The sequence below is a fragment of the Lactuca serriola genome, chromosome 5 (assembly GCF_051521515.1).
Source record: "Lactuca serriola cultivar US96UC23 chromosome 5, Lser_US96UC23_V15, whole genome shotgun sequence".
NCBI lineage: Eukaryota > Viridiplantae > Streptophyta > Magnoliopsida > Asterales > Asteraceae > Lactuca > Lactuca serriola.
The window spans coordinates 37,134,953-37,279,131 of NC_136412.1; the positions used below are offsets into that span (position 1 = coordinate 37,134,953).

At 38.8% G+C, this 144,179-nt stretch overlaps 5 protein-coding genes and 1 non-coding gene across 7 annotated transcripts; 2 read left to right on the plus strand and 4 right to left on the minus strand.

Annotated features, from left to right (window-relative positions):
* Positions 1–21,331: 21,331 nt before the first annotated feature.
* On the minus strand, positions 21,332–21,438 carry LOC145056153 (small nucleolar RNA R71). The gene has a single exon (XR_013685687.1). It is a non-coding gene; the product is annotated as a small nucleolar RNA R71 (small nucleolar RNA).
* A 36,404-nt stretch (positions 21,439–57,842) lies between these two features.
* Positions 57,843–59,288, minus strand: LOC145052321 (wall-associated receptor kinase galacturonan-binding protein). Its single transcript, XM_079000124.1, has 3 exons — positions 58,376–59,288; positions 58,194–58,244; positions 57,843–58,090 (listed from the first exon to the last, which is right to left on the minus strand). Exons 1-3 carry the CDS (start codon positions 59,187–59,189, stop codon positions 58,041–58,043), a joined length of 915 nt encoding a protein of 304 aa, XP_078856250.1. The 5' UTR covers positions 59,190–59,288; the 3' UTR covers positions 57,843–58,040.
* A 9,180-nt stretch (positions 59,289–68,468) lies between these two features.
* LOC145049430 (uncharacterized) lies at positions 68,469–68,984 on the minus strand. The gene has a single exon (XM_078997841.1). The coding sequence runs from the start codon at positions 68,982–68,984 to the stop codon at positions 68,469–68,471; it is 516 nt and encodes a 171-aa protein (XP_078853967.1).
* Positions 68,985–70,192: 1,208 nt separating this feature from the next.
* On the plus strand, positions 70,193–72,299 carry LOC145052322 (Mitochondrial import inner membrane translocase subunit Tim17/Tim22/Tim23 family protein). 2 transcript variants are annotated; one of them, XM_079000125.1, is made up of 6 exons: positions 70,193–70,530; positions 70,972–71,086; positions 71,176–71,280; positions 71,376–71,631; positions 71,734–71,811; positions 71,911–72,299. In XM_079000125.1, the coding sequence occupies exons 2-6, from the start codon at positions 71,048–71,050 to the stop codon at positions 72,039–72,041; spliced, it is 609 nt and encodes a 202-aa protein (XP_078856251.1). In that variant the 5' UTR covers positions 70,193–70,530; positions 70,972–71,047; the 3' UTR covers positions 72,042–72,299. The 2 variants fall into 2 exon arrangements, with proteins under 2 accessions (XP_078856251.1, XP_078856253.1); XM_079000127.1 differs by having other exon boundaries at positions 71,003–71,086.
* A 2,597-nt stretch (positions 72,300–74,896) lies between these two features.
* Positions 74,897–79,372, plus strand: LOC145052323 (Phox (PX) domain-containing protein). The gene is made up of 6 exons (XM_079000128.1): positions 74,897–75,029; positions 75,379–77,011; positions 77,164–78,111; positions 78,304–78,529; positions 78,600–78,742; positions 78,911–79,372. Exons 2-6 carry the CDS (start codon positions 75,539–75,541, stop codon positions 79,196–79,198), a joined length of 3,078 nt encoding a protein of 1,025 aa, XP_078856254.1. The 5' UTR covers positions 74,897–75,029; positions 75,379–75,538; the 3' UTR covers positions 79,199–79,372.
* Positions 79,373–80,107: 735 nt separating this feature from the next.
* LOC145052324 (uncharacterized) lies at positions 80,108–82,043 on the minus strand. Its single transcript, XM_079000129.1, has 6 exons — positions 81,589–82,043; positions 81,288–81,401; positions 81,023–81,103; positions 80,740–80,912; positions 80,558–80,654; positions 80,108–80,424 (listed from the first exon to the last, which is right to left on the minus strand). Exons 1-6 carry the CDS (start codon positions 81,886–81,888, stop codon positions 80,314–80,316), a joined length of 876 nt encoding a protein of 291 aa, XP_078856255.1. The 5' UTR covers positions 81,889–82,043; the 3' UTR covers positions 80,108–80,313.
* Positions 82,044–144,179: the final 62,136 nt, after the last annotated feature.

Below are 144,179 nucleotides of genomic sequence, written 5' to 3' on the forward strand. Positions count from 1 at the left end.
GAAGTTGACTTTGACTTTGACTTGGACTTGGTCAGGGGTAAAATGGTCATTTTACCCTAAGAATAGATATCAAACTCTGACTATGTAATGACCATAAAATCCCAACCAATTTGAACTTTTCAAAACCAACCCAGTTTCATTAAGTTATTACAAAAAGGGTTTTCAATACAATTATTATCAGAGTCTTCCCAGAACCACATCATAAAACATAATCATGAGGAGCGGTACGATCACGCCTTTGCCTTGCCACGGTCTCCTGAAGAACCTGAAAAACATTAAACCACAACTGTAAGCCTGAAACCTTAGTGAGATATCCCCAAAATACCAACCACATATACCATACACGCATAACATTCCATAACATAACATAACATAACACAGAACAGCCATGCACTTCGGGTCTACTGTGTGACTGGTCCGCCGCACCAGCCTTCAGTCCACCTGGTCCACCCTCCGAGTCTAACCACATACATCGAGTCTACAGTGTGAATTGTTCACCCGCACCAGGCCTTCAATCCACCCGGTCCACTCTCTGAGTCTACAGTATGACTAGTCCGCCCGCACTGGGCCTTCAGTCAGCCTGGTCCACTCTCCGAGCCTCGGCACGTCTGGTCCGCCCTCTTGGGGCCTACAGCCTATCCGGACCGCTCGATGGGCCTTCGGGATAACCGGCCCGCCCTGGGTATGTTGGCCTACAGCACAAAGCAGGTCCCGCCTCAACCCAACCCCAGTCCAACAACCATGTGCACATAAACATTCAATCATATAACATATCACATCCAATCAAACCGATCTAACATATCACATAGCATAACATCATCCTAACCAGGATACCGACCTAACCGGTCACTAGCATAGCATCATCCTATATACCAGGATACCGACCTTAACCAGGTCTCTAACATAGCATCATCCTATATACCAGGATACAGACCTTAACCAGGTCTCTAACATATACCATCCTAACTACCAGGATGCAACACAACAAACAAAAACATAACAAAGATACCTGGATCACAATCCGATAAAAGGGCCGGCCTTGGTGCCGTAGACCCTGTCGATATAGTGAGGATAACTCACCTCGCAACTGCCGACTGAACAGATAAACCCAAGCTGCTCCGACCACTGATACGATCTCCACCACTGGCCAACCACCAAAACACAGAACTCAAAACAAATGCCAACAATTACCAAAATGCCCCTGAAAATCAACTGGTCAACCCTTGGTCAAAGTCAAAGTCAAAGTCAACCCCTGACTGACTCTACTCGTCAAGTCAACCCGATGACTCGCTGAGTCCTCAAGCACAGAACTTCCCCAATCCGCGACTCAACTCGCCGAGTCACCTCGAGACTTACCGAGTTCAACAACTCTGAGTCCTTTCACACTCGACTCACCGAGTCATTCCTTGACTCACCGATTCACAGCTCAACCAGAAGAAAGGTTAGGACCTTATGACCAGACTCGCCAAGTCCAGGAACAGACTCGCCGAGTGCAAGGCTATCTGCAACCAACTCGCCGAGTTGTTCTTCCAACTCGCCGAGTTCTTGCCCATATTCATCTAACTCGCCGAGTTGTTCTTCCAACTCATCGAGTTCCAGCCTATCTTCAAGCAACTCGCCGAGTACACCCTTGTGACTCGTCGAGTACCCCTAGATCTGAAACCATACAGAGGCTTCCCAAGCCATGCAAAAGCTCTAAACCATAGATCTACTCTTTAACAAGCCATCCATCACGTAAAGTGGCAAACTTTACGTGGATCCAAAGAGATCTAGGCATTTCACACTCTAGGGCTAGTGTTTGGGACAGAAGAACTTCACCAACAACTCTTGAGCATAGACTTTATGGCTTTCTGGATCATTAACAACCTAGATCTGAGGTAGCAACCTCAGATCTTACACCAAACTCGAGATGGACCTCATTTATGCCCCAACCCCCCCCCCCCCACACACACACACACAAATGATAGATCTAGATGTACAAAGGCTCAAACAGAAGATTATTACCTCAAATGAAGGCCCCCACTAATGAATGAACCAATTCTCTGCAAAGCCCCTTGCTCCACTCTTCTTGCTCTTCAATTTCCTTCCAATATTACCTCCTCCAAGGCTCTAATCTCTCACCAAAGAAGGCTCACACGAAGTTAGGGTTTCTGGAACTCAAAGGGGAGGTAAAGAGGTTGGGGAAGAAGTGTTATGTTCTTTATATAGGGCTCAACCTCCAAAATTAGGGTTTTCTCCACTCAGCACCAACTCGCCGAGCTCACCCATGCTACTCGCCGAGTTGGTCACTTAACACGCGACCAGAGTCGCGACCCTACTCGCCGAGTCCACTTGTGGACTCGCCAAGTTGCCCTTTCCGACTTACACTTTTAGCCCTTCAACTCTACTTCTGATATTCTGGGATGTTACAGACTAAGTGTTTTATGGGGATTATAGTCGGAGGATTTCTTGAGCAGTAGCAGACAGAGATTTCCCACGCAGATTATTAGCAGCTACTCGTTCAACGTGAGTTACCTTCCAGTAGCGGTGGGTCAACGGCCGCAATGCCGGCCCACCAGTAGGAGTTGTATGTTAGATGATCGTCTTTATGATATCATCTAGGTTTGCTACTACCTGATATGTTATCTGCTGGCATGATATGTTATATATGACAGTAGTAGAGATCGGTTGTTAGGACCGAAGGGTAGGTCAGGCACCCCAGATATGTTTAACAATATGTAATGATATGTTTATATGCTGACACGATATGTTATATGTGATAGAGGTAGTAGGAAGGGAATAGTCCCCAAGTTCGGTTGTCAGGACCGACGAGCAATTCGGACACCCCAGATATGTCTGATAGTATGTTTATGTTATGATATATGTGATAGTAGTGATAGGGTGGAATAGTCCCCGAGGATCGGTTGTTAGGACCGACGGGTAGGTCAGCACCCCAGAATGGCTTGACACGGGAAGGTCAGCACCCCAGAATGGCTTGACATGGGTAGGTCGGCACCCCAAAATGGTCGTACCGGGTAGGTCAGGCACCCCAGAATTGTCTGGCAGTATGTATGCTATGTGATTGTATGGTATGTGGTACAATGGAGGAACTCACTAAGATTCGTGCTTACAATTTATAGCTTTGGTTTCAAGTACCTCTTCAGCGAAAGGGAAGGAGTTGGCACGGTAGCAGCACATCATACACACACGCATTGATTTTCCACACTTGAGATATTTTGGGATTGTACCTTGACATGTTTCTATTTTATGATTTGGGTGTTCAGACATGATATGCTGATTTACGAAATGATATATTTTTACATGGTTTTATTATCAATGTTTTTATACTCAGTTAATTAAAATGAAATTTTTGGACTCGAAATTTGAGATGTTACAAGTTGGTATCAGAGCCCTGGTTTGAGGGATTCGGACACACCCTCGGGGGTGTCTGGACTCAAATCGAGGGATTAAAAGCTTTTACAAGAAAATGGTTTTCTAAAAGATAAGTTAAAGGAGTTTTGAGAAAGAACGAAGTGTGTGATGTACGCGACCGGCCGAGCTCAAGTAAGTATTCCCCAAAGTACCCATACAAGTTTATGTTATGTTTATCAGCTTCAGTAGAACAGTATGCTAGAATAGGACTAAGGATCTAGGAATGATGCCTTATGTGCCTGCTTTATGTGTTTTAGCTTATGAGAATTGCATGCTAGTATTGAGTAGATAACAGTAGGATAGCTTGTTTAGATTATGCCTGATAGGATGAGCTTAGCATTGTATGCTATTACGGTTTCCTGTTATGAGGATAGGATTCCTTGAGATCCTTCCCTTTTGTCTGAATGTTGCTTGCTTTGTGCTTTGTGGGACTCTTAGTGATGAGAGTTAGCTATTAGATGAATACGTTAAAGTCACATGTGATCAGGGTTGGATAATCTTAGAGGATTGGATTTGACCCTATTTCGCAACTCTTGTTTGAGTCCTAACCGTTGTAGCGATGAGTCCCTTAATCGAAGGATTATACAGGCCTTGTTGCATGTGATTGTATTTCGGTAATGGCTAATTGGCATTACAAAGAGGCCTTCAGCAGCTGAGGACTGGTTAGGGTAGAGTCAGAGGTACCTAGGGCGAGCCTAGGATGGGAATAGCAGAAATCAGTATTAGTAAAAGGGACTTGGTGGAGTAGAGGCGGTTCTTGAGGAAAGTACGGATAGATGTGGAAGGTAGTATGGGCCCGTACTACTGAAAGTAGAGGATTCGAACTTGAATCAAGGAAGGCTGAGGTAAGACCAGGGAACTTGTGATGGATGTGATCCCTCTAGATGTATCAGTATTACTGACGGTTGTCATTATGTATTGTCGAATGTGGTACTACGTCCGAGGCCAGCAGTTGGCAGCTCAGGAGAGGGATTGGGTTTGGGCTCAGCTTCTGAACCAACGGATGAGACGCTACACGAGTTCATTGCGTCCGAGATCACTAGAGGCATCCTTGATGCGACCCCGGTCATCTATAGGTCGGTCAACGAAGGGATTGTCGAGCTAATGGAGGACCGCCTCATGGCATTCAGGAGCAACATGGTGACCAGCCAGTCGGGATCACACACACTGTCCTTTAAGGACTTCAGGGGCAGTGGTGCGCCGGTGTGACATCCCCATTTTCACGGCCAGAAAAGACCGATTTTGTTTATGCTTTATAAAAATCAGAGTACCTTTTTTAATAAAAATGTTGTGGAATTTGTTCCCAGTAAAATATGATAAATACGTTATCAAAACATTTCCGAAGAAAAGTATTTGTATTCATTTTAAAAAAATTGGGATGTCATCGTCAATACAGAAACATAAGCATAAACAAAACTTACATTCATTATCACTAGTGATTTATATCTCCTTTAATCTCTCAGTGAAATGTGACTTCATATCAACACCTGTGATATAAATAAATTGAGTGGGTCAGGTTGGGAAACCTGGTGAGTATCCTCAAGCAAAAACAGCAAGAAATCTCGGTTTTCCCTCATTCTGACCAACTGACACGTCGAGTCAGGCATGGACTCGTCAAGTCAGCATGGACTCGGCGAGTTCATCTAGATACTCGGCGAGTTCAGCAAGCAGAACCACAAAAAATGAATTTTTTTCAACATAGAATGCATCAATACAATAGAAACCAATCTAGGCTCTGATACCACTAATGGGTTTTGGTCATAAGAATATCCTATGTGCTCATACAAACCCTAATGCTTGGATCTAGGTTTCTCTATTGTACATGCAAGTTATCCAAGACTATAAACCCTAATTCTAGCATTCAAGTAATCATATTAACATGAGAATGAGTTTAAGATATTACCTTGATTGTTATATAGCAATAACAATCCCAAATCCTCCTTGTATTGACTTTAGAAAGCTTAGAGTCACAAATGTCACTCCTCTAATGGTTCACAAACACCAAGAGCAAGAGGATGAAGAGGAGAGAGGATTGAGGCTGCCCTAAAACGTGTGAAACCCTAGAAGGATGCTTAGCCACGTTTTTGGGTCATAAGGGATCTATATATATATATATATATATATATATATATATATATATATATATATATATATATATATATATATATATATATATATATATATATATATATATATAGGAGGCTATTAGGGTTATCTAACAAGGAAACCCTAAATTGGATGCTTAAGCCCTAAGCAACCCATGGATCCCTTTCCTTAAGGCCTTGGACGATTTCCCCATGGGTTTCCCATAGAATTCGTTCACTCCTTAATATAAGGCAATCCATGGCCCAAATTGCAATTATCTTATAATTACAATTCCAGTCCCTTAAGTTTAATTAATCTCTTTTAGTCTCAAAACTAATTACCAATTAATTATTGACTAATATTAATTAAACAATATGATTTCTCCTTTAATATATTATTCTCATAATATATTAATAAATCATATTTAATCCTTTCTCTCCATAATTCATCCTATCAAGTTGCTTTGGTGAAGGCAACCCAAAAGGACGATGCACCATTGGGTCAAGTACATACCAAAATAGTTATGGACTTAGACACTAATCCAACAGTCTCCCACTTGGATAAGTCTAATAACTATTATGCGTATGACTTCAGATCTTGATCTGCAATCGTAGCTTTCCAAAGCCGTTGTCAACTCTGATCCTATCAGATACGCATGTCCTTTAGAAAAGGGATCATATATTCCTCCATTCTAGATATCGTATAAGACATGATTTCAAATCATTCTCTTTGTACTACTTCTCGACTTCTGATTTATGACGACTGACTAATTAAACAAATCAAATTAGCCCTAGCCCGGCCGAGCATTTACGTTTGTCATCACTAAATCATCGAGGGGCCCAAAGATATCTCTTTTATCCTACTTTGGATAAAAGGAACGGATAAACTTTGATACAATGCTTGCTTGCACTCACTCACCGAATCACACACAACAATATGTTTTATAACACCAAGTTACTAGTGCGTTTACATATTATCAATGTGTAACCGATTTGCAAGATACAATTCACACATCCCGGTTTCAAGAATATAAGATGTTATCGTCTCACCAATCACTCGTGATGCAATTCATGGAGTGATCCAAGTGAGCGTGGGTTTAATCCAATGCTCAAATCATATTCATAAGCACTCATGAACATTGCAGCAAACATTTACTTATGTCTAATACCCTTTTAGACAATCCACACGCCAATTCACGACAATCTTCATTCATATCTACTTCCAACATATGAACGACTGTGGCCCGTTCGAATAATTAGACTGTTCTTAACCAATTAAATTATTCAGGAAGTCAAAACATGCAAAGTGAAACACAAGAATAATACTAATCCCATATGGCCTCAACCCTTTGAGCATAAATAAAACACCTTTTATTTATCACCATATCGATTACTCATTATTTGTCGTTTCGGTTAATCAACTTCTTACTTGAATTACAACACTTGTCCCATGCTCCTAGCATGCACACAATGTTTCCCTATGGTTCTTACTTTGTGAAATAGATCACATTGAACACATTTCCAATCATACTCATTTCATAAATCCAAATCCTTTTTCATAAGTGAAAGAATATCAAATTCTTGCCACTTATAGAATATGCTAGATTCTAACATTTTATGCAATGATCCTTTCGTAATATCACTGCACCAAAGTCACAAAGACTATTGCCAATTATATTACAAAGTCCTCTATCGGATATTGTTACAATACAATTCCTTAGATATGATGTCTCTCACTCAAAGTACTATCCTTTGAACATCCTTTTGCATAAAAGTTTCTAATCTAGTCATAGGTTTTCAATATTTAATTCCCAATATAGACACGTTTCCATATTTTCCATATGACAACTCATTCTTAATAGAATCTTATCTATTCATAATAATGTCGATATGGTCCATCCAATATGGAAACATTTCCATATTTTCCAATACTATACTTCCAACTACTCATAAGCGACCAATCATCGGCGAACTTTGGATTGTCCTTTGATAGTTGTTTATTTTAGCCAAAACATATTCTTGTCCCTTTTCCCTCTAAATGCGCTAGACATTTGGAAAATTTTAGAATGGTCAAATATTATAGCATTTGCAATTGATCCTATACCCGAAGCGTATGGGACACGATGCATAATGTCTTACATAAATATTTGATACTTTATCAATCTTTTGCCAAAATGTTTTATTTGCTATGTTCTCAAAATTCGAATTATGAAGAGGAATGTCGTAATCATAATCAAAATTGTAAGAACACACTATGTTCCTTTGACTAAATTTATTAACATTTCTCAACCTAAGCCTTTAGATTTGAAATGAACATTTCTCAACCTAAGCCTTTAGATTTGAAATGAAGCATAATATTCTCTCCCTTAATTATAGCAAAACAACTTTACAACCCTTACGACTTTGCAAGGTATAACTCTTGTTTTCTATAATTAATATTGCCAACTTGCAATACGTTCCTTAATAATCATATAATAATAACATTTATGCTCCCACTATCATGATGATTATTATAAAACATAACACTTATGCTCCCACTAGCTTCGACATGTATTCATAAACACTTTAACTTTCAGAAAAACAATACCTATTGAATTTCTTAAGTCCATGTTTCTAATACTTAATGCTTTGATAATCTTTTATCAAGGCCTCTTAAACTTATACACCTTTTCCTTAGATAGCTTATATGTGTGTCTAAACAATTAAGACTAATTGCCAAATCTCACAATTCAAATCATGGAAAGGGATACCGTAACCATAATCGAATTCGAGAATGCAATTGTACATCCACTATCTTCTAAAAATCTTTCTTAGTGAAAGCATTTCCTCACAATCATTTTCATGAAAGAGGAAATCTTATGACACTTAGATTTAAACGGTGTATGTGTTCCTATCCATGTGAATTTGTCAAAACCAAATTTCACGACAAATTCAAACTCATATGGACCGAACTTTCTTAGTCTTGATTTCTTGCCTTATGGTAGCATAGCTGCCCACCATGTCTTCCAAGTAGTTAAGCAGTTCACCTTTTCCCATCAATGTACTTTTCATTGATCAAGGTCCTTGCCTTTTATGCATTCAAATGAGAACTCATAGGGCTCACATGCATAATTAACTCAATTGGAACAGCACGGAAACAAAATAATGTCAACACGATAGGTTGTAAACCTCAACTCGTGTGCTAGTGATGATCGATAAGGTCTATTTTGATTTGTTCTTGAAACTTTTCAAGACCATTAAGACTCCCACTGACTCCTTGACATATAAGATTCTCTTGTCAATAAACATTTCTTGACAAACAAATATTCAAGAGTTAGTGTAGCTTTTATCAAAACACTTCATAAATTGATCCTAGTTGGTCTTTGTCTTATCCAAGACATCACAGCTTACTAATTTCAAATGTGCGAGAACAAGAAAACCTTTTTCCATATTCTACATTTGATGAATGTTATAAACCTTCTTAATACTTGTCACTCATTGTCACAATCTTAACTTTAAGACCTGTTATTGGAACGAAGTATGATTGACTTCTTGATTTAACCATTTCTTCAATCCTTGATTCCTCTTCTTAAACATACAATTGTACTAAGACTCACTTAGAGGATCAATTGAGATATGGTTCTTAATCATAAAGACCTATCATAAAGCATAAAAGCTACTCTCCCTTCTTCTTAGAATGGAGAAACTTTTATCTTTCTGCCTACATGATTCTTCTTATTCGTTTTGCTATTGATTTAAACCCTTTTAATCAATTCTGAATTATACTTAATCTTATAAGTATAATCATATTTACTAAACTTTTAGTAAATCATGAAGAATATCTTGTTACTATTATGGTGGACTTTGACCAACACACGACTTTGTGTACTCGATCTCCTAGTCCTTCACTTGACACTTTGTCAACGAATTAGTCTAATTTCTAATTACGAAATTTCTCATTCATCATGCAACCAAGTTGCATGATTCCAAATTTCTGTCCAATTGAAACTTGGGTGATGAGAAATTCTCCCTATTTGGTAAATTCTCGACCTTTCCATAAACACCATAAATAAGAATCATATCCATTTGTTGTAGAAATATTCAAACATCAATTTTCATAATGATTTCATTGCAAGGAAGTAAAAAAATAAATAAATAAGTCAAACCAAAATTTATTTTATTTATAAAAGCAGCCGAAAACATTTGTCCTTACAATTCAAAATCCATTGAAAACTATGTAGTCAAATATTCCTAACAATATCCTATCATAACTATCTAAGCTCAAAATCTAATCTTCAAGTCCATGCGATCGAGATCCATTCCTTGTGATTAGATTCATCTTGCTCTTTTACCAAGCTTCCTTCCTTTTCACCGATCCTACAAAACATTCAAATGCAATCTTATCACATCATGTATTAAGAATCAATGAATAGGAACTTAACGGAGTTAGATAGTGGATTTTACATGAAGCGCAACCATACTCTTTGACTCTCCCATCTTCTGGACTCTTCAGGCTCTTTGGGCAGACTTGTATCCAACGCCCTTTCTTTTGGCAGCAAACGCAGGTCGGTTCTCCTAGAACGTCCTCGGAAGCATGGTCGGTTGACTTTCCCAACAAATACGCTCCATTGCTTCGCCAAATCATTTCTGATTCAGCAGCAACGAGCATGTAAGTTAGGTCAATGAGGTTGTCGTCATGATCCATCATATAATACTTTCTTTTGAACTCATTATATGATTCAGGAAGTGACTGCAAAACCCAATTCACAGCCAACTCATCCGAGAATGACACACCCAACATTATCAACCTATCAATGTGTGATTTCATTCCTAGAACATGGGCACACACGGGTTTACCATCTTCATGTTTCATTTCCAATAGGGCTTTAGTGATATTGAACCTTTCAATTCTTCGATCTTGTGGGTTAGGGAGAACAATTGGAGGAGGTGGAGGAAGTGAAGCATGATTTCTTGTTCCTCGATCGAATCGTGGAATACCATCTTCATGTGGAATGCTTCTTCCACGGGATTTGGGAAGACCATAGTTGTTAGTGACTGGGATGCCAAGGATCACAAAGCGGGTGTGAATAACCATGCAAACTACATGGTGCCCCCACATGTTACAGTCAGCTATTCGATGTGCCGGTAAACCACACACGCTCCACCGAACTATGACAAACATTGAGTCACCCTTTGCTACCTTTGCTTAGAACCAGTTAGTGTGCCAGTAAACCACACACGCTCCACTAACGTCTTCGCAAGGGCACAAAGTGTAATTTCATGGAATTGCATCAATTCACTTTGCCTAAGTAACTAAGATTGGGAATTTAAAAAACATTTAGTTACTTTTGTAATTCATTATACTTATAATGGAAGGTTTCGTCCTATCCTACCCGTTCGGCTAACGACCCTTTACTAGTCAAGAGTGCGGTGGGTAAGAGTGGATACCCATTCAATCGCCATTTTATAGGCAATTTCCTTAAACACCCCTCATAGACCAGCTTCGTGAATGAGGCCTACTAACGGTAAGACAGACTTTACTCATACATATACATATATATATATATATATATATATATATATATATATATATAATGTTAGACTTTTAATGTTATATATATAGTATAGGGTATATTTTACACTTTTAAAATACTAGATGGTCAAATTTAATAATTATACCTTTAATTCAATTAAATTGTAAACCAAAACTTTTATGGATTTATTATAATTATACACCTTAATTAATTAATAAAACCATAAGGGTGTGATTTGAACTTTTTCAAAGCAATACTAGGGTTTTAGAATTTAACATTCCTAATTAAACTTTTAATCAACTTTTAAATTCCAAAACTTGAGGGAAAGTTTTGAAACATTTCAAAACATTAGGGTTTAGAATTTAAATATACATCAAAATTAAACAATTAATCAAAATTTAAATTCCAAAACTTGAGGGCAAGTTTTGAAACCTTTTTCAAAACATTAGGGTTTCAACTATTTAAATTCCAAAATAACAAAACTTTTGAGGTCAAATTTAAATTATAAAACCTAAAGGGGAAAATATGAAACATTTCATAACACAAGGATCAAATAACAAAATAATCTAAATCAACATTTAATCACATAATTATCCATATTTGATTTATTTAATGATTTCTTGCAAAACAATTTACCAATTAATCAAAATAATTAATCAATTATCACATAAGGAAACAAATATTTTATTAATTGATAAATATCTTCAATTAGATCAAGAATATACTCATATATATCAAAAAATCGGATTTATATTGATCTAAGATGATAAGGTAAGTATCCTCAAGCAAAAACAGCAAGAAATCTCGGTTTTCCCTCATTCTGACCAACTGACTCGTCGAGTCAGGCATGGACTCGTCAAGTCAGCATGGACTCGGCGAGTTCATCTAGAGACTCGGCGATTTCAGCAAGCAGAACCACAAAAAACGAATTTTTTCAACATACAATGCATCAATACAATAGAAACCAATCTAGGCTTTGATACCACTGATGGGTTTTGGTCATAAGAACATCCTATGTGTTCATACAAACCCTAATGCTTGGATCTTGGTTTCTCTATTGTACATGCAAGTTATCCAAGACTATAAACCCTAATTCTAGCATTCAAGTAATCATATTAACATGAGAATGAGTTTAAGATATTACCTTGATTGTTATATAGCAATAACAATCCCAAATCCTCCTTGTATTGACTTTAGAAAGCTTAGAGTCACAAATGTCACTCCTCTAATGGTTCACAAACACCAAGAGCAAGAGCATGAAGAGGAGAGAGAATGGAGGCTGCCTTAAAACGTGTGAAACCCTAGAAGGATGCTTAGCCACGTTTTTGGGTCATAAGGGATCTATATATATAGGAGGCTATTAGGGTTATTTAACAAGGAAACCCTAAATTGGATGCTTAAGCCCTAAGCAACCCATGGATCCCTTTCCTTAAGGCCTTGGACGACTTCCCCATGGGTTTCCCATAGAATTCGTCCACTCCTTAATATAAGGCAATCCATGGCCCAAATTGCAATTATCTTATAATTACAATTCCAGTCCCTTAAGTTTAATTAATCTCTTTTAGTCACAAAACTAATTACCAAGTAATTATTGACTAATATTAATTAAACAATATGATTTCTCCTTTAATATATTATTCTCATAATATATTAATAAATCATATTTAATCCTTTCTCTCCATAATTCATCCTATCAAGTTGCTTTGGTGAAGGCAACCCAAAAGGACGATGCACCATTGGGTCAAGTACATACCAAAATAGTTATGGACTTAGACACTAATCCAACATATTTTACCTCTTAACATATCGTCTAACTCATATTTCATCTACCCATATTTTACCCAACATATTATGTAGATATAAATACATATACAATTTAAATCATATATAACTTGTATAAAATCGTTTATCCATCGTAGATAGCAAGTATACAGATAATATGAACACATAGCATGTAGTTTATATAAAATAATTCATATTTATGTGTAAGATGAAAGGGACCATTCACTCACCTGGTAAGGTGGTGAGTCGGCACTCGGACAACACTTCGTTACTCTTAAAACAATTATCCCTTGACGAAACCTAGTATCATTACCACTAGAGTTTAGTCTAACTTTTGACGTGACTAATTAATAGTCTAGCTATTATTACTATTCTATAAGCATTAAGCAATACTTATATAACCCATAATAATAGCCCAAATACTCTTTATAAGGTCCTAATAACATTACTATATTGAAACATAAGTTATACTAAAGATAGGGTTGGCATAGCTCAATTACAGCGGGTTTTATCGAAAATCGGGCTTCGCTGGAGCAGTGTTCCTGAGCCGAAATGCTCTTTTCTCGGGGCTGCCTACGAGTGCTAGGGGGTTTACCTTGGCTTAGGGGTTTTGGAGGGTAGAGAGAGAGTTTAGAAAGAGAAAGAAGAGGTTGGAATGGTGTGAAGAATGAGGGAACCCGACACCTCTATTTATAGGTTGGAAAACAGCTATACTTGTCGAGTAGGTCCTCCTACTCGTCGATTCCATGCCACATGTCACCTTCTGGTGGCTTGCCTTGGGGAGAAAGTCTTGGCCCATATTTAGACACGTCACCACTTTTGCAGCAGCACCCTGCCGACTTCTAAACCCCGTAACTTTCGCATACGAGCTCTGTTTTCAACATTCTTTATATCCACACGTAGGTAAAAACAAGATCTACAACTTTCATTTAGACTCGATTGGCTAATTCTTGACCGATATTAAATTTAATAGTAGGAGGAGATTATGTTGTTAAATGTCCGCGTAAAATTCATAACTTCTACATACGGACTCCGTTTTCGTCTGTATTTTTATCGTTGATTTCCTATTAATGAGATCTTCAACTCTCATTTAGGTCACGTAAGCCAAAAACCGCTCGAACTAAAACTCGAGTTTCGGGTCGTGCACTGCTAGGCCAAATCTTAGAAAATTCATAATTTCCTCATACGAAGTCAGATTTGGGCGTTCTTTTTTTGTATGTTCTCGGTTTAACGTATACTACAACTTTTGTTTAGATCACTAAGGCTAAAAAGTAATTTATCAAAAATTCACTATTTACGTCTCCTGTTGTCGTGTCGGTTTTGCCGTAAAACTTCGACGGGCCATAACTTCTTCGTTATAACTCGGATTTCGGCATTCTTTATATGTACGGAACCCTTGAGACATATTCTAAAACTTGGTTAAGAGTATTTATTCTAAATAATATTTTGTCAAAATTTCGCTTTCGACCCTTATTATCTCTAAATTCACTAGCCCGGATCTACGAGCATTACAGCCGCATTTCCATAGGGCAAAGGACCCCATTGCAGCCAGGCGATGGATTGCAGACATTGAGTCTACACAGTTGACCAGCTTCTACCCCGAGGGGTCGAAGGTGAGATATGCAGCAGGGTGCTTGAGAGACAAGGCCAGAGATTAGTGGGAGTCGGTTGGTAACTCCCTAGGAGCCTCGGCAGTTGAGGCTATGACATGGCCGGATTTTGTGACTCGGTTCAGGGCTGAGTTCGCACCTACGGTGGAGCTTTAGCAGTTGGCCAGGGAGTTCCTGGATATGAGACATACGACTGAGACAGTGGTGGAGATCACCGCCAAGTTCCGGGAGAGAGCGTTACTGGTGCCCCGGTATGCAGGAGATGAGGACATGAGGAGGACCCGCTACCATGACATGCTGCGATCCGACATCCGGGAGCATGTTAGTTTTTCAGCTTGCCCTACTCTGGATTCCATGATTTCCAGGGCAAGGGAGAGGGAGATTGATCTGGAGCATATCCGGAAGAGGAAGGTAGAGGAGTGGCAGACGACTGGGGCTTCGGGGAAGAAGCCCAAGGGATCAGATGGTAGGCCGAAAGGCCAGTCGGACAAGGCCGCTGCAGGAAATGCGGCAGGCCGCACAAGGGAGCATGTAGGCTGGGATCGTCGGTCTGCTACAAGTGCGGCAAGATGGGGCACTTCAGCAGGGACTGTACCGCTGCTGCACCCACTACCGCCCCTGCACAATCATGGGTTTGGAAAGAGACGTGAATATTTTCGTTTTATCGAGTCTTCGTGCTCCCAAGTGAACTCAGGTCCCCGCTTGGCATTCCAGCGAACCTTCACTATCGGGTCCCCATTTATGTGTGTTTGCAGCCTAGGGCTGTTCCAGGGCCGTAAACACATGTTCTTGGTCCTATTTCATGATTCAAACACGAATTTGAAAGCTAAAGATGTTATACTATGAGCTAGGAAGGATTACATGTGACAATAGTCAAATTCGGGTCAAGTCTAAGCCGGACAAAGTCAACGAGTCAAACCGGTCAACTCAATTTAACCTTGTATAATAGGGTTTGTATTATGTAAATTTCTGTATAACTCACTATCTTAATGAGAAAACATCACTTGGAAAGTTCGTATGTTTAAATTTCTTTAACCTTAGTGCTAAACAATGAACAAGAACAATAAAACAATGTTGCATACTCATAGGGAGCGTGTAAGATCCTAAAACATGGCATAACGGGGTTTACGGACCTTGCATTACGAAGCCGGACACTCACATTCGTCACACACGAAACCGCTCTCAATCGTTTTCACTCTATCTCTTCTTATCGAGAATCTCTCCCAAATATCTCTCTGTATGTGAAATCTCTCCAAGAATGTCAAATCTCTCCCAAATCTCTCTAAGTATGTGAAATCTCTCCCAAATATCTCTTTGTATGAGAAATATCTCCAAGAATATCAAATCTCTCTAAGAAAGTGAAATCTCTCCCAAATATCTCTTTGTATGTGAAATCTCTCCCAAATATCTCTTTGTATGTGAAATCTCTCCCAAATATCTCTTTGTATGAGAAATCTCTCCAAGAATATCAAATCTCTCCCAAATCTCTCTAAGAAAGTGAAATCTCTCCCAAATATCTCTTTGTATGTGAAATCTCTCCCAAATATCTCTTTGTATGAGAAATCTCTCCAAGAATATCAAATCTCTCTAAGAAAGTGAAATATCTCCCAAATATCTCTTTGTATGTGGAATCTCTCTCAAATCTCTCCCAACTTTCTATAATCACTCGGGGCATCCCGACCCTCGAATTTGGCGAAAACAACCCAAAAACGGAAGTCTAAGCGAAAAACGGACTTAAGGAGCCGAAACCCCTCTTAGGAACCGAAAGTCCCCTTAGGAACCGAACCTGAAGGCTGCTGAACCGAACCTCACTCAAAGAACCGAACCTGAAGGCTGCTGAACCGAACCTCACTCAAAGAACCGAACCTGAAGGCTGCCGAATCGAACCTCACTCAAAGAACTGAACCTGAAGGCTGCCGAACCGAACCTGAAGGTTGCCGAACCGAACCTCACTCAAAGAACCGAACCTGAAGGCTGCCGAACCGAACCTCGCATGCCTCACCCGAACCCGAACGTTCGGTCCATTTCGGGTCAAGGTTCCCTCGGTCTAGTTCGTTTCTGTCTTGCTTCGGACCGAGCCTTCGGACTGACCCCTCGCCCTTCGCTTCTGGTTCGCACCTTTCGCTTCCGACTCGGCACCAGCAAGGACCGAACCTCGGCCTAGGACCGAGAGGTCTCGCTGGGAATGCTTTTTCTCCCGGTTTTCGACTAAATTCGCATTTTAGACCCGTTTTTAATTGTTTTAACACGGAATTTTCATCCAAAACTTTATTTTAACATATAAGGACCCTTAACTATTAATTAATCACATTTTTAAGGATAAAACCTTATCCAAAAGAGAGTGGGTGAAGTACAAAGGTAGAGTGTTGACTTTACTTATTTCTATGACACAAGCAACCACTCCCATACCCACTCCATGTCACTATTCACCACCAGCCCATCCCTAGTCACTTCATAGGTCCTTTCTCATTATTTTCAACTATTCCCACGTTCTTAGGGCTGGAACATCCATCCTCTCTCCTCACACTTCATTCATTCTCTCATTTTTACCAAGAACCACACTCCAAACTCTCTCATCTTTTTCTCTCTAATTCGAGAATTTCAAGGCATATTCCAAGACTTTTCTCCTACAATTAGTAAGTATCATCATCTTTCTTATGATTATTACACATCCTCCCACTCAAAATCATAGATTGCTTACACAAACATCATCACATTCTTGTTAGATCTTCGAATCTTCAAGTGATTCTTCAAGTGTTCTTGGGTTGAACACTTCTCTTCTTCAACACTTACCTACTGAAATCACTCAAGGTGAGTTCATACCCCTACATTTTCATGTTTTCTCAAGTTTTTAGGGGGGAATACAAGTTAAAACACCAAGAACATAACTAAACTTTCTAACAGCCTTCATCAGAAAAGTTCAACTCCATTCACGGACTGTTTTGGACAACTTAAACATTTTAGTTTTCAAAACTGTTTTAGGTGCATGTAGTTCCACTTCTTAGCTTTAAAATGATTACTTGCACATCTCCATACGATTTTTCTACAATTTATGGTGATTTTTACAAAACTGTCTATCATTTCAAACATCAATCCGGACCATTCTGCGATTATGGACTTTTTCACACAAGTAAGAGGTCATTAAAAATTATAATAAAAATTTATGAACAAACTAGACTCATTTTCCAAACTCTCAGAAGTTACAGAACTTGATTTGGACATTTTATGATTTTTCTACAAATTTTCTAATAACAGTTACAGAAATGTTAGAATCAGAAAAGCACTAGCAATTTCATTTCACCTTGTAATATGTTGAGCAAGGTGTATATTATTATGTGTTTATGTGTTATTGCAATATATGACATTCTTGTTTTAGTATCTAGATATACACCAGTTAACAAATGGATTTTTACTAAATAAAGCATAGATTAAACAAAGTGTTATTATTGAAGTATACCCATTACACACAAACATTTTATTAAACTATGTTAAGTATAGTTTACGTACTTTGCTATTACTACCCTCGTTTTGATAAACTATAATAGGTATAGTTTATGATACATTTCCAAATGCATACATTTCAGAAGAGTACATTTATACAAAAGGGAAACTTTCATTATGTTAAGTGTAAATTCGTTGATAACTTTGTGAGACATTCGCTTCGCATAAATCATAAGTCTTGTATTGTAACCAGAGTCTCCTGGAGGGAGAGCGTGATAGTTGTATATAGATCTATATTGGGCTTGACAAACCCACACCAGAGCTGCTTGCAACAGCTAGACCGGCAGGTATGTGGTGACAAGTGTCATTTCAGTTCTACGACGCCCGAAGAACGTCGTTTTCAGGCCACCTAGGTCATAGTATGGTTATAATAACTCACGGAAAGTATTAACAAACTTAAGAATTTACGAGAATTTCACTAATATCATACGCGTTTATATTGAAATAAACTCACGTTATTTTCTGTAAATAAGGAAGATTACTCATACGTTTCAGTCTTTGGATACAAGACTACAGTATTCATTTTAAGGAAAATATCGGATTTTTCTGGAACAACTATACAATTACGAGACAAGCTTTTTCATAATTATATACAAAAACTTATGAACTCACCAACCATTGTGTTGACACTTTTTCAAACTACTTGTATTCTCAGGAAATCGCTAAACAGGTAACAAAGTACTTTTGAGGATGGGACGTTGAGGCGTCAAACTTATCATATTTTGTCAACATATTGTAATTGATTTTGAAACATGTAATTCATACAATGATGTAACTCTTTCAATTATATATATGTTGGTTGTGTTTACTTTCATCACTATTGCCATTGTTGTTATGATACTACACATGAAGTCCTCCACCCCCGGACGTTTCCGCCATCCTTGGTTTGGGGGTGTGACATTACTGATATGGACATATTTAGTCATATAATTCATGCATTATCTTAATACTTTATGTTGTTTTTGTCTCATTTAATGAACAAAAGGTGCTTAATTAGTTTATAATTTCATTTTTCAGCAACAATTACATGCTCGGATGGAAAAGGAAGCGGAACTAGCGATTGGAGGCTTGGATCTTGGATTTTAAAGAAAGAAGGATGTTGCTGGACAGCTTGACCCCTCGTCAGTGTTTTGGCCATATCTCATGAACCGTAACTCTGATTGACGAGATTCAAAATGTTCTGAAAAGTAGACACAATTTCGGACGACTTTCGTGTTTTGAGAAATGCTGATTCGAAACGTACTTGGCGAGTAGGGTCTATTACTCGCCGAGTTGGTCAGAAGTTTCGCGATTCTGGACGCGCTGACTTGCCGTGCACGGGTTTTAAGTGACGGACTCGCCGAGTAGGTCACTGGACTCGCCGAGTAGCCTCTGTTTTGTGAAAATCTATATAAAGGGACTTTCAGATCGATATCATAACATGGAGAGAAACCCTAGGAGGCTGAGAAACGATTAGAAGTGTTGCTAGGTTGTGAGGGACTGAAGAATCAACCCTACATTCAATTGTGAAGAGAATCAAGACAATTTTGGTTTATTCTTAGTAACTTTTTGATTTGAATCATGTTTACATACTTTGATTTCGTTTTTGAGTTTATGTTTACTGCAATCATGAGCTAAAAACTTATTCTTCTGTTAGGGTAGACAATTTTGTGAACATGGATTGATTATTTGAGTAGGATTAATTTTAATTGCTAATTATGTTTAGTTAAGCTTGTTAAAGAACCTTATGTGTTAACAATAACTATTCTTCTGTTAATAAATCAGTAATTAAGTTGTATGAACATCTCTTAGTTGCTAATTTCATATGATTTATGTGACCACATAGTTGTATGTCTAGGAATAACGAATGTGAAACTAGAATTAACTAGAAGATAGGTAAGTTAATGTGTGGGCTTGTTTGATGAACATCAGCAAGAGGTTAATTGAAGGGCCAATTTAGTTAACCACTACAAGTCTTACTTAACCCGAATCAATAATCTAGGAAACCCGTTAATTTAGACAACTGGCCATTGCTTGAGTTAATTTGTTTTCTAAGAATTAGGAATAGCGAACGTGAAACTAATTATCTTAATCGGTAGCCAATGAAGAATTAATCTGATACATTAAAATCATCCATGGGAACAAATGAGTCGTACCTAAACAGAAGTCCTCTTTACTATTGAATTTAGTTGGTAATTAATTGTTTTAGTTGCTAGTTAGTTAATTTGTGTGTTGGTTATTCTAATTAAGTTTCTAGTCTTGTAAAACTAGAGAAAACCTCGTTTCTATTACTTGTTTTATTTAGATAATATTAGCATTTATTTTAATTGTTTACCGTTCCCTGTGTTCGATACCCTACTTACCTGAACTAAACTGCTAATCGATAGGTACACTGCCTTTCGTGTGTTTGTCTTTGTGTTTAAGTTAGTAGGATTAAAACTAGTTGGTTTTACACACATCAAGTTTTTGGCGCCGTTGCCAGGGAACGGTTCTAAAATTAATAGTAAAATCTAGTTTAATCGATCATTTGTGTGGGATTTATCTTACACAAAGTTATTTACAAAGCAAATCAGTAAGTAGATTTAGTTTTAGTAAAATTCCGTTTTTTTAAAAAATTAAAAAAAAAAAAAAAATTCTTTTCTGTTTTGGCCTTGAACTCGCCGAGTGCATTCGAGCAGACTCGGCGAGTCCATCGCTGTTTTAGTCCCTAGTTATTATTTCGTTTTTATTCCTTTTACGCGTTTCGTTTCTTTTGTTTCGTTTTTTTTTCAGCTGTTTCATGACCCGAGGATCGGACACACCTCTAGTACCACCTTTGGAAGACTCGGAATCCACATTAAAGAGAAGCAAAGGAAAAGCTGTAGGAGAAACCGCAACTTCAAAGAACTCACCACTCAAGAACTTGAAATCCGTTTTCAGCAAGAAGAAAGCCAGCAAATCAGGAGCATCCAGTGCCTCATTAACAATTGAAGAACCAATTCACGAAGATATCGAGTACGAGACCGAGGAAGAAAAAGAGCATATTTCCGAGCACGAAACAGATTCCGAAGAAGAGTTAGCTATCACTATGGCTAACATCGATGAAGTCCCCATGGGGGAGTGGAAGAAAAGGATGCGTGATGACATCGGGCCGGGACTTGTGCAACCCATAATTCCCGCAACCGCTACATTTGAGCTAAAGGGTCATATTCTCACTCAACTCAAGGAGATCCCTTTTTACGGGAGAGATCATGAAGACGCTTACAAGCATTTGGACGAAGTAAATGATGTGGCCGATTACTTCAACGTGCCTAATGTTCCACGCGAGACCCAGCTTCTTCGAATGCTTCCTGTCACGTTTAAAGGCGCTGCAAAAGATTGGTTAAAATCACTTCCTCCCGGATCGGTCACCACATGGGCCAAGATGAAAGAAGAGTTCATTGACCATTTCTGCCCACCCTCCAAGATAGCCAAGCTAAAGAAAGCCATTGCCAACTTTGAGCAACAACCCGGTGAATCTCTTTATGAAGCTTGGGAGAGATACAAGAGCCTACTTAGAAATTGCCCACACCATGATCTTAATAGCCAACAAGAGGTCTCCATCTTTTATGATGGAGTTAATGTCACCACAAGGCAACTACTCGATTCACAAGGCCCGCTCACCCGAAAGTCACCTCCGGAAATAAAAGAATTAATTGAAGAATTCTCTAAGCATTCTAGAGAATACCACAATCCGAGGAATGAAGTGAGTCGTGGAGCAGTAAACTCGGTGAATGATGGCATGGCGGCAGTAATCGCTAAACTCGATAGCCTAGACCGAAGAATGACGAAAATGGATCAAACGATCCATGCTATTAGGGTAGGATGCGAAAATTGTGGCGGCCCCCATCTTACTAAAGATTGTGATCGAGACGGGAATGGAAATAAAAAGGCTCAAGTATTTTATTCCAGTGGCGATAGATACGATGAAGACTGGAGGAAACCAAAGAAGGAATGGCTCCCATACGAAGAATATAAAAAGGCTAAGGAGGAGAAATACAAACAGAGGGAGAGGGGATTATATCAAAAGGAAGAGCCGGTGACAGAAAAGAAAGCAAATTTAGAAGATATACTCACAAGGTTCATAACCGCATCCGAGAAAAGACATAATGATCATGATGTAGCAATGCAAGAAACCAGAAACATGTTGAGGAATCAGCAAGCTTCCATTCTCAACATTGAGAAACAGCTGGGACAGCTTGCACATCAAGTGAATGAAAGAAGACCGGGTCAACTTCCGAGCAAAACCGAGCCCAATCCAAGAATGGAGAACGTGAGCGTGATAACCTCCAGCAGTGAAGAAAAACTTACAGAAGCACTAAGGATCTCCAAGAAGAAGGAAGAGAAGGCAGAAGAATCAAGGCCAGCCAAACCCGATCCGACTCGCCGAGTCACTCCTATGGACTCGACGAGTCCATGCGAAAGTGAGAAACCCATCAGTTCTTCGAAACCTTATAAGCCTCCACTGCCATACCCAACCAGAGCCATGCCTGCAGAAAAAGTTGAAGCATACAGAACCTTCATGGAGCATGTTAAAGCTTTACAAGTCAATATGCCATTTGTGGAAATAATGCTCCAAACTCCTAAATACTTTAACTTGCTTAAAGGCCTTTTTGCTGCAAGGAAAGATCTGGCTGAAGTCGCGGAGATATTGATGAGTGAGCTGCCTGAGAAGAAGGGTGATTCGGGTAACATAGTAATTCCGTGCCAATTTGGTAATGAAGTTTCTACACGAGCATTGACTGATTCAGGTGCAAGCGTTAATTTGATGCCCTATTCATTCTTTAAGAAGCTGAATTTACCAGCACCAAGGCCGGTAAATATGAGAATCCATTTGGCAAACAAAACAATAATCCATCCACAAGGCATTTGTGAAGATCTCCTTATCAAAGTGGACAAGTTTATTTTTCCAGTAGACTTCGTGGTGGTGGAAATGGAAGAAGACCCCGAAATACCAATTATTTTGGGAAGATCATTCTTAAACACCGCGTGTGCCTTAATTGACATATGTGAGTCTACATTGACATTAAGAGTGGGTGATGAGTCGGTGATGTTTAAAGTTGTTCCAGAAGTCAAGCAAGAAGAAGAAAAGAGAGAAGAAATCTCATTTATCCAATTGGATGATGAGGTATTACAAAAAGAGCTTGAAATTTTACTAAAAGAAGACCCAAGTAAGTTCACGCTACACTCTGAAGGAGTTGAAGATGCTAACAAAGACTTGGAGGAGCTAGAAAAGCTACTGGAAGGAGCCAACTCAGAAAACACTCCAGGATTGATGGAACCCGATCCGACTCGCCGAGTCACCATAATGGACTCGACGAGTCCAGTTGATCTGGATAAAAACTTGACCAAAGCTGATTTGTTTGTTGATAGTTCTTCACACACCCTGGATTCAGTTACTGTTTTTGATTCTTTGGAAGAACAATCAGCAGAAGAAGTAAAAGGAATGGAGGTCCAACACGCCGATGTGGCATGCCTTGAAACGATGCCATTTGGAGAAGAGTTGAGCAAAAAAAAAGGATGAAGACATAAAGAGAAGCAGAGTGGAAGCTGATCACCAATTCACCACTAAACCTAGAGCACGGACCATTATGAAATACGAAGTTATTAAATTTAAAGAAAAGGAGGTTCAAGAGTTGGTGAAAAAGAAGGGGGTGAAGAAGAAAAAGAGGAAAAGCCAAGCCCAAGCAGCTGAAGATGAAGCAAAGAAAAGGAGAAGAGACGAATTGAAGAGGGCTTACAAGAAAAAGATTTATGCCTACAAGACCAAGTATAAACCACAAAAAGTGAGGCGTACATTCCCGATGCTTGAAGATGACAAAACGTAAATGGGAAGGAGTCTAGCTAATGACTCCTTAAAAAAGAAGCGCTTGGCGGGAGGCAACCCGTCGTTAGAGTTTGCTTTCTTTTACTCTTTAGTTTTTTTTTAGTTTTTGTTTCGTTTCACAATTTTAATCTTCCAAATCATCAGACATGTCTGCTTGAGAGTGTGCCTAGCCTAAGTGTGGGGTGAAATGATTAATAATAAACAGAAAAATTTTGAAAAATATGCAAATTTTTAAATGACTCGACGAGTCAACATGGATTCCAGAAAATCTTTGACTACGCGACTAGACTCGCCGAGTCTGACCCTGACTCGACGAGTCGGTTTTATTTACAGAAAAAAAAAATATAATAACTTCGAAATTACTTTTACATCTGGTAAATAGGGCTTTAACCCTAAAAATTCAGTTTCCACACCACACTCGCCGGGCCGTTTTTGCAACCTCTCTCTCTCTCAAGCATTCATCAAGTTCTTCAAGTTCTTCCAAAATTCTCAAGCACAATCCAAAAAGGTATCAAATTTCTTCCTTTTTATGATTAAGAGCATGATTATAAGGCTATCCAAGGTAGAAATTGCATGAAAAACCCGTTAAGTAATGAAATTCTAGGGTTTCGATTTTTCATGAATATTGTTGTTTTAAACGTTTATTTTGGCCTTATTACTTAGTAGGAAGTCCCTAAACAAAAACCCTTGACAGAAATTACAGGTTTTATGGACCAGTTTACTGCGACCCGTCGACCGACTCGTGCAGGTTGCGCGACTCGCCGAGTCGGGCCTGGACTCGACGAGTCCAGTCGAGTTACAGACAAGAGATATTTTTTAACTATATTCTGTGTTTTCTGGGTTTTGTGTGTTTATTTTGCAGAAATCATGTTCAGAAGAGGACAATCTTCAAGTGGTAGCCAAGGGGAGTTTCCATGGCTAAACTTCCCGCAAATTGAATCCGCTTCAACGATGAGGAAGTGGAAGAAGAAGCTCTCCGACATTAAGAAGAAGGAGGTGTATGTGCCGAACAGAATTGATTGGGAATGGCTGCAAAGTGTTAGCTATGAAGAAGAACTAGCTCCTTACCTTTTGAAGGAGTTCCAACATGAAGGCGAAACTATGGTGTGTGACGGGTGGAGCCGGGTCTTCCGCATACAAGAACCGGTGTATTTAGAGCTTTGCTTGGAGTTTTTCTCCACGGTGTCTTTCACTGGGGGAGTGGATGTCTTTCACCCGGCGAGCTTTACTTTTTGTCTTGGGGGCGAGTATCGTCAATGCTCGGTAGTGGGCCTTGCCTGCCGACTAGGGATCTATGATCAACCCTTGGTGTCAACAAACATCTTTCGGGCCTTCTTGGCAAACACTCATATGGCATTTCCCGATGGAGTTACAAGCACGGGTTGGTGGAATACCATAGGAAACAAAGTTTACATCCCAAAGTCTGCACAAGAAGGAAGCATCTGATCCCCGACTCACCGCCTCATTCACCGCCTTATTTCATCCACCATCAACCAACGAAAGGATGATGACAAGGTTTCCAACCTTGATGTCTTTTTCCTATGGAGCATCATTACACCCGGCGTCTTTTGCAACATCCCTTGGTGTATCGCTTCATATCTTTCGGAGGGTGCGGTCAAAGATCGCAAGACTTCAAGAATAAATGGTGGGATGTTTGTCACTCGATTAGCTAATTCATTCGGGTTGATGAACCGTGGTGCCTAGAACTTCATGACATTGATCCCGACGCCCCCGTTTAATCCCATTCTTTTCCGAAGAGCACGGATAATTGAAGACTATGGTGGTGGCCATTATGCCATCCCAAATGATGACCCCGTTGTTGGTCCCGAAGCACCGGGAAGGAGGGTGAGATCAAGAAGAGAACGGGATGTGGAGGACGAACCGCCAGTGATTCCGGTCGAAAATGAAGACGTACCAATGGATTGGTACAATGTAGAGATGAGGCGGATGCAGGATCAATTGGCGAGGGGACTAAACTTTAGCAACCAATCCCACATTCGACTTTTTGACCACTTCAATATCCCACATATTGATGGTGGGAATTACCCATTCATTCCATCTTGGGATGAGAGGATTGCTGCGAGACGAAGTGGAGCCGGGGGAAGTGGAGCCGCCAATGATGATGAGGAGGATGAAGATTGATTTTGATGTTTTTGTGTTTTTAATCAAACAATTTTTAATTTTTTGTTTTGTTTTATTTTTATTTGGTGTATATGCTTTGAGATTTTATTATGTTTAATGCTTGTTTGCTTTAGTTACTTTTCAGGATTGAATTATGATTGCTTGCTTAGGATGGTTTAGAGATGTAAAGCATGGATGTTTTCTAGAGTGAGAGCGAGTCAAGGAAACAGGCTTTTAACGTCAAAAGTGTCGAGTCTGGTCCTAGGAGTATGAGCAATTGAGTCCAAATGTGAGGAAGGGTTGAAGAAGTTTTTAGAATCTAAAACAATTGCAAAATACCAAGTTTTTTCGTTCAGTGGCCTACTCGACGAGTGCACTAAGCTGACTCGCTGAGTCGCCTTGTATTTCTATATATTCTGAGAAGGCGCGCTGGTACTCGACGAGTCCACCATAAGACTCGACGATTCAATCACTTTTTATACCGACGGACTGCTGATTTGATATGGCTACTTGTCCCACTTGCTCACTGATTCTTCCATTTCCATTCTTGAAGATCTTACACTAATTTCCGCGTATTTGGAGCGACCCACACGAGTTTTGACACCCAAGGCATGGATGAGATGTTACCATGTCTAAGTTGATTGAAGTTGGAGCTTAAATGAGTGTGATTAGCCTATCGACTGCTATCCCAGGGGAGTTTGTTCCAATTCCCTCTTTAGTTTCTTTTTATGTTTATATGCATAGTATGCAATGGGGACATTGCATAAATTAAGTGTGGGGTAAGGGGTTGGTTACATTAGTTAAAATTTTAGTTAAAATTCGAAAATCTTGAAATTTTAGTTAATTTTGAAAATTTTGCATTAAAATTGCTACGGCTAATTTAGAAAATTTTGGTAAAGCAATTAGGGATCATGCTAGTATTATATTTGATGATTGCATGAAGACCCAAATGTTTAGTTGAGCCTATATACGTTCTAGTGCATTTGTGGCTTCCTTATTCTAGTGAAATCATGGGACAGAAACATAACCTCGCTTAGTTTGAAGGATGCAATATGTTTAGCATCGTGTACCAGAAATGTATCCAGGAAAATTATTATCGTTAGCCAATAAAGGTTGAGGTTGAGCGCCCCTGCTTAAGCATGTAGGTTTATTGAGTGAAAAAAGAGAGGTACATGTAAAAAAAAGAGAGAGAGAATTACAAGAAAAGTTTGAAGAATTTTTGGAGCATCAAAGTTAAGTATAAAATTAGATGATCGAACATTTTGAAGAAATTCAAAACTTGAAGATACCAAAAATCAAACAACAAGGTGGTGAATTCAAAGAAATTAAAGATCAAATGTCAAAGAAGTGAGGAATTCCAAAAGAGCTCCATAGTGGTATCATAAATTGTAATTGTCTAGATTATGTATGCTTGGGTTGCTCAACCAAAAATACCTTGAGGTTAGGAGGTTTTCTGCGAATGGATTCGGAGGGATGCATAAAATGAGCATTGTTCGGAAAAAGTGGGTGAATGTTTATGAGGATTGTGAGTATTTGGAGTATGGGGGATTATTAGGAAAATTTTAGACACAAATGCATGCGTTACGGTCTTGGCATAATGGATGGGTTCGATTGGAGTTGTCTTATGTAATATTAGTGTCCTAAAATTCAGTTTTGCTTGGGGGCAAGCAAAAGTCAAGTGTGGGGTATTTTGATATGGACATATTTAGTCATATAATTCATGCATTATCTTAATACTTTATGTTGTTTTTGTCTCATTTAATGAACAAAAGGTGCTTAATTAGTTTATAATTTCATTTTTCAGCAACAATTACATGCTCGGATGGAAAAGGAAGCGGAACTAGCGATTGGAGGCTTGGATCTTGGATTTTAAAGAAAGAAGGATGTTGCTGGACAGCTTGACCCCTCGTCAGTGTTTTGGCCATATCTCATGAACCGTAACTCTGATTGACGAGATTCAAAATGTTCTGAAAAGTAGACACAATTTCGGACGACTTTCGTGTTTTGAGAAATGCTGATTCGAAACGTACTTGGCGAGTAGGGTCTATTACTCGCCGAGTTGGTCAGAAGTTTCGCGATTCTGGACGCGCTGACTTGCCGTGCACGGGTTTTAAGTGACGGACTCGCCGAGTAGCCTCTGTTTTGTGAAAATCTATATAAAGGGACTTTCAGATCGATATCATAACATGGAGAGAAACCCTAGGAGGCTGAGAAACGATTAGAAGTGCTGCTAGGTCGTGAGGGACTGAAGAATCAACCCTACATTCAATTGTGAAGAGAATCAAGACAATTTTGGTTTATTCTTAGTAACTTTTTGATTTGAATCATGTTTACATACTTTGATTTCGTTTTTGAGTTTATGTTTACTGCAATCATGAGCTAAAAACTTATTCTTCTGTTAGGGTAGACAATTTTGTGAACATGGATTGATTATTTGAGTAGGATTAATTTTAATTGCTAATTATGTTTAGTTAAGCTTGTTAAAGAACCTTATGTGTTAACAATAACTATTCTTCTGTTAATAAATCAGTAATTAAGTTGTATGAACATCTCTTAGTTGCTAATTTCATATGATTTACGTGACCACATAGTTGTATGTCTAGGAATAACGAATGTGAAACTAGAATTAACTAGAAGATAGGTAAGTTAATGTGTGGGCTTGTTTGATGAACATCAGCAAGAGGTTAATTGAAGGGCCAATTTAGTTAACCACTACAAGTCTTACTTAACCCGAATCAATAATCTAGGAAACCCGTTAATTTAGACAACTGGCCATTGCTTGAGTTAATTTGTTTTCTAAGAATTAGGAATAGCGAACGTGAAACTAATTATCTTAATCGGTAGCCAATGAAGAATTAATCCGATACATTAAAATCATCCATGGGAACAAATGAGTCGTACCTAAACAGAAGTTCTCTTTACTATTGAATTTAGTTGGTAATTAATTGTTTTAGTTGCTAGTTAGTTAATTTGTGTGTTGGTTATTCTAATTAAGTTTCTAGTCTTGTAAAACTAGAGAAAACCTCCTTTCTATTACTTGTTTTATTTAGATAATATTAGCATTTATTTTAATTGTTTACCGTTCCCTGTGTTCGATACCCTACTTACCTGAACTAAACTGCTAATCGATAGGTACACTGCCTTTCGTGTGTTTGTCTTTGTGTTTAAGTTAGTAGGATTAAAACTAGTTGGTTTTACACACATCATTACATACCAATTTGGGGCTTGAAAGAGGTGATTTTGGATCCAAGATTGAGTTTTTTTAGAGAGAGAGTAATGAGAGAGAGAGAGAGAAAAAGGCTTCAAATGAGATCCTTTCAACCTTAAATATGGTTTGAATTTGAGGCTCGGTGGAAATCTACTTGATACTGTCGTTAAACGAGGCTTTTGGTCGTACCCGATTCAGTTGTTGTAACCCGACGTAAAAATTGAATACGAACGGTTTTACTAACGGAAATGGAATATCGTGACGGAATAAATTTCGGGTTGTCATAGATTATTGATGGTTGTGACAACCTGAAACTTCTATTTGTACAAACCCTTCAGTCAATCAAATTCAGACTTGTTTCCGCTATCTTTTAGCACTGTTTAGAGCCTGTTTGAGTGTCCTAAGCATAGTACATTCAAGGTATGAGTCTCAGGATGAGTGTATATGGGTTCAACACCCTTCAATTGAGCCAAACACCCCTTGTTAAGGAGTGTACGGCCGCACACCTGGGTGTATGGCCGTACACCCCCCTTCTGTTCGTACACTCATGTGTATATATATGAGACTTAGCCTCCTTTCATTCCTTTTCACACTCTTAAGGCCGAAAATCACTTCTCTCTCAAGTATCATCTGATTTTGCCTTGAAAGCTTCAAGTTTTAAGTGTTTTCTTCCACCTATTTCATGATTCATTACTCTATCTAGTAAAGATCTACCATTTCATCCATGAAACTACTCATTTTGTTATATCTTCAAGTGTTCATCAAGAACACCTACTAAGTTTTTGGGCCCCAAACACCCCTAAAGGCTTCTATATCGTAAGTACCACTCCTCATACTTGTTACTTACTGATTTACTCCTTAGAAAACGTCCAAAAGATGATCAACGAGGAGTGTATGGCCGTACACACCCCATGTGGCCGTACACCCCTCCATTTGGTGCTTAAAGGCCTTAAAACTCATGTTCTAGGCTAGCACTTGATTAAGTACACTTAGGGAATGAAAGACAGATCCTTGGAATGCACTTTTGAGCATTTTTACATAATCAACAAGGGTGTACGGCTGTACACTCCTTATGTGGCCGTACACACCCTTTTTAGGGTCCAAAATGGCAATTAACTTTCAATAAGGTTAAGCAATGGTCAAGACACACCCCCTAGATGCTTAAGAGGATTTTAAAACACAAAATGGCATGTTTCTCCATGATTGTACGGCCGTACACTCACTTGGGCCGTACACTATGGCCGTACACACCCATGAAACACAATATTCTGGCCTTACACTCCTATGTGTGGCCATAGACCCGTTATATGCAACTCGTTGTACTTCTAGCACTTTAATCTAAGTGTTTTCTATGACCTGGGGGTCCTTAATTGTGTAATTAGTTGTTAAACACTAATTAGATACATATATGTGCCTTTATATGTTAAAGAGGATCAGTGTGTGTGTTCAAGTCTTCACTTGACACCTAGCACCTTATCCAGCACTTTCATCCAAACCGCTCACTACAGGTGAGTTCATACCCATTAATCAACCTTTTAAATGTTTTTAAATGCTTTTATGGGGGGAATACAAGTTGAATCATTATAGTTATAATATCAATCATGTGTGATTTATAACTGTCAAACAAATGGATTTATTATACTATTAACTGTTTTGTCAACAAAACTACTTCAAAATGATTATCAAACTCTTTTACATGTTAAAATCTTTATAAAACTTGTTTTTAGTTACCAAATCTTTACTTTCAATTCTTTAAACTTATATATTGTCAAAATCATGTCCAATACATATATAGTTATATAAGTAAGGTTTGAAGGACTTAGGACTGATAACTCACTTTAATTCATGTTCCTTGTTTGGTTGTGGACTTAGAGTACCCCTGTTTTTGTCCAAGTGTCGTTTGATCCTTAGTTATATATCATGTATATATGTGTAGATACAAAGCTTTTCCTTCAGTTCAAACACCTTTGGGTAGCAAAGGTGTATAAACCTACCAAGTTATTTAAACAACATTTCTAGTAAAGTATAATAGGTATAGTTTAGAGGTATACTACTTACTATTTCTAGTACAATGAAACATACAAAGAGTCAGTTCATACATGAGTCAATACATACTGTAAACAATACATACTACACACTAGACAGAAAGAACATACACTAGTACATACTATTCATACACACTATATACTATACTACAGAACATACTATGATGAGAATCAGGGAGGACATAAACTACACTAGTACATACTATTCATACAAACTATATACTATACTACAGAACATACTATGATGAGAATCAGGGAGGACATACACTACACTAGTACATACAATACATACACTCTATAAGATAAATGTGAGGCACTACTTCGGGGCATGGCATCTCTGTCATGGCTCGTCTTGTAACCAGAGTGTTCTGAACAGAGAGCGTGAATTCATGTATAGATCTATACCGGACTGACCGTCCTACACCTTGCTGCTAGCTACAGTAGGACCTGCAGGTCTTCGGGTGATGAATGTCATACCATCTCGACGTCTTCGAGCGTCGTGTTTTACTAGGTCAATCAAGTATGGTTACAATTACATCATATTATACCTTAATTAACAACTAAGGTAGTTAGTACAGCAGTAGTTACTATAACATAATACTACAATACTTCGTTATTTTCCCATTACATCTACTTTGTGATCTCCTCACATAAACAGTAATGTAAAAACTATATTTTATTAATGATAGTCACATTTGGGAGAAATATTCACTTTTATAATGAACAAACATACGGTATCTTTGATGCCTTGGTAGAAGGCTACTTTTAATAGAAAATATAGGATTTTCTAGGAGTTACAAACAATTATTACAAACATTTTACAAACTTATACATTCAAACACTTACAAACATTTTTCATACAAACAATGACACTAAAATGCTTATGAACTCACCAGCTTTAATGTTGATAAACTCTTTCAAAATAACTTGTATTCTCAGGTCATCAGTAGACAGGTACCGAGGCCAGCTTTTGAGAAGATGGAGCACATACAAGACTCATCTTTTATTTTGATTCATATTTTTGGTGTCTTATAAACTATACAGAACACTCTTGTATTAAAATACATTATTTAATACAATGGATGATGTTGTTTGCTTGTTTACTATTATTCTGTGTTGTGATACTGTACATGATGTCCTCCACCCCAGAACGTTTCCGCCGTTCCGGTTTTGGGGTGTGACAATGGCCGGCAGGGCAAGGCGGAGGCTCCAGTGGTGAGGAGTCGGGCCTTCTAGTTGACTACCGAGGAGGCACGCTACGCACCCGATGTGGTGACGGGTATGATTCTTCCCCTCTGATCTATTTATATGATGTTTATTATATTGATATATGCTCTGTATATACATGTTTAGGATCGTTCCATGTGAACGATATTCCAGTACAGGTGTTGTTTGATTCAGGTACCACTCAATCTTTTGTTTCTCTTGCGCTCAGCAGGAGGTTTTCTGAGTCTTCGGGCATGTTGGATTGCCCCTTAGAGGTAGAGATTGTCAATGATCGATCGGTGCGAGCATCAGCAGTATTCCGAGATTGTGTGCTAAGATTATTCGAGGAGCGCTACCTGGTAGACCTGGTTTCTATTCCGTTGCGAGGGAACAAGGTGATTATAGGCATGGATTGATTGAGCCCCAATGGGGCAGTGATAGATTGCACACAGCAGCTAGTGCGAGTCAGTACCCCAAGTGGGGGAGAGTTGGTGATCCATGGCGAGAGGCCACAACATGGACCCACAATGTGTTCAGCAGCAAGGGTTAGGCGCTACCTACAACAGGGCTACGTCGAGTATGTCGTGTATGTTATGGATCTTGGTTCTCCAAGATTGATCTGCGTTCAGGATATCATCAGATGAGGGTCAGAGAGGAGGATGTACTGAAGACTGCGTTCTGGACGCGCTATGGCCACTATGAGTTCGTGGTGATGCCTTTCGGGCTCACCAATGCTCCTACCGCGTTCATGGATCTCATGAACCACGTGTGCAGACCGATGTTGGATCGCTCCGTGATAGTTTTCATCGATGATATCTTGGTTTACTCCAAGACACAGGAGGAGCACACGGAGAATCTGCGAGAGGTTTTGGAGACTTTGAGGAGGGAGAACTTGTATGCTAAGTTCTCCAAGTGTGAGTTCTGGTTGCGCGAGGTGCAGTTTCTCGGGCACCTTGTCAAATAGAACAGGATATCGGTTGACCCGGCCAAAGTGGAGGCCGTGATGAGATGGGAGGTTCCGAGGTCTCCATCTGAGATTCGGAGTTTCCTAGGATTAGCCGACTATTATCGGAGATTCATCCAGGATTTCTCCAAGATAGTCATACCCCTGACCAGGCTAACGAGGAAAGCCGTGGTTTTTCGTTAGGGCCTGAGTAGCAAGTCGCATTTGAGACACTAAGATAGAGATTGTGCAAGGCGCCAATCTTAGCCCTACCAGAGGGCGTAGAGGATTTTGTTGTGTACTGCGACGCGTCTATTCAGGTTTGGGAGCGGTATTGATGCAGAGAGGGCATGTCATCGCCTACGCTTCGAGGCAGCTGAAGCCTCACGAGGCGAACTATCCGACGCATGATTTAGAGTTGGGGATGTTGTGTTCGCCCTCAATATTTGGCGTCATTACCTTTATGGGGTTCGTTGTACCATTTACACGGACCACAAGAGTTTGAGGTACCTCATGGATTAGTCGAACCTGAACATGAGGCAGCGTCGGTGGTTGGACGTGGTGAAGGATTATGATTGCAAGATCCTTTACCACCTGGGGAAGGAATGTGGTGGCAGACGCGCTTAGACACAAGGCAGCGCCGATCAGGGATATCTACATGAGGATGACCGTGGTGACTCCACTATTGGAGCAGATTCGAGAGGCCCAGCAGGAGGCCGTGAAGGAGGAACATCGGAAGAGTGAGAGGATCGTAGGCCAGGTTTCCTCCTTTGACTATGATAGCCAAGGGTTGTTGACCCTCCACCGCAAGTTGTGGGTTCCATACCATGGAGGTGTGCGTCAGGTTCTGATGGAGGAGGCGCACAAATCCCGATTCTCCATTCATCCCGGGGTGACGAAGATGTATAGGGATCTTCGTCTCGACTATTGGTGGCCCTGCATGAAGCGGGATGTAGCATGGTATGTGCAGTAGTGCTTGACCTGCAGGAAGGTCAAGGTCGAGAACCAGAGGCCACATGGCAAGATGCAGCCATTGGATGTTCCCCTGTGGAAGTGGGAAGATATTACCATGGACTTCATCACCAAACTTCCCAGGACCATGCGGGGAGTGGATTCCATTTAGGTCATCGTCGATCGATTGACCAAGAGCGCCCATTTTATTCCGATTCAGGAGAGTATTTTGGCCGAAAGGTTGGCCGATATCTATATCAGGGAGGTAGTGGCGAGACACGGGGTGCCATTTTCGGTGATTTCAGACAGGGATGTGCGGTTCACTTCCAGGTTTTGGAAGAAGTTTCATGACGAGCTGGGTACTCGTATGCATTTTAGCACCGCCTTTAACCCGCAGACAGATGGTCAGAGTGAGTGGACCATCCAAACATTGGAAGACATGTTATGGGCGTGTGTTCTAGACTTCGGAGGTAGTTGGGATACCTACCTTCCACTGGTAGAGTTCTCGTATAACAATAGTTATCATGCGAGCATTGACCACCCTCCTTTCGACATGCTGTATGGGAGGAAGTGCAGGACTCCGATATGTTGGGGCGAGGTTGGCTAGAGGGTCATGGGGAGCACCAAAGTGGTGCTCAAGATGACAGAGAGGATTCAGCAGGTCCGGAGCAGGCTTCAGACTGCTCAAAGTCGGCAGAAAAGTTATGCCGACAAGCGCCGATCCGACCTGGAGTTTCAGGTCGGGGATATGGTACTCCTGAAGGTGTCGCCATGGAAGGGCGTCATTCGATTCAGGAAGAGGGGAAAGCTGGGCCCCAGGTATATTGGACCCTTCAGCATTATAGCCTGGGTGGGCAAGGTGGCGTACAGGCTGGATCTGCCAGCCGAACTCAGTCAGATCCACAGCACTTCCACGTCTCCTAGTTGCGGAAGTGCCTAGTGGACGACTCAGCAGTGGTACCCTTAGAGGATATTCAAGTTGATGACAATCTGAATTACATCGAGCGACCTGTAGCAATCCTCGACCGGAAGTCGAAGGATCTGAGGAACAAGAGGGTCGAGCTGGTGAAGGTGCAATGGCAGCACCGGAAGGGTTCAGAATGGACTTGGGATCCAGTGGATGAGATGATGGAGCATTACCCAGAGCTTTTCCAAGAACGAGCAGTAGACTTCGAGGACGAAGTCTAAAATAAGTGGGGGAGAGTTGTAGGGGCCGATTCCTAGTACGTATTTAATTCAAAGAAATTTTTATGTTTTTCTCTGGGACTCGACGAGTCGGAGGACCCACTCGTCGAGTAGAGTCGAGATCCGCAGACATCTTATGTGACCTACTTGACGAGTCGGGAGACGGACTTAGCGAGTAGGCGTTGTACGAGTAAAACCCTAAATCTGAGGGTTTGCACCCTATTTAAACGTCTTATTGCAGCCTCCATTGGCACCCCAGAATAGTCGTACCGGGTAGGTTGGGCACCCTAGAATTGCCTGGCAGTATGTACGATATGTGATTCTATGGTATGTGGTACGATGGGGGAACTCACTAAGCTTCGTGCTTACAGTTTACAGCTTTGGTTTCAGGTACCTCTTCAACGAAGGGGAAGGAGCTGGCGCCGCAGCAGCACATCATACACACATGCATTGATTTTCCGCACTTGAGATATTCTAGGATTGTACTCTGACATGTTGCTATTTTATGATTTGGGTGTTCAGACATGATATGCTGATTTACGAAATGATATATTTTTATGTGGTTTTATTATCAATGTTTTTATACTCGGTTAATTAAAATGAAATTTTTGGACTCAAAATTTGGGATGTTACAGTAGCCGAAATATGAAGCCCTAGGGGTCCTTAAATAGCTGAAATGCTAGGGTATCAGTCAAAACCCTGATTGCATAGCTTAGGCCCTAAGCAGGTCCAAGAACCTTCTGGAATAGGGCCCTTGGACGATTTCAAGGTGGGCTTCCACCTCAAATTCGTCCAATCCCTTAATCCACTAGATCCATAGCCCAATATCAATTATCTTATAACTGAAAATTCTAGTCCCCTTTATTTAATTAATCTCTTTTGATCACAAAATCAATTTCTTAATTAATTTTTGATCAATATTAATTAACTAATATGATTTCTCTTTTAATTTAATATTCATATAATATATTAATAAACCATAATAGCCTCTCTCTCCATAAATCATCCTGTCAAGTTGCTTTGGTGAAGGCAACCCAAAAGGACCATGCTCAAATTGGGTCAAGTACATACCAAATATAGTTATGGACTTAGACACTAATCCAATAGGAAGCCCTATGCAAGCATATGAGCAAGTTATGGTCTTTTTACCCCTAAAGACTATGCATGGAAGGGAAGCTCAGAACTTTAAGGGTCCAACAGATGTAAAAACCCGAGATCTAGGTTTGTATGCATGGGTTTGAGGTTTTATCGCCTTTTAGACAAGATCCATGTCTTATGGAAATTAGGGTTTTGTCTAAAACACTTTTGAAGAGTTATGGACGGGTAAAGTTGGAAACTTTACCCTTAGAAAGGCTTTTCTAGTGGGCAAACGAATTAGAAACCTTGGATCTAGAAGATAGGAGCTTAAACCATTAAGTTGGCCAAACAGACTGAAGGACTCGTCAAGTCCATAAGGGAACTCGACGAGTCATGTCGTGTTGTCCCGATTACAGATTCAGAACTCGACGAGTCGGAGGGGGGCTCGACGAGCGGATAAGCCAAGTTGCGACCGAACAACTCGATAAAACTCAGCGACTTGGTCAACCCAGAATGTTGACTTTGACCAGAATGTTGACTTTGACTAGAGAGTTGACTTTGACCAGGGGTAAAATGGTCATTTTACCCTATGAAGAGTTATTAGTTTTTGATTAAGTGTTATTATGGAATTTATAGTCGGAGAGTCACCGAAGCAGCAGACAGGGATTCCTCACCCAGGTTTTCAGCAGTCAGTCATATAATGTGAGTTTCCTTTGAGTGGGGATGAGTCGAAGGCACCAAGGTTGGCCCATCTATATGATACGTCAGTAGTTGAGTGTGGGCGAGGACCGAATCTCATAGCAGTTTAGTGTGGGCGCGGCCCGGTTATCTTAGTATTATTTGAGCATAGTTATGTTATTGTTTGGTAGATATACTTGTTATCTGTGTGATACTTGTATGCATGTTAGTAGCAGAGTGTGGGCAGGGCCCGAATCTCCTAGACAGCAGAGTGTGGGCGCGGCCCGAATCTCCTAGACATCGGAGTGTGGGAGAGGCCCATATCTCCTAGTTGCATGATATTTGTATGGTATGTGGTAGTTTGGGGAGACTCATTAAGTTTCGTGCTTACAGTTTTTAGTTTTGGTTTCAAGTACTTCCGGTAGCAAGGGGAAGGACTCAGGATGATTTCATGGCACACACCACAGTTCAGCCTAGGGATGTTTAGACTCTGATTATGATTTAGTACTTGTCACGATGTTTTGAGACACATGATGCTTGATTTTCTTTATGATTTTGGACGTTTGTGGTTTATTATTGAATTTCAAAACGAAAATTTTGGATCTTGTTTTTGGGACGTTTCAGCTGGACAGAATAAAGTTTCCAGAGATGAATTTTAGAGGAAAATTAAGGCAGAAACCAAAGAAGAAGAAGAAGATTTACTTTATTCTTAGTTTGGTACATTACTATGTCTTTAATTATGAAGTCTACTTGTTTGATTGCTTCTATGAGTAGCTAAATCTAGTTGCTTCTGTTAGCTAGATGAAGCTAGAACTCATGGTTTGGTTATGTTAATATAGATTTTTTCTAGTTGATTAATGGCTTGTGTTTGATTGTTTATACCTAGCATGCTTAATTTGATACTAGATTGCTTTAATTCATATTCTGTGTAGTTTAGTGACCATTAATATGCATGAATTTGATTACCTAGTAATTTAGTGACCATTAGATTATTAGAGCTAAGATCTAACCAATCTTAGATAAGTAATTAAAGTATTGAATTTGGTTGTGCTGGAGAACACATATTGTGACCATAATTATGTTTGTTAACTCAATCTTATATAGCTCCAATCCTATCTAATAATTGATTTTGTGTTAAATTATGTATGACCATGCATAGCTCTACATGAATTAATTCTACATTAATAAATTTGGACTTGAATTGCTAATAAGATTTTAATTGGTAACCAACATGAATTATCCATAATTAATAGCTAACCATTGAGGGAAAGTGAATTCGAACTAACATAAGTGTTTTTAATATTTGATTCAATAGTGTTTGAGAATTTAAGTTTGTCTAAACTTGCAAAATCATATAAAAACCCTTTTACTTTTGCTTAGAATTTTAGGTTAATTTAATAGAAAGTAGGTTAAATAATTAATCTCGTTCCCTGAGATCGATACCCAACTTTTGTGCTATACTATTTGCGAAAGGGTACACTGCCCTGGGTCGAATAGCTAGTAGGATAGTAGGTAAAATTAGGTGTAGCTATCTGCACGTACCACACACATCGGTGTGAATTAATCCAAGTGGCTTGGTTGGCCTTTGAATGGCCTTGAAAGATTATCGTATTAATTTTGATTCAACACAAGTGTTGCATTTGTATTTTGAGTCAATGTGAAAGTGTGGTATGTGATTGAATTTGATTAAATGACGAAGAGTATTAAAATAACATTTCCTAATCTAGCATGCCATATATTTAAAGACTCAAGCAAGTACGTAGAAGAGTTATTCATCTCATTATCATTGTCACTTGGCTTAAGAGCCATTACACAAAGTTTGAAAATACCCCTATCAGCATACCCCTGACCCACATACACACCATTTTTGGTTAACACAAATTTATATGACTTAAACACCAAGCAAAAACCATGCTTGTTTAGCAACCAACCCGACACAAGATTCTTACGAATTTCGGGTACATACAACATATCATTCAACGTCAGCTCTCTTCCCGACGTCATCTTCAACATAATCTTTCCAACACCTTGGATATCAGAAGTGGCTGAGTTTCCCATGAACATTTTGTCACCATTATCCACAAACTTAAAGTTTCTAAACCATTCTTTATTCGAGCAAACATGATGGGTAGCTCCCATATCAATCCACCACTCCCTTGGATTACTCCATAAGATTAACTTTAGAAATAATTGCTGCAGGATCGATGTCAGACACATCTTTGGTTATATTCTCCACAACATTTTCCTCCTTAGCCTTCTTTGGAAGCTTGCAATTTGCAGCCCGATGACCGCGTTGGTCACAGTTATGGCAGTTTCCTTGAAACTTTTTCTTAAAGGTTCCACCTTTGTCTCCTAAGTTTTAACCCTTTCCTTTCTTTTGGAATTTGCCCTTTCTGAATTTGTTCTTCTCAGAAGCTTGACCATGCTCCACCACATTAGCTTTCTCAAAAATAGGGGTATAACTACTCTTTTGAGCTATATTATTGTCCTCTTCAATTCGAAGGCGAACAATAAGCTCCTCAATGGACATCTCCTTTCTCTTATGTTTCAAGTAATTCTTGAAATCAACCTAACTATGGGGGGTAGCATCTCAATCATGGAAGCAACAGAAAAATGCTCATTAAACCCCATACCCTCGGCATGCATGTCATGTAAGAGGACTTGTAGTTCTTGGACTTGGGACATAACAGTTTTTCCATCCACCATTTTGTAGTTAAGAAATCGGTCAACCACAAATTTCTTTGTCCCGACATCTTCAGTTTTATACTTTTTGTCCAATTCTCATAGTTCTTTGGATTTCTTTGTTACACAATACACATTATAAAGTGAATCAACAAGGCCATTAAGAACATAATTCCTACACAAGAAATCAAAATGTTTCCAAGTATATTAGTTAAAGCTTGCACATCTCCTTCTCCTTCGGGCATCCGAGGAGCCTCTCCAGTTAAGAATCTAGCAAGATTCAATGTGGTAAGATAGAAGAGCATCTTCTGCTGTCACCTTTTAAAGTTCAGTCCATATAACTTCTCAGGTTTCTCAGCATGATTGATCGACATGGTCATAATTGGAGCTCCTTCAGCATTAGGAGTACCATTAGGCTTTGGAGGTTGGGAACCTTCACCAGTAGTCATGTTACAAAAGGAAGCAAATGTAAAACTGTTAAAGATTAAAATTCAACAACAGCTAAACTGTTAAGTATTGTCTATTTCCAGAAAACAAATTCTAAAAGCTATGAAACAAAAGAAAGAATCTAAAAAGTGTTTTAGAAAACAATTTCTAAAAACAGTAACAGATTATGGATGCAATAAACTTAAACAGTTAGATACATGTAATCGGAAAAGCAGAAAAAACAGAAAATGTCTTAGAAAATGATTTCTAAAAACAGATTCTTTACCAAGTGAATATACATTACAGTCCCACCTAATCTTAGGTATTAAACCTCATGAAAATACGTTGTTTTAGTATATAAAGATTGCGGTTAAGGGATTCACGGTTAACAATTGGAGATGTAGATTCAAGATCGACGCAATAGTTTTGATAAGGAAGCAAGAATATTGATTATCTTAGACCTTCGTGCTAGTGGAAAAAAGTAATGTTCACTGGGGTGAAATAATAAACGATAATTGAGGAAAGAAAATAGGGATGGTAAAACAATAATGGAAGAAAGAAATGTTATCGATGATGATATATTTACCAAGTGAAAACCAAATCGGATATATTTACTAAGTTAAAACAACATATTTTATAGGTTTAGTACCTAAACTTAAGTGGGGTTGTAATGTATATTTTCATTATCCCCATATATATATATATATATATATATATATATATATATATATATATATATATATATATATATATATATATATATATATATATATATATATATAGGGTTAGGTTATTTTGTTTTCACTACTTATTGTGTGCCCGTATGATTGATTCTGGACCAATCATTTTAGTTATTTTAAGAAAATAATTAATGCATATTACATGTTGAAGATATAATAGGTATTAATTACATCTTCAGCATTTAATATGCATTAATTACTTTCTTAAAATAACTAAAATGATTGGTCCAGAATCAATCATACGGGCACACAATAGATAGTGAAAACATTTGAACCTAACTATATATATATATATATATATATATATATATATATATATATATATATATATATATATATATATATATATTGTGTGTGTTTGAAATCAAAATATTTTTTCACGAACATTTAACATTTAATAAAAGTAATAGTTTTTTTAGTGATTGATACATTTGATGAGAAATCACTATCAATTGTTGAAACATGTTTATTCCTTAAACTATGGTCTCATATCATTATAATATCTTCATGATTTATGGACCATGCCAACTTTCCAGTCGTCTTCATATCTCTTGTACTTTCATCGCTGTAGACACGCTACTTTAGTGGCAAGATGTTTAATTATTTGGATAGTTGGAATTATTTGGATAGCAGGAATACATAATACCAAAGGGAATACATAACACCCAAGGACTTGTAGCTCAGCGGTATTAGGTGGTGTCCTTCCTCTTTGCGGTCGAGGTTTCAAGTCCCGTTGTGGACATAGGTGAAATAGGTGTTGTTAGTTTAGGAGTAGATTAGATTTCCCGATTAAAAAAAATAAATAAATAAATAAAAAAGGAATACATAATAAGAGGGATAAAATTGATAATGATTTAGTGGCGACCCATAAAGAACATAAGAGGTTGCACAAAAATTTTAAGCTTGTACTACCAGAAAATTTAAAAAAAAATTAAAAAATTCCGAAGGTAGGTTGCTTCACAAAATCGTCGATAAATCGATAAATTTACAATTATCAGACTTTGTAATGGTTTGCCAACAGATTCGTGACGGATTTTCGATGAATTTTCACTACATTGACATTTGACGAGAAAAATTGAAGGGTAGCTCGTTCTATCCCATGCTATATACTGAATCCGCCTCTAATCACGTTTCAAAATTATATTTAATATTTTGATAACTTTTTAGAAAAATAGCGGAATAATTATCATACCCGCAACTAATAAAGTAAGTTGCAAAATAGAAAAATATAGTCCCCGATATTTAAGAGCCTTCATTAAAAATGTTTTACCTTTGTTTGTCTATAGTTTGTTCCGAACTTTCTCCATGTCTATATAAAACTCACTGGAAGATGGAAGGGAAAATGACTTAGGAGGGTAACTACCTTTTATCCGTGTTCACATATTAGCAACTTCTTCTTTTTTGTATATAATAAAGCAACTAACTTGTTTTAACTGTTTAAATTACACCAATATTATCGGCTAATACTTGTTTTAACCGGTAACTCAAAGGGAAAATGACATAGGAGGGTAACTACCTTTTATCCATGTTCATATATTGGTAACTTCTTTTTTGTATATAAGAAAGAAAGTTGTCAATATAGTGAACACGGATAAAGGTAATATTTTTACTTATTCACTCTATTGTCATAGTTTTTGTTTTACCCAAATTAACCACGGCTTAAAAATGAGTTCGGAAACATTTTGTTATTTCGGAACTCATAAATGCTTTGATCTCTTAGCTATTTTAAAGAAATATTAACTACTAGGTTATAACCACGGTTATAAAATTAATTAAACTTTCATAATAAAAACTTAAAATTATTAATCAATTATTTTTAAAAAAAAAATCATTAATTAAGAGATATTTTTTAGTTATATAAAATTATAACTATTGATTTAAATAAATACATGAAATTATATTACCTTATAATGTATATTAATTTTATTTTATTTTTTTATTTTAATATTATTCATTTAATGTAATTATAGTGTGAAATTTAAAATTTGAAATTTGATGTAACATCCCGTTTTGATTGTCCATGATTAGGGTTCGGGGGCCACGAGCCGGACATGAGGAGGTCTCGGGTTGTGGCGAGTTGTTGTGATCGTAAGGCATCTCATCACCTGGCCGTAGAAATGAGGATCTTGAGAATCTGAAGTTATATCAAATAAGCTATGATAGTTTGGGAGTTATGGAAAGTTGAGTCCTTATGGAGAAATGAGTGGCATCGGGTACGTTGGGCGTAAGTATGGTTACGCTTAGCGTACCTATGAGCGTGGATTGGACGCGAGGACCACCTAGTACGCTGGGTGTACTAGGCGTTGAAGGAAAACCCTAATTCAAGTGTTGTCCCTATTTAAAGAATGAGATGGTCTCATTTCTGGCCACCTTCCTTAGCCATTAAACCCTCTCAAACCCTAATAACCGTTCTTGAGCTTGTGGGTGGCCATGTTGAGCTTGTATGTGTTATTGTGGGCTCTTTGGAGTTAAGAAGGACCATGAAAGAGAATGGAGTTGAAATCCAGGCCTTGGATCTGAGCTTTCTTGGGGCTAGAGCATCATTTGAAGGTAAAAGCTCAAAGCTTTCCCATTCTTTTGATCTATACTTAGTATGGTCCATTTTAGGGTTTTATGTCCCAAGATTTGAACTTTGTGAGTTGGTGAACTCCATAGCTAAATAACCTGTCCTTTTAAGCGTATTTAGTGGTGGGGAACCATAAAAATGAGATCTTGATCATGAGACTCAACCCATGCATGAGCTATGTGCATTTTGGTTTAAGAAAGTAAGAGTTTCATGTGTTGTGACCTTATCAGCCATTTTAGGGCCTAAAGTCGTCAACTTTATGGAGTAAGAGATGTTAGGAAGTCCAGATCTAAGAGATGAGTTAAGGTCTTAACGGATTAAGACCTAGAAACTTGGACAAGCAAAACTGAGAGTACGCGCGGCGTAATTCCAGTACGCCCCGCGTACTGGGTTGAGGTCCCCGACCAGTTCTTGCGCGCCTGAGTACGCTGAGCGTACCAAGGAGGTACGCCCCGCATAACTCCTTCTATGGGCTTTTGAGTTATGTTTTGGGCCTCGAGTGTTGGGCCTGGAGTTTGGGCTTCATGCATTAGAGTCTTGGACCAGAAAACTGTATATATGTGCTTTGGGCCCTTGAGTTGGGCTTGCCTTTTTGTTTGGGTTTTGGGCCGTGTGTGGGCCCATTTATTATTGGGCCTCGGTGGGCCCAATAGGTTCAGGGCATTAATGTGCTGGTAGATGGCTGTCTTTAGACCCAAATAAGTGAGAGGTTGGACTTAGCTCCTAATTGAGATAATTGTGGGTTTGGCACAGAGTTAGAGGCCGGTGCATGGCAGTAATGTTTATAGGAGTGGTTCTTCATCCGAGGTGGGTATCCTCTCCATACTTTACCTAGAATGGTAATTAGAGTTATGAGATAGAGTATTTTGTATGCTATTTATATTATGTGATACACTACATTATTTCTATGTGATTTATGCTATGTATGTTTCAGAGTTTATAGAGTTAGGACCGGAGGGTCCACAGAGTTATGGGACTTGAGGGTCCCACTGAGACACATTGACCAGAGGGTCAAACAGAGTTATAGCCTCGAGTGGCTAATATGTGTTGTATGTGGTATCTTGGGGAACTCACTAAGCTTCGTGCTTACAACTCGGCGAGTCAAGACAGGACATGAGTATCAGTTGATAATGAACTCGACGAGTTGTTCATACAACTCGGCGAGTCGGGTGTGGGTTCAGTCGGTGTTCAATTAGAAGGAAAACTCGTCGAGTCATCGCCTAACTCGACAATTAGAGACGGGTATGAGGTCTGATGGAAGGATAGGGACTCGGCGAGTTGGCAAGCCAACTCGGCGAGTCAGGTCAACTGGAAGTTGACTTTGACTTTGACTTGGTCAAGGGGTAAAATGGTCATTTTACCCTAAGGGTAGATGTCAGTTTCTGACTAAATGTTTGTGGGAATTATAGCCGGAGGATTACCGGAGCAGCAGCGGTAGTAATCAGAGGATTATCGCACAGTTCAGCAGCTACGAGGTGAGTTACCTTCCAGTAGGGGTGGGTCTAAGGCCACAATGTCGGCCCACCATTGAGGAGTATTTAGAAGATAATTGTCTTTGTGATAATTTATCTTGGTTTGGTTTGTGTTTGGTTATGAGTTATATCCGTATGATATGTTACATGATAGGGATAGTTTCCCTGATAGTGGTCCTTAGGACCAAGGGGTAGGTCAGTACCGGGATATGTCTAAATGTGTGCTTATATCTTGCTATTGTATGCTAGTGGTAGGGGGTGGAATAGTCCCCAGTTACCGGTTGAAACATACCGATGATGATTACCGGTTGAAAGATACCGATGATGATTACCGGTTGAAAGATACCAATGGTATTGTATGGTATGTGGTATGATGGGGGAACTCACTAAGCTTTGTGCTTACGGTTTTAGTTTTTGGTTTCAGGTACCTCTTCATCCAAGGGGGAGGAGCCGGCGGCGTAGCATGGCATCACACACACTCACATATGATTTCTGCGCGGTGTTTTCTGGGATTGTACTCTGATATGACATTTGTATTGTATGGTATGTGGTATGATGGGGGAACTCACTAAGCTTTGGGATGTTACAAGTTAGTATCAGAGCCCTGGTTTGAGGGATTCGAACACGCCCTCGGGGGTGTCTGGACTCAAACTAAGGGGCTACAAGATTTTTACAATAAAATGGTTTTCTAAAAATCTAAGCGAAAGGATTTTACGAAAGATAAGGTGTGTGATGCATGCGACCGGCCGGGCTCAAGTAAGTTTTCCCTAAGATACTCATACGTGTTATGTTATGCTATATGGCTTGATTCAGAATTGCATGCTAGAATAGGACTAAGGATTTAGGAAGATGCCTTGTGTGCCTGATATATGATTCTGATAATCGCATGCTAGTTAGGGCTAAGGATCTAGGAGGATGCCTTATATGCCTATTGTATGAGTTGTATGCTAGGGCTGTTTAGTCAACAGTAGGATGGCCTGTATAGGTTATGCCTGATTTGGTTACTCGATGCATGAATGTTGCTTGCTTTGTGCTATGGGGGTTCTGGCTATTTCCAACTAACTAAGGAGCGGATATGTAACAGTACCTGCAAGTTAGTTAGGGGGAAATGGTAGGGGCACCTGTGCAGCTAATGGCGGAGAGTAGGTCGAAGAGTGCCCTAGGGAAGCCTAGGATGAGGTTAGTAGGAAGGGGTATCGGTAAAGGGACCTGGTGAAGTCGAAGCAATCCTTGAGGAAAGCACGGATGTGGAAGGTAGTATGGGCCCGTACTACTGAAAGCAGAGGACCCATACTCGAATCAAGGAGGGCCTAGATGAAATCGGGAACCTTGGAGAGTGTGTTAGATCTCTCGAGTATATGTATGATCCTGACTTTTTTGTGTGTGTTTTCAGTATGGTGACCACACGACTTGGAGCAGGAGGTTCCGGATCCGGATCAGGATCAGGCTCAGGTTCGGGATCCGAGCAGGTTGATGACGGGCTACGCGAGTTCATCGCGTCTGAGATCACGAGAGGCATCCTTGAGTCGACCCCTATCATCTTCGGGTCGATCAAGGAGGGGATTGTTGAGCTGATGGAGGATCATCTCTGATCATTCAGGAGTGATATGGCGTCTAGCCAGATGGGTGCGCATACACTGTCCTTTAAGGACTTTCGGGGAAGTGGTGCGCCAGATTTCCATGGGGTGAAAGACCCCATTGCTGCTAGGAGATGGATCCCAGACATTGAGTCTACGCAGCTGACGAGCTTCTTCCCAGAGGGGTCGAAGGTGTGATATGCAGCAAGATGCTTGCGAGACAGGGATAGGGATTGGTAGGAGTCTGTTGGTGACCCATTGGGAGCCTCGGCTGTTGAGCCTATGACTTGGTCGGACTTTGTGACCAGATTCAGGGCAGAGTTTGCGCCAGCTGTGGAGCTTCAGCGGCTGGCCAGGGAGTTTTTGGATATGAGGCAGACTACGAAGACTGTGGCGGAGATCACCGCCAAGTTTCGGGGGAGAGCATTGCTGGTGCCCCAGTATGCGGTGATGAGGATATGAGGAGGACCCGTTACCAAGACATGCTACAAGCTGATATTTGGGAGCATGTTAGTTTTTCGGCTTGCCCAACCTTGGATTCCATGATTTCTAGGGCTATGGAGAGGGAGATTGATCTGGAGCACGTCCAGAAGAGGAAAGCAGTGGAGGGGCTGACGACTGGGGCTTCGGGGAAGAAGCCCAAGGGATCTAAATGTAGGCCGAAAGGCCAAGCAGGACGGGACCGCTATGGGAAATGCGGTCGGTTACACGAGGGAGCTTGTCGCACTGGGTCGGGTCCAGGCTGCTATAAGTGTGGCAAGGTGGGGCATTTTGGCAGGGATTGTACTGCCCCCGCTCCTGCGGTACAGATGACAGACCTGATTTGCTTCCATTGCAATCAGAGGGGCCACAAAAGGGTCAATTGACCGAGATTGATAGCAGCGTCAGCAGCAGTGCCAGCGGCAGCGCCGGTCTCAGCGACGGCGTGGGTTACAGATGGTCGGAAGGTCAAGACAGAGGTTCCAGTGGTGCGGAGCCGAGCATTTCAGCTGACAGCCGAGGAGGCACGCGCTGCACCTGATGTGGTGACGGGTATGATTCTTTCCCTCTGATCTTCTTTTGTTATGATTGTGTTATTGATATGTGCTCTGTTTAGGATCGCTCCATGTGAACGGCATCCCAGTTCTGGTGTTGTTTGACTCGGGCGCTACCCGATCATTTGTGTCTCTTGCGCTTAGCAAGAGATTTTCTGAGTCTTCGGGAATGTTGGATTGCCCTCTAAAGGTAGAGATTGCAGACGACCGTTCGGTGCGGGCATCGACGGTATTTCGAGATTGTGTGCTGAGGTTATTTGAGGAACGCTACTTGGTAGACTTGGTTCCCATTCCATTGCGTGGGAACAAGGTGATTATAGGCATGGATTGGCTCAGCCCTAATGTGATCGACTGCGCGCAACAGTTGGTGCGGGTCAGGACCCCAAGTGGGGGAGAGCTGGTGATTCAGGGCGAGAGGCCACAGCGAGTACCAGCTTTATGTTCAGCAGCGAGAGCTAGGCGTTACCTTCAGCAGGGTTGCGCAGGTTATGTCGCGTATGTTATGGATACCCGGGAAACGGGTAGGGCGACGGTGGACGATGTACCTGTGGTATGGGAGTTTGCGGACGTATTCCCCGAGGAGTTGCCTGGGATACCTCTGGAACGACAGGTGGAATTCAGGATCGACCTAGTTCCTGGTGCGGCTCCGATAGCCAAGGCACCATATCGGTTGGCTCCTCCTGAGATGCAGGAGTTGTCTACATAGTTGCAGGAGCTGTTAGACAAGGGTTTCATTATACCGAGCATTTCACCCTGGGGAGCCCCGCTTCTGTTTGTAAGGAAGAAGGACGGGTCGCATCGGATGTGTATAGATTATCGAGAGCTGAACAAGGTAACGGTGAAGAACCGCTACCCACTCCTGAGGATTGATGACCTCTTTGACCAGCTACAGGGAGCATCTTGGTTCTCCAAGATTGATTTGCGTTCAGGGTATCATCAGATGAGGGTCAGAGAGGAGGATGTGCAGAAGACTTCGTTTCGGACGTGTTATGGCCATTATGAGTTTGTGGTGATGCCTTCCGGGCTCACCAATGCTCCTATCGCGTTCATTGACCTCATGAACCGCGTGTGTAGACCGATGTTGGATCGGTCTGTGATAGTATTTATTGATGACATCTGCTTGCGCGAGGTGCAGTTTCTTAGGCACCTTGTCAACTAGAACGGGATTTCGGTAGATCCGGTCAAGGTAGAGGCCGTGATGAATTGGGAGGTTCCGAGGTCTCCATTTGAGATTCAGATCTTTCTAGGTTTGGCAGGCTACTATCGAAGATTCATTCAGGACTTCTCCAAGATAGCAGTTCCGCTCACCCGAATAACTAAGAATTCGGTGGTGTATCGCTGGGGGACTGAGCAGCATGCCGCATTTGAGATGCTGAGACAGAGATTGTACGAGGCGCCAATTTTAGCCCTGCCAGAGGGCATGGAGGATTTTGTTGCGTACTGTGATGCATCCATCGCATGATTGGGCGCGGTATTGATGCAGAGAGGGCATGTCATCGCCTACGTGTCGAGGCAGATGAAGCCTCACGAGGCGAACTACCCGACGCATGATTTGGAGTTGGGGGCTGTTGTGTTCGCCCTCAAGATTTTGCGTCATTACCTCTATGGGGTTCGTTGTACGATTTACACGGACCACAAGAGTTTGAGGCATCTCATGGACCAGCCAAATCTGAATATGAGGCAGCGTCGGTGGCTTGATGTGGTGAAGGATTATGATTGTGAGATCCTATACCATCCAGGGAAGGCCAATGTCGTGGCCGATGTGCTTAGCCACAAGGCAGCGCCGATCAGGGATATTTGTCTAAGGATGACAGTGGTGACTCCGCTTCTGGAGCGGATCCGAGAGACTCAGTAGGAGGCTATGAAGGAGGAACATCGGAAGAGTGAGCAGATTGTGGGGCAGATTTCCTCTTTTGACTATGATAGCCGAGGGTTATTAACTCTTCACCGTAGGGTGTGGCCCCCTTATCCTGGAGTAGTGCGCCAGGTCCTGATGGAGGAGGCACGCAAATCCCGATTCTCCATTCATCCCAGGGCGACGAAGATGTATAGGGATCTTCGTCTAGACTATTGGTGGCCTTGCATGAAGTGGGATGTGGCATGGTACGTGGAACAGTGCTTGACCTGCAGGAAGGTCAAGGCCGAGCATCAGAGACCTCACGGCAAGATGCAGCCATTGGATATCCCGTTGTGGAAACGGGAGGATATTACGATGGATTTTATCACGAAGCTTCCCAGGACCGCGTGGGGGATGGATTCGATATGGGTCATCGTGGATCGATTGACCAAGAGCGCCCACTTTATTCCGATTCAGGAGAGCATCTCGGCTGAGAAATTGGCCGATATCTATATCACGGAGGTGGTGGCGCGGCACGGAGTGCCAGTTTCAGTGATTTCAGACAGAGACGTGTGGTTTACTTCTAGGTTCTGGAAGAGGTTTCATGACGAGCTGGGTACTCGTCTGCATTTTAGCACCGCTTTTCACCCACAGACGGATGGCCAGAGTGAGCGAACCATCCAGACTATGGAGGATATGTTGCGGGCATGCGTTTTAGATTTCGGAGGTAGTTGGGATACCTACCTCCCGTTGGCGGAGTTCTCGTATAATAACAACTATCATGTGAGTATCGACCGTCCTCCCTTCGAGATGTTATATGGGAGGAGGTGCAGGACCCCGATATGTTGGGGCGAGGTTGGCCAGAGAGTCATGGGGAGCACCGAAGTAGTGCTCAAGACGACAGAGAAGATTCAGCAGGTCCGGAGCAGGCTCCAGACTGCTCAGAGTCGGCAGAAAAGTTACGTCGATAAGCATCGATCAGACCTGGAATTCCAGATCGGGGATATGGTTCTCCTGAAGGTGTCGCCATGGAAGGGCGTCATCCGATTCAGGAAGCAGGGCAAGTTGGGCCCAAGGTATATCAGGTCGTTCAGGGTTGTAGCCCGGGTGGGCAAGGTGGTATGCCGGCTGGATCTGCCAGCCGAACTCAGTCAGATCCACAACACTTTCCACGTTTCTTAGCTGCGGAAGTGCCTAGTGGAAGATACGGCGGTGGTACCCTTGGAGGACACTCAGGTTGATGGCAGCCTGAATTACATCGAGCGGCATGTGGCAATTCGTGGCCGGAAGTCGAAGGATCTGAGGAACAAAAGAGTGAAACTCGTGAAGGTGCAATGGCAGCACCGGAAGGGGTCGGAGTGGACTTGGGAGCCGGTGAGTGAGATGATGGAGCACTACCCCGAGCTGTTTCAGGATCGAGCGGCAGACTTCGAGGACGAAGTCTAAAATAAGTGGGGGAGATTTGTAGCACCTGGTTCTTCGTATGTATTCTGTTATTAAATCTTCATTTATTTTGTATTTTTGGCCTTGGACTCGGCGAGTCGAAGGACGGACTCGCCGAGTAGAAGCGGGATGAGGCGCGGAGTTTAAGCTGCGGACTCGGCGAGTCGAGTCCTGGACTCGGCAAGTCCAAGACAATCTTCATGGTACTCAATGAGTTGTTCATACAACTCGGCGAGTCGAGGATAGTTAGTGTTCATAGGATGAAGAGTAACTCGACGAGTTGTTCATACAACTCGGCGAGTCAAGACAGGACATGAGTATCAGTTGATAATGAACTCGATGAGTTGTTCATACAACTCGGCGAGTCGGGTGTGGGTTCAGTCGGTGTTCAATTAGAAGGAAAACTCGTCGAGTCATCGCCTAACTCGACAATTAGAGACGGGTATGAGGTCTGATGGAAGGATAGGGACTCGGCGAGTTGGCAAGCCAACTCGGCGAGTCAGGTCAACTGGAAGTTGACTTTGACTTTGACTTGGTCAAGGGGTAAAATGGTCATTTTACCCTAAGGGTAGATGTCAGTTTCTGACTAAATGTTTGTGGGAATTATAGCCGGAGGATTACCGGAGCAGCAGCGGTAGTAATCAAAGGATTATCGCACAGTTCAGCAGCTACGAGGTGAGTTACCTTCCAGTAGGGGTGGGTCTAAGGCCACAATGTCGGCCCACCATTGAGGAGTATTTAGAAGATAATTGTCTTTGTGATAATTTATCTTGGTCTGGTTTGCGTTTGGTTATGAGTTATATCTGTATGATATGTTACATGATAGGGATAGTTTCCCTGATAGTGGTCCTTAGGACCAAGGGGTAGGTCAGTACCCGGATATGTCTGTATGTGTGCTTATATCTTGCTATTGTATGCTAGTGGTAGGGGGTGGAATAGTCCCCAGTTACCGGTTGAAAGATACCGATGATGATTACCGGTTGAAAGATACCGATGATGATTACCAGTTGAAAGATACCAATAGTATTGTATGGTATGTGGTATGATGGGGGAACTCACTAAGCTTTGTGCTTACGGTTTCAGTTTTTGGTTTCAGGTACCTCTTCATCCAAGGGGGAGGAGCCGGCGGCATAGCATGGCATCACACACACTCACATATGATTTCCGCGCGGTGTTTTCTGGGATTGTACTCTGATATGACATTTGTTCATGGTTGTGGATTTCAAATATGATACTTGGTTTTGAGATGACGTGTTTATACAAAATTTTCTAATGAATGTTTTATGAATTAATTAATCAAAAATGAAATTTTTGGGCTCGAATTTTGGGATGTTACACATTTTATTAAACATGGAGCGATGTTTTTGTAATTTTAATAAATGATGTTCTGTGAAATATGTATTGAGATTTATAATTATTCAAAAGAAAAATTGTCTTGAAATTTATAGTGTTACATTTGAAATGAAGAATCAATTATTAATTTATTGTAAGTAGAATGTAACACCCATAAAATTTACTCCAAATTTAACCTTTTAATACTAACAAAATAGTCAAATAGTAATTGTTTTTACAAAACATTTCCAATTCATTTATCATCAGAGTGTCCCAAAATAGATCATGAGGATGAGGAGCGGTACGGTCACGCCTTCGCCTTCCCTCGCTCTTCTGAAGTACCTAAAACAATAAAATGAAAATTGTAAGCCCGAGGGCTTAGTGAGCTACCCCCAAAATACCAATACCACACTGGCAGAAACCATAGCCATAACGATCAATCAAACAACATACATACTGGGCCATCGGTCAGACTGGTCCGCCCTACTGGGCCTACAGTCTCCCCGGACCGCTCAGAGGGTGTGTTGGCCTTCAGCACAAAGTAGGACCGCCTCAACCCAGCCAACAAGCAACTAACCATGTACGCATACTATCATATACTAACATGTACACTTAGCAAACATATCTATCTCATTGACCATCAATCATAGAGTTTCACCCATAGCTAGAGTATCGACCTAACAGGTCACTAACATACTAATCCTCACGGATCATAAAAGCATAACATACTATCTATCCTGATTCTGATCCAATAAATCAGAATCTTATGCAGCATACCATAACTACCGATCTCTAGTATAACAACCATCCTAAACAGGATAAATTCTAGCAAGGCAATAACATAACACCCATCCTAACCAGGACGAAATCTAACATGGCAAAAACAAAGCAACCATCCTAACCCAGGATGTAAATCATAAAGGGCCGATCTTGGTGCCGTAGACCCTATCGATATAGTGAGGATAACTCACCTCGCAGATGTCGATAGAATGCAAACTCCAACTATCGGATCACTTGACACCGGCTCCACCACCTATAACCATAGCACAATATACTCATAAGTTCTTGCTATTATGAGACACCCGATAATCACTTAGTAATTCCTGATCGAGGTTAGAGTCCTTAGTCAAGGTCAATAGTCCATGTTGACCTCAACTCGCCGAGTGCACTCGACCACTCGTCGAGTCCATGGAGCACATTCCAACTCACCGAGTCATCGGAGTGACTCGTCGAGTTCCTTCAAATCCTGATAAATCCTTAAGGGCCACCCGTCGAGTTTCCTCCTTGCAACTCGATGGGTACACACGCATGCCTAATCAAAGGAAAAACCATCCGACTCGCTGAGTTGTTCTTCAACTCGTCGAGTTTTATGGTGATCTTCATCGGACTCGCCGAGTTGTTCATCCAAATCGCCGAGTTCAATGACCATCTTCATGTGACTCGCCGAGTCATCCTTGCGACTCGCCGAGTCCATCCATTCCTCTCTCCATACAGACTTGTTTTGAGCCATGCAGCGGCTCCAAATCACAGATCCAAGCTTCTAGGGCATACTTACCACGTAAAGCTGCAAACTTTACGTACATGCATGGTTATAAAGGCTCCAAATGTCTATTTTAAGTTCTTAATGGAGCTTCTAGTCCAAGAGGGACTTCATCTACAACCAATACAACAACTTTATGACTCTAGCACCTAAGGAGGGTCCAGATCTGAAGTTACAACTTCAGATCTAGCCTATAGCTCAACATCCCAACTTGAAAATCCATAAAAAGCCCTAGAACTCAACAAGAGGAAAGAAAAGGAAGTAAGAATGGCACTTTGATACCTTCAAAAGATGCTAGCTGAGGCAAAACCCGTTTCCCCCTCCTTTCTTGCTTCAATTTCCTTTGCAGTCTTAACTCCCTTCCACCAAAATCCTCTCTTCCAAGCTTCAAAACCACTCCAAGGCACACACACATAATTTAGGGTTTATAAGGGCTCTCAAAGACTGTAAGGAAGCCCAAAGGAGGCTGAGGATCCTTTAAATAGGGGTGCAAACCCCGGGATTTAGGGTTTCATCTGCTAGATCCTACTCGCTGAGTCCCAATAGTGGACTCGCCGAGTAGGTCACTAAACACGCGTTCTTACCCCGCTGCTACTCGACGAGTAGGTCGACCAACTCGTCGAGTAGAGCTTTTATCCAGAAATTCTTAATATATAAATACCTGAGGATCGGGGCGTTACATAGAGTGAGAAATTTAAAATTTAAAATTTTAAATGGATAATTAATAGGTTGACATGTGATATGATAGGTGACATATAATATTAATAAGAATTTTTAATATTGTGACACTTGTCAATAAGAGAATAAACTTATTCATTTATTAGAATAATTATGACTAGTAGAACCTAACGTCCATAGTTATATATGTGTTTCATGATTGTAGGAATTGCTTTTCTTTTGTGTAACTTGGAAATAAGTTTATTTATGTTAATTATAATATTATGAGATGGAAATTAAAGGAGGAGGAAACTTGAGGGGCACAAATGATCAGTAAAAACCTAAATTGAAATGACGTAAAATGGGAATTGGTTAGGCTATGGGGAGTGGTGCGGTCTCTACCGCACCTTTTGCCACATAGGCAGGGGAACACCGCCCCCTGAGTGCGGTTTGTGTGAGGTCTAGGCCGCAATGCGGTAAATATTTGTTGCACTCTCCACACACTCTCTCCTCATTTTATTTGCTTTCTCTTTCCTCTTTCAACCAATCACCTTCTTTCTTTTCTTTTTTCTTCTCTCTCTCTTTGCCGTATTCTCACTCCCACCATGTGGTTTCATAGTATTAAAATGAGAACAATTATGAGTTGGCGTCTACGTGGCATAGGAGGGAGTGCGGTTTCTGTGGTACCACTCCCTCTAGCCTTACGGAAAGCAGCCTAGAAATCGGCAGTGATGATTTGATGGGATTAAATATGTTGATCCACGACATTCCTCGTCAAAAGATAATACCAATTCATGATAGAGAAACAATTGGAATTTTTTAAGTTTGGTTTGTAGTTGATGCAGAGATGGACAATTGGAATATAAATACGTAATCATCATAAAAATAATTAGCCGTATGACCGAATCAATACATCAGTTAATTAATTCACTAGGTATTAGTACCACATTTTTTTTAATGATATCACTTTCAATCTCAACCTGATGCACGCGAAACATAGTATACACTTTCAATCTCAACCTAATGCCTGCATAGATCTTCGAAAATGTTCCCTGTTTAGCTAGGTGCTTCTGGGGTTTGAAAAATATTGTTGGCACTATTTCTGATTTCAGTTCTCAAAATATTGCGCTTCAAGACATGTTCAAAAGAGTAATAGGGATTGGGAACTCTCTTTCCTTCTGGTTCGACAATAGGGCTGAGAATTTTGATCTTAGATCTAAATACCCTTCTCTTTTTGCTCTATAATCTTTTAAAATCTGCTCCATTACAGATAGATGTCAAAAAGTGGACGGTTCGTTGGTTGTCTCATGGAATTGCCTAGCTTCACCACAAAACTGTCGGAACTTGATAGTTGTTTGAACGATCTCTCATTGGTTTCTCTCGGTACCTCAGATGATAAATGGAGTTGGCTTGGTTGCAATTCTGGGTTTTCTCTGTGAGCTCTTTACATGGAGCTTAGGAATCAAAAGTCTATTCCCCACTTTAGTATAAACACTTTTGGAATAATCTGGTACCTATTAAAATCAATTTTTTTTGCCTGGCGAGCTATACTGAATAGGTTACCTGTGAAAATTGAGCTCATAAATAGAGGGGTTGTTTTGTAGACCTGGAAAAACATGACACGACACGAAAACCCGACACGAACCCGACACAAAATTAGCGGGTTAGGGTCAGAGATTTCGACATGTTTATGTAAACGGGTTGACACGACACGACACGATAATTAAACGGGTAGGGTTAGGGTCAAGACTTTTAACTCAAAGATGACTCGAATATGATCCGTTTAACTAGATATTATTTATTACAAATTTCACATTCTTATAAATATATTATATGTTATAGACTTGTAGTAGGTCAAACTCAAGAGTTAGAAATAATATTCAAAATTTCAAAGTTACTTAATTGTACTCATCCTCACCACCTATCCTCTTTGCTCCCTAACTTTAACTCTTTTCATTTTGCCTTCTAAACTTACTAAAACTTTTGTCATTCCATCTCCTAACTTTAGTGTTTCCTTTTTTCATTTTTGCATCCATAACTCCTACTTTCCAACCTTTAAAATGTTTCAAGCGACATGACACAACATATTTACAAGGTCTAAACCTTAACCCGAAACTTGACACGAAACCGACACGGAAATAAACAGGTTAACACGACACGACACGACACATTTGTCAGGTCTATTGTTTTGAGCTCCGGTACATGCAATCTATGTGGTGCAGGTGATGAATATGTTATACATCTTCACTGGGAATGTTGTTGGGTTCGAGATGTCTGGAGTATGTTTCAAGACCGGTGCGAGCTTGATCTCTTTGATATTAATTCTGTTGAACATCTCCTCTTTGTCTTCCACTCCTTTGCCAAATCGCCTTCTCACCTAAAGATGACTCACACGATCATTCTTTCGGCTCTTTGGTCTTTGTGGAAAGCCAGAAACAACTGCTCCTTTAACAATATTGCTCCATCTCAAGCCTGTATTTTTGAAGATATCAAGGCGAACTCTTTCATGTGGATAAAAAACAAGACAGGGTGTACCTCCTTAAATTGGTCTTCTTGGTACATTTTCCCTTTGACGTAATTATTGTACTTTTATTTTTTCTACAGTTTTACTTTTGCCCCTAGCTGCTTGCTAGCGGCTTCATACAAATTTCGCCGTTCATTTTTTTTTAAATTGTGTTACTAATTACATGATAAAGACAATCAAACTATTAAATTCCTCTTATTGCTTGTTGTATTTTAGCACATGATCTATCAAGTTTGTTTGGAAGAAACTTTGAATATATAGAAGTAAACAAGCACAAGAACACATATGGTTTGGTCCATGTAACAATATGACATTACGTACATGGACATGAAGAAGTTCTCTTATACACAAGTTTGCAATTTGAGATTAAACCTAGAAACACTAATAGTGACCATCTTATAAGGTCTACAAACCCTTATAGCCTTATCCTATTCTAACACTTATCTCGTATATTCTTGAATTTGGTTCATCTCCATGTGTGGGTCACGTTGAAACGATGCTAAAACTCCATTGTTTTCACAAGTTGAATATATTGGAATTTACCGGTTTGTTATTTTCAAACTGTCGATATATTGTAAGTAAGTTAAAAAATTATATTATGCAAATGTTGTTTAAGTTAAATTATCCAACTTAAATGACTAGATCATTGCTTCGTGATGTTTTTTTAAATGTGCAACTTAGATCTTGAAGAAGAAATTTGTTTTTTTAATGTGAACTAAACATTATCATTTCATTTGTCGACCCCATTTTGATATGTTGACACATCTAAATAATTTAATATCTTCTATATTCATAGTTATGTATAAAAAGATTCATCAAAATCCTATGTTTCCTCTAATAACGTTAAAAGTGAAAAGTCCAAAACAAATACAATGACATTCTCAAACAAAACTTCACTCAATATACTTAAATAAGAAATTCCCATTCAATTAGGCACACTTACTTTTTCTATATTTAGCCTACATATAGGCCTCCTTTAAATGAACATTGAAGAACACATTTGGCATCTTTTCAAGTTGAGTATGCATTTTCTTCCTCCTCAAACTATAGATTTGCGATGGAAAAGACATTTCACATTCGAAAAGATGTTAACCAGAAGGTAGATATGACAATCAGTAATCCTGTAAAATATAGAATTCGACAAAATCATCATGTGAAAATTGAGATAAATAAGTCTTATAACATTATTTTCATAGTATTAAAATGGAAAGGCATTATAATAACCTAATAACTTGTCTCTTGGCAACGAGGCTCCCCCGACCGATAATTTCATAACTGCACAAAACATATGAACTTTATAGTGAAATTTGGAAAAAATTTATATAACACACTAAGACCTCTATAGATGGACAAAAATATGTAATTTTACTAAAAAATTTTAATAAATCAAAGTAAAAGAGATTTACTTGTATCACAATTTGAGGTAGAATTCCAACTCCCACACATACATAATTCTCCAAAATGTTCCACATCATGTCCACAAGACCCACCAGTTGCCTCACACGCTTTACAAAATGAATCATTACTTACCTCCACATCATACTTGACTCGTATTCCATAAGTCCACTCAGAAGGACCGCTTACTCGTAGAGGTGCCAAGGTGTATGCACTGCTATACCCTTGGCACTCTAGTTTACTAAGATTCACACTTTTGATTGCATCAAAGGGTAATGCACAACAAATAGGTGGCCCTGACCCATAAGCCAAGCCCATACGGGCTAGCCCAAGATCCATCCAACCTTGACAACCATAATACTCCTCACAACCCATACCCGAGACATTTCTACATGGTACATGGTTCCCAGTTGGGAACCCTTGGAAGAGTGGTGATTGGGTCGAACAACCCAATAACATGAACACATTATCTGCGGTTGGATTTAGGTATGGGGCCCGCCAGTGCTCCACTACAAACCCATTTCCCCTACCTCCTAGCACGATGGAGTCACATGTGGACAAATGTGGGTCATGTAAAGTCATGGACTGATATGCATAGTCGATGTTTAGAACCCTATATGAGCCCGAGCTAATGTGAAACATAAGGACATCGTTGATGCAAAACAAAAGGTCTCTGAAACCTGAATGACCACATCCCGACCGGAGAGCAAACGGGTAATCTATAGTTATGTTGCCACAATAGGATCGACATACATGAGATGCACCTACACTATACACAAAGGCATGTAATAAGATAAACAAAATGATGGACCTAAGTTTAGCCATGGTGAGAGAGGTAAGTAACAAGATACATATGACTCAAAGTGAGCGTATGGATCTAGGAATTGAAGTAACATGTGAGTGGGATGCTTTGCTTGTGATGGTTGAAAGTGTTTTGCTTTAATGCTGTCAAGGTCTTCGTAATGAAGAATATAATGTTGGTGCATTGTTTACTATTCTATGAACTTTTTGTGTTATTTTAATATTTTGGCCCAGCCCAACTTTTGTATTTTTTGCTTTAGTATGCTTTTAGAGCATAAATTGGTACGAATGGTTTGTTTTGATGAATAGAAAACTTGATTATGCAATTTGTAGATGGAATAATTAGTCTGGTAGTTTAGAGTTTGTGCAATTTGTAGATAGAATAATTAGTCTGGTATTTTAGAGTAGAACGTTAAATATATTTGTTAGAAACAAACCATTACTGTGATAAAATTGATGTTTATGGTAAATTGAGAATTGCATAAACTACATTGACTTCAATTTCTTTGTTAATTTTTGAAGGATACAATTCTGAACATTTTTTTTTTATAAATGTGTCCATTTAAGATATGTTTACGTTTTACTTGCAACATATCAAATAGATAAAACAAAGAATAACTAAAAATGAAAGTGGTCAAAAGTTTAATGCATACACGCTCCTTTTTTTTTATTATTATTATTATAAAAAAAATGGATTAATATTGATTAGTGTAATTAGTTCTTTTACCAAAATTTAACACATTTGCTTTTAGAGAAAATTGAAAATTTGGACATGCGTTTGCTTGGTTTCTTTGGTTACATCCATTGACTTTAAAAATTGACATATAGTCACCTTGGCCTATTTTTATTGTGGTTTGATCCCATCAATTTTGAAAAGTCTTTTTTACCCTTTTATATATATATATATATATATATATATATATATATATATATATATATATATATATATATATATATATATATATATATATATATATATATTCACCCGTGCAATGCAACCAGACACAAATTACTCTAGAAAAATAAGTGCAATTAAGTTAGTATGATGTAGATGGAACAAGCCATAAATTTATTTATTTTAACTAATATACTTATGTAATTCGCACAAGGTTTTAAATAACGTTAGACATAACTTTAACTGCAATGTTAAGCCTCAAATTTTTTCGAGTCTTGACAAACCACATCGCTTGTAAGAAATTACTTAAGACGGCAATTTTGCATATATATATATATATATATATATATATATATATATATATATATATATATATATAACTTAAGGCGACATTTTGTTAACACGTAGCGTCAAGTACAAACCTTGGAGTCATGATGAAGCCATGACAGACTTTTTAGAATCTTGAATATACTAGATAAAAAAAATCATGTGTTTATCTATTAGGGTATGTTATAATTACTTTCGTCATAAATAATATAAGACTTAATTCCATAAACATGATTGTAATTTTAATTTTATTTAGTTTAACGTTTGTTTTTTTTTAACAAAAAATCACTTTAAACAAGTATAAGGGTTTCTTGATAACCATAATAATTTGAATTATATAAAAAAAACACTATTGTTTAGATTTTTTTCGGTTTAACAACAAAAAGAATGTTCTCCTAAGTAAACCACCCAGACATTGATTTTTGAAACTACTATAATCGGGTACAAGATGGTTTCCGACTACATTGATAATTTTGAATCTCATTTAGAAAACTATTTGATTATTAATGAAAGTTTTCGTGTGTTCAGCCAATTTAAGGAAAATTACACCATGTTTTGAATCAGTAAGCGTTAGACATATTATTAAGGTTGATGGAAATTCCATAAAAATGGCTTGGGTGTAATAAAATATGATCAAATAACAATATCTCCATGCTTAATAAAAACCTCCCTTAAGTGTCACGTGTCCATCTTATACACAAACAAAATGCCACGTGTCGGACTCCTAGCTACCTTTTGATTTTGTTTCCCGCTCAAACTATAGTCTACCTCTATCGCGTAATATAACTCCATTCATTTTGATAGCATTCGTTCCTTAAAATCAGCAATATCTTATTTAATATATCATAAAAATCGCAATAAATCAGCATACATATCATAACCAAATTTGAATCTGGTTGACTAGGGCTTCTTCTATTTTATACATAACTCGAATGCAAAAAACAATAGATCATCTCAACACCGCCTTTCTATTGACTCTCTCCACCAGTCCACGATTCACAACCGACTGCCCCACCAACATCAGTCATCCGATTCGGACCTTCGAAACCCAGACCATTGCATCAGTCAATGTATCAGGCAAGACGACACTCAACCCCTCTTCCATTTTGGATTTTTTTAATGTTTTAGAGCTCGATGATTATTTAGGGTTTTAATTTGCATCCTTTTGATAATATAATTTGATCTGCTTTTTACAGAAAGTAGCAATAGGTTTTGATTTGGGTTTTTGGCCAAGTTCTACCTATATTGGTATAAATGTTTCTGATGTAATGTATGAAGTTAACTATATCATATGATTATCATGTGTGTAATTAATTATATACATTCTTTCCCTATTGCTAATTTGATTCATCTCGTAGTTATGAACTCTAACGTTATTTTTTTAATTTGATAAATGCTTTGGCTTTCAAGAACTGGTATTTCCTTCATTTAAGAAAGCTTAAGGTTCGTGTCCTCTTTTTTCTTTTTTGATTTAATAGTATAACTCTTTTGTTATTCCAATAACTTGTATGAAAATAAAAAGATGGGCTTAGGCATTTATTGGTTGTTTTTGAAGTAATTAATCATTGGAATGTTTTTAAATTGAACAATCTGTAGAATTATGGAACAAATATGAAATGGCTAATTGACTTCTGTTCCACTAATCCAATATTCCAGTTTACCTTTTTTTAATACATATATGATTTTTTATTTTGTAAGAGATGTTTATATTCCCAAAACCAACAAAAACTTGTCTTCTTTATGACACAAAAGGTTACAGAGCACTCACTCTTTCAGGGACGTGGAATCTAAGGTTAGTAGTAAATTTGGTCTAAATAGTGCTTTATTTGACATCTTTTTTGTTACATTTCAATATGAAGCAAAAAAGAAACATTACTCTATGGTGGTGTACTTCCCATTTTATTTCACATTTGGATATTACTAACCTATAGTCCAATGAAATAGGTTTTGAAAAACAAACAACCATCTGAAAGTAAGAGCTTCATGAGGTCATTGGTTCATGGATTCTAGCAGTATTTGTCAGATTGGTAATTAAAAGATTTCATTCCGTGTTAAACATCAACTATGAATTCAAGATTCCATTCCATGTTAGTGAATTTTATTCTAAAATATTCCTTATGTCCTTATTAATTACAAATATTTACTATTGATGCAAGTGTCTATAGATAACATATTACCCATTCACCTAAACAAGCTAACCTTTTAGACCAAAATGTCTCTAACAATTCCAATACATATCTGATTTTACCTAATTGAACATTAGAATAAGTAAGGTTATATTTAAGAAATGACAAGGTACTTCCATTGATTTTTATTATAGCGTCCCATTTTTATTTTTCTTGACTATAACATTGTGTTTTAAAAAAATCGATCCAAATGTAGAAGTACAGAGTAATTTTTATTTTTTACTTAGGTAAAATTTAAAAACTACTATATCTAAGAAAAAAAATTTTGAAGGTGCAATGCCATAATAGAAATATATAGAAGTAGGATGCTATAATACACGAAACAGTGAAAATATGTTGTCATTTTTTGCGTTTATCGCTTTTACTTGACAACGAACAAACCATAATAGATCAATATTAGTGTTAGTCGTGAGGCGTTGAGTCGGCCTCTGAGAGTTTTCATAGCTGACGAGAGGGTGATATATGCCACGGAGGTTCTCCGATGGTGCGTAGTCGAGATTTTTGGTGTTGAGTTCCCGATTGATCCGGTTCCTATTGTGATGGGTGATGTCTGTGTCATTGTGGGCATGGACTGGTTGAGCAGATTCGGTGCGGTTATCAACTGCGAGCGACAGCTGGTGACCATACGAGACCCTAGTGGGGGAGTTCTTTCGGTGTACGGCGAGGGTACACGTTCAGGATCAGCGTTTTGTTCGGCCGCTAGGGCGAGGTAGTGTCTACAGCAGGGCTGTAAGGGTTTTGTGGCGTATGTGATGGATACGCGGGTGGATTCCGAGAGACCGAGGTTAGTTGAGGAGGTTCCGGTAGTGCGTGAGTTCCCGGATGTATTTCCCGAGGAGTTGCCGGGTGTGCCTCCTGTGAGGCAAGTGGAGTTCAGTATCGACTTGGTTCCGGGGGCCGCGCCTATTGCTAAGGTGCCTTATCGCCTTGCACCTCCAGAGATGCAAGAGTTATCCTCGCAGCTTTAGGAGCTGCTGGGGAAGGGGTTTATTCGGCCGAGCAGCTCGTCGTGGGGAGCGCCTATCCTGTTCGTCAAGAAGAAGGATGGTTCACACTGGATGTGCATTGATTACCAGGAGTTGAACAAGTTGACGGTCAAGAACCGTTACCCGTTGCCGAGGATCGACGATTTGTTCGATCAGTTGCAGGGAGCATCTTGGTTCTCCAAGATCGATTTGAGGTCTGGCTATCATCAGGTGAGGGTGCGAGATGAGGACGTCCATAAGACAGCGTTCAGGACACGTTATGGGCATTACGAGTTTGTGGTGATGCCTTTCGGGCTCACCAATGCCCCGACAGTGTTCATGGATCTCATGAACCGAGTGTGCAGGCCGATGCTGGATCGGTCGGTGATTGTATTTATCGACGACATTCTGGTATATTCGAGATCTAGAGAGCAGCATGAGGAGCATTTGAGAGAGGTTCTCGAAGTTCTGAGATCGGAGAGGCTTTATGCCAAATTCTCCAAGTGTGATTTTTGGTTGCGGGAGGTCCAGTTCTTAGGACATCTCGTTAACCAGAAAGAGATATTGGTCGACCTGGCCAAGGTTGAGGTGGTGATGAGTTGGGAGGTGCCGAGGTCACCCTCCGAGATCAGGAGTTTCCTAGGGTTGGCAGGGTATTATTGGAGATTTATCAAGGATTTCTCTAAGATCGCAGTGCCACTCACCAGATTGACTTGGAAGGGTGTTGCTTTTTCATGGGGCCCCGAGCAGCAAGCCTCCTTTGAGACACTTCACCAAAGGTTATGCGAAGCCCCGGTGTTAGCCCTCCCGGAACGGATGGAGGACTTTGTGGTATACTGTGACGCATCGATTTTGGGGTTGGGGCGGTGCTGATGCAGAGGGGGCATGTGATAGCATATGCATCGAGACAGCTGAAGCCTCATGAGATGAGATACCCCACCTATGATCTAGAGTTGGGGGCAGTGGTGTTCGCCCTCAAGATTTGGCGTCACTACCTGTATGGGGTTCGGTGTACGATATACACAGACCATAAGAGTTTGAAATATTTGATGGATCAGCCCAACCTAAACATGCGACAGAGAAGGTGGTTGGATGTGGTCAAGGATTATGATTGTGAGATCCTGTACCACCCAGGCAAGGCTAATGTTGTAGCCGATGCACTGAGTCACAGGGCGGAGAGCACCCCGCTGCGGGATGTATGTTTGAGATTGACCATGATAGCTCCAGTGTTGGACGCCATTCGTGGGGCACAGGCCAAGGCTGTGCAACCTGAGATGAAGAAGAAAGAGCGGGTTATTGGTTTGGTTTCAGAGTTCGTTACCGATGGTCGGGGGCTTATGACATTTCAGGGGCGTATCTGGGTGCCGTTTGTGGGAGGAACGCGTACCATTTTGATGGAAGAGGCCCATCGGTTGAAATTTTCGATCCATCCCGGGGCCACTAAGATGTATTTGGACCTGAGGAAGGAGTATTGGTGGCCCTGTATGAAAAGGGATGTTGCGTGGTTTATTGAGAGGTGCTTGACCTGCCGTAGGGTTAAGGCCGAGCACTAGAGGCCGCATGGTAAGTTGCAGCCATTGGAGGTTCCCGAATGGAAGTAGGAACAGATCACCATGGATTTCATCACCAAATTGCCAAGGACTGCCAGAGGAGTTGATGCAATTTGGGTGATTGTGGACAGGTTGACGAAGAGCGCTCATTTTCTCGCTATCAGCGAGAGTTCTTCAGCAGAGAAATTGGCAGAGGTGTATGTGAGGGAAGTAGTATCTCGGCATGGAGTGCCGGTCTCGATTGTTTCAGACCGTGATGTGCGTTTCACTTCCAAATTCTGGAAGAAGTTTCATGAGGAGTTGGGTACTAGGTTGCATTTTAGTACCGCATATCATCCCCCAGACATACGGTCAGAGTGAGCGGACGATTCAGACGCTCGAGGACATGCTCCGGGCATGTGTGTTGGATTTTGGGAGTAGATGGGATGCATATTTGCCCTTGGCAGAGTTTTCCTACAACAACAGCCATCATTTGAGCATTGGTATGCCGCCCTTTGATCTGTTGTATGGGAGGAGGTGTCGGACCCCCATTTGTTGGGGAGAGGTTGGACAGCGGGTGATGGGCAGTACAGAGATCGTGCTTCAGACGACAGAGCAGATCCAGCAGGTCAGACAGAGGTTGTTGACCACCAAGAGTCGTCAGAAGAGTTATGCAGACAGACGCCGGTCCGAGCTTGAGTTTCAGGTCGGCGACCTTGTACTCCTGAAGGTCTCTCCTTGGAAAGCAGTGATTCGATTCAGGAAGAGGGGCAATTTGGGACCCCGATATATTGGTCCTTTTCGAGTGATCGCGAGGGTAGGTCGGGTAGCCTATCGTTTGGATTTGCCAACAGAGTTGGGGCAGATTCACGACACTTTTCATGTGTCGCAACTGAGGAAGTGTATAGCCGATGAGTCGGCAGTGGTTCCATTAGAGGATATTCAGGTGGATGCGAGCCTGAATTATGCTGAGAGACCAGTGGCCATCAGAGATCGGAAAATCAAGGTTCTGAGGAACAAGAAGGTACCCCTGGTTTTGGTTCAGTGGCAGCATCGGAAGGGGTCCGAGATGACTTGGGAATCGGAGCATGAGATGCGTGAGCAGCATCCAGAGTTATTTGCAGAGCGAGACTTCGAGGGCGAAGTCTAGTTCTAGTGGGGGAGAATTGTAACAGCCCGGATTCCCAGGTATTATTCATTTATTTATTTTGGTAATTTGTGAGGAGACTCGGCGAGTTGGAGCCTAGACTCGCCGAGTATGATCGCGGATTTGGACGCGGGTTCGCGTCTGGACTCGGCGAGTCCATGCTATTTAATGAAACCCTAATTTCCCGGCCTTGAGCCCTATTTAAAGGACCTTATACCCCTTCATTGCGGCTACCTTCGACCTTGAGAGCACCAGAGCAGCTGAGAGTCCTTGTGAGTGAGATAAGAGGCCATTATTCACCATTTTTTGTGTGTTTGCAAGAAAGGAAGAGGAAGGTAAAGCTAGGAGAGTTGGGGAGCTTGGATCTACTTCCATTTCAACAGAGGAAGCTATTTGAGGTAACATTCAGAGCTTATTCTCGTGTTTTTGTTGATATGGCCAAATCTAGGGTTTCTTCATGCCTTGGTTGCCTTGTATTTGGAGTGTGAGAGGTCCCTTGGGGAAATGGTGCCTAGATCTGGACCTTATTAGGTCCAGAGAGTCCCAAATGCCCTGCTTTATGCCTTTCCTTTTGAGTTGGGGACTTAGGTTACCATTTTAGAGGTCATTTCACCATAAGGAGCCTTGTAGGTGTTGCATGGTAGCCAAGATTGTAACTTTACGTGATGAATGTGCTTGGGAGGACTAGATCTATGAGTTGTTGGAGCGGATCTGACCTCAGGAGCAAGTTTGAGTTGATGCATGGCATGGACTCGTCGAGTCTGAAGAATAGACTCGGCGAGTAGCATGAAGATTGTCCTTAACCACTCAGCGAGTGGTCTTGCCGAGTTAAGGGGTTGACTCAGTGAGTCAGGGAGAGTTAGAGAGGGTTGACAGATGGACTGATTCGAGCTGGAACTCGCCGAGTTGTTCTTGAGACTCAGCGAGTTGAGTCGTGGTGGCCCCGCGATTCATGCCAGGTGGAACTCGTCGAGTCAGGGAAGTACTTGACGTGTCAAAAGAGGATCCTAGGGAGTCAGTGAACATGTATAGACTCGCCGACTCGCTCTAGTGCACTCGCCGAGTCCGATCAAAGTTGACCGTTGACTGGAGTTGACCAGTGTTGGCTTGATAGGGGTAGTCAACCTTAGTTGAGAAAGTGTTAATTAGAGATATATTGTGTTATAGGAGGATTATAGCTCGGAGGATCGAGCGCGAGTGATTTCCGGGATTTGCGAGTTATCGAGATACGCGAGGTGAGTCTTCTCACTATACTTTACCTTGAGTAGGTAATCAGAGTTACGTGGCAGAGTATTTGTATGCTATATGTATGTTATGTGTTGTACTACATTATTTCTATGTGATTTATGTTGTGCATGTTTATAGAGATGGAACTGGAAGGTTCCCAGAGTTAGAACCAGTGGGTTCACAGAGTAGGGTCTACGGACCCACAGAGTTATAGCCTCGAGTGGCTAATATGTGTTATGTGTGGTATTTTGGGGAACTCACTAAACTTTATGCTTACAGTGTTGGTGTTATTTGTTTCAGGTACTAGTGATGACCGTGGGAAGGCGCCGGCTTGATCAGTACACACACATGGGATTTTTATGATATGTGATCTTGGGATTTTGTATGACAGGGATTGGAGTTTTGAACATTGATGTTTTTATGAAAATTAAATGAATATGTTTTTATATTATGCGAAAAAATTATTTTGAAAATTTACGGTGTTACATTTTATGGGAAAAATTGGGTACTTCCATCACCATCCATAGCACCGTTTGTCCCTTCCGTGTAGGCAAGATAATCGGCGACATCCAAATGCCCATTTCTAGTTGATCTTCGGAAAAATAATTTTGAACAAAATTTGTTTCCGCATTTTTTCCTTCTTTATATTTTAGAGAAACTTGATAAAGATCAACAAAATGCTTTGGAGTGCGACATGTACGCGACCAATGACCGGTCATTCCACATCAGTGACAAACATTTTCAACTTTCTTTTTGCCTTGACCACTTTTATCATTAGGATGTGGGTTTTTGTTATTTTCCCACTTCTGGTGGTTACTTATATTATTATTATTGTTGGGACGATTATTATGACGACCTCCACCACGTCCACGACCTCGACCACAACCACGGCCACGGTTAGACCCACAACCGTTATAATTAGATGATGTTGCATTCACTTCGGGGAATGGACTAGAACCGGTTGGACGTGATTGATGATTTTTCATTAAGAGCTCATTATTTTGTTTAGCCACAAGAAGACATGAGATTAATTCACAATATTTTTTTTAAAACATTTCTCTCGATATTGCTGCTGCAGGAGCATGTTAGTGGCATGAAAAGTAGAGAAGGTTTTCTCTAGCATGTCTTCATCAGTTATAGTCTCACCACATAGTTTTAGTTGGGAAGTAATTTTGAACATGGCTGAATTATACTCACTCACAGATTTAAAATCTTGTAGCCGAAGGTGTAACCAATCAAAACGAGCTCTAGGAAGTATCACCGTTTTTTGATGATCATACCTCTCTTTCAGATTATTCCAAAGATCAGCTGGATCTTTGACAGTGAGGTATTCAGCTTTTAATCCTTCATCGAGATAGTGGCGAAGGAAAATCATCGCCTTAGCCTTTTCTTGGCTTGATGCTTCATTTAAAGGATTTACATCATTTATGGTGTTTCCAAGACCCATAGCATCAAGGTAGATTTCAACATCAAGGATCCATGATAAATAATTTTTTCCACTAATGTCAAGAGCCATAAACTCAAGTTTGCTAATGTTTGCCATAGTGAAAGTACTGACAACGACAAGAACGGAAAGAAGTTGGAACTCTATGGTAGAGCCTCGTGCTGATAACGTGTAATAAAATATGATCAAATAACAATATAAATTATAAAGTAAAGAAAGAAATGAGAGTAGAGATAACTTTTATTCCAATACTTGTGATGAAATCATCAAGTTTCTAATACATATGACTCACTATTTATACTATCAAAATAAGATGAAAGATGAGCTATGATATGAATGCACATTATGATGGTGTATTATTACATTCATAAAACACATTGAAATGGTTGTTACTAATGCTAAATAATGATGGGGAGTTACGGGAGAAATGAAGAATTCAATGGTCATTCACAAACTAATATTTCATAACATTGGGTACTTTATTTAAATATTGCGAGAGTCTTACAATATTTATGTCTCTTTCTTTCTCGTTCTCTCTCTCCCCTATGATTTTTTTATTCGGTTGTAAAACGGTTATCAAATATTAAATCTTTGTTTAAAGGCCTATCACACAAAATGATCATAATAATCATGGATAAACATCTTAAGTTTTTATTTCATCAAATATAGTCTCGATACATATAATTTACTAGTTGTGAAACCCGTATATTATACGGGTTAATTAAAACATAATGTTAAACAGGAACGATTAAATGAAGAGTTTATTTGAATTTGAAATATGAAATAAGTGAAAATTATGAAAAAAAAAACATGCAAAAAATAAATTAATTAAAATTATGTGTTTAATTGTTAGACCCGTGTACTAAACGATTTATTATAATAAAATGTTAAATACAAATGTTTAAAGTGTAAATTTATTTGAAATTGAAATTGAAATTTCAACTTTGAAATTTGAAATTTGAAATTAATAGTTATTATAGTAGGTTTAATTTATGGAAACTAAATTAATGATATAGTGGAAAATAAATATATTTCAAAATTATGACAAAATAACATGCGACCAAATAAATGAGAGAATGACAAGTGACAATAACATTTTCATTTATTAGGGTAGATGTTTATATTTATGTTAAAAAAAATAATATAAGCTTGATTTTTTTTCAAAATACGAAAAAAAATAATAACCAGCATGTAAAAATCCAAATATGGGCCGGAATGTGTTAGTCTGTTTACTATTATTAGATCAGTGAAGATTTTACTTGGCCCAATCTAGTCGGTCCAGTAATACCAAAACGACGTAGTCTACCTTCGTGTTCAACCGCTGGCAAAAAGATTCATTTCTTCGGAATCCTCCCTTTTCGCCGTCGATCGCCGGCGACTGGTAAAGCACACAAGCGGCGTTTCTTAGCATCAAATCCCAGGTAAACTTATCGAACTAAAAGTGAGGGACCCTAAAACAATCGCCCCAAACCTATCTCCTTTGTTGTATCCTCGTCTCGGCGTCTCCCCTGTGTCGCTCTCTACCACTCCATCAGAACACAAGAACACAGCAGAACTCGTTTTTTTCTCCCACCAGCTTTCCTCCTCCGATTTCCGATCAAGACTACCGCTGCCGGCGTCTTCGCCTACATCGATTTCCGATCCGGTAAGTTTCAACATCGATATGAGAGTTCTTTGTTCCAATTTTCGATTTTCTGTGTTCATCATATACCATCTACGCTTTTTTGTTTGATCGATTATTACCTGAAATACCCTTGAAGTGTCGATTCTACACTCCATCAGAACACAGCAGAACTCTTTTGTTTGAACGTTTTTTTGTTCATCAGATACCTGTTACAGAAATCGATTAGTGTTTGTGTTTTTCAACTCCATTTTTCTGTTTGATCGACGCTTACCTGTACTAGATTTGATTATTGTTTGTTGTTTATCAACTCCATTTTCTGTTAACATGTATAAATTTGGTGAAATATGTTTAACTTATGGTGAAATCGATTTCCTGTGTTCAAAGGTTTATTTGTCTATGAATTGGTTGATTGTGAAATCTGTTAACAAGTATTTATGTAGTTTACATCTTGATTCTATGTAGGATCGTGTTGTTTTTGACTTGCAATTTCCAGGGTAAAGTTTATTTCTAGAGAGACTGGAATCAATTATACTTGACAATGGAAGTCCATGAAGAACCACAAGAAAGTGTTCATCGTGTAAGAATCACTTCCCCAATTTGCTTTCTTCCAAGATTTCAATACACTGATTCGCCTTATGGTAAACCCCTTTTTCAATTTGAACACAGAAAACTCCAAAGTTGCCTGGAACTGTAAACTGGGGTACAGCAACCATTGTTGGAGTATTTGCTGGCATGTTATATGGAGGCAGCAAGGAAGCCTCTGCTTCTGTTGTAAGTACCCAAAAAAAGATGTTTCATTAAAATATGCTCATCATTCATTCAAGAAACTAATGAATATTTATAAATATGGTGTCGATGTTCTTAAGAGCAAGGATGCAGAAGTAACATTGAAACTTGGGAGCACATCTGACAAGAGAGAACAATATAGATTAATGAGAGATGCAATGGAGAAAAGGTTTATCAGAATTACACGTGGTTCAATAGTAGGTGGTGTTCGCCTTGGAATGTTCACAGCTGCATTTTATGGGTTGCAAAATCTTCTTGCTGAAAAAAGAGGAGTTCATGATGTTTATAATGTAGTTGGAGCTGGTTCTGCTACTGCTGCTACATTTGGTCTAATCAGTAAGAAATTTCAAAAAAAAAAAAAAAATCATAAGTTTTTATATCCCATTTAAATCATATCTTAAGTCTTAACGCCCAATTTATTTATTTTATTTTTTTTAGTGCCTGGATCACTTGCATGGCGTGGAAGGAATGTCCTGTTAGGATCCGTATTGGGCGCAACATTTTGCTTCCCTTTAGGTGATTTATCTGAATATAGTTTATTAATATACTTTATACCTGTAATAAGTGAGAGAAGTGTTTTGAATTGTGAAATGTTGTGGTGATTGATAATGATAGGATGTTTGCATTTGAAACTAGTGGAGAAAGCAAATGAAGGAGAGAGTGTGGTTCTTCTTCCTGAAGGCAACAAAGCAAAGGGGGGTGTAGGTGCTGCTATTGAAAGGCTTGGAGGAAGCACAAGCGAATAATAATTTTATAGCAGTGTCACATGAATTCTGAAATATTGGTTTACCAAATCCAGTGAGTATGTATTTTGCCAGATGTATCAAAATGTGATCAAAATACAGAAAGAGTGTGGATCATATACGGCTTTGTGGGTCCAAATTTTGTAACAAGTCAGTTATGTTAGTTTAAGTGGTTAATAAGATAGTTAAAACGTAGTTTTATAATCTTATCTTTTGTTATATACTGTTTCTTTATAATAAAAAGGTGGTACTTGTTTTCTAGCATTTTTGGCAACCAACTATCCGAAACTTTGATTTTTTACTCTTTAATGTAGCATACTTCTGTTTTTCTATCCACGACTAAAAGAACATAACCAATGAACTTGTGCCTTTTTCGGTTTTTCCTAGAAACGGATGAGTTTTCACACAGATTTTTTTTTTTACAATAATATATTAAGCTAGATTATTGAGAAAAATTAAGCTTGGGAGAACCATTTGAGAGCAGTTCTTTCATATAATAATATGCCCAATAATATGTTATTGTATTGTTTTCCACTGGTTTGCTGAATTAAGCTAAAAAAATTCTTGAAAACTAGTTTAATGTCTAATTTAATTGTGGTGAAGAATTTGGATGAGAAGCCATATGTTTGCTAGGTAAATGATATAATTTTATCATGTTACATGTTGGGGTTAGCTCCCTTGACTAATAAGGTTTCTAACAAGAAGGTCCTGGGTTTCATCTCAAGGATATACTAACCCGCCACTCTAAAAAAAAAAGGTTGTATTTTCCTAAATAAGAAAAATTTATGTATAAGTTTGAAATATGTGTGCAAGTTTGTAAACTTCATTAAATATACATGTTGTAACATGAAAGTCACTCAACTATACTTAAAGTTGTCTTTACATACATTGTTGGATATTTGTGAAATATAGACGGAAAATACAAAAAATAAATAAATAAATAAATAATAAAAACAAAAAGCAATATAGAAAAACAAAAAATCTAATTAGATTATTAAAGAATTATAATAACTCTAGAGTAAAAATAAAGAAAATTTAATGATTTATATAACTTCAATTGATTATACTAAAAATATTTTAAATTTTAAAGAATTATAAGCAAAATTTATGTATAAGTTTGAAATATGTGTGCAAGTTTGTAAACTTCATTAAATATACATGTTATAACATGAAATTCACTCAATTATACTAAAAGTTATCTTACATAGATTGTTGGATATGAAAATGGTGAAATAGAGACGGAAAATACAATATAAATAAATAAATAATAAAAAAACAAAAAACAATATAGAAAAACAAAAAGTTTAATTAGATTATTAAAGAATTATAATAACTCTAGAATAAAAATAAAGAAAATTTAATGATTTATATAACTTCAAATGATTATACTAAAAATATTTTAAATTTTTAAAAATGATAATATTATAAAAAAAATATATAATTATCTTTTAGGAGAAAAAGACAAATGTAAGCAAAAATACTAAGCTTTAAAAATTAAGGATTTCCCAATTAGGTAAAAGTTTTTGTAGGTCTTTCTTAAGAAAATAGTTATCAAATATGTGAAATTGCCAAAAACAATTTCGTTTTGAAGATCGTAAGTTTAATTACTGTGAAAATGCAAATATAAAAACAATAACTTCGTAGGCTAAGATAGACTTGCACAAAAAAAACGGTTCACAAGTTCAACCACCCAAAAAACCGGTAAACTAGTTCACTATGAATTGATCTAATTCATGAACCAAACTGTCGGTTTGCACCCGTTCGAGATTGTAGTCCTTGTAAACGATTTAGAATCGGTTTAGTAACGTATCAATCAATTTGGAACTGCCGGTTTGCACCGTATAAAACGGTTTACATAGGGTTTTTTTTATGACGGAACCGGTTTAAAGTTAAACCGGTTCATTATGAATTGATCTAATTCAAGAACCAAACCGTCGGTTTGCACCTGTTCGAGATTAGAGTCCTTGTAACCGGTTTAGTAACATATGAACCGGTTTGCATTGTATAAACCGGTTTGGAACCGATTTAGATAGGTTTGATTTTTTTATGACGAAACCTGTTTGAAATCGAACCGGTATTGATTTAAATAAGCTAAACCGAACCGGTTCAGTTTGAAAAAAGAAATTTGTGCACCTCTAGGTCAAGAATTGTGAAATTGTCGTTCATGATTTTTTTTTGTCAAAAGACATTTTTTTTAAAGATTTTTGTGATAGTAATCTTTGAAGATTATGTTCACATCATATAATGTCTTATATTGTCAGAATAAAGTATTAAATTGATAAAAATAAAAATACATGGTATCAAATTAAATGAAAAAAATATAAGATCACTTAAACCAACTCCAACCAACCACTAAAACACAATTATAAAAGCGAATAAAATGGTGTTTTCATTTCAATCAATCTTTAAAAAACACTATTTTAATGTTTGAGATAACTTCACACACCAAATATGAAGGCCAAACTATGTGACCTCTAAAAATCACAACTTTAATGATTGATTGGAATGCAAACACATTTTTAGTGTTAACAAATCACATATGGTTGGAATTGTTCTTAGGATCCATTAACACAATTATCTAATTTTGCAGTCCATTAACCTATTTTTCATTGGACAACGGACACCTTCGAAAATGGCTAATATGGATAATTTTTTAATTTTTGGCTAAATTTTGAAATGTAATTTTTAATTTTTGGTTATAGTCGTCTTTTTCTGATTTCGATTAAAAAAAGAAAGTAAAAATTAATGAATTATGTATCAATTTAACTAAAACAAGCCATCCAAATTTATAAATAATTAAATACTACTAATTAATTAAAATGTCAAAGCTGTTGATCTATCGGCCTGTTTATATTAATTTGTGGTGAAAACACGTGAGAAACCAGCCAACAACAATAGCATCGTTCGTATCTCAACTCGAAGAACACCATTGTTGGGGTTGAGTTCCTCTCATTCACTCTCACCCTGCCGTTACTTGATTAACCCGACAAGGTCCGCTTTCTATCTCTTTCTCGATTCAACTATACGATCTTTGTGTTTTGATGATTTTTCACCATAAATTTATAAGTATTAATAACCCTATTCCTCGTAATTAGCACCCTGCCTTACCCGTCAATTCAATTTTCCGATTGTAATTCACTTTCATGATTTGAAGTAACGAATTGTTTCACGATCACTCAGTTATAAAAATTTTAAGTCAAATCAAATCAAATCGTTATGGTCAGTAGATTACGGGTCATTTGATCTGGATCCTCTGATTTTTTTCTAGTTTCAGCTTGTGATTTTAGTTTTTCTCGATCAATTTGATGATACTGATTTAGAACTTCTGTGGTGTACGAAGGTCAAGGCGGGAAAGTTGTAAAGTAGATGCAATCTCTTCTCTAGTGAGAAGAAAGGAGTCGTTAGTTGATTGCTTTTACCATCTGGCGATATTAACTGAAAGATGCGGTGCTGTTAGTTTATTATTCACATGTCTTTGATAAGTTTCTGCCTATAATAGGATGATGAATGGAGAGGGAGAAGGGGGTAGTGAAACTCTTCCTGAAGCCGTGTGCTTGAATTATGATAAACTTGATGGCAAGGGGTTAACCTGTAAAGTTTCAAACCAGCAACTTTTGGATAGAAATAACGATGTATCACCAGTTTCATCACGTTACTCATCATGTGGAGAATCAGAGTTTGATAGATACTGTAGTGCTAACTCTGCAATGGGTACACCTAGTTTGTGTGGCTCTGTTGGTACATTTCAGGACTTCACTGATTCTGATTTCGGATCTATCAGAAGTCCCAGAGTTGGGGATGTAGGTAGTCTGGAGAGTTTCAGTTTGGGTGGGAAGTTTGAAAGAAAATTTGAGAGTAAGAGTTCTTTAGCTTTGGGCAAATTAGGCAATTATGGTCAGAGAAGCGAGTCACATGATGTAATTACAGGTTCAAAGGAGAGAAACAATGGAAATTTGGAACAAAGGTTGATGACAATGGAAAATGAAATGCATTTATATGATGAAATGGATGATCTACCAGATGAAGGAGGTGTCCAAATGTGGAAAGACAACATTAGCTCCAAAAGAATGCCAAGTACTTCTACTGATAAATCTTTAAGTGCAGAAACAACAGAGGAACACATGGAAAATGTAGGGGTGGAAGAAGGTTCTGAGTCTTTTATGGGTGTTGATCAGGTCAACAATGTATTTGAAGGTGGAAGGCACTTGGATGAATGTTCTGAAGGGGAAATCTCGTCTCATTTAGAACACTCAGAATCTGAAGGTTCTATGTATGGATATGGTTCAGATAATGAGGAACAAGCTGGTGGGTTGCCTCCTAGAGGTTATGTCCATTATTCACCCGAGAAGAAAAGTATTAGTGATGATACATTGTTTATGACATCATCAATAGCATATGGTGCAGATGATTGGAATGATTTCACTCAAGAAACCATGGAAACCCCTCAAGATTTATTTGTCATAGATGAAATTCAAGGACACAACCAAAATGGAATTCAAAGTGAAGGACACACCTCAAAATCCACTTACACACAGAAACAAGAATATGTGAAAGACCTTCATGTGGACAATCAGATTGATGTTTCCTGTGACTCACCAACATATTCCATGACTCATTCTATGAGCCATATTGATCTCCTGAAGCATGAGGAAGATACATTAGCCATTGGTAAACAAGCAGAAGACATCAATCAGTTCAAGATGGAAGAGGTTACTCGAGTGGAGAAGGTCCCTTTGATGGATGTGTTGCATACGAAGCCTGAAGTTACAAAATCAAGTGAAACAACACATGATCTTACATTTGGTGATGTTTCCTTGAGTTTGACACAAGATGTTGAAGATCATGTAGCTGAAACACCCAAAGACCATAAGCCTTATTCACTGCCATCATTGCCAACTATTAATGTGGAGAAAAGACAAAATGTTACTCCAGCTCCTTTAGATGTTCCTGAAGATCTTGAAATGGCAAGTAAGGTTAGTTATGATCTTCATTCTATATTAACCAGTCTTCTTCTTCTTCTTTTTTTATTTGTGTGTGTGTGTTGTGATAGCATGCAAAAATAGACAAATACGTTGCTATTTATTGCATTTGGCCCTTTTTAACAACACAAAACCACAATTTGCAGGTAGAAAGCTATGAGCTGAATGAATTCTATGATGAAGTTGTCTACGAAATGGAAGAGATCCTACTCGATTCCGGCGAGTCTCCCGCAGCCAGATTCAACCGTGGTCGGAATCATCATTCCCATTCCAATGTTTCTCTCCCTTCAAGAGACGGTAGCTCAACCGCTTCAACTTCAACTCTCAACAACTCTCCCTCTTTTCTCCAAAATCCTTACAAAATCGATGGAATCCAAGTAATCGGCGCAAGCCAAAAAAAGGGTGACGTGTCACTCGGTGAAAGATTAGTCGGAGTGAAGGAATACACAGTCTACAAATTACGCGTATTTAGCGGGCCCCACCAATGGGAAGTCGAACGAAGATACCGTGATTTTTTCACTCTTTATCGCCGATTAAAAACATCATTTTCCAACAAAGGATGGGAACTCCCTTCTCCTTGGTCAACCGTTGACCGGGAATCAAGAAAATACTTTGGGAACGTCTCGCCAGGTGTCGTGTCAGAAAGAAGCGTTCTCATTCAAGAATGCTTACAATCTATTTTGAACTCCAAGTTTTCATCAAGTCTTCCTACTTCCATAATATGGTTTCTATCCCCACCAAACAACAGTCCAATTTCACCTGTTTCTCATTCACAAAATTTGGGGCAATCGATATCACTTATTGTTGAAATCAGGCCTCATAAATCGATGAGACAGATGTTGGAAGCACAACACTATACATGTGCAGGATGCCATAAACACTTTGATGATGGAAAAACTAGATTATGGGAATTTGTACAGACACTTGGGTGGGGGAAGCCTCGTGTTTGTGAATATAGTGGACAGGTGTTTTGTTCGAATTGTCATTTAAATGAAACTGCTATTTTACCTGCGAGAGTTTTGCATTGGTGGGATTTTACAGAGTATCCGGTGTCCCAGCTGGCTAAATCATATCTTGATTCTACACATGACAAGGTAATTTGGCATTTTAACTTATGCTGTTTTTTGGCTAAATCATATCCTGTATGAGTAAAGTAATGCTTTTTTTTGTGTCTTGATACATTAATTAAGCCATGTTTTTTGGCTTAACCTAACCCATTAAGTAAAAAAGGAAACATTAACAGACCCTGATTCTTGTTGATGTATGAATATCATTTATTTTTTCAGCCAATGCTTTGTGTGAGTGCTGTGAATCCGTTTTTGTTCTCGAAAGTTCCACCTCTACAACATGTTATAAATGTGAGAAAAAGAATCGGGCGAATGTTGCCATATGTTCGTTGCCCATTTCGTATGTCAATATACAAAGGAGTTGGATCCAGGAGATATATTCTTGAAAGCAGCGACTTTTTTGCTCTCAAAGATCTTGTTGATCTTTCCAAAGGGATATTTTCAGGTTGGTTAACTGCCTGCTTTTTTTTTTTTTTTTTTTTTTTTTTTTTAAATTGTTGTAATTGTGTTTTCAGCATTACCGGTGATGGTGGAAACTATATCCAAGAAAATAGTGGATCATATAACTGATGAGTGTTTGATATGTTATGATGTGGGTGTCCCTTGTGGTGCTCGACATGCATGTGATGATCCATCTTCTCTCATTTTCCCTTTTCAGGTAATCCTTTTATCAAAATCTTTTTCTATTAATCTCATAAATGCCATTTGACCATCTTTTCAACATTTATCACAAAAAAAAAAAAAAAAAAAAAAAAAAGATACGATGCATGTCAAATGCAGTACAATCTGTTATGTGATGCTTGACAAATGGGGTTTGCATTTACAGGAAGGTGAGGTTGAGAGGTGTAAATCTTGTGAATTGGTTTATCACAAGGCTTGCTTTAAGAAGATGGATACTTGTCCATGTGGTGTACATCTTGGAGCAAGGTCCATAAGGAGCACAAATGACGTTTCTGCCCCTCCAAACAACTTGGTGCAACAAGGTACGGAATCAAAGTCTTCAATTGGATTCTTGTCAGGGCTGTTATCCAAGGCCAGTTCTTCAAAATTTTGGGGACATAAAGAGAATGATACTGTAATACCTATGGGTTCTTTACCCAGCTCTTCCCGCTGATTGATTTCTTTGTGAAATTTTTGTTTACTTCTTTCTTTTCACCAAATATTTTGATTCACTGATTGAACTTTTATTATTTGGGAAACTCTTGTTATACTTATTATACCCCTTATTTTTTATTGTAAGGATTGGCTTGTATATGGTTGGAAATGAGTGAAAAGTCTTTTTTTGTCCCTTGTTAGATTCATATTTGGGTTTGGAAAAGTGTTAAAAGGTCTCATTTCTGGTAAAATGGATATGTTGGGTGCATCGTACTTTATTTGTAGGATGAATTTTATAAGTAATTACATATTGCATATGATATGATTGACTTTGCAATTAAAATAGTAATCTAAATTATATTAAAAAAAGATTTCAAGACGTCACATCCTTAATTTTGAATAATATAACCAAAATCCAAAAATCGTGTGTTACACATTTGCCGGATGGATTTTGGCATTTTGCAAAAATAAATAAATAAATTTGTAACATGAGAGGTCGATACGATGAAAGAAATTTTTATAAATTTGTGAAATATTGATGTCATGTCACGAAATGTGTTTATTTTGTGATGCATGTTAACATCATTTTGTTAACCTTTTATTTTATCATTTTTAGTGATTTTTTTTTTCATTTGCAAATAGAACATAACAAACACATCATTGTTAGGTAAACGCACAACTTAAATCATATTTGTTTACATATAATATAATTGCCATGAGTTTTTTTCCCCAAAATTTGCATAATGATTTGTTCAAATGCAATTTGTATGCAACATAACTTAAGTTTAAATCCACCTAGAGAGAATAGATACGTTTTTTCTGAAAAATATATCTTAAAAAAAGGTACAAAAATTCCTTCAAATGTGTCACGTACAAGTATCCACAAAAGCTCTCTATGCTAATGTTTCAAGTATCATCACAACAAACATCAATTTTAATGTTTTTGCCTGTGATTCGTGAGTACAAGAATACACAATTTTCGAATTTCAAACTCCCAAAATCTGAAAATCTATACAAGTAGCTCTAGAGTTGAGTTCTTTAAACAAAAATCTTATATCCAACATTTGCCAGATATTTACTACCTTCTACAAGAATATAAGAAGAGTAGAATATGATATTAAGCTATTTACTACCTCAAATACTATCAGTAGCATCACCAAACGTTGAAAGAGCAAAAGGGGCAACAGCCACATTGAATGTCTTTGACCCTACTTTATCAATATGCTTCATTTCAAAGTCCCCTTCCTGCCATGTCATCAGATTCAGATATTGTACATAAATGCAAGAAATAGCAACGTAGGAATTCCATTTCTTCTCATTAAAACATTCCACTTATTGAAAAATCTATCCAGCAAATACAAAGCAAATATATACTCACCATTCTCCCACTAGGAGTAGTTAAAGGACATGCTGATGAATATTCAAAACTATTATTAGGAAGAATAACTGGCTGTTCACCAATAACTCCAATACCCCTATAATCAAAGTAAGAATAAATCAGAAATATAATAACTTGGTTAATGAATTATATATGAATATGACAGTGTATAAGGATCATACCAAACATCCTCAGATTTCTCATTAGCATTGGTAATTATCCAGTGCCTTTTGAGAAGTTGAACAGGACGATTTGAATTATTAGTAATTCTTATTCTGTAAGCAAAAAAGTATTGGCCTCTCAAAGGTTGGCTGCGCCCTTCAATGTACACACTCCTAACTTGAACCCTAATCCCCTGAAATAATCATCATTTTTTTGTCACACTCCCATGATTCTAAAGCAATGATTCCAAAGAAAGTAAACAAGTAAAATAGAACCAAAGAAAAAGAGAGAGAGTTATTGTACCAAAGTTGTAGCATCACTTGAACATTTCAATAGATAGTGAGGAGCAATTTCTTTGATCTGATCACGATATCTTGCTGCATCCTAAAAGAGCATAATAGGAGAAATTGTAGTTAAAGCACTTTCAACAGCTTTCCTTTGTAAACTGTAATCGTATATACCCAAACTTATGTCCAAGTGGAAAAGCTTAAATTTGTATGATACTTTGTTTTTGTGAGTAAAGCAACCGGTAAATCAGAAAATAATAATAATAATAATAAAATAGTACCTCGAATTTCTCGTTTGCAATGGCTTCTCTCATCAAACCTCGTAGACGTAGAACTGGTTCCTCCTCTTCGAATGATTTCAAAGAATCACGAAGCCTAGCAGCCTCTTCGAAATTCTACAGATGTATTACATTTATATCAACATTTTCAGTTATTATTAGTGTAAACAACCCCAATTTTCAAATTGATTAAGCAAAAATACATTTTCTATCACTCCTCAACCAAATCAAGTACGGAAAGCAGTAATCGGACTGAGAATTTCATAAACGCAAAATCAATTGTAGAAATGAACAAAAACCTAACCTCAGACTTGGCGGCAAGTTCCATTTGCTGTTTCATCAAAGCATAGGTTTGACTCCGTGCGAAAAACGAACTCTTATTCTGCTGACTCTGACTCTCTGCTCCACCAGCCTCAGCTCCGGCACCAGCACCACCATCTCTCTCCGAAGCATGCGCAATAATTCTACAACTCCTCCTCCCTTGATCTCCAAAACTCAACCTAACCGGAGATTCTCCGGCACCAAAACTAACCTGACCTGGCGTCGTATGCCTCGATTTGACATCATTAAAATCCACAAACAACTTTAAGCTCATCGAATGCATATTTTCTACTGAAATTAGTGCAATCCCTTCCTAGATTCGATTATTTTTCTGGAAAATAAAAAGATTTTTTGTGAGGACGAATAGGGATCCGCAAAGATCGGAGAAACGTGAGAGAAGGAGAATATATGGCGAGGACGGGTTGGAATATTTGATATTTGTTATTGATTGACGAATGGATAATGGATTTTCGGTCCAAATCACACACAAATTCTCGTATCCTTTTGCTCAATATTTATATTTATGTACTTTTATAAATATGTTTTTTAAATTATATTGGGAATTTGACTTATTAAGGTAATTAAGTATTTTAAATGTTCACATATGAGTAATATTGTTTTTTTTGTACTCATTTACCCAACTAATTTGTTTCACCAGTTCACAAATAATCAACATTACCGGCTATTACCTGTTTTAACCGGTAACATTGATTTAGGTCGGTTGAAAACATTATGTGGAATCTTACGTGGCCATTACACCCCTTTCTCATTTAATTAGGGTTCGTCATCGTCAGCTAACACACCTCGATTACCTTCTTCGGTGAGAAATCAATCGATACATCAAATCGACGATTAGGGCTTGGAATTGAAGTTGGAATTGAAGTCGACTGCTAGCATTGCATCCTCATCTACAGGTATGTATGTATCTGTAGATTTTCATTACAATGGATTCTTTTCACCAAACTCATTGGTGTACTTAGACCCCGTAAAAACAAATGTACGTGATGTGGATTTTGGGGGATTTACGTATAAAGAGTTTCTTTTGTGGCTTACGAAATTAACCAATGGAGCCTGTGATAATGTCTACTACTGTATGAGAAAGGAAAGCTTGTGTGAGGGTATTAGAAGAATCGACAGTGATGCTGATTATTGGGAGTTTGTGGAAATTGTTTATGATGGGTTTTGGCTATAAGAACATCCTATGTGCTCATACAAACCCTAATGCTTGGATCTAGGTTTCTCTATTGTACATGCAAGTCATCCAAGACTATAAACCCTAGATCTAGTATGTGATAATCAATATAACATATGAATTAGGGTTTAGATCATACATTGATTGTTATGTAGCAATAACAATCTCAAATCCTCCTTGTATTGACTTTAGAAAGCTTCGAGTCACAAATGTCACTCCTCTAATGGTTCACAAACACCAAGAGCAAGAGGATGAATAGGAGAAGAGAAGAAACACCCAAAAGCGTGTAGAAACCCTAAGGATCCAGTTGCCCACGTTTTTGGTGCCCAAGGGGTCCTTAAATAGTGAGGCTATTAGGGTTATCTAACAAGGAAACCCTAATTTGGATGCTTAAGCCCCAAGCAACCCATGGACTCCTTCCTTAACAAGCCTTGGACGATTTCTAATGGGTTTCCCCATAGAATTCGTCCAACCTTATATTATAAGGTAATCCATGGCCCAATTGTAATTATCTTATAATTACAATTCCAGTCCCTTAAGTTTAATTAATCTTTTTTAGCCACAAACTTAATTCTTATTAATTATTGACTAATATTAATTAAACAATATGATTTCTCCTTTAATATATTATTCTCATAATATATTAATAAATCATAATTAATCCTTTATCTCCATAATTCATCCTATCAAGTTGCTTTGGTGAAGGCAACCTAAAAGGACCATGCACCATCGGGTCAAGTACATACCAAAATAGTTATGGACTTAGACACTAATCCAACAGTCTCCCACTTGGATAAGTCTAATAACTATTCTGCATACGACTTCAGATCCTGATCTGCAATCATAGCTTTCTAAAGCCGCTGTCAACTCTGATCTTATCAGATACGCGTGTCCTTTAGATAAGGGATCATATATTCCTCCATTCTAGATATCGTATAGACTGAGACATGGATCTAAATCATTCTCTCTGTCTATGTGTTGTTTCCCGAAATCAGATTTATGACGACTGACAACAGACTACAACTGAACACATCAATTTAGTCTCGGCTTGGCCAAGCACTTAGGTACCATCACTAAATCATCGAGGGGCCCACATATATCGCTTTCACCCTACTTTGGATAAAAGGAACAGATAAACTTTGATTCAATGTTTGCTTGCACTCACTCACCGAATCACACACAACAATATGTTTTATAACACCAAGTTACTGGTGCGTTTACATATTATCAATGTGCAACTGACTCGCAAGATACAACTCACACATCTCAGTTTCAAGAATATAAGATGTTATCGTCTCACCAATCACTCGTGATAAAATCCATGAAGTGATCCAAGTGAGTGTGGGTTTAATCCAATGCTCAAATCATATTCATAAGCACTCATGAACGTTGCAGCAAACATTTGCTTATGTCTAATACACTTTAGATAATCCACACACCAATTCACGACAGTCTTCATTCATACCTACTTCCAACATATGAACGACTGTGGTCCGTTTGAATAATTTGATTGTTCTTAAACCAATTAAATTATTCAGAAAGTCAACACATGCAAAGTGAAACACAAGAATAATACTAATCCCATATGGCCTCAAACCTTTGATTATAAATAAAACACATTTTACTTATCACCATATCGAATACTCATTATTTGTTGTTTCGGGTAATCAACTTCTTACTTGAATTGTTACAACACTTGTCCCATGCTCTCAGCATGCACACAATGTTTACTTACGGTTCTTACTTTGTGAAATAGATCAAATGAACACATTTCCAATCATACTCATTTCACAACTCCTAATCCTTTTCACAAGTGAAAGAATATCAGATTCTTGCCACTTATGGAATATGTTAGATTCTGACATTTTATGCAATGATCCTTTCATAATATCACTGTACTAAAGTCACAATGACTATTGCCAACGAAATTACAAAGTCCTCTATTAGAGATTGTTACAAGACAACTCCACAAATGTGATGTCTCTCACTCAAAGTACATTCCTTTGAACATCCTTTTGCATAAAAGTTTCTAATCTAGACATTGATTCTCAATATCCAACTCCCAATATAGAAACATTTCCATATTTGTCATATGACAACTCATTCTTAATAGAATCTTATCTATTCATAATAATGTCGATATGGCCCATCATACTTCCAACTACTCACAAGCGACCAATCCTCGACGAACTTTGGATTGTCCTTTGATAATTGTTTAATTATCTTAGTCAAAACCGATTCTTGTCCTTTTCCCTCTAAATGCGCTAGACATTTGGAAAATTTTAGAATGGTCAAATATTATAGCATTTGCAATCGATCCTATACCCGAAGCGTATGGGACACGATGCATAATGTCTTACATAAAGATTTGATACTTTATCAATCTTCTGCCATAATAAATTTATGTGCTACGTTCTCACAATTCGAACTATGAAGAGGAATGTCGTAATCATAATCGAAATTTAAGAACGCACTATGTATCATTGACTAATTTATTAACATTCCACAACCTAAGCCTTTAGATTTGAAATGAAGCATAATATTTTCTCCCTTAATTATAGCAAAACAACTATTCAACCCTTACAACTTCGCAAGGTATGACTCTTGTTTTCTATAATTAATATTGCTAACTTGCAATACTTGCCTTAATAATAATACAAGCATAACTTTTATGCTCCAACTATCACGATGATTATTATAAACATAACACTTATGCTCCCACTAGTTTTGACATGTATTCAGAAACAACTTAATTTTCAGAAAAACAATGCCTATTGAATTTCTTTAAGTTCATATTTCTAATACCCAATGCTTTGATAATCTTTTATCAAAGCTTCTTAAACTTATACACCTTTGCCTTAGATAGCTCATGTGTGTGTCTAAACAATTCAGACTAATTGCCAAATCTCACAATTCGAATCATGGAAAGGGATACCGTAACCATAATCGAATTCGAGAATCCAATTTTCACAATCACTATCTTCTTAAAATCTCTCTTAGTGAAAGCATTTCCTCACAGTCATTTCCATGAAGGAGGGGATCTTATGACACTTAGATTTTAACGGTGTATGTGTTCCTATCCATGCGAATTTGTCAAAACCTAAGTTTGCGACAAATCCAAATTCATATGGACCGAACCTTCTCAATCTTGATTTCTCGCCTTATGGCAACACGGCTGCCCACCATGTCTTCCAAGTAGTTAAGTAGCTCACCCTTTCTTATCAATGTACTTTTCATTGATCAAGGTCCTTGCCTTTAATGCATTCAAATGAGAACTCATAGAACTCACATGCATAATTAACTCAATTGGAATCGCACAGAAACAAGATAGTGTCAACACGATAGGTTGTAAACCTCAAGTCGTGTGCTAGTGATGTTCGATAAGGTTTATTTTGATTTGTTCTTGAAACCTTTCAAGACCATTAAGACTCCCACTGACTCCTTGACATATAAGATTCTCTTGTCAATAAACATTTCTTGACAAACAGATACTCAAGAGTTAGTGTAGCTTTTACCAAGACAAAACACTTCACAAATTGGTCCTTGTTGGTCTTTGTCTAATCCAAGACATCTCAACTTTCCACATTTGATGAATGTTATAAACCTTCTTAAGACTTGTCACTCAATGTCACAATCTTATTATTGGAACGAAGTATGATTGACTTTTTATTTTAACCATTCCTCTTCTTAGACATACAATTGTACTAAGAATCACTTAGAGGATCAATTGAGATATGGTTCTTAATCATTAAGACATATCATAAAGCATAAAAGTACTCTCCCTTCTTCTTAGAATAGAGAAACTTTTATCTTTCTGCCTACTTGATTCTTCTTATTCGTTCTGCTATTGATTTAAACTTTTTCAATCAATTCAGAATTACACTTAATCTTGTAAGTATAATCACATTTACTAAACTTTTAGTAAATCATGACGAATATCTTTGTTACTCTTGTGGTGGACTTAATCAACACACAACTTTGTGTACTCGATCTCTTAGTCCTTCACTTGACACTTTTCAACGAATTATCTAATTTCCAAATATGAAATTTCTCATTCATCATGCAATCAAGTTGCATGATTCCAAGTTTTTGTCCACTTGAAACTTGGGCGATGAGAAACTCTCCCTATTTGGTAAATTCTTGACATTTCCACAAACATAATTAAGAATCACATCCACTCGTTGTAGAAATATACGAACATCAATTTTTCATAATGATTTCATTGCAAGGAAATAAATAAATAAATAAATGAGTCAAACCAAAAATTATTTTATTCATAAAAGCAGCGGAAAACATTTGTCCTTACAATGCAAAATCAACTGAAAACTATGTAGTCAAAAGAAAAATTCCTAACAACTCTATCATAACTTTCTAAGCTCTAATCTTCAAATCCATACGATCGAGATCCATTTCTTCGTGATTAGACTTATCTTGCTCTTTCATTAAGCTTCCTTTCTTTTCACTGATCCTGCAAAACATTCAAATGTAATCTTATCACATTATGTATTATGAATCAACGAATAGGAACTTAATGGAGATAGTGGATTTTACCTGAAGCACAGCCATACTCTTTGACTATCTCATCTTCTGGACTCTTCAGGCTCTTAGGGCAGACTTGTATCCAACGCCCTTTTCTCTTGGCAGCAAACGCAGGTCGGTTCTCCTAGAACGTCCTCGGAAGCATGGTTGGTTGACTTTCCCAACAAATACGCTCCATTGCTTTGCCAAATCATTTCTGATTCAGCAGCAATGAGCATGTAAGTTAGGTCAATGAGGTTTTCGTCATGATCCATCATATAATACTTTCTTTTGAACTCATTATATGATTCAGGAAGTGACTGTAGAACCCAGTTCACAACCAACTTATCAGGGAATGACACACCCAACATTACCAGCCTATCGATGTGTGATTTCATTCCTAGAACGTGGGCACACACGGGTTTACCATCTTCATGTTTCATTTCCAATAGGGCTTTAGTGACATTGAACCTTTCAATTCTTCGATCTTGTGGGTTAGGGAGAATAATTGGAGGAGGTGGAGGAAGTGAAGCATGATATCTTGTTCCTCGATCGAATCGTGGAATATCATCTTTATGTGGAATGCTTGTTCCACGGGATTTGGGAAGACCATAGTTGTCGTACTTTGACATCTACAAAACGGGAGAAAAAATAAATTCAAGTTAGTTGATTGAATGAGTCCTTAGTAAATAACCCAAATGAGATACTAAGGCTAGGACCCAACTCAATATTCTACAACTCGGGAGAGGGATACCGTAACCCAAATTGCAGAACATTTGAAGGTAAGTGAATGACGATTCACTAATTTTCCACCATGAAAAACGAAAAACAGACTAATTTTTTAAATGTATTGAAAACTCCTAGATCCTTTGAGATTCATTGAACTTTTCAATGGCATGTTTAAATCTCGATATGCCCTTTTAGTTTGTGACTGGGATGCCAAGGATCACAAAGCGGGTGTGAATAACCATGCAAATCTACATGGTGCCCTCACATGCTACAGTCACCTATTCGATGTGCCGGTAAACCACACACGTTCCACCGAACTATGACAAACATTGAGTCACCCTTTGCTACCTTCGCTTAGAACCATTTAGTGTGCCGGTAAACCACACACGCTCCACTAACATCTTTGCAAGGGTACAAAGTGTAATTTCATGGAATTGCATCAATTCACTTTTGCCTAAAGTAACTAAGATTGGGAATTTTGTAAAACATTTAGTTACTTGTGTACTTCATTATACTTATAATGGAAGGTTCTGTCCTATCCTACCCGTTTGGCTAACGACCCTCCACTAGTCAAGAGTGCGGTGGGTAAGAGTGGATACCCATTCAATCGCCATTTTATAGACAATTTCCTTAAACACCCCTTATAGACCAGCTGCGTGAATGAGGCCTACTAACGGTAAGACTGACTTTTACTCATACATATATATAATGTTAGACTTTTAATGTTATATATAGTATAGGGTGTATTTTACACTTTTAAAATACTAGGTGGCCAAATTCAATAATTATACTTTTAATTCAATTATATTGTAAACCAAAACTTTATGGATTTATTAAACCTCTTTTAATTATACACCTTAATTAATTAATAAAACCATAAGGGTGTGATATGAACTTTTCAAAACAATACTAGGGTTTTAGAATTTAACATTCCTAAATTAAACCTTTAGTCAACTTTTAAATTCCAAAACTTGAGGGCAAGTTTTGAAACATTTCAAAACATTAGGGTTTAGAATTTAAATATACATCAAAATTAAACTTTTAATCAAAAATTTAAATTCCAAAACTTGAGGGCAAGTTTTGAAACCTTTTCAAAACATTAGGGTTTAACTATTTAAATTTCAAAAACAAAACTTTTAAGTTCAAATTTAAATTATAAAACCTAAGGGGGAAAATTGAAACTTTTCATAACACAAGGATCAAATAACAAATAATATAAATTAAACAATTAATTTTGTCATTATCTATATTTGACCTAATTTCAATTTCTTGCAAAATAAGTTACCCAATTAATACAAATAATCATACTTTATCATATAAGGAAGTTATTATCTAATAAATTGGTAATTTTCTTTTGTTTAATCAAGGATATACTCATAAATATGTATAAAATCGGATTTTAATGATCTAAAATAGATAAGGCAAGTTTCCATGAGTAAAACAACAAGAAATCCCGAAATCCCCTCTTTCTGACGCTCGAACTCACCGAGTACCCCTATGGACTCTCCGAGTAGGGGCCTACTCGCCGAGTCCACAATGGGACTCGCCGAGTTCATCAGGTAGGGAGGCCAAAAAACGATTTTGCAGCTTGAACAAACACATAATGCATCAATACAATAGAAACCAATCAAGGCTCTGATACCACTGATGGGTTTTGGCTATAAGAACATCCTATGTGCTCATACAAACCTTAATGCTTGGATCTAGGTTTCTCTATTATACATGCAAGTCATCCAAGACTATAAACCCTAGATCTAGTATGTGATAATCAATATAACATATGAATTAGGGTTTAGATCATACCTTGATTGTTATGTAGCAATAACAATCTCAAATCCTCCTTGTATTGACTTTAGAAAGCTTAGAGTCACAAATGTCACTCCTCTAATGGTTCACAAACACCAAGAGCAAGAGGATGAATAGGAGAAGAGAAGAAACACCCAAAAACGTGTAGAAACCCTAAGGATCCAGTTGCCCACGTTTTTGGTGCCCAAGGGGTCCTTAAATAGTGAGGCTATTAGGGTTATCTAACAAGGAAACCCTAATTTGGATGCTTAAGCCCCAAGCAACCCATTAACAAGCCTTGGACGATTTCTAATGGGTTTCCCCATAGAATTCATCCAACCTTATATTATAAGGTAACCCATGGCCCAATTGTAATTATCTTATAATTACAATTCCAGTCCTTTAAGTTTAATTAATCTCTTTTAGCCACAAACTTAATTCTTATTAATTCTTGACTAATATTAATTAAACAATATGATTTCTCCTTTAATATATTATTCACGTAATATATTAATAAATCATAATTAATCATTTCTCTCCATAATTCATCCTATCAAGTTGCTTTGGTGAAGGCAACCCAAAAGGACCATGCACCATCGGGTCAAGTACATACCAAAATAGTTATGGACTTAGACACTAATCCAAAAGTTTATAGTCTGGAGAGTGATAGTCTTGAGAGTGAGTTAGATGTGTACATTGACCACCGAAATGAACCAATTCTTGATTGGGCTGATAACGATTTCTTAGCAGATGGTAAAGGGTATGAGTTGGATGAAGAGGATGACAAGGATTCTAAAGTTTCAATGACAATGGAATATGAACATGAATGGGATGATGAAGATGAACATACTTTTGATAAAACTGTTGGAGACCCATTCTTGGACAAACTTTCAGGGCATATTAGTGATGATGATGAAGAGGAAGCAAATAATGGGAAGCTTAAGGATGTTGTGTTCCCTGTCCATAATGAGAATCAAGAATGGGAGCAAATGGTGCCAGTTTTGGGTATGAAGTTTTCTAATCCATTGGAATTGAAGTTCTGTATCACCAACTATCCAGTCGAAAATGGATATGATTTATGGTATGAGAAAAGTGATCATGAAAGGTTATTTGTAAAATGTTGTAAAGGTAAGACAAATAAACAGGGTAAAGGTTGTCCCTTTAGGTTGTGGGCAACCTGGATGAGCAGTGAAAAAACATTCCAGATTAAATCTCTGAATGATATGCATAATTGTGAAAGAGTGTTCAAATTTGGGTCCATTGTTACCTATAAATGGATAGCAAATCATTTCATGAATTATATACTTCAGAAACCAAAGATGAGTATAAGGAAAGTTGAAAGCTAAAGTCAGCAAGAAATTTAATTTGATTGCAAGTGTTGGTCAATGCAGAAATGCAATAAAGTATGCATTTCAGGAGATAGAGGGTACTTTGAAAGAGCATTATGCAAAAACATGGAGCTATGGAGAAGAGATAAGAAGGACTAACCCTGGATCAACAGTGAAGATGGATGTAGATGTCATGCCTAATGGAACCACATATTTCTCAAAGTTTTATGTATGTTTCAAGGGATTGAATGATGGATGGATTGAAGGTTGTAAGAGGGTAATTGGACTAGATGGTTGCTTCCTAAAAGGCATATGCAGAGGTCAGTTGCTCTCTGCTATAGGTAGAGATGCAAATAACCATATATATGTTGGATATAGTGTCTAAGTCTATAACTATATTTGGTATGTACTTGACCCGACCCGGCATGGTCCATTTGGGTTGCACTTCACCCGAACAATTTATGGATAATCTTTTGAGAATAGTACAAGTTATGATTTATTAATATATTATAAGTTCTAATATATTAATATAAGATCATATTATTTAATTAGTATTGATCTATAATTAATCTAGGATTAATTTAGAGATCAAAGATATTACTAATTAAATATGGGCTTCTATATTTATATAGTGTGGGCTAATGCTTATTTGGAATGGGCTAGGCTTGCATGGAAAGTCCATGGATACTCCATGGACCTTTAACCCATGGATCTCATGGAAATGAAGAGACATGGGTATTTGGGTTTACATGGATGTAACCCTAATCCACCACACTATATAAAGGAGGCTTTGATTCTTGAAATCACACTAGTTGAAGTGAGTAAAGCAAGAGGGCCGATTTCAAGATAGCAATGACTATTCTCTCAAAGTTCCAAGTTTGTGGTGATTTGTGATTTCCATTTGAGGCATTCACACTATTGGTGCTAGGCTCTAAAACTCCAAGCAATCAACTACTACTACAAGGTAAGTATTTCTACTAGCTTTATTTGATTCATGTTCCCCATGCCATGCTAGTTAGGATATGAACCTTGGAAAAATAATTATTTGCATGTATCTTAGACAAACATAGATCCAAGGTTTATTAGGGTTGCATGTACACTTAGGAAGTGTTAGAATGCTCAAAACCCATCAGTGGTATCAAAGCCCAGGCTTGTTTGTTTGATACTTGATGCAAATAGTGGAAAAATTCGAAAAACTTGCTGTCTGCCTGATGAACTCGCCGAGTCCATGGGGGGACTCGCCGATTTCATGTGAATCTTCAACCTACTCGCCAAGCAGGTTCATGCACTCAGCGAGTAGAAGCCTCAGAGTGCAGATTTTCGACTTTAGTTGCTGGAAATGGACTAGAAACATTACCCTAAACTGTTTTGGTACTTGAAAACTTGTTTTAGATGGTGTAATGTCTTTGCTAATCCATTTACAACAACTTGTTATCAAAATTACAAAGTTTTAAGTGTAATTTTTGATTCATGAAAGTGTTCATATTCATGTTCTTGATCTTATGATGTTTAGATGATCATAGGAATTATTTGTAATCTATGTGGTAGATTAATTCATGATCATTATGTGTTTTAATGGAGTCCATAACTTGTCCTCAAGTTATGGAAAACCAAAAGTCACTTGAATTAAAACCATTAAAAGAACATAAGAGTTAGAAAAATGAAGAGTCTTCATTTTTATTACTCTATTTAACTCATAAGTTACAAGAAATGAAAAGTTTCGAAAGTTTACAAAACTTGCCCTCAAGTTTTGGAACAAGTAAAGTCATATTAAAAACTTTAGTTCCAACCCTTAAAATTTTAAAAGTTAAATTCAACCCTTATACTTATAATATTATAAGTTAATAATAATATATGTATAAGATTAAAGTCGTATTACCCCTAGTACGCCTCATTCACGAAGCCGGACTATAAGGTGGGTATAAGGTTGTTGCCTATAAAATGGCAACTTAATGGGTGTCCACTCTCACCCACCGCTTGCTTGACTGGTGGAGGGTCGTTAGCCGAACGGATAAGACAAGGACTTATAAATTCTCATTAAAAGTATGATGAATATTATAAAGTAACTAAATGTTTTATTAAATTCCCAATCTTAGTTACTTTAGGAAAAATGCGAATAAGGTGCTAATCCATGAAATTACACTTTACACTTTGTCTAAGTCGTTAGTGGAGCGTGTGTGGTTAACCGGCACACTAACTTGGACTTAACAAGGTAGGTAAAGGGTGACTTAATATTTATCATAGTATTGATGGAGCGTGTGTGGTTAACCGACACATCGATTGAGGGGTAATTTATTAAGGGTACCAAGTAATTTGCATGGTTACTTCACACCTCGTTTTGTGATCCTCGGCATCCCAGTCACAAAACTTGGAGGGCACACTCGAGATTGAAACATGCCTTTGAAAAGTTCATTGAATCTCAAAAGAATCTAGGAGTTTCTAAAAACCAAATTAAATATTTTTAATATTTCGACTTTGGTGGAAATTGGTGAATCGTTATTCACCTACCTTTCAAATATGTTATTACTTAGATTACGACATACCTCTTCTAAGTATAATATATTGTGATTGGGTCCTAGCCTTAATACTACATTCGAGTGTTTTATTAAGGACTATCTCTATATCTAAACTAATCATTCTTTCTTCTCTTATTAGATGTCTACAAACAACGCTGCTTCTGGCTCTAATCCTAGTGGCTCCTTTTCTCTTATGAACTTGTGTGGGAAAGTCACTTTTGATGGATCCAACTTTAATGAATGGATCAGAAATCACTACTAGAAAATAGACCTTTAATGACGCGCTTTTTACGACACGCGCTGATTAATGATACGCAAAAGGACGTGCCCTTAAAATAGTGTTATCTCTCCAAAAAATTTAAGGATTTACGTCACGCATTATTGCGTGCTATGACAACCGTCAATTTCCGGTCAATTCGAAGTCAACTGAAGTCAACAAGTCAAACCGATCAACTTAACTAACCCTTGTGTACTAGGGCTTACGTTATGTAATTACTAAACAACTCGCTATTCTAATAAGGGATCGTAAATCGAAAAGTACGTACATCTAGATCTCCTTAACCTAAAACAGTGGTAAGTGACGAGCCAAACCGATAAAACAATGTTACATACTCATCGGGAGTGCGTAAGATCTTTAAACAAGGCTTAGCAGGGTTTACGGACCTTGCATTGCGAAGCCGGACACTCACATTCGTCACACACGAAACCGCTCTCAATCGTTTTCACTCTATCTCTTCTTATCGAAAATGTCTCCCAAATCTCTCTAAGTATGTGAAATCTCTCCCAAATATCTCTCTATATGTGAAATCTCTCCAAGAATGTCAAATCTCTCCCAAATCTCTCTAAGTATGTGAAATCTCTCCCAAATATCTCTCTGTATGTGAAATCTCTCCAAGAATGTCAAATCTCTCCCAAATCTCTCTAAGAAAGTGAAATCTCTCCCAAATATCTCTTTGTATGTGAAATCTCTCCAAGGATGTCAAATCTCTCCCAAATCTCTCTAAGTATGTGAAATCTCTCCCAAATATCTCTTTGTATGTGAAATCTCTCCAAGGATGTCAAATCTCTCCCAAATCTCTCTAAATATGTGAAATCTCTCCCAAATATCTCTCTGTATGTGAAATCTCTCCAAGTATGTCAAATCTCTCCCAAATCTCTCTAAGAATATGAAATCTCTCCCAAATATCTCTCTGTATATGAATCTCTCCAAGAATGTCAAATCTCTCCCAAATCTCTCTAAGAAAGTGAAATCTCTCCCAAATATCTCTTTGTATGTGAAATCTCTCCAAGAATGTCAAATCTCTCCCAAATCTCTCTGAGTATGTGGAATCTCTCTCAAATCTCTCTCGAAATCTTTCCCAACTTTCTATAATCACTCGGGGCATCCCGATCCTCGAATTTGGCGAAAACAGCCCAAAAGCGGAAGTCTACGCGAAAAACGGGCTTGAGGAACCGAAACCCCTCTTAGGACCCGAAAGTCCTCTTAGGAACCGAAACCCCTCTTAGGAACCGAAAGTCCCCTTAGGAACCGAACCCTCCTGATGAAGAAGGTTGCTGAACCGAACCCTTCTGAGCCGAAGGCTGCTCAACCGAATCCGAACGTTCGGCACCTTTCGGTTTTGACCACTTCTCTTCTAATGGCTACCGAACCTTCTCTTCTGAGGACCGAGGACCGAACCTTCGCTTCTGACCCTCGCTTCTGACCTTCGGACCGAGCCCATCGCCCTCGTTCCTTCTTCTGGCTCAGCCTCTCGCTTCCGAATCAGCACCATCCTGACCGAACCTCGGCCTAGGGACCAAACCTCGGCCTAGGACCGAGAGGCCTCGCTGGGAAGCCTTTTTCTCCCGGTTTTCGATTAAATTCGCGTTTTAAGCCGTTTTTAATTGTTTTAACACGGGATTTTCACCCAAAACTTTATTTTAACATATAAGACCCCTAAATTAATGATTTAATCACATTTTAAGGATAAAACCTTATCCAAAAGAGAGTAGGTAAAGTACAAAGGTAGAGTGTTGACTTTACCTTATTTTATGACACAAGCAACCTCATACCCACTCCATGATTAACCCACACTCCTCCCCACCATACCTTGTCACTTCCTTGTACTTTTTACCCCTCTCACAAGCCATCCCCACGTTTTTAGGGCTGGTCACTCAACCTCTCTCCTCATTTTCTTTCAATCACTCTCATTCCACCAAAGATCCAACTCCAACTTTTCTCTCTAATTCAAGATCCCAAGGCTAATCATCAAGTGTTCTTCCACTCTTGGTAAGTGTAATTCATCCTCCTTGTGATTTTTACACTTCATTCTACTCAAATCATTGATAGCTTATACAAACTCCATAACTATGATGCTAGATTCTCAAAAATCTTCAAGGCATCCCCAAGTGTTCTTGAGTTAAACACCTCCATTCTTCTACAATCATCTATTGAAAACACTTAAGGTGAGTTCATACCCCTACATTTTCATGTTTTCTCAAGTTTTTAGGGGGGGAATACAAGTTAAAACACCAAGAACATAACTAAACTTTTCTAACAGCCTTCATCAGAAAAGTTCAACTCCATTCACGGACTGTTTTGGACATCTTAAACATTTTAGTTTTCAAAACTGTTTTAGGTGCATGTAGTTCCACTTCTTAGCTTTAAAATGACTACTTGCACATCTCCATACGATTTTTCTACAATTTATGGTGATTTTTACAAAACTGCCTATTATTTCAAACATCAATCCGGACCAGTCTGTGATTATGGACTTTTTCACACAAGTAAGAGGTCATTAAAAATCATGATAAAAATTATGAACAAACTAGACTCATTTTCCAAACTCTCAGAGGTTACAGAACTTGATTTGGACATCTTATGATTTTTCTACAAATTTTCCAATAACAGTTACAGAAAACGTTATTAACAGAAAAACACTATAAATTTCATTTCACCTTGTAACATGTTGAGCAAGGTATACATCATTATGTGATTATGTGTTGTTGCAATATATGACAATTTTGTATTCTTATATAGACATACATCAGAAAACAAATGGATTTTTACCTCCACAAGTATGGCAAATATATAGACGATATTACAAGGCTATATCCATTAAAATATAAACATTGGTAAATTATGTCAAGTAAGGCTTATGCTCACTATCCACACAAATATTTAATAAACTATAATAGGTATAGTTTAGGGTTATTTTACATAACAAACACATTATTAAAGGTTTACACATAAAAAAGGGTTATTACCACTATGGATAATTATAATAAACTATAATAAGTATAGTTAAGCCATTATACCCCCACAAACGAACACGCTAGTTATATTCGGTATAGTTATGGCATATATATATTACAAACAAAGTGATAAACTATAATAGGTATAGTTTATGTTTCATCTACACTATGAACTTAATTACAAGAAAGGAATTCACCATCACCACCACTTTTGATAAGCTATAATATGCATAGTTCATGTTCACTACCACTATCACTATTTGATGAACTATGATATGTATAGGTTATATTCCCCATCACCACCACTTTTGGTAAACTATAATAGGCATAGTTCATGTTCACTAGTCACTATCTCTATCCGATGAACTATGATATGTATAGTTTATGTTCAGAGTCACTATTACTATTTCATACAATACACTAGGGTTTGGTTCCGGTTTTTGGATTTAAGTCCACATTAAATTCTCGCATTGTTAGACTTCAACTATAATCGTTGAGCGTATATGCTTGAGTCATATAAGAATTTAGTCTGGATTGGCTTAGAATTGGTGGTGCCCGCCTCATCTCCTGTTCCTCGTTGGGTTGTGGACCTAGGGCAGACCCACTATATTCAACGTTTTATCTAACTTAAATCTTATATAACTTATATACGCTGGACGATTATAGGGGAAATCTACGGGTCAATCTAGGGTTCATTAACACATCATATAGGAATATTCTGTTTATACTTAACTAAGAAAATATTGGATTTTCGGGAAAATAACTCTATCGATTTTATAAGGAAAACGGTTTCTACTCCAAACAAAACTCTTATGGACTCACCGACTTAATTGTTGACACTCTTTCAAAACTACTTGTATTCTCAGGAAATCAGTGAAACAGGAAAACTTCAGCGCTTTGAGGATGGGACGTTAAACCGTCAACAATTTATTTTTGTCATCATAATGTAATTGATTTAGAAACATGTAAACATATACTTTGGTGTAACTTTTTCAATTATATTTATGATGGTTGTATTTACTTTGAACACTATTATACACGTTGTTATGATACTGTACATGAAGTCCTCCACCCCCGGACGTTTCCGCCATCCTTGGTTTGGGGGTGTGACACGTGCCCTTAATATAGTGTCTCAAAAAAAAAAAAAATTAAAAACACAGAGGGCGCTTTATCTTAAACGCGCGTCGTCTGTACCTGTCGCTTTATAATTTTAATGAAACGCGCTTTTAGTAGACAAGGGGGAAACGAAATCCCCAAAATTTTGAAAACCCGCCTTGTTTTTTCTATCTTCTATCTATTTTTCATCCTTGCAATTCACTCTCCCCTCTCTGATACTCTCTCTTCTAGATCTCCCTTCATTCTCTACCTCCCGTCTCTCTGTAAACCTCGAAGGTGAATCGTAATTAATCTGTGAGGTCTCCTTCTTTTTCTTTTTTTTTCTCAGGTACGACATCATCCCAATCCATTAACCCCTTTCATTTTTCATTAAAAAACCCTAATTTACTTGGCAAGTTCATGAACCAGATGTAGCACATTCCAAACTGGGGATTTAACCAACCCGATAGAGCCATTGACGGAATCTCTGGATTCGGTCAACAAGGACTCTCTGTAATCGCGTAGCTTTCTTCACAAGGGATCGCTCCAGGTCTTCAATCTATCAATCTACAATGGCCATTGTCAAGTTACATCGAATCAAGGTCTAGGGTTTCAAATGCTTCAAGTTCTTCCCAAATAACTTCCCATCTCAAGACGATTTTCCTCAATTTTATATCGAACTTGGTAGCTGTTGAATCGGTGCGTATCGGTGTCAAGAACCTGCCCCAAGATATGTTGCATTTATGAATGAGGAAGATTTGGTAAGGCAACTCACTCGATATTCTACCTCTCTCGTGTTTTCAACATATAAAATACAGACAAACCTTGAAGAGAAATTTCAAGCTTTTGAATAAGAATCCTCAATAACCATCGTGATTTCAAATGAAACCCCTCACCCTAGAGTCCAAACGCTTCTTCTCTGTCGATAGCACATAAAATCTAGGTTTTCTATTGTTTCTATCGACCAGAGACTTTCAAGTTAAGACAAAACCCGGAAAGAAAGATTCAGATGCCTAGAAATTCAAGGGCATAAACAAAGTTTTTTGATGTATTGTTTCTATTTACTTTTTTTTTTCTGTGAACTCTATGAATTAATTTTTCTCGTATGTGTTTAGCATGTCTCATATCAAGAGACGAATTGTTGATGTGCTTCAACCTGGGGAGACAATAAGTTTCTTGTTATGTCAAATTGTTCAATTCTCTTTTATTATTTTTCAAACTGATTGATGAAAATAATAAGTATAATATTCTTTTCAGGTGTTGCAAGCTTTAAGAAGGCTGAAAGGAAGTTCTAATAGAAAGGAAAAGATGTTAGCTGAAACAAAAATTGTGTCTGATCGACTAACTGAAGATGCCATGAAGCTGATGGAGGATGCTGACTATAGTTGAGATAATCTTCTTTCAACATTTTTCTTTATATTTATTATAAATTTGTCAACATTCTGATTTATGTCATAAATATTTATGCAGATGTATATGATGAAAAACAGGAGGTCTTTCAGAGGGAAGTAGGTAATTAGCATTTCTTTATAAGTTTAATAATGAAATGATTTAAATATCAATAATACAGTATTTCTTATATTCTTAATTATTGGGAATGTTATTAGTGAAACTCTGATTTCATTTGTTTTTATAATTACAGGGGGATTTGAGAACCTAGCACATGCTAGAGGGGAAGGGACCTCTTCTAGTTCAGGAAACAAGCAACCTAATTCCTCTGGAATGAGTGATTATGGTCTCAATGGAATACCTTCTGCAGATAATACTTCAAACAATGAGTATGATTCCTTTGACATGTTTGCTGAAGATGATGACAAATCTACTGTTGATCCATCAGCTGGTAAGCAGACATGAAGTTTTTTTTTGTTTCATTCAGATGGTTTATTACAATATTGCCCCTCAATTCTATTTTCACTTGCAGGCATTGGATCTACAGAAAACGATTATGTATTTGATGAATCCTCAGGGTATGCATCTCTTTTTGTTTTCCATTCAGATTTACATTTAGTCAAAAAGAAACAACATCTTATTGTTTCTGTATTTTTATTTTTTAATTTTTTTTTACAGTTACTACTACAGCATCAGTTTAGGATATTATTATGACCCATCTTCAAGACTGTATTGCAGTGCAGCATCTGGACAGTGGTAATATATTATATAATGTGGTCACTATTTTCAACCTGATTTAGTATTATTTGAATTATAGTGATTTTGATTTGGAGATAAAATGTGGTTATATATAAAGTAATGTGTTTGTGTTTTGTATTTTCCAGGTGTTCATGTAACCAAGAAACTGGTGACTATGAGGAGTTGCCATCAGGGGAAGGCAATGGAAATGGAATTGCAACATAGTGGAATGGAATTAGAATCACAGGTTTCACCACCTGCTGTGCGTGGTACTTATGGAATCTTCATTCAAATTTCAACATGTTTAGGGTTGATGGGAGCTCTTTTAATCGGGATTCCTGTAAAGAGCATCTCAGGCTGGTAACAAAGCTTTGTCTACCTCTAAAACTGTAATTAACATTTTAGATTTGGATTCATTTTTTGAATGTATGTCTAGGTGGCATATCTGCTTTTGGTTATCTACAATTCCATCCACAATACTTGCTCTTGCTATGATATTGTGTGCATAAAGTCCACATTGGCTTTACAAGGTCTGTTAAGTGTCATCGTCTTCATTTCTATTTGTTGATAAAACAAGGGCATATGAGTAATGCTGAAATTTGGGTGCATAATATGTGCATCGATCAACTGATAGAAAAAAATTCAGCGATTATGTGTATAATTTGGGTGCAAGGAAAATTAATTTCACCAAAAGTTTGTGATCAAGAGAAGTAAAATCATCAACAAAAAGTGTAATCAGTTCAGATTTTTATTCCGTTTGATACTTGAAAATCTACTTGTAAGTCACTTCTAAATAGTGTAATACTATAATTTCAACTCTTTTACTGTGGCAACTTATGAACTCCATTATGTTTGACATATGATTAGAATGGCTATGGGGCGAGCTGGATGCAAAGTAAAATTGGTGATTTGGGTTCCAATACAACATTAAAGGAACATCATTTGTCATTACTATTTAAGTGTGATGGATTTGATAAAGCATCATCAAGAAGAATCAACTGGCGTACCAATGATGATATTTCATTGAATTATTTTCTTGGCTTAAAAAAAGATTGTTCTTAAAACTACTCTGTGGAATGAAAAGAATCAATGTGGAATGAAAAGAATCTGTTTACTGGATGTGTTGATGTGCCCTTAACAAGAAAAGGAGTAGAATAAGCAATTGAAGCTGGAAAGAGAATCAGTACAATGCCATTTGACATTGTGTACACGTCAGCATTGGTTCGTTCTCAAATGACAACAATGCTTGCCCTAACCCAACACTGCTGCCAGAAGGTATTTCTATTTTACCCTTCTACACTTTCTCAAAATTACATGAGCAAATTAAGCAAATGGAAGTTGCAGTTGAGATGATGGTGCTAAAGAAGAGATTTACCAGGTGTATTGTGTGTCTGAAAGAACAGAAGGCAATCCCTCGCTAGGTGTATTTTGCTAAAGAAGACCTTCTGCCCAATTCATTATATTTACTTGTGATTCTTCTCGGTTAATGATATCAGGACATGAGAGAATGTTATATGTAAGAAATCCTTCTGTTTCTCTCAAATGTTGAGTTATGTCATGATAATGATATATATTTCTTTTTAGGTTGTTGATGTTGGAAGCCAGAATTTAAGTCACTGATTCATCCCATGTTGTAAGGAGTCAAATTCAGAATTACCACCTATAGCCAACTGTTTTGGAAATGAGTATATATTCAATCTAGAGACACAGAGGTAATAATCAAGTAATCTAGCAAGTATATGTGTATGTATGATATTTGTAGGGCTAATCTGATGTAATTTTGGTTGTCTGTTTGAGCATGCAACACTAGTTCATTACAAAAGGTTAATTTTTTTGCATTACCTAAATTTATTTTTAAACTATAAATACTTTATAATGAAATGTTGTATAATGTTTATCTGGATAAAATCCTATTTTATTACAAGAACGTACAGTGGTTGCTGCTTCAGGTATGTTCACATATCATTATTTTGAAATATTTGGTGGCAGTTTGTTTAAATGTTTGTTGTTGACACAGACAAGAGTTGAAGACATGGAAATTGAGTTATCGGATAATAAGGGCATAAGATTGTCCCATTGTTCAAATACATTGAGAAAATGAGAGCAACAATCATACAAATAAACAAGGAAATCAAGGTGTGATTCATCTTTTTTATGTATATAAATAATAATACCATGAATAGACATTAAATTAAAAAAGGTCAATGTTGAGTGCTTTTAGCCAGCTGGCAGTTGCAACACTATTAGGCCCTGAAAAGGAGAGAGAAATCAACGGGTACTTACAGCCTGGACATAAGGAGAAGCTGATTGGACAGTTGACACCAATTATTCACAAGATTTCAGAGATTGTTTTACGTTGTGCTATTAGTGTAAGTAAAATTAATCCATTTCATATTAGTCAATGTACTCATGCAAAATGCTTGGTCCATAAACATTACAGCCATAGGGCTATCACCTGAGGATTGGATACAAGTTCCACCAGCATGAATTTTTCCTCTTCTGTTTTATAAATTATCATCATCACTCAATCACGATGGCGAAGCATGAGCTTGTATAACATCATACCTTATTCGGTCATGGCTTGCATCCATACATTGCAAGAGCAAGAACTAGGTCTAGGTTATGGATATACAATATATTCTTAAAACATCTAACTAGTGATGTGCATGCTATTTTTAGGTCTGTAATGCAGGCAGAGGAAGGAACATCAAACTTTTGAGGTACAACAGTTTCCCCACTCTGTCCCTTCTTTAAAAAAAATTGTTACGGGCACCAAAAGATTTAGGTTTTGGGATATGAGAGATCAGTTAAAGCTATTGAAGAATTCAAGAGTTTTGCAGTAGAAGGCAATGTATATGAAACCATATGTTCCAAGATTGCCCCTTCCATATTTGGCTATGAATATGTAAAAAAAGTTGTGGCATGTCTCCTGTTTGGAGGATCAAGGAAGGTATAATGCCGACTTTAACCTTGAATATTGTTGTCTGTACTTAATCATTTATGAGCTCATTTCCTCTATTTCTACAAACTTTACTTGATGGTGTAAGATTGAGGGGTGATATTAATGATTTGCTCTTGGGAGACCAGAAGACAGGTTGGATTAAAAATTAAACAAGGTGTCTCTTAATAGCAATGTAATAATAGGTTAGATAGTTAGGGATTGTATTTTATGCAATAGATTGTATTTTTTGTATATGATTATTTGTATGACATTAAATTTTATGCAATGGATTGTATTTTTTGTATATGATATTTTATTTTCTATTATGATACATTAAATACAAATTTAATTTGAAAATTAGTAAATCTATAAATAATATTTTTTTTAAACATTTAAAATTATGATACGCAAAAATGTGTGTCATCTTCATTTATGACATGGCCTTTCTTGATTGGGGCTTTCTTGATACGTATTGCGTTTCATTAACACGCGTGTCGTAAGGTTACGACACGCAAATGCATGTCGTCTTCCTTTATGACAGGGCCTTTCTTGATACGCATTGCGTGTCGTAAACGCGCGTCGTAATTGCGCGTCGTAAATGAGTGTCGTCTCTCTTTATGACAGGGCCTTCCTTGACGCGCATTTGCGCGTCGTCTGAGCCCTTTACGACGCGCAATGAGCGTCGTAAAAGGCTGTTTTTCTAGTAGCAAACATCAGAATGATTACCCGCTACGAGGACAAAGAATATGTCCTCGATAAGGAGCTTAAGGAGATTGATAAGACGGTTGCCACTCCTCAAGAGATCGCTGAGTTTAGGGCACATGAAAGGGATGCCACCAAAGTGGCATGCATCATGATGGCCACTATGACCGCGGATCTCCAAAAATCCTATGAAGATTTCTACCCCTATGACTTGATGGAAAGATACCATCAAAGTGCTCGTCAAGAGAGGTATGAAATTATCTCCTCCATGATAACAACTCGCATGAAGGATGGTGAACCCATCACGGGCCACATGCAGAAAATGCAAAGATTTGTGGACCGTTTGCTGAAGCTTAATGTGAACTTTATCGAGGAGCTTGCAATAGATATCATTTTGCACTCCTTACCTTCATGTTATGATCAATTCCGCATGACATACCACATGAACAAGGTAGAGGTCACACTCAGCAAACTTCAAGGACTCTTAAAGACCGCGGAAAGTGGTCTTAAGGGTAAGGCGATTGTTACTCCTATTCCTACCAACACCGCCCTGTCTTGGCAATCAGGAAAGGACGAGGGAAGAAGAGAAAGAGTTCTTCGAAGGGTACCAAGGTTAGGACCCTTGATGGCTCTTCTTCAAGTGGAACCAAGAAAGGTTTCATCACTCCTTCTTCTGACCCAAAAGAGGCTGAATGCTTCTATTGCCATGAAAAGGCCCATTGGAAGCGGAACTGTCCAAAGTACCAGCAAGATGTGAAGGATGGGAAAGTTAAACCCAACCATGCAGGTATTTACACTATCATTTCTAATAACTCACCCAATTCTAACTCTTGGGTCCTTGATACCGGTTGTGGTATTCATATTTGTTGTGACTTGCAGGGACTAAGAAGAAGTGAGAATGTGGAGCAAGGAAGGATAAACTTAATCATGGGGAATAGGAAAGTTACACCTATCACCAAGATTGGAGTTTATACTTTGTCGCTAAGTAGTGGGTTAAATTTGGATTTGAATAAATGTTGTTACTCGCCAGAAATGGAAAGAAATATTATTTCCTTTCATGCATTGTATAAACAAGGGTTTACCTTTTCATTTAATAATGAAGTTGGTTCTATTGATGCTTTCTTTAATAATGTTCTTTATTTTAAAACATTACCTTGGGATGGTGTGTATGAAGTTGTGTCTGTTGTAGATAACTTAGGAAATAATGTGATGTGTATTGATTCTATTAATAATAATAACTTGGATAAAGCATCATTATGGCATAGTCGTCTTGGACATATAAGCAAGAAACGCATAGGCCAACTCCAAAAGGATGGAGTCTTGGAGTCATTTGACCTAAAGTCAGATGATAGTTGCGAATCATGCTTACTTGGAAAAATAACAAAGTCACCCTTCACAGGCTCTTGTGAGAGGGGTGAAGGTTTGTTGGACCTTGTACACACGGATGTGTGTGGACCATTCAAACATGCCACAAGGGATGCTAATCGTTATTATTTGACTTTTACTGATGATTACAGTAGATATGGATATGTCTACTTAATCAAGCATAAGTCAAAGACTTTCGAAAGGTTTAAGGAATTTAAACAGGAAGTCGAGAATCAATTGGGCAGGAACATTAAGATGCTTCGATCCGATCGAGGTGGTGAGTATCTTAGTTCAGAGTTCCTCGACTATCTTAGGGAATGTGGGATTGTCTCACAATTGACACCTCCCAGGACACCACAGTTGAATGGTGTAGCTGAGAGGCGTAATCGAACCTTGTTGGATATGGTTCGTTCCATGATGAGTCGAGCTTCGCTACCAATCTCATTTTTGGGGTATGCCTTAAAGACTGCCGCCCATATTCTTAATCTAGTCCCTACAAAGAAAGTTGCCCAAACTCCTCACGAGATGTGGACTGGTAAAGTAACCAAACTAGACCACATCAAGATTTGGGGTTGCGAGGCTTTTGTGAGGCGCGAGACTCATGATAAGCTAGAACCCCAAAGCGAGAGGTGTATTTTCATCGGCTACCCACAAAGATCCTTTGGTTACCTCTTCTACAGATCTAGTGATAATGTGGTCTTTGTAGCAAGAAGAGGAGTCTTTCGAGAGAGAGAGAGAGTTTATAAGCCAAGGAGACAGTGGGAGGCAAATTGATCTTGAAGAAATTCAAGAGTCAAGTGGTGAAGGAACTTCAAACCCTAGCCCTCAACTTGAGGAGGAAACTCCTATTGAGCCAATTGATGAGTCTATACCTCTGAGGCGTTCCACAAAAGTTAGGAATGCACCTGAGCATTACTATGGTTTCCATATTACTGCAAAAGGTGAGACACTTATTAGTGATGAGACACTAGTAGGTTTGGATGAGCCTAACAGCTACACGGAAGCCATGGCAGGCCCTGAGGCTACTAAATGGTAAGAGGCTATGGATAGCGAGATACAGTCCATGTATGACAATCAAGTTTGGAACTTGGTTGACCATGTACCTAATCTTAAGGTAGTTGGGTGCAAATGGATCTTCAAGAAGAAGACCGACATGGATGGTAATGAACACACTTATAAGGCACGACTAGTTGCAAAGGGTTATTCTCAAACTCTGGGAGTTGATTATGATGAAACCTTTTCACCAGTGGCCAAGATAAAGTCTATTAGGGTTCTGTTAGCCATTGCTGCATTTCATGACTATGAAATATAGCAAATGGATGTCAAAACCACTTTCCTTAATGGAATGTTGGCTGAAGATGTTTACATGGTTCACCCAGAGGGTTTTGTCAGTACAGAGTACCCCAATAGAGTGTGTAAACTTGAGAAATCCATTTATGGATTGAAACAGGCACCTCGCAGATGGAATCTTTGCTTTGATGAGAAAGTCAAGGAATTTGGCTTTTCAAGGAGTGAAGATGAATCTTGTGTCTATATCAAGGCTAGTGGGAGCATAGTCATTTTTTTGGTACTGTATGTGGATGACATACTACTCATAGGAAATGACATCCCAACCCTGCAGGAAGTAAAGTCCTGGCTTGGGAAGTGTTTCGCTATGAAGGACCTTGGTGAAGCTGCCTATATCCTAGGGATAAGGATTTTGAGAAACAGGAGTAAAAGACTAATTGGACTTAGTCAAAGCACCTATGTGGACAAAGTGTTGAAAAGATTCAACATGCATAATTCCAAGAAAGGTGAGTTACCCATTCAGAGTAACGCCAGATTGAGTAAGACACAAAGCCCTAGTACTGAGGCTGAGATAGCAGAAATGAGTCGACTACCTTATGCTTCAACTGTAGGATCGATCATGTATGCTATGACGTGTACTTGACCTGATGTAGCTTTTGCTTTGAGCATGGTGAGTAGGTATCAGGGGAACCCTGGCAAGGCACACTGGACTGCGGTAAAGAATATCCTCAAGTACCTGCGAAGGACTAAGGACTGGGTCCTTACCCTTGGTGGGAGTGATAGCTTGAGAGTTGTAGGGTATAGTGATGCTAGCTTTCAGACTGATAGGTATAATTTCCGCTCTCAGTCGAGCTGGGTCTTTACCTTAAACGGAGGAGCAATCACTTGGAAAAGTTCCAAGCAGGAGACAGTGGCTGATTCCACTTGTGAATCAGAGTATATAGCAGCAAGCGAGGCAGCAAAGGAGGCTATATGGCTAAAGAACTTCATCGGAGACCTTGGATTTGTACCAGCTATAAAGGAGCCAATGGAGATTTTCTGTGACAGCAATAGTGCGGTTGCCTTAGCCAAGGAACCAAGAGATCATGGGAGATCTAAACACATTGATAGAAAATATCACTTCATCAGACATCGAATAGAAGAAGGAATCCTCGTGGCAAAGAGGGTATCATCGGATGAGAACCCAGCAGATCCCCTCACGAAGGGACTGAGTAGGGTTAAGCATCTCCAGCATGCTCGGAGCATAGGGCTGAAGGATGATATAAGTTTTAGTAGTTAGATAAATTATGAAACTTGTAAAGTGTAATTGACATTAGATGATGAATAAAAGGTGTTTTATGTATGAGTAAAGTGTTGCTATCTCTTGTCGATCGTTTACTATATTTCGTTTGCATGTTTTGACTTCCAGAATAATTATGTTGGTATATCATATTATTCAAACCTCCACGGTCGGTCATATGTCGGAAGTAGGTATGAATCAAGACTGTCATGATTGGTTGCAGAGGTCTAAGGTGTTGGACATGGCTACAACAATCATGAGTGCTCATAAGTTCTGAGCATTGGACTCAACCCACGCTCACTGGAATCATTTCATGGAATTTTATCTCGAGTGATTGTGAGACGGTAATATCATATAAGTCTTCAAACCTAGAGATATGATTTGTTACTTACGAGTTGGTTATGCATTGATTGTACGAAAACGCATTGGTAACTCGATGTTATAAAACGTGCCTTTGTGTATAATTCAATGAGTGGTAGAACAAACATATGAGTCGAAGTTTATCTATTCCTTGTAGGATTAGAAGCGATATCTGGGCCCCTCGATGATTTTGTTTTGACCTATGTACCGGGCCCGGTCAGAACTAAATTGATGTGTTCAGTTAAAGTTCTATGTCAAAAAAATCGGAAATCGGGAAACAAATGTTGGACAATAAGTAAGACCATGTTCCGTGTATTTGTCTGGCTGATATCTAGAACAGAGGATTATATGATCACTTATCTAAAATGGCGTGTTCTAGTTCAACAGAGTTTAAAGAGCTACGATTGTTGATCGGTTCCTGAAGTCATACTTGCAACTATAGTTATTAGACTTATCCAAGTGGGAGACTGTTGGATATAGTGTCTAAGTCCATAACTATATTTGGTATGTACTTGACCCGACCCGGCATGGTCCATTTGGGTTGCACTTCACCCGAACAATTTATGGATAATCTTTTGAGAATAGTACAAGTTATGATTTATTAATATATTATAAGTTCTAATATATTAATATAAGATCATATTATTTAATTAGTATTGATATATAATTAATCTAGGATTAATTTAGAGATCAAAGATATTACTAATTAAATATGGGCTTCTATATTTATATAGTGTGGGCTAATGCTTATTTGGAATGGGCTAGGCTTGCATGGAAAGTCCATGGATACTCCATGGAGCTTTAACCCATGGATCTCATGGAAATGAAGAGACATGGGTATTAGGGTTTACATGGATGTAACCCTAATCCACCACACTATATAAAGGAGGCGTTGGTTCTTGAAATCACACTAGTTGAAGTGAGTAAAGCAAGATGGCCGATTTCAAGATAGTAGTGACTATTATCTCAAAGTTCCAAGTTTGTGGTGATTTGTGATTTCCATTTGAGGCATTCACACTATTGGTGCTAGGCTCTAAAACTCCAAGCAATCAACTACTACTACAAGGTAAGTATTTCTACTAGCTTTATTTGATTCATGTTCCCCATGCCATGCTAGTTAGGATATGAACCTTAGAAAAATAATTATTTGCATGTATCTTGAACAAACATAGATCCAAGGTTTATTAGGGTTGCATATAAACTTAGGAAGTGTTAGAATGCTCAAAACCCATCAATATATCCCATTGCTTGGGCTGTTGTATCAGTGGAAAGTAAAGAAACATGGAAGTGGTTTATTGACCTTCTAATTGAGGACCTTGGAATAGGAGTTGGGCATGGACAACCTTGATATCAGACCAACACAAAGTAATCAATTTCTATTATTTTCATCTTTATTTTAGCTTATATTATGTTTTTGTTGTTTAAATTTTGTGTCTATTGCTAACAGGGATTACTTGAGGCTGTGAAGGAAAGGGTCCCAGCAGCAGAGCATAGGCAATGTGCTAGGCACATATGTGCTAACTTCCTGAAAAGGTTTAAGGGCCAAGTGTTTAGAAAGCTTTTCTGGTATGCTGTTGCAGCTACTACCCCTGCAAAATTTGAACAACACATGAATGAAATCAAGAAATTAGAGCCACTAGCTTATGACCATTTGATGGAAAGGGACCCTAAAACTTGGAGTAAAGCATTTTTTCAGACTGATAGGGCTTGTGATGCATATGAAAATGGTATATCTGAGAGTTTCAACTCGGTGATTGAAGTTGCCGGGAAGAGACCACTAATCACCATGTTAGAAGAAATTCGAATTTATGTGATGGAGAGGCTATATAAACAAAAGATTAAGGGGAAATGTTGGGATTTAACCATAAGTCCTACTATTAGGCTGAAGTTTTCCAAGCTTAAGGATCTTCAAAGGTAAGTGCTTAAAACTATTTGTCCTTATATATGTTTGTCTTTAAACATGTTTTTCCTTATATATGTTTGTCTTTAAACATGTTTGTACTTATATATGTTTGTCTTTAAACATGTGTATATGGACAGGTTTTGGAAAGTAATACCATCTGGTTATCAACAGTATGAAGTCAGACTTGGGTATGATGCATATGTTGTGGATATTGGTAGCAGGACATGTGCCTGCAGAACTTGACAGTTAACAGGTTACCCTTGTGTGCATGGGTATGCTTGCATTGCAAGCCTCAACAGGGATGTATAGGAGTATGTGTCACCATGGTTTACCACATCAATGTACCTAAACTGTTACATATATACCATTAACCCACTAAATGGTAGTGGCATGTGGGCTCATGTAGACTACATCAGCCCATTGCCCCCCCAAAAGGAGAAGGCTACCGGGAAGACCATCAACAAAAAGGAAAAGGGATCAGATTAAGAGGGAAAACCAAGGAAAAAAGCATTCAATCACAAAAATAGGTAGTGTGATGAATGCAACATATGTAGGGAAAGTGGGCACAATAGAACAACCTGTCCTTAGAAACCAATTGGGGAATCATCAAATGCAAGTTCAAAGAAAAGAAATCCAAGAAAGCTGGTATGTTTGATATATTTATTTATATATAACTTGTATAACTTAACATATTTGGCATAACTTAACTTTTCAAGTAATGCAAAACAGATAAAGTGAAGGTTATATTGGCACATTAAGTTGATATTGACAGTGACAGTGAAGTTGAAATAGAACCTGAAAGTGATGTTGACTCTTTTGATCTTGAATTTGAAGATGATGTGCAACCTGAAGTTGAAGATGGAGTAGAACCTGAAGTCCAAGATGGAGTGAAACATGAAGTGCAAGCTGAAGTTGAACCTAAAAATCATCCTGAAGTTCATGATGTTAACCAAGTTGAAGTTCACCCTGCAGTTCAAGCTGAAGTTGAACCTGAAGTGCAAGTTCAAGTTGAAGATGCTAACCAAATTGTAGTTCAAGATCAAGTGGAAATACCGGCTTTTCTACTTGTAGTGGGAAAGAGGGCAAGGAAACCTTCAGAAAGAATTACAAAACTGAAGATAAGAAAGATGTGGGAGGGAAAACAGGGAAGCAGTGATGACAATCCGTATGATTTGGATTAACTTTTGGCTTATTCTACTGTTGTTAATGTTTTTGGCATCTTTGACTGACATCTTTTAACTTTGGAATCTTTTGGCACATCTTTTGAAAACTAGTTGGAATAGCTTAAATGCATGTTTAAGTGTGTAGTGTTTAACTTTTTGCACATCTTTTGGGTGTAATGAATGTTTAACTATGTTATGTAAAACTTTTGACACATCTTTTGAAGTTAATGTTCCCTGGAATGTCTATAATGTATTACCATCTTTTGCACATCTTTCTAATACCATTTGTATTATTTATAATTTATTACCAACTTTTAGAATATCAACTGTAATCACAGTTCCTTTACAGTGTAATCACAATTCCATTACATTGTTTGAACAATTCAATTCAAGTGATTAACACAATAACATTACAAGTTTTATACACTACCATTCCAATGATTCAATTCCATAACAATGTTTATTACTATCTTTTATACTACCAAGTTTAATAACAATTCCATTACAATGTACAATTCCATTACAATGATAGAATATAAGCTTTTTCATTGAAAACATCACAAAAGCATACATAATTTAGTCATACTACATCATAATACATAATTTAAAACAACATTTGGACATACAAGAGAAACAAGAAAATTAATGCAAGTCTATGGGTAAACAATTTCCAATTGACTTTGTCAAGTTCTTGTTTATTCCTGTTCTTCTCTTCTTCAATCTTCATCCTGCATATGCTGATTTCATTCTCCAAGGTACAAATTTTCAAGGTAAGATTGTAGCTTTCTTCTGCTTTCATCCTGTAATGCCCTCTTCCATCTTTCCTTCCTTCATCCTCATCCAACCATTGCCAAAATTTACAGCTTGGACTTTTTCCATTCTTCAAGAAATTTATAAAAACATGTTAAATTGAAGGATGAAGAAGAAGTAAAAAATATGAATTGCCAATGAGTTTTGACAAACTCTGAATTTCCTTCCAGGATTGTCTGGGGTTCTTGATGTCTTCACACGAGATGGCAAATCGCAATCACATGGATGATCCGGTTGCAATTCGTCTTGTCGTTTGGAAGAAAAGGATGAGGAAGAAGATGCCATCGATCGATCTAGGGTTTTAATTAATAAGCTGTCGTATCTCACCCCTCTTATAATGTAAACACTTCTCAATGCCACATAGGTGATGGGTATTGCAGCGTACAAGCCACGTAGATGCCACATCACCCAAAACCTACAATAGCCGGTAATGTTGGTTATTTGTGAATGGTTGAAACAAGTTAGTTGGGTAAATGAGTACAAAAAAAACAATATTACCCATATGTGAACATTTGAAATACTTAATTACCTTATTAAGTCAAATTCCCAATTATATTTTATAAAAACAACAATTGATCATAGTGGAATTAATATATTTGACGTATTTTTAATTGTTTTAGTTTGCGGGATTTGTATATTTCTTCTATACATTCTATAATTTTTGCTAACTCCTGTTTAATTTGTTTAAGGGAAATGACACAAATTTCCTATAAACTTTTTAGGGTTATCTTTTTAATACTTTTTGTGGCTTTATGACGAAACGAACTTGTTTGCAACTTATCAATTTAGTCCATTAGACTTGTTTTAACCGGTTTGTTTGCCACATCCAAAGTATTTGGCACATCAAACATGACATTGCAACCACGTAACTGTAACCATTTAACTGAACGACGTTGTATTATGTATGAATAGTAGGGCCCAAATCAACACTATTCGTAACCGCCTTCGTAAATAAACACAATATAGTGCCCTAAAATGGAAAAATTCCAAAGTTTCTTACATTTTCTATGTACTTTAGGTCATACCCTAATCGTTAAGAACATGTCGTCACTCCCATCCCCCTACCATCTAGTCCTTCAACAGTCGTCGTTTGGAAGAGGACGAGTCTAATGGAGTCAAGGAAGAATACATGGTCATCAACGTCCTGCAAACATAGTTGGAGGTGTCATTGATCAGGGAGGATGTTTATACTGACTTGCGCGGGCTACACGGGAGGGTCGGAAGAGAAATGTGTGTCGTTAACAATGAGGTTGATGACGTAAGGACATGCTAAATGGATGTGTCAAACATGGTTTCTGATCTCATGTAACACCTATTCCAGGTAGAAAATTAATTTTCTAATGTCAAACGTTATTCTAGGTGGCCACAGCGTGGGGAGTCTCACCACGACGTGTCAATGTTGTTTGGGTAGCGGGCTTTTAATGGACCGTCATGGTGTGACAATAGGTGTCACGACCATGTTTATCAAAATCGCGATCCTGATCGTAGGACCGTACGATCCTATGATCCTAGGTATGAAAAACGATCCAGATCGTAAATGGATCGTATTTTGGGTAGGATCGCAGGTAGGATCGTAGGATCGAGATCCGATCCGATCCTACCTTCCCTTGGTTTTTTTTTTTGCAAATGAAAATTATTTTTACCACTTTATGTCTTTCATCCTTTACCAATTTACCGTTTATCAAATTGTGTTGTGACTTATGACTAATATTTTGAAGTTTTTATAACTATTGAACGAAAAATTAAATGTTTGAAATATTTTTCATGTTTAAAAATAATAAATTAAAATTATATTTTATTTTGTGGGATCTTAGGATCTCGATCCCGATCTTGCAAACCCAAAAACGATACTATGTAGGATCCCGATATTGACAACCTTGGTCACGACATAGTAGTCGTCATTGGTGAAAACCCTAATTTTTAGAGTTTGGGCCATATTTAAGCATCATTAACTCCCAAGACATTTTCCCTCATCAGCCTGCATTTCCTTCTTCGTCCCTTTCAAACCCTAATCTTCATTTGTGGTGTTTTAAGCTCATTTTTGGTGCTTGGTGTCCATTGTATAAGGAAGGAAACCATTGGAAAGCAAGGAAGGACCTCCAAGATTTGTAGATCTGAGTTGTACACTTCTTGAACAACCCCATGATGTATAAATTTCTAAACTTGATGATTATCTCTCTAGATCTTACTAGTGTTAGAAGTTATGTGTAACGCTCCAAAAATCATAAAAACTTAAAATTTTCAAAAACAACCATTAACCATCATTGTTTACAAAAAGAACCATTGTTTCAAAAGTAAGGTCATATCAGAGTGTTCTAAAAATCAATATAATAGAATTAGGAAGATGTGCACAATTAGGCCTTCGCTTTCCCACGATCCTAAGAAATACCTGAAACAATAAACTAAAACTGTAAGCCAATGCTTAGTGAGTTCCCCCAAAGTATCATCACACAACATAACAAACAGAGCATGAAAAATGAGCCTTCAGCCTGACTGGACCGCCTCACAGGGCCTAAAGCCTATCTGGACTACTCTACAAGCCTTTGGCCTGACTGGACCGCCTTGTAGGGACCTACAGCCTATCTGTACTGCCCTGGGTGTCTTGGCCTTGAGCACAAAACAGGACCGCCTCAACCCAACCACAATATGTCGACATATGTAGCAAACAAACATAAACACAAAACTAGCAAATACAAATAACTATATAGATCTACTAATCAATCATATACTAGCATAAAACTATCCTATAACCAGGCTACATAATCTAATAGGGCGAAATTGTTGCCTTCGACCCACGAGTACAGTGAAGACAACTCGCCTCTTAGTTCGAACAAAAACTGAATAAATTCATGCTCCAAAAACCGACCCTACCCGACACCTATTATTCAAAATATTGCCCAACTTAAAATTAATATCAAATTACCCGAAATACCCTTTGTTCAAATTGGTCAAACTCAACAAACTAGTCGAGTCAACCCAGCCGGGTATGCGAGGCGTACTCATATGTACGCGGGGCATTCTCAATTGCTTACCAAAATACGGGGATTTGACCGCGTACGCATGACTACCATTTGGTACGCCCAACATACACAACTGAATGCCTTCCCAACTCATTAAATGCTTAATACTTAATCCATAACATCCAAATTATAGATCCAAGCCCTAAATGTTGTCTTTGACCATACAGTTTCCAGCTTTATGGTCTTGCATGGCCATTGAGTGCTTAACACTAAAAACATTAACTACTTAACCCATTAAGACCTTCTAACTCATACATGGGAGGGAAATAATGATCAAGACCACATTTTTATGCTTCTAGGCACCTCAAAATATCTGAAAGGATAGCTTAAACAGATTGGAGTAGCTCATACTCAAAATACCAAACTAATGGGACCAAAAGGACACAAGCTTCATGGCTAACTTATATCTAAGCATAACTTCATCAAGTTTAGAGCTTTTTACCTTCGCGGAGTGCCCAAGGGTGATGATATTTTGGATCCAAGGTGCTCTACACTTCTGGGGTGAATTCGTCTTCTTCTTGCCTCATTCAATAACACCAAAACACACACACACCAAGCTCAAAAATGGCTTCAAAGGGACAAGGGTTTACTAGAGAGTCAAAATGGGGCTGGTAGTTGAAGAAAGAATGAGCATTGGGGAGATTATGATGAATATAAAGGGTCCAAACCCTAAAAATTAGGGTTTGATGATCATGCACATATGCCCCGCATATGTGACCTCGGGCTAAAAATTACATAAATGCCAATATGGGCCATTTTGCAACATTTCTCATACACAAGGGCTAAAATACAATAAATCTTCATACTTTGGTTTAAATTGGAAATACCTCATCATCGGAATGTTATAATTCTCCCTCACTTGAACTATACTTCGTTCTCGAACTCCGTTTCCGTGAGCAACTCAGGGTAATACTCCCACATCTCCGACTCGGATTCCCACATCCTTTCGGAACCCTTCTGATGTTACCACTAAACCTTAACCAATGACACCACCTTGTTGCGCAAGGCCTTCGTCTTTCTATCTAAAATTGGCACTGGTCTCTCAATATAGTTCAGGCGATCATCTACCTGAATATCATCCATAGGAATAACCGCTGAATAATCAGCTGCATACTTCCGAAGCTAAGACATATGGAAGGTGATGTGGATCTGGCTGAGTTCCTCGGGAAAATCCAATCTATATGCTACATTGTCAACCCTGGCTACCACTCGAAATAGACTAATATATCGGGGCCCCAACTTGTCCCTCCTCCTAAAGTGTATTACACCCTTACAGGATGATACCTTCAGTAAGACCATGTCTCTGACCAGGAACTCCAACTTGGATCGACGCCTGTCGGCATAACTCTTCTGTTGACTCTTAGTTGTCCGAAGTCTATCTAATATTTTGGATGATCTATGTTGTCTGAAGGACTACCTCAGTCATTCCCATGACCCTATGAACGACCTCCCCCCAACACACTAGGGTGCGACGCTTCCTCCCATAAAGGAGCTCGAAAGGCAGCACACTGATACTAAAGTGGTAATTGTTATTGTACGAAAACTCAACTAAGGGAAGGTAGGAGTCCGAACTCCCACCAAAATCAATGACACAAGCTTTCAACATATCATCAAGTGTCCGAATGGTCCGCTCACTCTGATCGTCCGTTTGCGGATGATAAGTAGTGCTGAGATGCAACCTTGTACTTAGTTCCTTGTAGAACTTAACATTTCGATCAGGTACAATGGAGACCAGAATACTACGTCGAGCAACGATATTGCGTACATACAAATTGGCTAATTTATTGGATGAGGAGCTCTTACGGATAGATAAGAAATGGGCACTCTTGGTCAATCGATTGACTATCACCCAAATTGCATCATGCCCCTTAGTCGCCCGAGGTAACTTGGTGATGAAATCCATAGTAATATTTTCCCATTTCTACATGGGAACCTCCAATAGTTGCATCTTGAAATGTGGCCTTTGGTGCTCTTCCTTTACCAACTAACATGTCAAGTACCTCTCGACATACCTGTTGGATTTGGTGTCTAAGCCCATAACTATAACTGGTATGTACTTGACTTGATTGTAGCATGGTCCTTTTGGGTTGCCTTCACCAGTGCAATTTGATAGGATGGACTTTTAATAATAAGGTTATTGATAATTTATTAATATATTATAAGTATAATATATTAATTGAGGAATCATATTGTTTAATTAGTATTGGTCAAGAATTAATTTGGAATTAATTTAGTGGTCAAAATATACTAATTAAATATATAGGGTTGATTGTGTAAATCAATCATTCTTATAGTGTGGGCCAATGATCCATTAGGATGGGCTAAATGGTTCATAAATAGTCCATGGAGCTTTAACCCATGGAGCCTAAGCGATATGGAAGATCATGGTGCATTAGGGTTACATGGATGAAACCCTAGAGTTTGAAACACTATAAAACCCCCTTGAGTCAAAAATCGGTCAAGCCTATACCCTAAGAGTTTAGAACCGATTTTGAGCATATAAGTATTATTCTCTTAAGCCTCCTTTGCATTTGGTATTTGTAACACATTAGAGGCATTACATTTGAGGTGCTAAAGCTTCCAAGGCCAAGAACTACACAAGAGGTAAGCTATCTAACTAGTTGTTATGATTCAATGATAGCCTAGTTAAGTTGTATGCTTTGGAAATTTGAAAAATGCATGTATAATTAGAGAAAGAATAGTTCTAAATCATCTAGGGTTGCATGTGCACCATAGGAGTGTTATGGTGCGTAAAACCCAACAATACCATACTATCTCTCTCTTCATGCATGACCACCAATAACTAAGCCTTAAATCCCAATACATCTTGGTGACTTTGGGGTGTATTGAAAACCTGGACATGTGTGCCTCCTCCAACACAATCTGTCCGACCCACCAACATTTGGCACCCAAACATGTCCATACTAGGTTAATAATCCACGACTGTCAGTAGCAAACTAGTTAATCTCACCCCTGAATCTCACATGTTTCCAATTTTCCTTCTTGACTCCCTCGGCCTGAGCCTCCCTGATCAAATCCAATAGTGGTGAATCAATCGAAATCCTCATATATAGGCCTCCGATCCCAGAACTAGCCATCCTGTGGCTCAAAGCATCAGCCACCACATTGGTTTTCCCGGGATGATACAAAATCTCACATTCATAATCCATGACCACGTCAAGCCACCTACTATAACACCCGAAATCTAGAAGAATAATTATGGAAATAAATTCCCTTTCCTAGGGACCAACACACCGTGTTGATGAAGGGAAACTCGACATGTTGGAGGCTTTTTGTGACATCCCCAAAATCTCGGCCAGAAAAGACCGATTTCATTTATGCTTTTTAAAATAATTTCAGAGTAAATCCTTTTGGTTTAAAAGTGTTGCGGAATTTGTTCCCAAAACAAAACATGATAAAATAATATTTATCAAAGCATTTCATCAAGAGATGCATTTTCATTATATATAATCAAAACTCGGGATGTCATGTTCCGATACAGACCATAAAGCATAAACGATAACATTACAAGTCATTCAACAAATATATACATATACAGACTTGTAAACAAAACAACTCGATGATTCATCCATCTTACGCCCTTGCGCCACTTCCTGTAATACAAATAAAACGGAGTGGGTCAGGCTTGGGAGCCTGGTGAGCATATTGGGTTTTCAACCCACAATAAATATTCATATTTAATTTCACCAACCAATCACTATCCCGATTACCCATTCCCGTTATCCTCACTTTACGTCCCTAAAAACAACATCTATCTCAAGGGACCTAATCTAGGATTTTCATCGGGACGGACATTACTGCTAAGGGGTTTCCTCAACAATAGATATCCTAAAGGCAACCATGAGGGGGATAGAGTACACCGGTGAACACATCGTTCACAACACCTACAGGTTATGAACCTGCTAGCGTTCCACAGGACTGTCTAGAAAGAGTCCGTGGTCGTTATCCATACTCCGCTGAATAACTAGATCAACAACAACAACAACATCGAGGCCTCTCATCTGTTTATTACACACCAACTATCTACCCATGTTCTACCCAACATATTAGTAGATAAAAATATATATTTTCATACATAGTTTAAAACCTGTATATCATTTTCATTCAATACATATTCCACACAACAGATGAGGCATACCCACATAACACGTATTTCATAGAAAGTAAATCAGATCTATGAGATAGTAGAGAATGAATATACATTCACACTTATAACAACAAAATTATAGACATAAACAACAATATACTTAATACACTCAAACCATACTTGCATTATTATCGTGTTTATGAAAGGTAGTATACACTCACTTGATCTGAAGACGATCAAACAGCACTACGGCTTGTAGAAGTAGTAATCCTCAGCAGATCTGGAAGATCTCTACAAAAATCGAACTTCTCGCGGGCAGAGCTTCGGCTCGGGAATCGCACTTTTCGGGATCTCGGGATCGTAAAACTTCCTTCTTAACTTGGATATGAGATCTGGGGTGTCGGGATGGCTTCGGGGGTTTACGCGCAGAGCTTCGGCACAAAAACAAGGAGAAATGAGCAAATAAGCCCGGAACCCTCGCATCCTATTTATAGGAGGCTGGAGCCTCGGAGTACGCGGGGCATACGCCTGTACGCGGGGCGTACTCGTCCGAAATCGTCATTGCGTTCGTCATCCGAAGAACTCCAGTGCGAAGGTCGTCATGCTTCGCTGTACGCGGGGCGTACAGCAGTACGCTGAGCGTACTTCGGATAAGCCCGGTGACTCCCCTTCGGATAATGTCGGGTTTAATAATTAAATTTAAATACAATTTATTTAATAAACTTTGAAAATCCATATCTTCTTTATACGAACTCCATTTTCGACGTTCTTTATATCCACGCGTAGGTGAACTATGCTCTACAACTTTCGTTTAGACTTCGTCGGCTAATTTTGACTTTATTTTTATTTTTTATTTTTAATAGGCCGGGACAGAAAAACTTCGTTACAAATTCATAACTTCTGCGTTTGACGTCCGTTCTCGCCTAACTTTTCATCGCTTCGATACCAACAACGACATCTTCGATTCTCGTTTAGATTTCTTCGGCTAAAAACCGCTCGATCTCAAATCGAGTATTTCAGGCTGCATACTGGTAAGCCGAAACTTCGATAAATCATAACTTCCTCATACGAAGTCAGATTTGGGCGTTCTATATATATTCGGCAACCTCGTTTCAACTACTACAACGTTATCCAAAGATATCAAGTTTATTTTACACTTAAATTTTGACGCTTATTTTTATTCTTAATTAATCAAACCACATAATTAAGCAATTAAGCACAGAACAAATAATACTCAAATAATACACTTCTATTATTTCAAAACGGGTTATAAAGGTTAACCTAGACTATTATATCAACATTAATGACAGGCCCAGAAACACAGGCATTACAATTCTCTCCACCTTAGAATGATTCCGTCCCCGGAATCACGCATCAACAAACAACTGCGGATAGCGACCGATCATGTCACTCTCCGTCTCCCAGGTAAGATTCGGCCCATTCGTGTGTTTCCATCGGACAAGCGCTAACTCGACTATCTTGCGTCGCAACTTCTTAGTCTTTCGGTCAACGATTGCCTCTGGTTCTTCAATCAACCTTTTGTTCTCATCGATTCTCAACTCCGAAAGTGGAATCATGTCGGGAACTTCCCCCGTGAACTTCCTCAAATAACACACATGAAAAGTGTTATGAATTCCATTCAGTTCTTCTGGTAGTTCGAGCTTGTAAGCTTGGTTCCCAATCCTCTGAAGAACTTTAAACGGTCCAATAAACCTTGGACTCAACTTTCCCCTTTTACCAATTCTTATTAGTCCTTTCCATGGTGAGACTTTAAGTAAAACCGAATCCCCAACCTCAAAAGTCATCGGTCTTCGCTTCTTGTCAGCATAGCTCTTTTGACGATCCTGAGCTGCTAACATTCTTTCCCTAATTATTTTCAACTTTTCAGCAGTTTGATGGACTATCTCCGGTCCCATAAACTGCTTTTCCCCAGCCTCAAGCCAACAAGACGGCGTACGACACTTTTGTCCATACAAAGCTTGGTAAGGTGCCATCTTAATGCTCGAGTGGAAACTATTATTGTAGGAAAATTCTACCAAAGGTAAGTGTTCATCCCAATTACCTAGGAATTCCAAGGTACATGCTCTCAGCATATCTTCAAGTGTTTGTATCGTTCTTTCACTCTGACCATCAGTCTGCGGATGGTAAGCTGTACTCAAACACAACTTGGTACCCATTTCCTCTTGGAGACATTTCCAAAACCGTGAGGTGAAACGACTATCACGATCCGATACAATTGTTAACGGAACACCGTGAAGCCTCACAATTTCCTTCATGTAAGAATTCGCAAGCTTTTCCATAGACCATTTCTCCTTGGCTGCTATGAAATGCGCACTCTTAGTGAATCGATCAACGACCACCCAAATCATGTCGTGACCATTCTTTGTTCGGGGTAGTTTAGTGACAAAATCCATAGCAATGTCTTCCCACTTACCCATAGGCACATGCAAAGGTTCTAAACTCCCGTACGGTTTCTGATGTTGTGTCTTTACTCTCGCACAAGTCACACACTCAGCCACATACTTTGCAACATCAAGCTTCATCGTCGGCCACCAGTAGTAGGGTTTCAGGTCCCTATACATTTTAGTGCTACCGGGATGAATCGAGTACATGGTTTTGTGAGCTTCTTCCATCAGAAGATCTCTGACTCCTCCTGTCTTAGGTATCCAAATCCGATCTTGGAACACCTTCAGTCCATGACTGTTACACCGAACTCCAACGTTTTGCCCAAATGTTCCTCCTTTCGGTCATTCTTCTCAGAAGCTTCGCTTTGAGCTTTCTTTATACTTTCCAAAATAGTCGAGACAACTTCAATTCTCAACGCTCTTGGCCTTTTCCTTTCAAGATTGACTTTCCGACTGAGAGCATCAGCAACAACATTAGCTTTACCGGGATGGTAAAGTATCTCACAGTCGTAGTCCTTGAGTAACTCTAGCCAGCGTCGTTGCATCATATTCAATTCTTTTTGATTAAAGAGATATTGGAGACTCTTATGATCAGTGAAAAGTTTGCACTTCATGCCATAGAGGTAATGACTCCATATCTTCAGAGCGAAAACTACCGCTGCCAACTCCAAATCATGAGTCGGGTAGTTCTTTTCATGATCCTTCAGCTGTCGAGATGCATATGCTATCACCTTTTCTCTTTGGGTCAAAACACAACCCAATCCAACCTCAGACGCATCGCTATAAACAGCGAAGTCTTCAACTCCATCAGGTTGAGAAAGTATCGGTGCCTCGCATAGCTTCTTCTTTAGCTTCTCGAATGCTTCTTTATGCTTATCACTCCAAGCATAAGTAGCTCCTTTGTGGGTCAAAGATGTTAATGGAGTAGCGATCGAAGAAAAGCCTTGGATAAACCTTCGGTAATATCCGACTAATCCCAAAAAGCTTCGGATCTCTGTGGGACTTTTTGGTTGTTCCCATTTCATCACAGCTTCGATCTTCGCTGGATCAACCATTATCCCTTCTTGGTTGACCACGTGACCCAAGAATTGGACTTCACGAATCCAAAAATCACATTTGGAGAACTTTGCATACAGCTTCTCCTTCTTCAAGACTTCTAACACTTCTCGCAAGTGTCTGCCATGCTCCTCTTGGCTTTTTGAATAAATCAGAATGTCATCTATGAACACTATCACAGATTTATCTAGGAACGGATTACAAACTCTGTTCATTAAATCCATGAATGCTGCCGGAGCATTGGTTAGTCCAAACGACATAACCAAAAACTCGTAGTGTCCATATCGGGTTCTGAATGCAGTCTTCTCTATATCCTGCTCTCTTACTTTCAGCTGATGATATCCTAACCTTAGGTTGATCTTCGAGAAATAGCTCGAACCTTGCAATTGATCAAACAGGTCATCAATCCTTGGCAACGGATATCTATTCTTTATTGTTGCCTTGTTCAGCTCTCTGTAATCGATGCACATTCTCATACTCCCATCTTTCTTCTTCACAAATAACACCGGAGCTCCCCAGGGTGATGAACTAGGTCTAATGAAACCCTTGTCCAATAACTTCTGAAGTTGCATCATCAGCTCCTTCATCTCCGTCGGTGCTAATCGATAAGGTGCTTTTGCAATTGGCGTTGTCCCTGGCAACAAGTCTATTCTAAACTCCACTTGTCTAACAGGCGGTAATCCAGGAAGATCTTCGGGAAATACTTCCGGATAATCACACACAACAGGAATATTCTGCATCACCTTCTTTTCCTTCTTAGCATCGATCACGAATGCTAAGTATGATGTACACCCTTTGGTCAAACATTTTCTGGCTTTCATTAGGGAAATGATTCCAGAATTTACTCTGCGTTTGTCCCCATACACCATAAACAAATCTTTCCCAGGCGGGTTCACTTTAACTATCTTCTTCTTGCATAAAATTTCGGCATCATTGGTGCTAAGCCAATCCATTCCAAGCACGATGTCGAAACCATTAAGTTCGATAGGCAATAATTCCTCGTGGAACTTATTCCCATTCAGATCAATTAAGATGTTTTTCATACGAGGGCTAACAGGTACAAAGTTGCCACTAGCAACTTCGACTAATAAGGCATTATCTAGTCTATCAACAGGCAAAGCTAGTTTTCTACCAAATTCATGCGATATAAAGGAGTAGTTGGCTCTAGAATCAAATAAAATTTGGGCAGGCAATTTGTTAACGAGAAAGGTACCTGAAGCAACATCAGCTTCATCTTTAGCAGCTTCCAGTGTCATCTGGAATGCTCTCGCCTTTGGCTTTGGCGGAATGTTGGGTCTAGCTGCCTCCTTCTTCTTCGGGTAGTCCCTCGACATGTGTCCCTCCTCACCATAACCATAGCAAACCTTCTTAGAGAGGGTACACTCATTGGTATAGTGCCCTGGCTTTCCACACTTGTAGCACGTGGTCGCTACCTCATATTTTCCATGATGCTTCTTCTTACATTTGTCGCACCATTTCGCTTCACCTCCTCCTCCTCTCGAACCAGACTTCGAGAACTTGTTTTTCTTATTGGACCCTGAAGTTCCATCGAACTTCCTCTTTTCACCAACTTCTATCCTTTCCAGACCCTTTTCCTTCTGCTGGGCCTCCACATTCTTAGCTGCACAAACAGCCGTTTTCAGAGTAGTTGCCATCTTGACTGTCGGACCAAAGTCGGCAGGCAGTCCATTAGCAAACCTCTCAATCTTGGAGAGTTCCGTTGGCACTAGGTACGGAAATAACTTCATTTTCTCAGTGAATGCAGTAGCATAGTCATCTATGCTCATCCTCCCATTCTTTAAGTTTTGGAACTCATTGTTCAGATCAATCAGATCTATCTCTGAACAATATTGCACCCTTAGTTGTTCCAAGAACTCCTCCCATGACATTTTCAGGGCTTCCCCTCGTGGCATAGTATCTGCCAACAACTTCCACCAACTCAAGACTCCAGTCTTCAGTTGTCTGACTGCAAAGACAATCTTTTGTTTGTTGCTACAGTCGCAAATTTCAAACACCATCTCCATTTCGGAGATCCAATCCATTATCTCAACAGGCTTTGGGCTCCCAGAAAGACTTGGCAGCTTGGCGCCTAAGAAGTTCTTGTACATTCTCCCATCCTTGTTGTTTCTCCTTTCCGGATCGTTCCTTCGTTCTCCTTGAGTCCCAACTTGACTCATAATGCGACTATTGTTCCCTTCCTCTGATTGCTCGGGAATCAATTCGAGTTCCTCAATAGGTATAATAGGTTCGTCCCTATTATCATGCAACATCTGTCACATCTCATCCCTTTGTTCGGCTAACATAGTCCGAATCATGGCTTGCACCCCAGCCATTGTTATTGGTTCTAGTGCTGCTGCTACAACAGGTATTTGCTCAATCACTGGCGGTTGATTCCTGTTTTCATCTGCGTTTCCAACGCCACTCCTTGTTCTCACCATTTTTGATCTACACACCGAATAAGGTGAAATTTAGATCTTCATTCACGATAGATTTCAAATCATCCTTATTACTCCGAAACGATTACATGCTAGTTCTAATATTGTAAACATACGCTAGAATCCTAAACACATAAACCTTCAGATCCGGTTGGCAACAAACCGTAAATCCGAACAATTAATATCATATATGGCAACATATAACATTTAGCACATAAAAGCATTTTAGGCAACTTTCCTAAAATAAACTAATGCTCATGTCTAAAATCCAACAGACACACATATCAAAATTCCACTTAGCATTCTAAGTTTAAGGCTAGAAATCCTACAAATTCCTAGTTCGCTTAAACTAATGGTCTGATACTAACTGTGACATCTCCAAAATCTCGGCCAGAAAAGACCGATTTCATTTATGCTTTTTAAAATAATTTCAGAGTAAATCCTTTTGATTTAAAAGTGTTGTGGAATTTGTTCCCAAAACAAAACATGATAAAATAATATTTATCAAAGCATTTCATCAAGAGATGCATTTTCATTATATATAATCAAAACTCGGGATGTCATGTTCCGATACAGACCATAAAGCATAAACGATAACATTACAAGTCATTCAACAAATATATACATATACAGACTTATAAACAAAACAACTCGATGATTCATCCATCTTACGCCCTTGCGCCACTTCCTGTAATACAAATAAAACTGAGTGTGTCAGGCTTGGGAGCCTGGTGAGCATATAGGGTTTTCAACCCACAATAAATATTCATATTTAATTTCACCAACCAATCACTATCCCGATTACCCATTCCCGTTATCCTCACTTTACGTCCCTAAAAACAACATCTATCTCAAGGGACCTAATCTAGGATTTTCATTGGGACGGACATTACTGCTAAGGGGTTTCCTCAACAATAGATATCCTAAAGGCAACCATGAGGGGGATAGAGTACACCGGTGAACACATCGTTCACAACACCTACAGGTTATGAACCTGCTAGCGTTCCACAGGACTGTCTAGAAAGAGTCCGTGGTCGTTATCCATACTCCGCTGAATAACTAGATCAACAACAACAACAACATCGAGGCCTCTCATCTGTTTATTACACACCAACTATCTGTTGGATAAGGTGTCTAAGTCCATAACTATTTCGGGTGTGTACTTGACCCGACCCGGCATGGTCCATTTGGGTTGCATGGCACCATGCAATTGGATAGACTAAATGAGAGAAATAACACTTGGAGATTATTAATATATTATAAGTTCTAATATATTAATAATATTATTTGATTAGTTTGATCAAGAATTAATTTGGAATTAATTAAGTGATCAAAGGATAACTAATTAAATATATGGGTTCATCCATATCTTGTATAGTGGGCTAAGAGGCTCCATGGATTATCAAGTTGGGTTCTACCCATAGGATGCTCCATGGATGCTCCATGGGAGTTACAAACCCATGGGTCATAGAAATGAAGAGTCATGACACATTAGGGTTTACATGGTGTAACCCTAGATGTGTCAACACTATATAAGGATCCCATTCTCCACCAAAAACGGCTAGACATAAGAAACTAGAGGGCTTGGCCGATTTTGAGAAGTGTGTGTTATCTCAAGAGTCTTTCCAAGAGCATTTGGTGTTGTGTGAAGCATTTGAGGCATCACACTTGGGGTGCTAGGCTCACAAGGTTTCAAGGAACTCAAGCAACAACAAGGTAAGTTATTCTATCTATGATTCAAGTTAAAATTGTTCCCCATGTATGCTAGATAGGAATATAACCTTGGAATTCAACTTTGCATGATAATTAGACAAACATAGATCCAAGGTTATTAGGGTTGCATGTACACTTAGGAAGTGTTAAAATGCTCAAAACCCATCACTATCTACCCATGTTCTACCCAACATATTAGTAGATAAAAATATATATTTTCATACATAGTTTAAAACCTGTATATCATTTTCATTCAATACATATTCCACACAACAGATGAGGCACACCCACATAACACGTATTTCATAGAAAGTAAATCAGATCTATGAGATAGTAGAGAATGAATATACATTCACACTTATAACAACAAAATTATAGACATAAACAACAATATACTTAATACACTCAAACCATACTTGCATTATTATCGTGTTTATGAAAGGTAGTATACACTCACTTGATCTGAAGACGATCAAACAACACTACGGCTTGTAGAAGTAGTAATCCTCAGCAGATCTGGAAGATCTCTACAAAAATCGAACTTCTCGCGGGCAGAGCTTCGGCTCGGGAATCTCACTTTTCGGGATCTCGGGATCGTAAAACTTCCTTCTTAACTTGGATATGAGATCCGGGGTGTCGGGATGGCTTCGGGGGTTTACGCACAGAGCTTCGACACAAAAACGAGGAGAAATGAGCAAATAAGCCCAGAACCCTCGCATCCTATTTATAGGAGGCTAGAGCCTCGGAGTACGCGGGGCGTACGCCTGTACGCGGGGAGTACTCGTCCGAAATCGTCATTGCGTTCGTCATCCGAAGAACTCGAGTGCGAAGGTCGTCATGCTTCGCTGTACGCGGGGCGTACAGCAGTACGTTGGGCGTACTTCGGATAAGCCCGGTGACTCCCCTTCGGATAATGTCGGGTTTAATAATTAAATTTAAATACAATTTATTTAATAAACTTCGAAAATTCATATCTTCTTCATACGAACTCCGTTTTCGACATTCTTTATATCCACGTGTAGGTGAGACTACGCTCTACAACTTTCGTTTAGACTTCGTCGGCTAATTTTGACTTTATTTTTATTATTTATTTTTAATAGGCCGGGACAGAAAAACTTCGTTATAAATTCATAACTTCTGCGTTTGACGTCCGTTCTCGCCTAACTTTTCATCGCTTCGATACCAACAACGACATCTTCGATTCTCGTTTAGATTGCTTTGGCTAAAAACTGCTCGATCTCAAATCGAGTATTTCAGGCTGCATACTGCTAAGTCGAAACTTCGATAAATCATAACTTCCTCATACGAAGTCAGATTTGGGCGTTCTATATATATTCGGAAACCTCGTTTCAACTACTACAACGTTATCCAAAGATATCAAGTTTACACTTAAATTTTGACGCTTATTTTTATTCTTAATTAATCAAACCACATAATTAAGCAATTAAGCACAGAACACATAATACTCAAATAATACACTTCTATTATTTCAAAACGGGTTACAAAGGTTAACCTAGACTATTATATCAACATTAATGACAGGCCCAGAAACACAGGCGTTACACTTTTGGGACGTGCATTTATATGGACCAACTTGGTGAGTTGGTGAATGGAACTCAACGAGTTGGAGGCTGATTGAGAAACCTTAATTTTTAGGGTACTGCACCCTATTTAAAGGCCTTAAGTCCCTTGGTTGGCCTCCTTACTAACCTCCTTTGTCTAGAAACCCCTAATGGTGTGTATCACCTTTCTCTTGTGAGCGTGTGTGAGCTTGTAGAGGGTCTTGAGTGTTGATCTTTTGTACTCTTGTAGTATCTGGTTCTTGGTACGTATTCCTTCATCAGCTATTTATATATTTTTTTCGCATTTTGGCCTTGGACTCGGCAAGTTGAAGGACCATCTTGCCGAGTAGAAGCGGGATGAAACGCGGGACTTAAGTGATGAACTCGGCGAGTCGGGTCCCGGACTCGACGAGTAGGTATTGTTCGGACAAAACCCTAATCCGAGGGTTTGCACCCTATTTAAGCGATGATATGACAGTTGTATTGTCCCCTATGCTCCCAAAACACTTCTCATTGAAACCCTAGCCGATTGTGCTTTGTTGAGGCCATTTTTGGTGTTCTCTTATGGTTGTAAAGCTTGGAAAGAAGGAAGGAGCTTGGAGCTTGAGTTGGGGCCAGTAGATCCAGGGATTTTACTTCATTTTCAGCAGCTTCAAGGTATAATGCTCCTGTCTTGACTCATCTATGTGTTTATTCATCTTTAACTTGGGATCTCTTTGGATTGCTAAGTCATGTTTCGGAATTGGAAGTGTTGAGTGGGTTTTGACTTCAGATCTGGACCTTAAGAGGGGTCTCATGGCATAAAGGTGCCAACTTTAGGGCCATGAGATCCCCGTGCACATTGTAGGACACTTTATGTGGTTTTTTGAGCTAAAAACCCCATGCATGAGCATCAAGTTTGGAACTTTACGTATAAAGTGGACATTAGGAGGCCAGATCTATGTTTTGGTGTGTTAGATCTCATTTAGATCGATTGTATGAAATTGGTCAAGACTGGACTCAGCGAGTCCATTTTTGGACTCGATGAGTCCAAGACATAAAGTCCTATATCTGATAAGAGTCTAAAAGAACTTAGCTGGGTGTTGGAAGGACTGTAGTAGGTCAGAAAGAGTGACCCAATGCATTGGACTTGGTTTTAGACCTGGAGTTCATGGGACTCAATGAGTGCTAGAACAGACTCGGTGAGTCCAAGACAATGTCCTTAAGATTGAAGATGAACTCGACGAGTTGTTCATACAACTCAGTGAGTCGAGAACAGACTTGTTCTTCGGACGAAGGTTAACTCGACGAGTTGTTCATACAACTCGACGAGTCGGATGAGTTTCATGCAATGTTCATATAAGAGAGGAACTCATCGAGGCGAAGCCAAACTCGACGAGTCGGGACGTGGATAAGGACGGGTAAAGGATGAGGGACTCGGCGAGTTGGAGGACCAACTCGGCGAGTCAGGTCAACTTGAAGTTGACTTTGACTTGGACCTATTTGGGGGTAAAATAGTCATTTTACCCTAAGGGTAGATATCAGTTCTGACTGAGTGTTTTATGGGAATTATAGCCGGAGGATTTTCGGAGCGGCAGCAGGAAGAGACTTCACACTCAGTTTGATAGCAGCTACTTGATCGAGGTGAGTTACTTTCCAGTAGCGGTGGGTCTACGTCCACAATGCCGGCCCACCAGTAGGAGTTGTATGTCAGATGATCGTCTTTGTGATATCATCTAGGTTTGCTACTACCTGATATGTTATATGCTGGCATGATATGTTATATAGTAGAGTTCGGTTGTGAGGACCGCAGGGTAGGTCAGGCACCCCAGATATGTCTGACAGTATGTGATCATATGTTTATATGTTGGCATGATATGTTATGTGAGATAACGGTAGTAGGAGGGGATAGTCCTCGAGGGTCAGTTGTTAGGACTGACGGGTAGGTCGGCACCCCAGAATGGCTTGACATGGGTAGGTCAGCACCCCAAAATGGCTTGACACGGGTAGGTCGGCACCCCAGAATGGCCGTACCAGGTAGGTCGGGCACCCTAGAATTGCCCGACAGTATGTATGTTACGTGATTGTATGATATATGGTACGATAGGGGAACTCACTAAGCTTCATGCTTATAGTTTTCAGTTTTGGTTTCAAGTACCTCTTCAGCGAAGGGGAAGGAGCTGGCACGGTAGCGGCACATCATACACACACATGTTGGTTTTCCGCATTAGAGTTACTTGGGATTGTACTCTGACGTTGTTTTATTTTGCAAGTGGTTTTCAGACATGAGTTGTGGATTTATGAAAAGTTACTATTAGCTGGTGTTTTCTTATAAACATTTTTTTATAAATCAATTAACTAACAATGAAATTTTTGGACTTGAAATTTGGGTCGTTACAACTCTTTTGAAGAAGCTTTGAAGTTGGACGTGCAAAGCTTAGAGTGAAGACTTAAATCTAGAATTTCCCCACTTATCGAAGTTGTAAAATCCGGATATCCAGGCTTGGAAATTTTAGTTTTTTATTTTGGGATATGAAGAGACTCGGTGAGTTGACGCCTCAACTTGTCGAGTAGGATCGCGATTTTGTGACCTGTTTAATGAAGGGACTCGACGAGTCGGGTATCTAGACTCGCCGAGTCAGCACTGTTACGGGAAACCCTAATTGTCCGGGTTTGAGCCCTATTTAAAGGACCTTATAGCCCTCTTGTGCGGCTACCAATCCAGAGAGAGATACTCTAGAGAGCTTGAGCGAAGAGTGAGAGAGATAATGCCCTTTTGATCATTCATGGTGTCATTTTTCAAGGGAGAAGTCATTTCCACCAAAGGGACGTCAAGGGAGTTGTTGATTCAGAGTTCCTGAGCTCGTATCTTCACTGTAGAGGTATTAAATCGAATTCCCTTTGCTGTTTTGGTTAAGATTGGTGATTTTAGGGTTTCTACACCTTTCTATGGCTTGTAGTGATGAGTATAGGGTCCCTTTGTGTGAGAGGTCCCAGATCTGGACCCATAGAGGCCCATAGAGCCTTATTTTGTATGCTTTATGTTGGTTCACTGAGGGAATGTGACTTTGATGCCATTTTAGGAGCCATTTCTACAAGGAAAGCCTTGTGAGTTTGCATGTTTGACAAGCCTCAACCTTTACGTGGTTATTGGTCATAAGGAAGCCAGATCTATGGATTAGAGGAGCAGATCTGACCTCAGAAGGTCGGATAAGTGTTGTCATGGGAGCAACTCACCGAGTCCATGGGAAGACTCGACGAGTCGAGTCGGGTTGCCCCGCGATTTGAATCCATTGGAAACCCGTCGAGTGGAAGGTTCACTTGACGAGTCAAGTGAGGCCTTGGAGGAGTCAGAAGACACGCATGGACTCGCTGAGTCACCCTTGTGTACTCGACGAGTCTGGTCAGAGTTGACCGTTGACTTCAATTGACTTTGGGGTTTGGTCAACATAAGTAATAGAGACCTCAGAGGGGTAAAATGGTCTTTTACCCACTACCTGATTAGAGAGGGAAAGAGTAATCGCTGGTTTAATTAGAGTTGAGACTTCGAGTGTTAATTAGAGATATTTGCCTTATATGTTAGGCAGTGGAGAGTCCGAGATTCAAGTGTAAAGATAACCGCTTTCTGCTTGCCAGGTGAGTCTTCTCATTATACTTTACCTTGAGTGGTAATTAGAGTTATGTGATAGAGTATCTTGTATACTATGTATGTGATGTGTTGCACTGCATTATTTCTATGTGATTTATGATGTGTGTGTGCCAGAGTTTACAGAGTTAGGACCGGAAGGTCCATAGAGTTAGGACTAGAGTGTCCACAGAGTTAGGGCTAGAGGGCCCACAGAGTTATAGCCTCGAGTGGCTAATATGTGTTATATGTGGTATTTTGGGGAACTCACTAATCTTTGTGCTTATTGTGTTATGTGTTATGTGTTTCAGGTTTCTCTAAGGATCACGGGACGACACCGGCTCGATTGTACACACCAGTGGAAGAATTATGTTTTTGAGGATCCTGGATTATTATTTAATTGAATATGGAGTTTTGTTTTGTAATTTAAATCAAAATGAGATTTTTATGAAAAGTGTTTTAAGATTAAGCGATTTTAAATGAAAATTTTAGTTTTGAAAAATTTCGGTGTTACAAATTGGTATCAGAGCCTTGGTTTGAGGGATTCGGATGCACCTTCGGGTAAATTTGGACTCAAACTAAGGAATTGAGAAGAGTTTTCAATGAAATGATTTTTCTAAAGCAAGTAAGAGTTCAAAGAGAAAATGAGAAAGAGCAGTGTGTACAATCAGCCAGAGCCCGAATGGTGATTTCCTAAAATACCCTTACTTTTTGTGTTATGAGATATTTATGAGACATTTTATGAGATATTATGCATGCTAGAGATAGGCTAGGTATTTCATATTTTAGGACTAGAGTGGCCTGATTTGTGATGCCTTAGCCTAGGAGTTGCTGTTATATGTGACGTGCTATCGAGTATATGTTGAGTAAGAGTGTTCAACAGGAATCCTTTTATGGGATTCGAGTAGAGGAGTAATCTAGAAGAGGTGTCTATATGAGCATAGTAGGAGCATGCCGAGAGGGTATCCATATGCCATGTGGGGCGAAGTTGTTAGAGTTCGGTGATATCCTTCGAGTATGAGGAAAGCGAGTGGATAAAAATAATCTAAGGAGGTTTTACGTGCTGAAGGAGATGCTTCGAGGCCCAAATGCTGCTTGCTTCGTGCTTTGTGGACCTCTTGATGATGGGAGTCAGCTACTAAGTGAATATGACGATATTCAAGAGGTAGATGGCTGGCATCATTAGGAGCTCTTCGGCAGCTGATGGCGGAGAAGTGTGAGAACCTAGGAAGAGCCTATGGAGTAACCCTAGTTAGATGAGTACGCTGGAATAGTAGAGCCTTTTGCTAAGGAGCGAGCACGCGTGACGGAGTTAGTGAACGAGAAAGTTGAGTAGCTACTTAGGAGCTCTGGGATGATCCGTGTGGAAAGTATGGGTAGATGTGGCAGGTAGTATGGGCCCGTACTACCGAAAGCAGAGGACCCATACTCGATATAGGGAGTATCCTGAAGGTTCTAAGTAGCAGATTGAGGAGTGATGTTATGGTTCGAGTACCATACATCGGAGCAGATTGAGGAGTGATGTTATGCTTCGAGTACCATACATCGGAGCAGATTGAGGAGTGATCTCATGGTTCGAGTGCCATACATCATAGCAGATTGAGGAGTGATGTCATGGTTCGGGTACCATGCATCTTAGCAGATTGAGGGGTGATGTTATGGTTCGAGTACCATACATCGTAGTAGAATGAGAAGAAATATCATGGGATGAGTACCATGGTTCGTAGCGAATGATGCTTGTGGTTCTCCGGTTATCCGGTCAGGATTGATTAGGTGGAAATTGGACGCGGTGCGGTTTTAGGCCTAAGGGCCATGATTGAGTCCGAGGAGGCATCCCTTGAGGGGGAGATCGAGAGCATTTCAAAGTATTTTTTGTAAGATGTCAAATGTAGTCGCGAGACTCAAGGATAATTAGAGATGACGTTTATGGAGGATTGCGGTCTGAGTTGAGCAACCAACCGATAGAAGAGATGTCACCTTCTGTGATCTGAGTGGTGCTATTTCCGTTTCTAGTGGGAAACATAAGAGGTGTGAGATTTTGGTTTTGGGTTTTAGGAGTAAAACCCTGCGGATTGGCATTTATGTCGATTTTCCACCAGAGTATCAGGCAGCATATCTGCCGCGAGGTAAGGATATATCATGAGCATGTAGTTGGTTGGGACTGAGGTGGTCAACGACCACGTTGCGCCCTATTTGAGTATAGTAGGGCATATGGTAGCGGTATCAGCGGGTAATCCTGACGAGTATATCAGGGCGGCGGCTCTTCTGTCTATGATGGGTATTGAGTATGTGAGTGGAGTCCTTGTTCTTGTGATGATTCATGTGTTGGAATGTGGGTTGAGAAGTCTAGGTTGAGGAGTATGATGATTTATTGTTTCAGTCTAAGAGTCACTGATATTACTGGACACTTGAGATGTTCGGTGTTGGGATGGTATGATACTTTGAACGACTAGAGGCAGTCGTGATGAGAAGTTCTTGAGGATTTCATCTGAGATTCAGAGTATTTGAGGTTGCTTGATCTCTTTAAAGGAGATTATCGGGCGTTGCGTAGCACCTTCGAAGGGTAGGTGCGATGTTGCTAGTGGAAACAGTCTGTGGGATGGTTTGTGCGCCAATTGATGATGGTTCGAACCCTAAGTGGGGGAGAACCTGGTATCGTATTGAAGGAAGCAGAGATTTGTTCAAGAGCGGTTAAGAGGTGAGATTTAGAGACCTGCGGTATGAATTCATGAGATCGGAGTTATTGATGATTGAGGAAAGGTACAGAGCAAGATGATACATCTTGTACGTGACTGAGAAGGGATGAGTGTCTCCACAGCAGGTGGTCAATGGTCAGGAACCTGGTAGTGGTCAGGGTCGTTCCAATTAGAAGGCTCGTAAGGAGGGTATGGGTAGTTGAGAACTTCTGAGTCGAAGTATGGATTGTATATGCCCCTTTTGGGGGTAGATAGAAGATGATCGAGCAGCCAACTTCTGGGTCGGTATGTGTATTATTGCAAGGGTTTTGAGCAGTAAAGGAAAGAATTTCGAAAATATCATCAGCGTGTTCTGAAGCGTTAGCGCTTTCTCTGTGTTCCAATTGAGTATTTGGATACACCGAAGTTGTGCATTGGGTAAAATGAAGAATTAATTATGGGGTTCAGAGGGAATGTATTGATGTATCTGTAGGATGATGGGAGTAGGAGACTAGTGGTTGGGGCAACACATTGTAACGTTCTATGTTAGTGCTCCAAGGAATCTGGGTATAATGTCCTGATTTCAGAATTATTTTAGAATCTTGAGTTTGAGACGACAAGTGGTGTATCAAGTATCTACCGTGCCAGTGGGAGCCCTTCGAGTATTGTCATCAAGAGGGATTATTTAGGAATGTGGATCTCAGCAGGGGAAGGTATTTTGTTTTGGCGGTTGCAGTCAGAGTCTATGATTCATCTTTGGGTCAAGTGTGTGTAGCTATCTATGATAGTCTGCGGAACATGAGTTAGTGGACGTAGTGTGGTGTTGTAATGAGAATGAGATTATAGGGTGACGAGAGAGGGTGTTGTGATGCTACGGGGAGCCGTAGTACTCAGAAGTCAGAGAGAGGGTGTTGTGATGCTACGGGAGCCGTAATACTCACTAGTCAGAGGTTGTTGTGATGCTACGAGGAGCCGTAGTACTCACTAGTCATCAAGAGGTCACCGTGATGCTGCGGGGAGCCATAGTACTCACTAGACGGCAAGAGAGTGTGATGATGAAGTGTTCTCCGATCAGAGTATGATGCAGAAGAGTTTTAGGCTCGAGTAGCCCTAGTATTGAGTTTTTGGAGCCTGGTGGTTGGACCAGGGGCGAGACTGGGGTCTCCGTCTTTGTCGGAAATCGCTATATTTCAAATTGAGTGGTGGTTGTCGCAACCAAAGGGAATTAGATAGGTGGTTTGCGTGCAGGTTGCGAGTCATGAGTTATGAGATGATTGTTTCGTTGGGATGCATAGTTCCAACTTTGGGGCCAATCAAACTCTCAAGTTGAGTTTGGCTCTGGTGATGTGTCACGTAGGCGGGTTGAGTTTCAGATTTAGAGATGGATTCCGTGTTAATAGGGGGTGTTGTTGTCACCCAATATCTTAGACCTGAGCAGGGTCGGTTTGTGGGCACGGGAAATACAACGGGGTACATGAGACTATTCCGGTTGAGAGTAAAGTATCCGGTTGGGGTAAAGAGGACTTTGTGACTTGTGTGTCACTGGGCCGAGATAGTTGATGCGAGGAGGAATTCAGTGAGACATTTTGGATCATGTTATTGGTAACCATGGATGTTCAACTATGGGGTTGAGGTCAGACCTCGTGTGGTGTTAACAGAGATATGGAATTTGGAGCTGAGGCTTATGAATGTGATGTTTGAGGACACTTCTGAGAAAGCATGGTTATGCCTTTGTGTCTGAGGGCAGAGTGTTGGGGGATCTTTGTTCAGATGGTTTCTGATAGCAGTTTAGTAGATGTGTCCGGTGGAGTGCGAACCCTTTTATTCGTGGGGCGTGATTCGTATGATTTAGCATGATCGGTTTGGAGGAGCGATAGCTGGTTGTTGGATGTGTTCTTGTGAGAATCAGAGAGCCAGTGAGTAAACATGGTTGATATTCGAAGAACGAATATCACGGTGATCGCTCGAGTAGGCGGTCTGGCGGCGGGTCTGGCCACTAGAGTTTCTGGGTATTGGGAAGGAGTATTTCAGCGACGAAATAGTTGGTTTAAACTCTAGTTTTGGAAGTTCTATGTGGTTTAGGGTGTCCATAGAGGAAGACATCAGTGTAGTATGAAGATAATTTCGGTAGTGCCTTTCGAGTTGATAATTTCAATCTATAAGTGGTTAAGGAATGATTTCGAGGGCCAAATCTAATTCAAGTGGGGGAGAATTGTAACATCCGGATATCCAGGCTTGGAAATTTGAGTATTTTATTTTGGGATATGAAGAGACTTGGCGAGTTGACGCCTCAACTCGTCGAGTAGGATTGCGATTTTGTGACCTGTTTAATGAAGGGACTCGATGAGTCGGGTATTTGGACTCGCCGAGTCAGCGCTGTTAAGGGAAACCCTAATTGTCCGGGTTTTAACCCTATTAAAAGGACCTTATAGCCCTCTAGTGCGGCTACCAATCCAGCGAGAGATACTCTAGAGAGCTTGAGCGAAGAGTGAAAGAGATAATGCCCTTTTGAGCATCCTTGGTGTGATTTTTCAAGGGAGAAGTCATTTCTAGCAAAGGGAGGTCAAGGGAGTTGTTGACTCAGAGTTCCTGAGCTCGTATCTTCACTGTAGAGGTATCAAATCAAATTCCCTTTTCTGTTTTGGTTAATATTGGTGATTTTAGGGTTTCTACACCTTTCTATGGCTTGTAGTGATGAGTATAGGGTCCCTTTGTGTGAGAGGTCCCAGATCTGGACCCATAGAGGTCCATAGAGCCTTATTTTGTATGCTTTATGTTGGTTCACTGAGGGAATGTGACTTTGATGCCATTTTAGGAGCCATTTCTCCAAGGAAAGCCTTGTGAGCTTTGCATGTATGACAAGCCTCAACCTTTACGTGGTTATTGGTCATAAGGAAGCCATATCTATGGATTAGAGGAGCAGATATGACCTCAGAAGGTCGGATGAGTGTTGTCATGGGAGCAACTCATCGAGTCCATGGGAAGACTCGACGACTCGAGTCGGTTTGCCCCGCGATTCGAATCCATTGGAAACCCGTCGAGTGGAAGGTTCACTCGACGAGTCAAGTGAGGCCTTGGAGGAGTCAGAAGACACGCATGGACTCGCTGAGTCACCCTTGTGTACTCGACGAGTCTGGTCAGAGTTGACCGTTAACTTTGGGGTTTGGTCAACATAAGTAATAGAGACCTCGGAGGGGTAAAATGGTCTTTTACCCATTACCTGATTAGAGAGGGAAAGAGTAATCACCGGTTTAATTAGATTTGAGACTTCGAGTGTTAATTAGAGATATTTGCCTTATGTGTTAGGCAGTGGAGAGTCCGAGATTCAAGTGTAAAGATAACCGCTTTCTGCTTGCCAGGTGAGTCTTCTCACTATACTTTACCTTGAGTGGTAATTAGAGTTATGTGATAGAGTATCTTGTATGTTATGTATGTGATGTGTTGCATTGCATTATTTCTATGTGATTTATGATGTGTGTGTGCTAAAGTTTACAGAGTTAGGACCGGAAGGTCCACAGAGTTAGGACCAGAGTGTCCACAGAGTTAGGGCCAGAGGCCCCACAGAGTTATAGCCTTGAGTGGCTAATATGTGTTATATGTGGTATTTTGGGGAACTCACTAAGCTTCGTGCTTATTGTGTTATGTGTTATGTGTTTCCGGTTTCTCTCAAGATCACTGGACGACACCGGCTCGATTGTACACACCAGAGGAAGAATTATGTTTTCGAGGATCCTGGATTATTATTTAATTGAATATGGAGTTTTGTTTTGTAATTTAAATCAAAATGAGATTTTTACGAAAAGTGTTTTAAGATTAAGCGATTTTAAATGAAAAGTTTATTTTTGAAAATTTTCAGTGTTACAGAAGTCCTTTGGAGGTTTTAAGTTTAAACCTTACTTTGTTATTGTTTAGATCTATTTGTTTTGGGAATTTATTTTGATTTTGGGGTCATGGTTAGGTTGTTCAAGAAGTTGAGTGTTCCAGGGGTTATCATGTTAGATATGGCCCTTGTATGGCCTCATTTACTTCCTTGAAAACCTTGAGATCCTAGCACCCCAAGTGTGATGCCTCAAATGCTTCACACAACACCAAATGCTTTGGAATGACTTTGAGAGAATGTATTGATATGAATTGTAATCGAGATTTAGAAAGCAGTCATGATTATATGAATGAAAAGTAAGAACACAATGAGTAAATATTAATCAGATCTTATATTGATGAAGAAACTGATTACAAACTTAAGCAGAGTAATATGCGAATGACTAGTGAATCACTCCTTGAATTATTCGTCCTCTCTACTTCTAACCTCAGTCCCTATTTATAGGAAACATGAGTGTACCAAAAATATACTAAGTCCTTAACAATACGCTTCGCACAAATGATGACTTAGTAAAATAATTAACATGCGAAACAAACAACAGACACTTCGACTTTTACAATTTCTAGACTCTACATTCTCCCCATTTGTAAACAGTCGCAGCTATTCAGTTTGTGAGATTCTGAACAGCTGAGTGCATTGTTCTTCGGATTTCTGAATACCAAGTGATAATCTTTTTAAGCTCCTTCTTGTCTCCTTCATTATTCTTCGTGCAATTATTCATACGAACAATGAAATTCGTATATTGCGAAGTGTTGTATCTTTCAATCTCTGAGACTTTAAACAAAAATCTTTTAGGCTTCCCCTTGGTGTCTTTGCCTGCGAAAACCATGCCAAAAGGTTTAAGGTATATCTCCTCGTCTGCAAACTTCTTCAATTCTTGTTGAGGCAATGTTGATTCCCAAGGAACTGTGACTTTTCTTCCAAGGCCTGATGCGAGTTCTTCATCAGTTAACACCAAGCAATCATAGTAGTTATCTAAGAATATCTTGATATGTGCGAAACCAAGTCTGAACACATCAGTATCATATCCTTTGATATTGTTTTCTTCCATGTTTTTCAGGATAAGAGCCACTTGAATGAGATCATTTAGATTCATTAAGGGAAAGTCAGCAATGGAAAAATCGAAAGGCTTGTTACCCGCTCGAACAACGAAGTATCGAAGATTTTGAAGCATGTTCTCGAACAATTCATCCTTCTTGATAGTTAGCACTTTCTTTATCTTCATCAGAGACCAAACTTCCTCTTGATCCTTTGCAAGTACAACATGAAATATGATTTTCATGTAGGTGTATTCATCAGCATTTTCAAATTTTTCACTGATCTTGTACTGCTTTGTGATAAACATCATTTCGTTTATCGGAAAGTCAAGTTGGTAGCTGTCTGAATTCGCAACATCATAACTTCTTCTAGGCTTTTTCTCAAATTCGTACATATGATTTCCCAAGACATTGGATTCGATGGTTTCGAATGAGTACAACTTCGCAGGATCACCCTTGTTTAAAGTTGGTGGATCAGTTGCTCTTTGCCTTAGAATGCTCTGAATATGTTTTTGTTTTTCCATTTCAGCTTCAGCCTCTGCTTTCTTTTCTTCTTTCAACTTTTCATAAGCCACCTCTTTACCTTTTCCAGTATCCATTGTTTGAGGTTTCGCACTCGAACTCCCTCCTTCTGTTGAACCAATTACAATTCCCTTAGGAATTGGCTTTGTAAATGGCTTTGTTGTTACTATTGTTGAAGGAATTGGTTTCGTGAGTATAGGCAAAATTGTTTTAAGGTGAGTCGAATATAGCTTTCCAACAGTTTTTGCATCATCCCCTTTACTTCCTTTTCTTTCTCCCCCTTGCACCCCTGTGAAAGCAGGTGGGGCATTCTTCGGTTAAACGGAAGTAAAATTTGTGATTAGGGCCAATGCCTTCTGAATAGCTTGCTCCAAAGTATTTACTTTAAGCGTTAAGAATTCCGGAGTAAGAATTGATTGTTGAGAAGGCTGCGAAACACAACTTTTTAATTCAGTCACCAACTGAATTAGTTTTGCGAACTGCTCCTTATTTTCTTTGTGCTTGGTTTCGATAATTGGAGCAAGTGACTGATAATCAGTGACAATCTTCGTAAGTGCTTCAGCAGCAATATCAACACGTTTTTGCACTTCCAAGTTTTGCGAATTAAGATCTTGAAGCTCTTTTGCAATCTCCTTTTTTAACTCCTCAACCTTGAAGTTGACATCTTCCCTGACCTTCTTCACATCTTGTACAAAAAGAACATATCGTTCTTTTGTAGCAGTTGTCAGATCTTTTACAGCACCATCAAAAGATTTCCCTTGAGCTTGAATGCGAAGCTCATTATTCTTATCAGAGTCATCAACTTTCGCAGCAATTCTTTTCTCTGCAGCTTTGATCATTGTTTCAACCTCCAAACCCGATACATAAGACTTTGTACCAGAATCAACTTGTGATTGAAGGATTGCATTCAACTTTCGATTCAGGATTTTAAATTGCTTACCTGACATAAGCATATGAGCAGGGATTTACTCCTCCTCTAAATCAAAGTGTAAAGCTTCAAATGTTCCTCCAAAACCTCCTCCTTCGGTTTCTTCATCATACTGGGCTTGCGAAGTTATAGGTGGTGGTGATTCAGGGGATTGTGATGGAAACAATGTAGTGAAGGGATGTTGTAAAGGATGATCAAAGATTGATGATGTGGTTATATTTGTATTTGGGAGAATGAATGGTGGTAATGAAGTAGATAAGTTCTCAGATGAGATGGGTAATGAAGAAGATAAAATGATTGGCATTGTAGTTACGACACTCGTGATAGGTGCCCCCGTATTAGATACGTTAACAACCATATCAGAAGTAGGTACCTCCTCATGAACTAATTTGGTAGTGACTACTTCGAGTGGAATAGTTGTTGTAGTGGAAATTTACGAAGTAATGGGAAGAGAGATGTTTACCATTGGTGAAGTTGAAACACGTGGAGTCTCAGGAACGACTTCATCTTCTAATGACTCATTGCGAATAATCATCTTCCTTTTCTTGTACAGCTTCTTAGTGATGTGCTTCGCAACATCTTGAGCTCTTCTTTTCTTTGACGTAGGAGAAACAGGAGCCAGAATTTCTCGAAACATAGCCCCCTTACTACTCACTTCAGTTTTGCGAATAGTAGGAGAGACAGTCTTCTTATGTGACAACTTGAGAATCTTCTTTAAGACCCCTGACTTAGTCAGCATGATCTCCTTCGCAAGTTTGGCAAAAGGCTCAACTTTCTCAACCTCTTTAGCCTTTGATACTTTTGGAGATTCGGGTTTTTCCTCCTTTTGAGTCTTCTTCTTCTTCTTGGATGACTCACCACTGACTTCAAGTAGCACTCCAGTTCACACAGAAGGATCAAAAGTCTTCATGTATTGAACTAACACCTTGTGAGTAGAGGACACTTTAGAAAGCATTGCATCAGGAATTCTTGCAACACTTGTGAAGATATTCGCATCATGTTCAACAGCTTTGGGAAATTGGTACAAAGAGAATTCTGCAACATCTCCTCCTTCAGGAACTTGAATTCCTTCTTTCGCATATACTTTTTCCAAAATCAAACTCCAGTACCTTACACAAGAAATTCCCTTATCAACACTGGTGTTTTCTAAGCTTTTGATAAAATCCTTCCAAAGCTGAGTTCCATAATCAACACTTAGATCGTAGTAAAGGCCCATAACCATTGCATAAAACTCCTGTCTTCCCCTGTCTAGACCAACACTCCTTCCGATCAAGCATCGTAGAAAGATTCCGAACAAGAAGTTCCAAACGCAGGGTAAACTTGATTTCCAAAAATCACTTATCTTTTCAAGAGTGGGTTGATGTCCCATCTCATTGAACATGAAGATAATCTGTGAGTTGGTGGGCTTAAAGAACAGTGGGTTATAAGGAATGTTCAAGAAGTCGATGAACATGTTCTTGGTAAGACGAACCCTCTTGTTATTCACCAGGTTGAAGGTTATCACATCTGTTGCATAGTTGAATGACGCAGTTGATGTTGCCATTGACAACCAAGTCATAAGAACTAGAAATGAACTGAACATAGCAGTTGACAATGCTGATCTTTTCAGTGCAACAATCAACATCTTCAATTCTTCTGGGTAAGATGAGATATTGGGATCAACTTGGAAATTTGTGCTTTGAATCTTCATGAGGGACTCTGAAATAACTTCTTATGTGTTCGATTGAGTAGCAGCCATTGTTAATCTGAGAAATTTCTTGAAAGAAAGATTAGGGCTTTTTGTTCATCTGAAAATTTTGAATCACGTAATGATTCTCATAAAAGATTATCCCTTTTATATGTTAATCCCAAAGATGAACCGTTTCCAAAAATAGAGTAGGCTACATGTTCCGGGAAACGTGCAATCAATAGCCGTTTTAATGATCATGCCCCAAAAAATGCCTTGAAACTAGGGCCAACGGTTACTGGAAACTATTCGTGAGTACAGCTGTGTGATAGAAGACCCTTCGGTATCGAGGTTGGGATCTTTCGTTTATGGGATTTTAAACAAAGTCATTTACTAGTCTTGCGAAATCTTCAGCCTAAGTTGGTATTACTTAGAACCTCAAGGATTTCGTGAGTGCATGTGATTCAAAGAAATGAGATAAGAAGCAAGTTAAAAAAAATTTGGGATTCCGTGATGTCAAAATTTATTGACACAAAGCAGTAAAACCCTGGGCAAAGGTTACTTCATTAATTACCAAGAGAGGTAATCAATTGCTTTCGCATTTTCCCGTGACATACAATCGAATACTTATAGAGAAGTATTGAAGGGCTTCTTTTATAGGCTTAATATGGTGGTTTGCGAATTTCTTTACATATCATCCTAAACATAAGGTGAGTAATTGTAACCGAAATTACTTGTTTGAACATTGTGTTCAGGGACGAGATTGCTTTGGATTATTTTTGAAAAGTGACAAGGATTTCAGATATATATTCACTCGGAAATTATATTCAAAAAAAATTTAAGTGCTGGACCCTGTTGGGAAACAAACTTCGTGGGCTTCGAAAATTTGATCAGGATCACTCATAAGAGTGAATATAATTTGGAGTATATGAAATATTAGGTACAGAAACAAGTGTTTCGTAAAAATATGGAACATAGTTCCCTGTCAATTCCTTAATTTGCGAAGTTTGTGGGTTTCACTTATTTCACGGACTCATGAAACAAGATCATTAACACAGAATGATGACATGTCTAAATCACGATTGGTTTGATCAAGTGACCTCTTGGACATGTGTCTTTGTGTGTGTATCGTGTTAAGAAATTTTGTGATGAACAAGATTGGTTATAAGATCGAATGTACCTCTGTTATTTGTGGACCAAACAGAAAACTCTTTACTCATTTGAGAAGAGTAAGGTAACTCTTTTTACTAATGCGAATATAAGTCTGATTGGGAAGAAATTTTCATAAGATAATTCCATTAAGGCTTTCGTTTCTCACACATAGAGTCATTTGAGGCTTGGGTCAACATGCTGCAGCATGCTTCTAGGGACATCCTAACTAGTGCATAGTTGAAAGAAATGATACCTTCCCATAGAAACATAAGCATGACCTCTTCGCATTTTGCTCTTGACTAATACTGAAGAGACACAAAACTTAAAGAACAAAATTAAAAGAAAAATATTTTTGTGATTTTGTATTTTTCAAATATAAAAGAACAAAAACTAAATCTAATTTTAACAATCTTAATAAAATATTTTTGAGTTTTATATTTTTCGAAAATGAAAGACAAAATAAAAGAAAATCTTTTT

What these genes read in the sequence shown, in the direction of transcription:
- LOC145052321 (XM_079000124.1), bottom strand. Translation starts at nt 59,189, where the DNA reads ATGGCTAAACTTAGGTCCATCATTTTGTTTATCTTATTACATGCCTTT. An exon ending in TACCTCAAATTGTGATACAA is followed by an intron (nt 58,245 to 58,375) that starts GTAAATCTCTTT and finishes TGTTTTGTGCAG; the next exon opens with TTATGAAATTATCGGTCGGG. An exon ending in GCCAAGAGACAAGTTATTAG is followed by an intron (nt 58,091 to 58,193) that starts GTTATTATAATG and finishes TATATTTTACAG; the next exon opens with GATTACTGATTGTCATATCT.
- LOC145049430 (XM_078997841.1), bottom strand. Translation starts at nt 68,984, where the DNA reads ATGGCAAACATTAGCAAACTTGAGTTTATGGCTCTTGACATTAGTGGA.
- LOC145052322 (XM_079000125.1), top strand. Translation starts at nt 71,048, where the DNA reads ATGGAAGTCCATGAAGAACCACAAGAAAGTGTTCATCGT. An exon ending in AGGAAGCCTCTGCTTCTGTT is followed by an intron (nt 71,281 to 71,375) that starts GTAAGTACCCAA and finishes GATGTTCTTAAG; the next exon opens with AGCAAGGATGCAGAAGTAAC. An exon ending in TGCTACATTTGGTCTAATCA is followed by an intron (nt 71,632 to 71,733) that starts GTAAGAAATTTC and finishes TATTTTTTTTAG; the next exon opens with TGCCTGGATCACTTGCATGG.
- LOC145052323 (XM_079000128.1), top strand. Translation starts at nt 75,539, where the DNA reads ATGATGAATGGAGAGGGAGAAGGGGGTAGTGAAACTCTTCCTGAAGCC. An exon ending in ATCTTGAAATGGCAAGTAAG is followed by an intron (nt 77,012 to 77,163) that starts GTTAGTTATGAT and finishes CACAATTTGCAG; the next exon opens with GTAGAAAGCTATGAGCTGAA. An exon ending in CTCTCATTTTCCCTTTTCAG is followed by an intron (nt 78,743 to 78,910) that starts GTAATCCTTTTA and finishes TTGCATTTACAG; the next exon opens with GAAGGTGAGGTTGAGAGGTG.
- LOC145052324 (XM_079000129.1), bottom strand. Translation starts at nt 81,888, where the DNA reads ATGCATTCGATGAGCTTAAAGTTGTTTGTGGATTTTAATGATGTCAAA. An exon ending in TTGCAAACGAGAAATTCGAG is followed by an intron (nt 81,104 to 81,287) that starts GTACTATTTTAT and finishes ATGCTCTTTTAG; the next exon opens with GATGCAGCAAGATATCGTGA. An exon ending in GAGAAATCTGAGGATGTTTG is followed by an intron (nt 80,655 to 80,739) that starts GTATGATCCTTA and finishes CTTTGATTATAG; the next exon opens with GGGTATTGGAGTTATTGGTG.